Raw genomic sequence first — 127469 nt, forward strand, 5'->3', positions numbered from 1 at the left:
ACCACAGTTGCAAATTTGTGTTTTTTCCAAATTAGCGAAATATCAAGAAAGTTTTGCGCACATTAAAGCATTCCTTTAATGTAGCACAAAGAGGTTCCCCTGACCTCGGGCAGGTACAGTCCTACTTCAGCCTGGAAGCCAAACATGCCAATATCAGGCCTAGAGTGAAAGAGCAAAGCAGCTTAGCTCGTCTAAATGTCAGGCTTCAGCTCTATGAGAGGGGAGCTCACCTATCAGCATTTCTGCCTTTGCTCTGGTCGTCAGTAGGAAGTGGTCCGACCGATCGCTGACAGAGGGGGTGACCCTGAAAACGTGACTGACTGATAAACACATGGGAGCGCTTGTCACCGTGATAACCTGAGCCTGGAACCTAATATGTTGTTCCATCCTGCTGTGAATAACTGGAACATTGTTCTCCGAGGCTGTTCACTCAATGAACTCCAGGAGAAAACAACAATTTGGCTGGCTTTGGGTCACTTTGATTACAGTTTGGTGAGTGAGAAGGGATTGATACGGGCTCAGGTTAAAATTAAATCTTTCCAACCATAATGACGACCATCTTAAAGCTGTGGAATAACAGGAACAAAGACGGTTTCATAAAGCTGGAAAGCTTGATGCTATAGCTAGTTGTTGTCACCAACCATTGCCTCCATATCCAAAATGGCTACCGATCATTTACAAAATCTAGCAATTTTCACTTTTCTATGGTTTATATCCCATCATATCAGCGTCCAATTACAGTCTGCTGTAGTGAACACATTGCTACAATTCATAAAAACATTTAACATTGATTGCTTGCATTGTTTATAGCAGTTAGCATGGTCACTGACTGCAAGAATTGGCGAATACAGCTAGTTTTAGAATTTGCGACTGGATCTTTGTTTAGTCTGATGTGACATCCTTGTTCAAGATTAAACTTCAGCGGTTCAGTTAATCTGAAAACCATTCACAGCTAATCTTTTTTTAGAAACTTGCTTCAAAGAAGCAGTTCCAACAAATGGGCCGCCCACCGTACAGCCCATTTTCTGTATGTCTTTGCAAATTAAAATAATAATAATACTTAAACATTCACAGTCTTTTGCTGTAACACTCAAATTCCACAGATTCCACTGAGCATCGTAATTTGATTGGATGGGGCCTCAGGTAAGTTTGGTTGGCTGAACGATTGCAAATGGAAAACACTTGTCCACAGAGGGTCTCACAGTTGAGTACAATCCAACTTAAAAGATGGGGACTTTTAGATCTCAGAGACTATTGTCCCAAAAAGGACAGTGGTCTTCACTGTGGAAGATGTTTGTAACCATGAGGACAGTCCCTATCCACTATCTGGCAGTCAATCTAATTAAGTGATCAGGGAAGAAGATCCATATTAAGAGAGGTGATCCAGAACCTAATAGTCACTTAGGCAGAGCTCCAGTGTTTCATTATCAGGATAGAAGAACCATCCAGAAGATCAGCCATTGCTAACGCACTCCGCCAATAAGATCTTTATGTCTAGCGTGGCAATTTAGACATATGAGGCCGGTTTAATCTAAGCAGAAAAACACCATGGAGATTGTCTGGTTTAATTATACATAAAAAGAACGTATTGGTTTAAAGTTTGAGCATCAAGTCTGAAGAAAAACAGGCTGTATTCAACCATACCTACTGTGAACCACGGAGCTGCCAGCATCACGCTGTTAGGAAGTTTCTCTGCTGGACAACTAGTCAGCATGGAGGGTGAGACAACAGCAGCCAAATATAGAGGCACTGTTGAAGAAAAACTTCTCCAGTGTGTTCTGGGAAACACGCTAAGGTGACAATCTATCTTCCAACACAATAAGGCGCCCAGATAACAGAGGAGTGACTTCAGGAGTAATCTGGGAATGTTTTGTTGCTGTAAAACCAAACTGTCAAACTCAGCTTTTAATAGATAACTTTATTTTTACCTTGCACTTAGATTATTCAGAAAGTTCAACTGTGCATCAAAGATAAGTAACACCAACAGGACTCACTGAGAACTACAGAGGGAAATTATTCTTTTTAGACATTTCTCGAGGTACAGCATACCGACAACACAAGCCAACTGTTAATCCTCAAATATCAGCCTCAGTCTGAGTTACTTGACATGACTTGGTGTTAAAGTTAAGGGCTTGACTTTAGTTAGTCCTTTAAGCCACCAGACAGACATTAATTAGAATATGAATGACTGCATCAGGGATATCTGAAATCAATGAATCATTTGAGAGAATCTTGATGATCTCCAAGAGATCATTAACTCTGCGTGTAGAGTTTACGCAGTGGAGGTACAGCTTCAAATTATCTGCTGGTAGACAAACAGAGCAGAAATTATCAATACCAGCAGAGGCAGACCTGGAATCCCTGACTATGAACTGCTAATTCATGTCCCTCGTGAAAAATAGAGAGCACTAAAAGGAAGTTATTGATACCCCTGACTTCTCCCTACAGGGAATGCTTGATCCGAAGCACCGTGTGGCTAGAGCGACACGGTCACTGCTGTCGGACGTTTTCAATTGCATAATTTGATGTTGCGTGGCAAAGATTCCTGAGGATTAAAGTGATCAACAGTTGCTCCCGCCACATCTGGCTCATCTGGATCTCACTAAACACTCCGACAGGAAGTGGATTAGAGGGCCCGCTGGCTACCCGAGGACAAGCCCGCAGAGAACGTCTCTAATCTGCACATGCGGTGATCTAATAGAAATGCTTGCAGCAGCTTCCACTTGCCGTGGGAGACTTGATTGAGGCAACCAGATGTTGCAGAAACACAGCCAAAGAAGAAAGTTGTCCTGGTGTGGATCCAAGACATTAATTTTGCTTGATGACTGTAAAGCGCAGCATGCGTCTCTTTCTTTGGATTTACAGCTTCTTAAGGGTTCCACTGTGAACACATGGAAGCTGCATTTGAGCTGTAAAAGCAGCCGATGATGTAAAATGCCCACTCAGGTTGTTTGATCATCCATTTGCATTTCAGGGTTGTTGTGTTCTCTGCGTCTAAGTCTCTTGGTACACCATGACTAAAATAACCCCTTTCAAAGCTCTAAAGCTTATGGCCCTTCTGTCGCTCGCGTATTAGGTGGACCGCAAAAGATAATTCCCTTCCGGTTTGGCTTCAGTAAAAAAACAAAATTATATTGTTTTTACGTACAGCAAGTGGAAGGAAACCCGAGATAAAGCATGTCCATACAACTAGAGAGAAAGCTGAAACTGACGAGTCAAAGTTTGACGGCTTTCATACGGATTGTCCCGCTTTTTGCTTTATTTTTATATGTTGGCTTTTATGATAACTGGCACCTATTAATGGGTTGAACTGGCAACGTTTGAGGTAACTAAAAATTAGATAATTAGACGGGTTGAGCTCAGAAACAGAACGCTCACAGCCTGCCATTAGTTTTTATTAAAATTTTAAAATAGAGACATTTTTATCTTCTAATCTAGGGTGGTATCAGGGTAGGTAACTGGTTCCTGGATGGATGGACGGGCGGACGGACAGACGAAGATGGCAGCTATTTCCCTTGATGATCCGATTGCATTCACCCATTATTGCATTTGCTCTACAGTCTCTCACGCAACAAAAATGTCTTTATTTCTACTCTTAATACATAGTGGCAAGAAGATAAGAAGATATATTTTAATTATCTTCCATATTTTCTAATATTAGAACCTAAAGAGATGTCAGAATTGGCTAAAATCCGCATCAGCAGCAAAATTCCAATCGCTGAATCAAAGTTTCCTTCAGCTCTTCTGATCAAATGTTTGTTTTTTTTTCTCAAACCCTAGGTCTAAAATCAATGTCCATGTTAGAGCTGCAAAGTGTTAGACTCCTTTGGTGCAAAAATATAAATATGAATAAGGGCAATCTTTATAAAATAGCCAAAAATGTCAGATCTGGTAGAACAGAGCCGTTCTCTTTGTTGTTTTCCTTTCCCCCTCATTATTTATGCTTAACTGCAACGGAGTCAACATCTCCAAACTTTTTTGTTGTTTTATGTTTTACCTCCATCACTTCCTCTGTACAGTCACCATGACTCTGCGTTTTCTCACAAGTAGACGAGTTTCTTCTCTTTATCTTCAAACGCCACAGTTTCAATTTCGTGTCTTCTGTTTGAGCTCCCGAATTCTTTTCTCACTCTCCAGTCTATCACTGAAGATTTATTACACCAGACGTAAATGTCTCTAGAACACGCAAACCAAAAACCTATCTAGATAAAAGCTCCCTTGCAAAAGCAACCGAGTATAACTGTACAGAATGAGTTATACAGTTCTGTTCCTTTTATCTCATCTGTATTTATAAAACCAGCAGCACAAGAAAGTCAATCGTCTGTTTGAAGTCTAAGAAAGCAGAAATAGACACGAGATGAATAGCAGGGGTTAGCCTCTCACTTTGAAGAAATACATTTTCAAAAAAAAAACATTTTTATTAAACCCAGTCATGCTAATTTCAACAGGCCGGATTCTAATGCAATATACCGCTGCTGCAATTAAAAGCCCAAGCTTTCAAACAGCATGAGAACTCAGGCATGAGGCTCATTAGTCCGTCAGCTTATAAAGTTTGATGGTAGAAAGCTTTTTCAGCTTTTTCGTGCATAAACTCAATTGAAAGTCGTTTTTTTTAGATTTCGTTTTAGTCTTTGCAATGCCGTGCATCCAGAGGTTGAGCTACATACATGTTAGCTCACCAGCTGCCTTTCCAGTGACAATATAGTTGCGCAAATTGCAATTACAAAAGTAAATTTGCTTAATGAAAAATCGCGATAAAACTCATGTTTTTCGGTAAAAGGTGTTTGTCCTAGGAAGGATGAGGTGGTTTTTCAGCCATATCGAAATTAGTGGACACACTCTTCGCATCACATGATGTTACTACTTACTAAGAGACGAAGACGATGACCGGACGTGGTAGGAGCATAATGGCGCCGCATGTTTATAATGACTTGTCGCATGAACAAACTTATTCGCGTGTGATTTTAATGCCGTTACTTATTTAATGGAAACACCGCCATTGCGAACTTGTTTTCTTTTTCGACATTAGAGGAATATCAACAAAGTTTCTCACACATTTGTAATGGAAACAGAGCTACTGTCTTATTACGTACCCTGAGTCAAAACTCAGTCAATGCCTTCTCCGGAGCTGAGAGTCTTTTCCGTTTCGTACATCTAAAGACTAAAATGTTTTTATTCTGTTTGATTCTGGACCAAATTTGCAACATTTGTCGCATTTTCAGCTGCTGCTGTTCGCTTTCATACTGCTCGGTCAAACGATCCAAACTAATTGAAAAACCTGTCCACACCTTTCGCCTGTGGTGGCGCTGAACTACTGAGGGACATGACACAAAAAACCTCAGAAGAAGACATGAGCGCAACTTCCTTCTTCGTAAAATGGAAACAAAAATGGAGTAGCATCAGATTTTAACGGTTGTAGGATTTTCCTTTTGTCTTTGGACCACGAGCCATTTCTCCAGCTAGCACTAGACTCTCGTTTGTTTTGGTTGTGTAATTATTCCATCCCGGGGAAGAAAAAAAAAAAAGTCTCAGAGGTTAAAATAAAACCTTAAAATCTCTTAGATGATAACTTCCAAACAGAGCTGTAATTATGCAGTCACATATTAAAATCCGTTGAAGGACCAAACTCCTTGCTTTGAAATAACTGATAAATTCAGGTTTTTTGCTCCTTTTTTTTTCTTTTGTTGCTCATCCATCTTACGGAAACACTGCAGACACAACATTATTCCCGACAGCTTTTATTGTAACCCCATCTACATTTACGTCACAACATGGTGCTGCAGGTTTTCGTTGCTGCCAAGACAAAAATAGAAAACCATCATTTCTTCAGCAGCAAGTGTTTAATTATGTTCCGTCGCCACACTCTGCTAGTCAACCTCTTCAGCATTTAAATACGTGTCAGAACTGAAAAAAAACATTTCTCAGTTTCTTTGGTACCTCCTACATCTGATTCTTACTTCCAGCTACAGTGTTTGTTTATTTTTTATTATTATTTCTTCACAGTTCCTGCCAGATGTGACCGCAAGTGAGACGCTACGGGGGCAGAGGAGTGTGGGGGGAAGAGTGGGGCGGATGTCTGAACACATCAGACATTCTGGGGTTTAGCCTCTGCTGGCTTGTTTTCCATCAGTGCTTTTCCAGTTTCAAGATTGTGTTTTATTTATCAGGTGAGCGAGGCATACAGAGAGAATGAGAAGCAGGAGTCTGACTGGACGGGGAGCTGATCAACGATGTGTGATTTCTACATAGTCTTTGACAAGATTATTGAGATTTAAGCACAAGGCCTTGCAAAGGTGTTGACTTTTTCCCTTTTTGTCACATTAGAACCAAATACTTTGACATATTTTACTGAGATTTCATGTGATCAATCAACAAAACGTAAATGTGAAGTGGAAGGATAGTTATGCTTTTTTAAAAAATCTTAAATGAATGATTTCCATCTTAATCCACCCCCTTTTACTCTGATGTCACAAAGCAAAATCCAGTGCGACCACGTGAGAAAGAGAGAGAGAGAGAGAGAATGGAATGATTTAAACCAAAGCATATTAATGTGTTAGACTGACCCAGTCAAAGTCCAAAGAACAATCTAACTGAGAATTTATGTCAAGATTTGAAAGAGTATGCTGGCAATCTGAATAAGCTTGAGCTATTTTGCAAATAAACAAACAAACAAAAAATCAGTTTCTAAATGTTGGAGCTGTATTTGCAGCAAAACATGGTTTTCTTCTACTGCTATAGCCTCTGTTGCAGACATGGAAGCACATCAGCTCTGATATATTCAATAAATACTTTCCAAAGTGTATAGACAAGGTGAAGGACTAAATGTTGTGTCTTATGCAGACCAGAATCAGGTGCTGCAGTTTAATGTTTGCTCTTTGGCTCGCTGTGACACACCTCACTCCAACTAGTTAGTTTAACTCGCTAGCATAGCGTGAGTTAAACTAAGCTATTTTAACTTGGCTCGTTTGAGCAGCTAATTAAGCTAATAGACTTAGCTTAGTTAGTTAAACTAACTAGCTTAAAGGTGGTTAATTTACTAACTGTGATAGTTTAATAACACTTTGCTAGCTTTTTAGTTAGCACAGCTAACTTTTTAGCCTAACCCTAAAGCACTGATCATAAACATTTCTAAAGCTCTACATAACACGGTATTCTTCTCTTCTTCCTGTGGTTTATTTTGTACCTCTATGTTTCTTGTTTGAAAAGAGAGAATGTGAGGAGAGAAAACAGAAAAAATAAATCAACACGTTCGACTTTACCTGGAAAACCTAATATAAGGGAAGCTAAGAGCGCCAACCATTTTCAAAGCCAGAAAAAAATCTTGACAAAAAATTAGCTCTGCTATTAGTGCATTAGCAGAAGTGTGTCGACCATTGTTAAAAATAACACATTAATATGATCGGTTAAAGAAGCATTTGACAATTAAAATAATTGTTGCTTTTATACACTGGCTTTAGTCGTAATGCTGCAAACGTAGACGTGTATGACAATTCTTTTACAGGCGCAGCGGTGCGTTCACGACCACTTTGTTTTTCTCATTTGCTCTTTGAGGAATGTTACATAACATAGGATGTGGCAGCACTTCCTCTCTCTCTCTCTATTTCTCTGTGGCTTTCTACACTGTTCCACTGATTAAATTTGGCCTGTGTCCCAATGCCACCTCCAAATACCAAAAATAAATTTCTGCTGGCTCAAAGTTTCATAAGCAAAAACAACCCTGGGCTCCCTGGAGGCTGAGGGGAGCTGCGACTCGTCCCAGAGGCTCATCACCAAGCCTGATGGTGTCCTCTGAGGAGGACACTGCAGCGACAAGCTGAACGACAAACATCACAAGGCCTGGTGAGAATGAATGTGTGACCAGAGGGCACAAATCCTTCTAAATATGGTCAGCTAGAATAAACTAGGCTGCTTTCCAAGGAAGAAGAGAAGCACACTGGGAGAAATGGAACTTCAAAGGGCTGTTGCCTAATTGACTCCATTCAGAGCAGACATGAAACAAAGGCCGATTTTAGGCTTCAAGCGTTTTGTCTGTGACAGTTTTCTTTTACGCTGTCACAATTAATGAAACTTCTCCTTTTCAACCGTTCGCACAAATATTTTGATCTATAACAAAGGGAACACGGAGGAAGCCTGAACGAGGATAATAAATCTACCTCACTGTGGAGGAATTGTGGCCCGCTCCTCAACAGAATTATGTTACTTCAGCCACATTGGAGAACTTTTAAAGGTCATGCCGCGTCATCTCAACTGGACTCAAGGTCAAGATTTGACTACGCCATTCCAAAACCTTTTTAATTGAATGTTTTCAGAGCCACTTAGAGGAAGTCGTTAACAGTTGAGGAGAGGCATCATTATGTTCTGTTTATGGCTTCACCGAAGTTTATTATTTGTTATCATTTAAAATATACTTATGAAATGAATCAGGTGGGGTTTTATTTAAAAAGAAATGTAACAAAAAAAGCCATGTCATGGACTTTCCCGACCGAAACACTCTGAAGGGCTTTGGAGTATCTGTTGGTCAGCTGAAGCGGCCAATTTTTTACTTTGACTTCTGAAGTGTACTTTTATTTTATACAACTGCTGTTTAACTGGGTTCAATCAGGTCTGCCAAAGGTCAGATTTTCCTCTGATGTCACACTGAAAAGATGCTTGAGAGAGCCAAAGCCTGAGTATTGAGTCAAGTGGCCCCTTGTGCTTTAACCGCCTGGACCAAAAGAACAAAACTGTCTTCAACCCACTGAATGCTGGTGTAGTTTTACAACTTCATGATTTGTTCAGTAAGGGGCAGCAAATTCCCAGTAAAACTGGTTTCTTTTGAACGTCATAACATTTAGAGGCAAGTGTTTCAGCTGCTCTTATCCTACACAGGCAGCTGCATAGGCACAACATGCCGAACAGACAGTCGGGGTCTGGTAGTTATTATAAAGAGTGAAAAATAAACTGTTAGAATAAACCCAAACTAGGTACATCAACAATATACAGTATATACTGTATATATATATATATATATATATATATATATATGGTAAATACTACTGTTTTACAAGAATGTGAGTTTTGATTTTTTCCTATTATTGCATAAGTTGTAAGCGCATAACTTGCGACAAACATACCTAATCAGTGGACCAAAACTGGTAACCTTCTGGTACCAGTCTCAGCTGATTTCTGTTTGTATGTTGAGGTTCTTTTAAGCAAAGTTGCATAATTTCTATTGACTGCTATACAGTATAAGTGCACAAATTGGAATTACCAAAATAAATTTGCTTAATGGAAACATACCAATTATGAAAAATTACCCTGTTTTTCCGTAAGAAGTTTTTGGCTCTAGGTTGAGGTGGTTTTTCAGCTGCATCAGAATTTGTGTATTTTTCAAAACTGCAACAGAAACACCTTTTTTTTTTTTTTTTTTTGCATCACACGAGTCACATGACCAACAACCGGATGTTACTACTGGTGGAAACAACGAAGAAGACGACAGGAAGTGATAGGAGGGTGATGGTGCAACATGTTATTCACATGGGAATTCAATTGTGTTTCCTCATTTAACAGAAACACAACGATTACAAAACTGATTTTTTGACGTTAGCGGAATGTGGACAAAGTTAAATTAATGTTGTTCTCCTGACTTGTGAACTTGAAATTCACATTTCAGTTTGATTTTTTTGCCCTTAAACTATGCTGTGCGCTTTCTGACACTAGAAACCCAACATGCTAAGTAACATGCAGATCGTCTGGATGTTTGAGCACATGGTGGGAAAGTGACAATGATTCCTACAGATTAGCAAATAACTCGGAGCCTATTCTCAGTGCATTCACCAGTCACATTTTCTCTTCCCCTCAAACACTCACGCCTACACTCAGCGTTTGTGTAAAGGCTGCTCGCCTCACCAGAGGAGTGCTACATTTGCAAATCTGAAATTAGCACATGAATGAGCATCAAAACAGGTGAATTAGAGCTCCCCTGATGCTTTTAACATGTCCTCTTCCTTCTGTCTCTTCCTACCATAAACCCAGGGCCCTCTGCTAGCGCTCATTCTCTGTTTCTTTGTGAGATGAAAGGATGAAAGCAACGAGGCTGATGAGGGAGATGGGGGATGAAAGCTGTCCCCATCGGACCAGAAGAGGGCAAGCCTCAGTGTGAAGCATGCGCGTCACAGGTGTTGGCGCTCTGGTGACGCTTCTTTATTGCCGCGGAAAAGAAAGATTTGTTTTGCTCTCATCTTCTCGAATGCTGAGGACATTATGGGCTCAGCTTCACTGCGCTCACTGGAAGATAAAGAAAGAATAGAGGGGGAGAGAAAAGTGCACGGCGTAGGGAGAATAACCATAAAGGGGTTGAGGAGGTGAGGGAACACAGTAAATGAGAACATAAATCATCTAAATGAGACACGAGAGTCAGTAAGCAGGAATATGCATCGTGTTTTACCATCAGCAACTTAGAGCAGCCACCAGTTAGGGAGCCACAACTGTACGCGAGAGAGTGGGAGCAACGCAGTGTTAAAGGGAGGGGTTCAGTTTTATTTTTGTCCCTATATTTATCATCAGGCGCTAGTAACTGTTTTTCTCAGAAAACAGACTCGCTTTAAAATAAAAGCGGATACTATCAAGCACCGGCAGGCTGCTGAGGTCAGGTTTCGTCACCGTTCAATAAAGTTACGGTTTCAACTCAGCTAAAACTTCCATCATCATGTCATTCCTGCTGTTCAAATTCCTATTGTTGATAAGAAGCAAATGGGTGGTTGCCCAAGGCATCTTTAGAAATGGGGAAGCATCAGCACCATATAACATATAACGCATCTGTCAGTTGCACACTGAAGAGTTGTTCTGTTGTTTTAATTACTCGGCAGTCAATGGGTAGTTGACTATTTTGAAGCGGCAGCGTGTCATTTTTTTTTAATGAGGAATGTGTTTTCTTTACATATTTGATAAAACAACCAATCAGATTCAGGAGGAGCTTATTAGCTCTGTCAATCAGTGCTGCTAAAAGTGCTAAAGGCGGAGAAACGACTTGCCGTAGGAGGGAAACCATTTATCCATCGTCATCTGTCGCTATGCTAACTAGCCTTAGCATTCACAACAGGATCTGCCTGTGGGGAAAAGTTGTAGCGGACAACATGTTTTGTCCAGAAATTCACTACATTTTATCCTGTGCCTGAATCTGAGAAGACCTCCAGCATTTAGACTGGCCCCGGTGGTGGCATTAGCCAGAAATGTGCTTGTTTGGAAACATTTGCATAGAGCAAGAACAGTTCATAAATGTTCCCTTTCCACAAACCTGAGAAGTTTTCTGGGGCCTCATTTAATGCTATGTGTAATTTCGTCTTCGATGCCAGAGCTCACAGTTGGAAATGACAATAAAATTTGTGGGATTTGCTATTTTTTCATTTTTGGCTAACAATTGTTAGCATTTCAAACTAATACTTTTTCTTCATTTTGCCACCTTCCTAAAATAATGGCCTAATTAATTTTTTTTTTACCAAAAGTGAAAAATATATCACTTTTGGTAAAAGAAAAAAAAGGCTTAAGGCATTATGTTAGATTTTAAAAATCAGTCTTTGTGTGAATAATTCCTAAATGACAGATTTAACGAGTAAATATCGGTGAGCCGTTTTGCCCCGCTCTTGTGAATTCTGTTCTCAGACGATGAGCATTATGAGAAAGCATGTGTGTGTTGTTCAGCTTGTCTGTGTGTGGAAGGGTATTACTGTCAACCATATCTGACCCTCAGCAACTGTCCCCACAAGATACGAGTGGCCTCGCTGTCAGCCAGAGTAATTCTCAGCCAGCAGCAGTTTCAGGATCCGACCCTCACCGCGGTGTCACAACTCTGGAATCATGAAGTTTCTGACTGACCTTCGGGGGGTCGCGCGGGGGGGCGAGGGGTCTAGCTTTAACGCTGGAATCTGATGTATGTCTGCGACTGTGTGTGTGGGTGTGAAGGTAATCCTGTTGCCAGGCACAGACAGCCGTGGAGCCGTATCAGAAGAGTTTTAGCTCCGTGGAAGTATTAAGTCAGCAGTTATGTAACAGATACATGGATGTATACATCATCCCACTATCACTATCTCTCTGACTTTTCCCCTCTCTCTCTCTCACACACTCCTACATGTGCAGAGTGTGCTGGACATGCTGCACAGGGAGAGGTTAATATATTATGACCATTTGCAATTCCATCCTACACAGAAGCCTCAAATAGACCCAGGAGCTTCACGAAAGAAAAAAAAGTAGCCTCTATCTGTAAACAGAAAATATACCCTCACCAGGTGAATTGAACAATATAAAGGTTGGAAAAAGAATTATGTCTTGACTTTTTGATCAGGATAAGCTCTTGGAACAATAGCAGCCATGCTACAAGGTTTGGGAACCATTTCTGTCCTGATTTAGCCAAATTCTTTAGATCCAATTTTCCGTTTTCTGGCAGAGGTCAACAAATTTTTATTTATATTCTGTTGGTATTTTACAGAGTTCATAACAAAACCGCCCAGTTATCTGTACTCATACACTTGCGCTTCCCAGATTTTCGTGAACAGACCGGCAGAGACACTCCTATTCAAAGGGTGGCGCCAAACTCACAGCAGACGATTTCATCTCCTCAAGCTAGACGATAAACCAATCATTGCTCATCTTTATGTACTCTTGAGAAATACATTTTATTTTTTATTTTTTACATTTTTTGCCCACAGATTATATCTAAACCTGCTCATCACTTTCAAGAAGCATTACCCTACAAGTTGCTTCATCTGGTGAAGTTTGTGTAAACTATTATAATGAACCCCATAGATAAAGATGACCCACTGACTTTTATTTTGAAGTAAGAAACACTTGCTAACCATTCAACAATGATGACCCTAAACTTTACATCTGCTCTAGAACGTCCTGTTGATGCTAACCTAAAAGGCTATTTCGTAGTGTTAAACAAGTCTTAAGTACGTTTGGTAACCTCTAGCTTGAAACTTTAAAATACTAGAAGTGATCAAACCATAAAAAGTTATAATCATAAGAAGAGATTCTTTAGAACAAAATTTAAGATTTCTCAAACATGTTTTTCTATTTATGAAAACACACAAGCCATTAGAAATGCCTTATTATTGGACAAGCATTAAAATCCTATGGACTGGTCATACCTGGACTGGTATATTCAAAGCTACAGTGGGTGGCATAATAAATATTTAAGTATAATCAATACTAATTAAATCAACTGTTTAAGATAGTCATGTGCATCTAAATCCCTAGTAGCCCTTTTAAACACGGCTTGACTTGGATCTACAAATGTATCCGGGGGTGGAGTCATTGTCTCATAAGAAAAACTTTACAATAATCGGACCCAACATTTGTAAAATCTCACAACACAACTGATCGCATTTGGAGTTTAAGTTTCAGTTATCCAGTGAAATGGTCCAATTAAGTCATTTTCTTTCTGATTTAGACCATCTGCCCCCATGGTGAATGATATTCATATTGACTTTGTTAATGTCTAGCTGATTCCATCTGAATATGCTATTATGTTTCTCTATTGTTTTTAGACGCACTTACATGCTAATTAGCCCAGCGGCCCAGTAACACCTTGAGCCTTTTACACAAGTCCATTAGAGAGCTTGATTGTGCACAAACAGACACAGACTTAAACAGACTTGGATTAGATGTCGTCACACAATGCACTATGAGTTGCACAGGGTTTCCACATATGATGCGGGAAAATTAGGAAAGGGAATCTCAGGGGAAGTCAGGCGGTCCTTCAACTGAGGAGTTAAATATAAGAGAGAAGTCCTGACCACAGGACGCCCATACACTCACAAACACATTTTACACACCCGGAGCAGCTGTCCATGATAAACATTTTGAGCTTACACGCTAAGGTTGCGCTGGCAACACTTGAGAATCTCAACTTTGTTTCTGCAGGCAAATGCCACTGAATTTACCATGGTGCAGATGTTAAAGAAAAGCAACTATTAGGTCTGACTAGATATTGATATTAGCTTTCATCTTCAGTTCTTTTGTAGACTTGAAGTTGTCACATGACATACGTGGTTTTTATTTGATATCAAAGATTTATATGCCCAGTAGAGTTCCCAGTCTAGAAGGAATATACAGCAAGTTCTTGTTCATCTCAGTGGAATGAGCACCAATGGGAACCTCATCAGACGCTGGAACTATCTCAGCAAACTCTTATCGATGCACATGGCCAAATCTACCTGGCACTCCTCGCCTTATTTTGTAGTCCAGGTACCTGAATAAGTTTAGGATCCTTGAGCTCTTCAATTCGAGCTCAGGAATGAACCTTGGCAATCCTTTAAGAACCACGGCATCAGATTTAGAGAAGATAACTCTCATCCTGAGTTCTTTTCACACTCATCTGGGAACCTCTTTAGTGCAAACTGAAGGTCATGTCTTGAAGGTTGTGCCAACAGAAGATTATCTATAAGGACAAACCCTGAGATCACAAGGTCCTTAAGCAAGAAACCTCTCTCACCACAGCCATTTCTTGAGATCCTGTCCATAACCTGTCTATTACCCTCTTGTCTCCAGGATCAAAGAAGGAAACCTGCATATAGAACAAACTAAACCTTTTGGAGAGAATTCAGGCAGATCTTTTGCTTTGGTCAAACAAGGACCAGACAGCCCTTACATGCATTCCTGTAACCCTGCATTACCAAAACATCCTCCGTAAACGCCTTAGGGGACTTGGCTGGTGTGATGAGCAATGCTACAACATAAACAAAATAGTTTCCAAAGACAGAATGTCTTGTTTTGCTGATATAGGCTGTTCTAATTACATAGACACAAACTACCTGTCTGTTTTAGACACTGCTTGTCCTCACAACCACTATGTTTACCACCAAATCGGATGGTTTAGTGAGATCCTATAAACAGCCAGACCAGGTTGGCTCCATCTGTCTAGTCCGGCCCTGCTTTACACGTACCAAGGCTTTATTGGTTTAATAATAGGCTTCCATGTGGACGTTGACTCCAGGTGCACTCAACACATATTTGAAAATTGCTGGAACGTTGACGTGGTTATACAACACATTCTCACTCCCGACTCGTCATATATTGACGAGTTGGGACGATTTCTGACCATGCGTCACATATTGACGTGAAGGGTACCCCCTTTGCGTCAATATGTGACGACTTGGGCAGGGTCCTTCAGCGTCACATGTTGACGATTTGGGTAGGTCACATGTTTTACGTGGATTATTGAAGCGAAGGGTTCTCGCAACCGCTGCCGACACTTCAAAACCCGACGATTTGGTTAGGTTTAGGGCAAAAATTACGGTAAGGCATAGGGTAAAACACCTCGCGTCACATATTGACGCAAAAGGGGTACCCTGCGCATCAATATGCGACGAGGATGGACCGTCCCATGCGTAAATATATGACGAGTAGGGAGTGAGAATGGGCTGGGTTATATCCATCAGGTATACATCAGGGGAGGGAGAGTATGAACACTCCCTATAGCCAAAAGAAACCATCTGGAAGTTGGAATTACTTGATAGAAATTTGATTTCAAAGTATTACTCTGAGAAATGGTCTTTCACAGCAACGCCTTTTTGGATTTATGTGAAAACCAAAATGGTGATCCAACCATGATGAATAAGACTGCATAATACATCAATGTATTGTCAGCAAAATATTAGTGCAAACAGCATTCATATAGCAAAGTATTGTTTAGAACACAATAATTGTTGACTGATATATTCCAAGTGTTATGATCTTGCATTTCCTGTTATATTTAGCCAGTGGGTTAGTGTCAAGGCAGCAGGTACTCACACCGGACACTATTCCCAAAAATGTTACGTCAAAGAAGAAAATAGGAATATATCGCATGTGATGTCATTGTTGTGATATTTTTCAATATTATCAGGATTATTATCGCCAGAATTTTTAATATCATACCACCCTAACCAAGACATCATCCACACATCTTCCAGAATGCCATTGTAAGCTCTGAAGCAAATACGTGTTTCTCTCTTTAAAAGTTTGTTTGATTGGCTGTATCTACTTTGAATATTTCACAAATATAAAACCTGACGGAGCTTGTACGCCATTTGTTGTTGTCTTTCAACTGAAAGCTGTTCAGTGTTGCAGTCTCTCTAAAATAGATAACTGTGTTAGGCTGACGCAGCCACCAGGCTTGTATCAGTTGCTGAATCTGCTGCTGTCATGCCGTTTAACCATAGAGGCCGTTAGGAAAATATGGCCTTCAGTGAGACGACTAGAGAAAGCAATCTAAAAGGTAGGCATTACTCTGTGCCACCAAGTAAAACATCTATTTATCTCATAGTGTTGGTTTCAAAGATGCAGCATACAGCTTGTACCCTCTTTATATCAGGTCTATATCATTTCTCTAAAAAGGTTTTCAGCGGGACTTGCATCAAAGTTGCTTATGGCTGCCTTTTTAACTCTTACATATTCTTAGAAATGTCCACTTTGGGTTGTTTGCCACTGATTGAGCCAGTCTTTATTCTCACAAATACCCACACCCACTTTCTAACGGTCTAAAAATTTGACCGTCTTCTGACATCAACAACTTCCTCACTACTTTAGGTGTCTTCGGTGTATGAGGCATTAAAACACAAAATCAACCATAAAATTGTAAAAAAAAAATAAAAAAATCTGTTTAGACTGGTTGGTCAAACCAGTCTAAGAGGAAAGATTGCCTCTTATTTATGGCTGTTCTGCAAAAGTTAATCCCAATTTTTAGTGCTTTCTTTTTGAAACTGCTAGAGTTCTTGGCCTTTGCACAAAAGCTCTACTTTAGTGTTAAGTTTGTTCAGAAATAACCCAGCACTCTGTCTTGCTCCAGGTCAGAGAGTCAAGCTGTAAATATCTTGCTTGCAAGCCTTGTTTTGTGGCTTTGTCAGCAAGCCTTGACCTCAGCAAACCCTTCAAATGGAGTTTTCTCAAAGTCCTTTGATTAAACTCTATACTCTTCTTTAATAACTTTAGGTTTTTCCTTCTATGAAACAAGCTCACTGAAGGATCTTAACTGTTCTGAAATATGAAAAGATATTCTGGCCAACATGACCAAGGTGTCTAATTTAACTTCAGTTCATCATTTATGGAGTTTGACTTCATCAGAGTTACTTTGGCATAAATGTGATGGTAAAAAGAAAATCTGGTTGACAGTGGAGGGGAATGTAAATCCTTTACTATTAATTTGCCTGCATTTTTACGACATGCTACATCAACAGAACGGCTGTGGGAGATGAGCAGGGTCCCTGACACCACAGGGAGAGGGAGGTGGGATGTCACAGCAACCTGGAGGACCACAGTAGAGTCCATCTCATGTCTTAATTACTGTCATCCTAGACCCAGTCGGCTAATGACTGCCCCACTGCTGCAGCAGGCGGGAGACTCCTCTGAGCCCGAGCAGATGGAGGCACAGAGAGAGAGAAAAATGGAGAGAAAGAGAGGGAGAGAGAAACATTACCTCTCTGCCTCATTGCCAGCCAGAACAGAAAGTGCTCAACAAGGCCTTTCTTGACCATCTGGAACAATGCAAAGCGGGCCTTCTGCACACAAGCGCACTTTATTTTTGTCAAAACACCGGCCTCGCTCCGCCCTGCTCCTAGTCACAGCTGATTTGTAAGAACATTTGTCATGATCATCACCTCTGAAAACCTCTATTAAGCATGACACGGAGCTAGCGGTACGGATGCCTGCTACAGGAAGTTGTGGATGTGTGCACGCAACAAAACATGCCCCGCGCTATTAGCATCAAGATTATTACTGCGCGGATAAAGTCAATGCTGTAAATAGAAGTTGCGTGACTGTAAATAGACACGGCTTTAACCTGGTCAGTGCACACAACTGCGTCAGCACTTTCCTTCCTGAGAACAAATGAGCGGATGAGTGTCAGTGGCAAACACAGACTAGCGTGTCGGCCATCGACGCGGCTAATCTCTCTAGCTTTCTGAGACGCCCCTCTCTGTGCGCTGGAGAAACACACACACCTGTACATGAGGTGACCTCAATACCCTGCAAAAATCGCAAAGTAAGCCTGAAAACATAAATCTGCAACAAACTGAATGTTTTGTTCTTTGTGTGGGAAATGTTTGCGTGTTTTTTGGTGTTGAATCCTTTGAGTCTGTGTAGCATAGCCGACACAGAGAGCAAGAACAAAAATAATACGAGTGGTTTTGAATCAATCTTCAATGTTTTTTTTCTGCGTTATTTTCTCTTTGCTGTGGCGCACTGCACTAAATTAATAATACGCGCCAGGTTTCATTTTGTGAACTGTTCTACCGCTGCAGTGCGGATGGCAAGTAAAAGAAGAGTCTTTTTGCCCTCCAGCGTTGTGCGCATTAGGAAAATTTCTGGACGTAAACAATAAAATGCAACGGCTCTATCGGACAGTGGACTCTAACTGCATTCCTCGAGAACCAGAGTTGTGTAGCTTGTGTTCCTTGTCCTACACCCTTGAATTAAATGGTGACACTGGCCTCACTGGCAGAGTTTCCCTCTACAGAGCCTTGCTAATGAGGTTCATATCGGAGCCAAGTGTGCGGAAGCAGACAGACATCTAAAAATCGCAGGACTCAAACGGCCCTCGAGGCATGCAGTTTGAGACCACTGACGTAGGATGAAACCCAGTCTAGGGTTAGGGTCTCAAATGAATCACTGATCGGTCCTTTCAGTCCTGACCAAAATATTGACCTTAACATGAGGCAAAGAATAGTTTGAACAAACTTTCCAAACCCTTTCTAGTTCGGTTGCGAGACCTTCTCATCAACCTTTAATGCATTTCCCATCTCCACAATAATTCTCATTATGTCCTCACAGACAGAAAATCAGACCTGATTTTTCTTGACAGTGCAGGTTCATTTGCGCTCGTTATCCGGAGCCTTGATCAAACCATCAAAAATAATTCATAACAGGGCAACGGAACAGACAAACACGGTTCGGGCTTAGATTTCGTCTCGTGTTCCAGCCACACCTTCGGCGGCTTTCACGGTTTGCCGTTTCAGGCAACATTTAGGTCACCACGGAACATCTCTTCTTCTCTCTATCTCTCCATTTAGACTGAAGACCTGCAGATGCTTCATAATTTAATTAATTTTTAAAAAATAATCATACATTCATGCAGAAAGACAACCCCTATTTTCTCAGTTCATTTAAAGAGGTTTTTGTGATCTCGACTGATCGGAACTTCAGCAAACCCCAGAGTTAAACAATAACCCCAGAGATCCGTCAGCATTCCCTGAATTACAGTCGATCCCCGTCAGTTCTCCGTCTTCGTCTCACATTTCTGAAGCCCCGGCTCTGCACCGTCTTTCCATCTCTCTCATTAATGTTTGATAGCGCTGCCAGCTGCTCTCCAAGTCTGAGGGCGGCACGTGTTCTTCCTCACAAACAAAGGACAACGTGTGTGTCCAATGAGGAAAGAAATAATAATAATACAAAAAACACTCCTCCACCACTTCAAAGATGGTGGTATTGTTGGGCAGGAATATTGTGAGGCATACATTCACGGGGGTATTTTAAATGTATAGAAAAGCCGTTGTTTTGCATCCAAGTGTAGCAAAACAATGGTGCCTCAGTCATTTCAACCATCTTTCTCACATAACGTGTGGGCAATATTCCCTCCCACACGAATCACCCCGACTGTGTTTTTGTGCTCAGCCATTTCATTTGCCACAGAGTGTTTTCTCTTCTATTGTTGTTTCCTTCATATAAATGAAGCGTTTTTCCGTCACAAATTTTTGGGAGGCCGTTTGCTTTTTACATATCAGCGGAAGATGCTAGCGGGTTTCTTCACAGAGAGAAAACATTTCTGAGCTTGTGTTGGAAAGTCGGGCAGAAAAAAATAATAATAAGAAAGACCAAAACAATCATGGTTTTTGATTTACTGATTCAGGCACACATGGTTTCAACTGATGGCTGATTAACAGATTTTGAAACAAGTAATGTTGACATTGTTGTCTCCTGCTGGAGCAGGATATTTATTAATACTTTCTGACTGGAATCATAGACACATAGCATAGACACAGAGTTTCAAAAACTGCAGAAAAATTTAGAATTTTTAAAAGGGCTAATTATGTAAAGTCAACTTTTTTTAGACGTACACCATGTTTTAATACTATTCCCTCATTTAAAAAAACATATCTGGAGTGTTGCTTTGATTCAGGCATGTTTGAGAAATCCTTTAATCTCCCATGGCAACCGTCCAGCTGTGCAAAACGCCTGCTCTCACCAAAAAACGCCGTCTTTTCCGCAAAGCTCCTCCCTGGAACTGCAGTTTCCAATCTTCCTCCTTACAGAGCAACCTCCCTCTGTTCCTCTTCCTTCCTCTCCTTCAGACTAGCCAGAAGCAATTAGCAAACACATGGTGGAACTGCACCAGCAGAGCTCTTTATATGAGCTCAGTGCAGCACTCCAAAGAACGTTGTTAAAGGCTTAATGGAGAAATTTTGTTGCGATGACTTCCTGAAGGTGGAGCCTTGAGGAGCTTCTTAAAGAGACAGACACCCAATTCCAAGGTGTTAAATTGCGCCGTCAAAATTTTAGTAAAGTTACGTTCGATAGAAAGAATCTACTACTTGACTTTGCTATAAAATGCCATTATGTGCCTGGAAAATACGTTACTGCCCCTTTAAAAACAAATCCAGAGGAATTAAGCTGGGGCTTCAAGAATTCCTACAAATTCTTTGTTGTGTTCCTTAAGCAATTCCTGAACAACATTAGTAGTGTTCCTGATTATTGGGATAACATTTAAGCAGTTTTAACTGTGTTAGCTTTATTTTCAAGTCTAACACAAAAGAGAAAAATGGCTTTGAACACAGAGACTTAGTGAGCAACGTTTTTTATTAGTAGGAAGAAAGGAATCAAACTCAACTGCATTGAGGACTGTAGCCTGTGCATATGGTATACCTGCTCTACCACTGAACCATGTGGTTCCATTCACCCCAAAAGTTTCTCATTTCAAATGTTATCTCTTTATGTTATCTCATAACATTTTATTTGGCTTTTAGAGAACAAATGTCTGAATTTAAAAAAAAAAAAACTCTCCCCCCTGCAGTCCAATTAAACCTCATCTCCCCTCACTCCAGCTCCAGTTTTCCCAGCTAATCTGCTCTCCACCAACACTTTCCAGACAACCGAGAGACAGAACTGGGTCATGGAGAACCTGAGGCCTGGAGCTCTGGTTACCTTACCTACAGAGTCAGGACCTTAGGACCCCAAATAGGAGTCAAACACCAAAGTTAGTCTCACCCGGCTGACTGCCACGGTCTGCAGCTGCACCTGGCAGACAAAGCTGTTCATATAGATAAATGGGTTTTTGAGTTGCCTATGGGGTTTGTACAATTTTTCTATCAGGGTCAAATCATTGTGTTGTGAGTTCAGGATGTGGGTCATTACTGTTACTGTGGTTATCCGCTTAGTTTTTGCTTCACTTTTAACAGAGATGCTCAAACTAGTATCACTGCTGTTGGATAAATTGTATTATTAGTAATTATCAAATATTTGTTGTATCATGTAGCCTTGTAGTTACATTTTAGATAATGTTTCTGTGTGTTAAATAACTTTGATTCTATCCTGAGACTTCCCTGGGAAATAGGGGTGACAGCTACTCTCAGCAGCTGTTGCCCTGCAGGACTTCCTACAAGACAGAGGTGTTAATTGCTCCCAGCAGAGTTTTACAAGCCTGACAATAAACTCTGCTCTGTGCTGCTTTGTGATACAAAGCCGTTGCTTTGAAGCTATGCAACGTGTCTTATTCCACACCGTGCCTGGAGCAAGAAAGATTTAGAGTATAGATAACATGTGTCTAGATAGTGAATGTTATTTAGCGCTGCAACCATAATGATGAATGCTTTGACCCCACCCCATAGAGTTGCAGCGCCCCGTGTGGCAGGGATCCTGAAATCAATAAAATAGAGGAGCGGGAGATGTGTTTTTCAGAGCGGTTGGAGATTTGTAACTGAAAGCACATCTCTGTCTGCTCTCCTCGCGAGAAACAAAGAATCTAACTCTCTTGTCTTTCCTGTGTTTTGTTTAATAGGTATTTAGACCTGACAACTGCTTTGTCTACATGGGACATATTTACAATGAATCCTTCTGATTCAGTCTAATTATATCAATAATAAAAAGGGTGTGTGTTCAGAATAATGTCATACAGTGGGTAACTCAATCAGTCGGTTTAATTATTATGTGAAAAAGTAGGAGTCAATCAGGGGACAGCAGATGTTAGATGTACTGATTATGAAACATTTCCGTTTGAAAATTTGAGTAAAATACAACATTCCAGATATTATTCAGTAAACGTTTTCCTCAAATAAGCCTTTAAAGGGGCAGTATCATATATTTTTCAGGAACATAGTGCCATTTTATAGTGCAAGCAAGTAACTATGTTACTTTCAGCTATTATAATTTTTTTTAAATAAATATCAGATACGACTTAAAAGAAATTTGACTTTTGTCTCTTTAAGAAGCTTCTGCTCTTTCTGAAACTCCGCCTTCAGGAAGTCATCACAACCTTACAAGCATTTCACTGACAAGTTACTTGTTTAATGAGCTCAGCTGGTGCACGGGTGTCTGCTAGTTGCTGCTGGCTAGTCTGAAGGAGCTCAGCGAGGGAGTCACATGGGAAAGTTGCTCTGTGAGGCGGGAGCTCGGAAACTTCGTACTAGAAGGCGGAGGTAGGCCCACCCGGGCGTTTTGCACAGCTGAACGGTTGCTATGGGAGATTAAATAGTTTCTCAAACACGCATGAAGGAATCAAGGCAACACTCCAGGTATGTTGTTGATGAAGGAATAACATTATTACATGATCTTATAATGATGTCAAAAAAGTCGATTTTACATAGTAGTGTCCCTTTAAAGTGGAAACCAAAACCAGATAGGCTGGGAAGAAATCAGAAAAATGCCATTTGAATCTATCAAGCGATCCAAAATAATCTGCCAATGCTCAGTTCCAGGATGATCAAATACATTAGAAAGTATTTGTGGGAACCTGAGTTGTTTCTGATAAAGTCACGTAAAATTCCACTGTTAAAAAAAAACAACAAAAAAATAGCCACAGACAATTTGTCAGATGACTCCAACCTCCAGCTTACTCTAAAAGCATGGTAGTTCAGGCATCATGATATGAGAATGTACTGTACCTCTTGGGCCTGTTCAACATATACTACTATTCTATGTTAAAATCTTCAGGCATTTTTCAGTTTTTGCAGTAGTTTTTGAGTTCCCGTCTCCTCGCTTTCTGTAGATTTATAACAGAGTTGTAACATTTTTGTCATGTTTTACTTCAGAAAAACAAAATCTCAGTAAATGCCATCATGAATTCCTACCGTTGACATTTTCTACTCACAACATAACGACCACGGGCTTCAGCACATTAGAGAATTTCAATCAGAATCACTCACTTTAAACCCAAAGCTTAAGTGTTTCCTTCAATAGCTGCTTAGCTGTAATGTTGCCCAATCAGTTCAGTGATGCATCGCCGAGGCTAAGCAGGTAAACAAATAACAGAGCAACTGCAAATTACCGCTTATTGTGTTAAAACCCACAGGCTTAGTCTTGTATCAGCATGGCGTCTCCCACTGGGGTCACTTGAGTTTTACACAAATCAGAGGTTTAATTCACCGGATTAATGCTGTAGACTGGGAAGCGATTGTGTGACTATTTCCTGCGTGGTTCTATCAAATCAGAGTTTTCCCTCTTAAGATTTTTGGGAGATTTTAGCCAGGAACTGGGGTGTCTTCTTTGGAAACAAACACTTCTGCATTTCAATCAATAGTCCAGACTTTAAAAAATACGGCAAAAAAACAGCACAGCTTCAATTCCTGCTGCATGTTTAGTATTGTTGTTGGCCTCTTCACCAGTTTCTTTCTTGCCTTTTTGATAAAATTTTGAGAAAAGCCCAGTGTTTGTAACAACGTTATAGTCCTTTTAGTTCTTTAGATCTTCTCCCTTCTGCTGGCTGGTAACTTTGAAAAATAATTTCTTGTTTTGATCCTGTGTGACCTCATAGTGTCAGCAAAAGGAGGCAAGTAAGTACATGACAGAAAAATCTTTATTTCAGGTTCATCAGTATGAACCTAAAAGTGACAGTGTTGGGATCCGGAGCTGTTCATCCACCAGAGGGCGCTGGAGGCCTTGTTCCATCTGAGGGCGTCTCCTGAACCACGCACCTGAAACCATTCTGCCATCAGGAGCTGCATAACTGGAGGAGGCTGCTGACACTTCCCTGCCAGATTGTTAGCTAGTTATGGTACCGGCTCACTCCAGCTCTACTCTTCCTGTTTGCTTCCTGAATTCTGATCCATCTGTGTCTCTGACCTTTTTCAGCTGATTGACCTGAGACGTGCTGAAGATAGATCCACCCCAGGACCCCTCCGAACCTACAGCTCGGCAGCCTGCTTCTGGCAGAACAGTTCAGACTTACCTGTCCGTCCTCCAACGCCGCCGCAGCCCGCAGCCCTCCGCGCCTCAAAACAGACTCCGGATTTCCCAGGTTTTTCCCCCCAGTCCTTTCTCCTCCCGATCGGAGGTAAGCTCTCAGTCAGCGCCATCTCCAAATTTCCTCGACCCCAAACTTACCGTCTGTTTCTTCCCTAGCTGACCTGAGATCCAGTCCCAAGCGCTCCCGGATTGTTTATCTGTTTTTTTTTCCCCCCTTCCCTTTGGTTGTAATAAATCTCTTTAATCAATCTCGGCTTCTGGTGTTGTTCTGCATGTGGGCTAAGAAGTTAGACCTCAGCATGACAGAACAATCTGGCCAACAACCTAGCCCTGCGGAAACACTCCGGAAAACCTTGGAACAACAGCACACTCTCATTCAGAACCATGACGCCGCGTTGCGAGAGTTAAACAATCGTCAAGCGGAAACAAACCGCCGATTAGAGGAGATTGCAAGTTATTTGCAAGGAACTAGCTCACAGGCTTCTGCGGTCGCCCCAGCACCCGCTCCAGTTCCGGATCCACAATCTACTTCCAGGTCTGTGGATTCGGTTCGCTCTACAGTTTCAGATTTCCGTCCGTCCCTGCCTGAAAGATTTTCTGGAGAAGTCAGCAAGTGTAGAGGATTTTTGTTTCAGTGTACCATTATCTTCAATCATTCCCCTCAGAGCTTCCTCCATGATGGAAGAAAGATTTCTTTCATTTTGTCACATCTATCAGGAAAAGCGCTAGAATGGGCCGAGGCTAGATTTCCCAACTCCGCAGATTACGGATACTCGTTTGATGACTTTTTGGATGAGTTTAAGCAGGCTTTTAACCAGGATACAGATAAAACATCGGATTCCCGAAGTCTGCTAGAACTGAAACAGGGCAGAAGATCGGTGGCTGAGTTTGCTATAGACTTCAGGATTAAGGCAGCAGCTTCAGGTTGGGGACAGACGGCTCTCAAAAGCGCATATTTCCATGCATTAAACGACTCGATAAAGGATGAGTTAGCGGTTTTAGATGAGCCTAAGACCCTGGAGGAACTGATAAACCTCACCATCCGGTTGGATAATAGGCTACGCTCCAGAAATAGGGAAAGAGCCAAGAGTTGCCACCCGTTTGTGAGATCATGTTCTGACAAAACCAGTAATTCTGCTTTTCCATCTTCAGAACCAGCCGAAACGGAGCCGATGCAGATCGGGAGTACTCGGCTTTCCCCGGAAGAAAGACTAAGAAGGTTCAAAGAGAACCTCTGTCTGTACTGCGGTGAATCTGGACATCGCATCTCCACCTGCCCCTCCAAGGCAAAAGCCGTGGTCCGCCAGAGGAAATGAGGAGACTGGCGGACCATCTACAGTCTGGAAATTCTCCTCGTCTGCTGCTACCAGCTACACTGTTCACTGATGATCAATCATTGACGTTATCCGCCATGATAGATTCTGGTTGTGAGAAAAATTTAATCGATTCAAACTTAGTCCGGCAACTAGACATAGAGACCTATCCGTTAGCCACACCCCTCAGAGTTGCAGCGTTAGACGGCAAGGAACTACCTGACATCACACACCAAACTAAGCCGTTGGATTTCCTGGTTTCAGGTAACCATCGTGAAACATTATCATTTTTTGTCTTCCCGGCTGCCAACTCACCTGTTGTCCTGGGCTTCGATTGGCTTTTTCTTCATAACCCCAGAATAAATTGGTCTAAGAGGCATATTGAATCCTGGTCTATTTCCTGTCACTCCACCTGTCTCCGCTCTGCCGTGCCGACGGGTCAGTCACCGGCAAACCGGCAGGAGGCGGACCCACCCGATCTCGCTACTCTCCCTCCAGACTACCATGACTTAGCCCCTGTGTTCAGTAAGGCTAGTGCTCTCACTCTACCTCCGCATCGCCCATATGACTGCGCCATAGATCTCCTACCTGGAGCGCCTCTGCCCAACAGTCGGCTGTATAATATCTCCAAACCTGAAAGGGAAAGTATGGAGACATACATTAATGAGTCACTAGCCGCAGGAATAATTCGCCCCTCGTCTTCTCCGCTCGGGGCGGGGTTTTTCTTCGTGGGCAAAAAAGATGGTTCCCTTCGACCCTGTATAGATTACCGGGGGTTAAATCAGATCACCATCAAGAATAAGTACCCGCTACCTCTCCTAGCTTCAGCGTTTGAACCGGTTCAGGAAGCTACTGTCTTCACTAAATTAGATCTAAGAAACGCTTATCACCTTCTCAGGATCCGGGAGGGTGATGAGTGGAAAACCGCCTTTAAGACACCTCTGGGCCATTTCGAATATTTAGTGATGCCTTTCGGCCTGTCAAACGCACCTGCCTGTTTCCAAGCCTTAGTTAATGACGTTTTGAGAGATTTTTTGAACATTTTCGTTTTTGTTTATCTTGATGACATATTGATCTATTCCAGGACTCTGTCAGAACATAAGAGACATGTAAGATTTGTTCTCCAGCGACTGCTGGAGAATAAATTGTTTGTAAAGGCTGAGAAGTGCGAATTTCACCGCCCATCAGTCACCTTCCTGGGATTCGTGCTCGAGGGCGGACAGGTAAGACCATCGGAGGAGAAGATCAAAGCTGTTCTAGACTGGCCTACCCCAGAGAATAGAAAACAACTTCAACGATTTCTGGGGTTTGCTAATTTCTATCGGAGGTTCATCAGGAACTATAGTCAGACAGCCCAACCCTTGACTGCTTTAACCTCAGTTAAGAGATCCTTCCACTGGTCCCCCGAAGCAGAAACGGCTTTTAAAAAGCTGAAGACTCGGTTTGCTAATGCTCCTATCCTCATTCAGCCGGACATCACGAAACAGTTCATCCTAGAGGTTGACGCTTCGGACTCAGGAGTCGGAGCTGTGCTTTCTCAGCGTTCCGAATCTGACCAAGAGACTCACCCCTGTGCCTTTTTCTCTCGTAGACTCTCCCCTGCTGAAAGGAACTACGATGTTGGAGACAGAGAACTTCTCGCCATCAAATTAGCCTTGGAGGAATGGAGACATTGGCTGGAGGGCGCAGAGCATCCCATTTTGGTCTGGACAGACCATAAGAATCTGTCGTACCTTCAATCCGCCAAAAGACACAATCCCCGTCAGTCCCGCTGGTCTCTTTTCTTTTCCCGTTTCAACCTGTCCATCACGTACCGACCTGGGTCCAAAAACATTAAACCTGACGCTCTGTCCCGACTCTACTCCACTGAAGAGTCTGAGACACCAGCCAATGTTCTGCCCCCCAGTTGTACAGTTGCGTCAGTTTCCTGGGAGGTTTCCGACATCATAGAACACGCACTGTTGTCCGAGCCGGATCCTGGTACTGGGCCGCCCAACCGTACGTATGTTCCATCTTCAGTCAGAGCTAGGTTAATTAATTGGATGCATACAACAAAATTCTCAGCCCATCCTGGAACCAGTAGAACCATAGCCTTAATTTCCCGTCGTTTTTGGTGGCCATCACTACACAAAGATGTTAAAGAGTTTGTCTTGGCCTGCTCAGTTTGTGCCCGAAACAAATCGTCTCATCAGCCCCCTTCTGGTCTGCTTCAACCTCTGCCCATCCCCAAACGACCCTGGTCGCACATTGCAATTGATTTTGTTACTGGGTTACCTGTATCCAAAGGAATGACCACCATTTTCACTGTGGTTGATCGCTTTTCCAAAGCCTGCCACCTCATTCCGCTAAGAAAACTGCCCACGTCTCTGCAGACCGCTCAGCTCTTGGTTAAACACGTTTTCAAACTGCATGGCATTCCGCAGGAGATCCTATCAGACAGAGGACCTCAATTCACCGCTCAGGTATGGAAACACTTTTGTGCCGCCTTGGAAGCTAAAGTCTGTCTATCTTCTGGTTATCACCCTCAGTCGAACGGACAAACCGAGCGCATGAATCAAGAGCTCGAGTCTACACTGAGATGCCTCACCTCCACCAACCCCACTGACTGGAGCCAGTTCCTGCATTGGGCTGAGTATGCACACAACGCTCACGTCTCATCAGCTACCGGTCTCTCTCCTTTTGAGGTCTCCTTAGGGTACCAGCCTCCATTGTTTCCGGCGGATGAGAAGGAGCTTGCCGTTACATCGGTCCAGCACCACATTCGCCGCTGTCGTTCCATTTGGCGGAACACTGTCACAGCACTAAATCGTTCTTCTGAACGGAACCGCCGTTTTGCTGATCGGAGGAGACGTCCTGCTCCTGACTACGCACCTGGTCAGCAAGTTTGGTTGTCCACCAGGAACATCCCACTGAAATCCATGACCAAGAAGTTGTCTCCTCGTTTTATTGGCCCATACAAGATCGAGTCCGTCATCAGTTCTACTGCTGTCCGGTTACATCTGCCTTCTTCTCTCCGTATCCACCCCACGTTCCACGTCTCGCAGATCAAGCCTGTTCTGACCAGCTCGCTGTGCCCTCCGTCCGGGCCCCCTCCACCCCCCCGGGAGATTGATGGGCATCCTGCTTACACCGTCCGCCGGATCGTGGACTCCCGTCGACAGGGCCGGGGTTGGCGGTACCTGGTCGACTGGGAGGGCTACGGTCCGGAGGATCGGATGTGGGTTCCGGGTTCTTTTATTTTAGATCCTTCTTTGATTTCTGATTATCGTTCCTCCCTGCCTTCCTCGGTTGGACCGCCAGGTGGCGGTCGTTGAGGGGGGGGTACTGTTGGGATCCGGAGCTGTTCATCCACCAGAGGGCGCTGGAGGCCTTGTTCCATCTGAGGGCGTCTCCTGAACCACGCACCTGAAACCATTCTGCCATCAGGAGCTGTATAACTGGAGGAGGCTGCTGACACTTCCCTGCCAGATTGTTAGCTAGTTATGGTACCGGCTCACTCCAGCTCTACTCTTCCTGTTTGCTTCCTGAATTCTGATCCATCTGTGTCTCTGACCTTTTTCAGCTGATTGACCTGAGACGTGCTGAAGATAGATCCAGCCCAGGACCCCTCCGAACCTACAGCTCGGCAGCCTGCTTCTGGCAGAACAGTTCAGACTTACCTGTCCGTCCTCCAACGCCGCCGCAGCCCGCAGCCCTCCGCGCCTCAAAACAGACTCCGGATTTCCCAGGTTTTTCCCCCCAGTCCTTTCTCCTCCCGATCGGAGGTAAGCTCTCAGTCAGCGCCATCTCCAAATTTCCTCGACCCCAAACTTACCGTCTGTTTCTTCCCTAGCTGACCTGAGATCCAGTCCCAAGCGCTCCCGGATTGTTTATCTGTTTTTTTTTCCCCCCTTCCCTTTGGTTGTAATAAATCTCTTTAATCAATCTCGGCTTCTGGTGTTGTTCTGCATGTGGGCTAAGAAGTTAGACCTCAGCATGACAGACAGGAAGCTGAAGTTGGGTGCAGATTTTAGGGTTTGCACCTTTATGCAACTTTGCAGCCTTTGGGGGATTTTTTTTCTATCACCTCCTGTCATAAGTAGGATTTTCACCTGAATAGTAAGGTATAAATGTCATTACGTGTGGGTCAGAGCCCAGCTCGCCGCAGTGACAGAATTCAGGCTGAAAAGAGCGTATACATTAATGTCTCTGTGTGAGACTCCAATGAGCCTGAGGACAGATGGAACATCTGTCCCTGCACCATAAAGGCGTCCCGGTGAGGACACGCAGCACTGCATGTGACAGGACATGACCACCTCCCGAAGATTCACGCATAAAAACCAGAGGATGATCCTGCCTCCCCCCTCTCTGTCTGTCTGTTACATAACATAGAGCCAAGAATTCCCCGCAAGGATCAAACCCGGTGGAATGATGTTTGTGGAATAACGTGGCTGAAAAGAAAGACTGCAAGACTCTGAGAAGCTCATTGTTGCGATTCAAAGGGACTTGGGAAGATGTAATCGGAGGAGGAAAACCACCGTTTTCTAAAGGTTACATTTGGTCATGCTGCGAGTGAAGACTCATGCCGAGCTCCACAATAGCACTTTGTACAGCTGGCAGGTTGAGTGCAGCTCTCGTATGTTAGTGTGTGAACCCATGCGTGGATGAACGTTAGAGTGTTGAGCGGAGCAAGAGGCCAAGGACGTTGTGTGTGTGTGGGAGAGGCTAAATGGATGGTGTGTGTTTGTCCACGGGATGTGTAAGACCCCATGGAGTCCAGTGGGTTTCAGAGGGCGGAGTGACTCATCTCACCCTCAGGGCCCGTCCTCCAAAACGTTTCATGTTTTATCATTGTCTTTCTTACCTTTGGCGGCTCGCCTTCTAGCCATGTCAGCAAACCTTCGTAGGATGTAGAGTGATCTTTCCACCAGGCAGTTTTCAAGCATTGGTGGTTTTTAGAAAAGGCGAGAGGAGTGGGCTGGGAGTGACGGGAAGCGGGGAAGATAGGCAGACGGGTTGAGTGACGAGGGCAGAGAGTGGAGCGAACGCAAAAGGCTAATTCATCCTGACAGTTATCGTGGCATCAGTCAGAGGAAAAAGAGACAGAGGAGACAACTGAGTCACAGATCAGTCTGAGAAGCTTCGCCTTCCAGCTTGAGTTCCTCGTTACAATCCATGTCTGGCCCTGCTGCACGAAAGCTAGAATGTACGTCTCAGGATAATCCAAAACCACCTTTTTCATGTGACTGGAGCATAAAGTGTGTGGAGGTCAGCAACTTTCTGAAGACTTGAAGCTACAGGACTAAAGTTTCATGGGGCCTTTAGCTTGGCTCAAGAGCAGTGCTTAGAGACCATTGTGGAATAGGTTTCATGGCAGCATCCAAGTCTTACATCATCAAGTACAGTGTGATGTTGGATGTGACGGTAATATTGGATAGGTTGATGTTATAGCATTAGATAGGCTGTGCTCGCAATTTCTAGACTGGTCACTTGGAAATCACACATTTTTTAAAAGACTATTTTATCCAGAAAAATGGTTAACATACAGCATCTTTAAGTGGCATGCATTAAATGCATTGCCATGTGTTCGTTTGACAGAGATTACTTTCAGTCATCTTCATTTTGGCACTAATACCACACTATATATAGTTTTCCAAGTAGATTTTACTGAGAGGATACCCAGGGAAAGACCCAGAACTCTCTAAGATGTGCATGCCTTTTATGATCTAGAAATTTCTTAAGATCCACCCCCCCAGAATGAGCAGGACATTAGGTTGATGTACTGGACCCAATACTCAGATCCTGGGATGGAGAGCCAGCTAAGTGTAGTTAGGTCAGGTTCTTATTGACATGTGAAGCTTTTCCCAAATCTATTAAAATGTTATCCCAGAGACTGTAAATAGAAGATAAACCTTCAAGCTGATGCAGGATGTAGTTCAGGCATGTAATGCCAATCCGTCCTTGTCATGATTTGTTACCTAAAGGAGGCACCAGGGGCTGTAAAGAATCAACTGTGTGGACAACACGGGCTTCTATCCTTTGTGTGCAGAGGAATGCTGTATTGCCACTGTATAGCTATCACAATCCATTCTGGAAGTTGTCACACAAAGCAAAAGACTCTGGCAGTCTCATTATCCTGGATGATCCTTTGTTCTGTATCATAAAACTCCTAAACGAGACTTGGCTGCCCTCTTCCAGGTTGAACCCTTCATGTGCCAGAATCACACTGATATAACAAAGGAAGACTTTCCACAACGCATAACACAAAAGAATGTCATCCAGATAATGTTGAGGCTGTAAACACCCAGATTCCACCAACGCTCGTGTTTATTATACGTCGGATGCAACCTCTTATCAGATTATGGTGTTGACTGTGTAAATATGCAGGGTTGGTATCATAAAGTTCAAATTTACCAGGAAATAATTTGGATAATCAATATTTTCTGTTTATTATTCTTTCTCAAGCCATGACTAAATCATTGTTTATAGTCAAGTTAGAATAAAATGTCACAGAAATAGCAATTGCTTAATTCAGCCTCATTAAGACAAGAGGGTTTTTGAGCATGAGCATCCTGTTTAAGGTCACACAACCGTGTCTAAAATGGATGTAAAGACGGATTTTGACTACGTCGCTCCAAAACGTTCATTTTGTGTGCTTTGAGCCATTCCTCTCTGGACTTAGTGGTGTGCTTTGGATCATCATAATGCAAGTGAAGTTGAGCTTAAGGTCAACAACTGGTGGGAGGTCATTCACATTCAGTATTTTCTGCTAAAAATTTGATTTTGTCTATTAGAGCAAGTCGCTCAGATCATCATGTCAGTTTTTTTGGGAAATGCTGTGTTTTAGCTCTGCCCTGTGACGGACTGAGGCAAACTGCCCCCAGTGTACCTCGTCTACTGCCTGGCAACCACTAGGGAGAGGCCCCAGCTCAGTACAGACAATGGATTGATGGGGGTCTTAGTTGGTTAGGTCTAACAGGAAGGAAATTTTTGCAAAAAAAGTATTTCGGAGACAAGATTTTTTTTTTTTTATGGGAACTGTGAGACAGATCTATGTATTCTTTTTGCTGGAGGTCACGTTTGCCCAGTCTTTTTTATTATTGTTGAATCATGAACACTGACCATAACTTGTGGCCTGGAGTAATTTAGATGCTGTTCTGTGTTTATGTGTGACATCCTGCATGAGTTGTTGATGCTCTGTTGCAGGAACTGTGGTAGGCCTGCCACTCCTGAGAGGTTCCAATGGATTTCTATATTTATTTCTGTTTTCCTAGACTTCCAAAGCCTAAGCTATAGTTTGTAATTATTTCCCGATCAAAACATGATGTACTAGTATTTAAGATTTGAGATGCTATTTTAAATTTCCATTAATACTTTGTAGATGTGTTTTTATGGGGGGGGGTTTCCCCTATATGGCTCTATTCCTAAATTTAGGATCAACTGATTGTATTCTTGGAATAAATATATATTTTTTCATACTATTTAGGAGGAGGTTTTATATAAGTCCATTGGGCTTTTGCATTTTCCTGCACTCTTACTATTTTTCTTAATATCTTTGATCTGTATTTTAATTGTACAAACAAAACTAAACTAAAAGACTAAAATAAAGATCTTTTGGCCTACGGGTGGGTTCTATATAAATTATTTATTCTACAGTTCCAGCTTTATGTAGTTAGTAAAACTGAATTTGCTTTGGAAAGCCTTTTTCGCTTAATATAACAGAGTTTTGTATTTACTCTGGTTCTGTCTTTGTGCAACTGAATTTTTTTTTTTTGCTGATCTCAAGTGTGAGAGAAAAACAAAAATACTAGAAATCTGAGGGGAAATAATTTGTTAGAAAATTGTCACATTTAAGACAAAGTGTCTGTCTCCCTAAAACAGGGGCTTTGCACAAATCTTTGCGATCCACTGCACTTAGATTCTATGAAGCACTTCAACAAACCCTTCTTTTGTGTGCAGTGAAACAAATGCTCATTTTTTAATTGACGTGGATTCAGAGCCGCTACGGTTCTGTGGTTGGGGCCCTTTAATTCATCCAGACAACTCGGTTTGACTACTTATTCACAGAAGAGAAGAGCTTCGGGGCATCCAGACCCAAATCCATTTATTGACATCTTATTAACATTTACAGCTCCAGATCTTCATGCTCAGCAGCAGCCGGGTCCTCGGAACGTGAAATGCAATCAAGAAATTGCCAATAGGCCTATGGGTGTCTTATATTTCCTTAAAATGAAAACACTCTGCATGAACCTCATGGCACCCATGTGATAAGTGTATTTTGTTTAATGATGCCAATTTTACATCAGCAGATTAAAGCTCAGCTTGTTGCTTCAGCATCCGCTACAGATTTCAATTCTCTCCCACTGACAAACGAGATCAACTCACCTAAGTCAATATAGTTACGTAAAACTAACAAAACAATGAAAACTGAAGATGAGAAAACATTTTCGTTAACTGACATAAATAAGAACGGTAATCAATTTAGAAAAACTATAACCAACTGCAACTAAATCGTGGGTTTGTAAAAATAACTAAAATATACTGAACTTATACATATATTGTCCTTCATTTTTGTGTTTATGAATCCATTTATTAGCATTTTGAGCTGATATGAAATTGGTTTCATGTCAGCTGTCGGCAAATTACAGCACTCCATGCTCCTCCTAATGCTAGTCCACAAAATGATGACGGCAAAAGTTGGGAAAAAAACAACCGAGTCAGTTGTTTGTGCGACAATAATTAAATATGTTTTCTTAGAATGGTGTCTTCTGTTGAGTAGTCATCACACCCATCGATTTATACATAATCACAACATTTTGATCTTTCTGAATTTTGCAGCTAACAATTAACCAAAGTAGGAAGAAACCAAAACTACTAGTGTAACTAATTCAAACTAAAACTAAACTAAATTTAACTAATAATAAAAATTAGTAAGCACAATTAAAACGAACTGAATTAGACAGTCACAACGAGCTAAAACTAGACTATAATGAAAAACCCAAATCTATTACAAGCTTGCAACTCACTTTTGAGATTTAAAAAAAGAATAGATATTATTTCAGGAATCTACTCTTAGAAATAGTCAAAGCTAATTTTGAGACCTTTGAAGAAGCCCTGCTAGCTACATTGACCATATTCAATCTAGCTGGCAAAACATCTAGATTGCATTCACTTTTTCCACATTTTGTTAATGTTACAGCTTTATTTTAAGTTGTGTTAAATTCTTAGTCTCATTCCTGCGATTTCTACGTGCAAATACCTTATTATGACCCCATTAATAAAAATACAGAACTAAGAAATATGTGTTACGCATAAAAATGTCAAATAGGATGGGTCTAATCTGGTCCCGCTTGTTGTGGAACAAGACGTTCCTTTGTCCAACAAAAATATTCAGTGTAACCTGTTTTTTCAGTAGCAACGGCTTTAAATCCCTGACTTAAGATGTAGCAACATAACAAAGAGATGCTGTAGATTTGAAGTTTTGAAGTTAGGCTCCTGAGGAGTCATTATAGAGTTTCCTTTCTTACAAGTAGTAAAAAGATGTATCAATTTCATTGGAAGGCGTTGAAATTGTCAGATTGTTTGGAAGGCTAAAAGCTAAGCGGACTACTGTTTTCAACACCTCAAACTGAAACTTTTCAGATCTGTCTGATACAGTTCTATAATTATTGACTCTCAACACCTTCACAAGAAGTCATAGACTTTTTAAGGCCATTATGAATAGAATGAACGAACGTCGTCCAGCCAACTGGTGATAAATTTGCACTTACCTATGATAGATTCAGAAAGCTAGCTGACTAGCTAGCAAGGGTTATATCAGCGGCTAGTTAGCGGCAGCCTCAACCGTCTGGAGTCACAGAACGAAGTGAAGATGTCCGAGTGCGACTCAAAGTTTCGCCTGACAGAAAGAGAAAAAAAAATCAAAACATAGATTAAATAGTCCTGTAAAAACTAAATTCAAGACCTGTGATTAACATATTCAAGGCCAACCTGCTTTTTTTTTTAATTAATGTAATCAATTTTAAGCTTTTTATACTAAATACATGAATTTTAGCCTTTAACAATGTGAGGACATTCTTAAAGGCTCACATTTTTTAATATTATGGCATAAAACTACTACTGTTGTTATGATCATTTAATTATATTATAATTATGGAATGAGAGGGTTTTTAGCAGTCCTATTTGGATTTTCAAATAAAGAGTAAAAGTTGATTAATCTAAAACTAAGTTTTTGAGAATATTGGTTTAGTTCTAAGCTACAGTTCTGAATGGGAGACTTTATGGAAAACTGAATTAGCTTAGCTTTAGCTTCGCTCTGATGAGCAGATGACAAGTCAGAAGAAAGAGATCTGTTACGCATAAAACACAGATTTCTGTGTTTTGACTCTGTCAACGTAGGTCAAGAATTGCATTCCTTTCTACTTCAAAGCAAGAGTCTTGGATACAGGGTGCCAAGTTCTGAGAGCCATTATAAGACCGTTATCAGGACAAACACCATGTCGTCAGCGTTCCCTCTGGCAACTAATACCACGGCGTTTCAATATCACAAAGATCTTGAGCCAATCACTGCATATTGTTTCTTAAACTAAGGCAATGGATTTTCACCACCCCTAATTTTATTTTTCACGTCGTCACGGATCCGCAGTTTCCCAGCTGCCTGAATGAAACAGAAAAACGTTCGGGAGATTTTCTTCTTCTTCCTATTTGCCTCAGGCTCCTGGATGGAGTGAAAAAGATGAGCGCTTCTAATCAGGACACGCTTATTTCATGTTATTTTATTTTTTCCAGTGCATTGAATGTGTTTGAGATGTGCGGGCTCGGTGAACGTGGTGCCGACAAAGCCGATTAAAGCGTCACGACGAAAAGAACCAGAGTGTGTGAACCTGGTGGGGGGCGATGTCGATTCGCTTTTAAACAATCTGACAGACCCAAACCATAAGCAGGAGAGGAAAAATATATGCTGTTTTTTTCCCCTTTCTTTTCATGCCTGGGGATCATATAAGGGAATAGTGACAGACTAAATAGAGTATAACTAAACAGAGCGGTGCAAAAAAAATAAACAAAAAACAGAACAAACCACAAAAAATCCATTGTAACCGCCTGGAAACGACACAAAGAACTTTAAATTATCATTTTGTAGCGTGCTGTAGCAGCATTTTTTTTACCTCTCGGTTTATCTGTGTTGCTATAAACAGACATGTGCGGCGGTATTAGCAGGTTGCTTGACCCACAGCATCAAGGGCAGCGGTTAGCACGAGAGGTCTCGGAGGTCATGGCCTGCGGAGGGACGTGGCTAGCATGCACTCATGAGCCCGCAGCCTCCATCTGGCTAGCTTGCATAACTGCTAAGACTGTAAACTGGTTCTGTTAGGTAATGCAAGCTGACAAGCCCTCGTGTTACAAGGGCTGGCAGGAAAACGGCTTTGACCTTTATTGTCAATACAGAGGCATAGCTGGACGTGCGTTGTTAAAAAAAAAAGGGGGGGGGGATTCAGTGAGTGAGAGATGCGTGTGACTGATTGGACTTTATTAGGTTCAGGCAGTTTGGTCCTAAAGAGAATCAAAGTTTTAAGCAGGAGGAGGAAAGTGAGAGAATGGAACTTAGTAGCTTAAAAATGGTTCATTATTCATCCATTTATTAATGAAATGGCCTCCTTCTGTAATGCCACTACTGCTAAATATTGGCGTATCTACAATAAATCTAACGGCAAATGTAAACTGGTCACACTTGGTTGTTGTGTCAGCACCAGTGGCGGACATTTTTAAAATATATTTTAGGACAAAACGTTCCCAAATAAGTCTTAAATCTTTAAATGTTAGGTGTTACAAAGTGTTTGTCTAATATTCTGACATCTTGTGTTCATTTTCATTTCAAAGTACCATGATCTTTACTGAAAAGCAGATCTGGCTGCATGCAGTCGATACAGTTGGCAAAGTAACAGCAAGCATTTTCAGCGAAAGAGTGACATGCTTTCATTTCTACTGCTGAGAATGATCTGAAACATTTTTGTAGACCAACAAAATATAAAACAACTAAACTGAACTTCCTTTTAATAAGGCAATGGTAAAAAATAAATAAATCCTGATGTGGAATATTTAAAAAATATAATTCTGGCCCCTTTACCAGTTTAATTTAAGTATTGCATCTTTTGTTTGTGTTAAGTAGGTTCAAACAATGAAAAAAAAAAATCATGATACATTTATTTTTGGTTTTTTAAAAAAATAGAAACAACAAAAAAATGCATTTTTGTGGCTTGCAAGTATTTTGAACTTAGGAAATTTTAGAGGCAGCAAAAGACTTCCCACTGATGATCACCTGCCAGCAGGACAACACTAAGCATAAAACTAGTGCTAGAATGGCACAATCAAAGTCGAGAGCTAAACTCATCTGAATCTATGGCAAAATGCGAAGGCTCTCCATCCAGTCTGACTGATCTTGAATTATCTCGCAAAGAACAACAAGACAACATTTCCACATGTGCAAAAAATGGTGGCTACATAACTCAAAAGACTTGCTGTAATTGGATTTTGACTCTGGGGTGTTTTTGATTTTGCCAGAGCTAAAAATTCAACTCCAAGAGAAGCATCTGTGTCATCAGATAGAAAACCATATGGAAACATAATATTTCTACAACTTCCACTCCCATTCCGGTTGTAGAACACTAACTTGCTACGTGCTAAGTTCAAAAATTATACCAGAGCGCAGGAAAGAAATAAACACATTGGACGTGTTTAGCTGCAGAACTGACGGTCTACAAATTGCTAAGAGTCTTCTATGATCCAAAGCTGTTCAAATCACTCAGCGCAGCCTACAGCGTTAAAGATGAGCTGTACAGTTCATGGTGCAACCCGATCCCACAGTCTTCCAGTTGTCTGTTGGCTAACTTGGCATTGGGGTCAACTAAGGCTCATGTTCCAGAGGCTTTTGCAACTTTATAAGCTGAAATGCATAAACGCCGGACGCAAGTGTGCAGAAATTTGTTGTGAATCGTCAAAGTTAAGTCAGGATTACTGACATAACAGGATTACTGCGTAGTAAGCCACGTGGGAACAAACTGTCAGCTCTCTTTAAGTCCTGTTAGGTTTAGAAGCTCTTTTCTGTCCCGTCTGTCAACATTATCACTTTCAGAGACAGGGACTTCCTTCCTGCTGGACAAGCTTTTCTCTTATATGAAACAGCTTGACAAAAGTTACTATGGACATCGAAATCAAACCCAAGCACTGATTAATAACACTAAAGGAAACAGCTGTAGATGGGCAACTTAATGTCCGACCCCAGCAGCTTCTGTGGTCCACGAAGACAGATGTTAGGGTGAGATTAAAGCCTCACCCTGCTAAGCAGGAGCCCTGTGTCACTGAGGCCCTGAATAGAACAGTGCTGGACCAATCACAACCAGGGGAGGGGTGCCTTTGTCCTTCTAATAAAGTCACAAATAAACCAGGACAACTCCGGACCGAGGCTGCCATCTGGTGTTGAGAGAGAGAACTGCATGCTTCCTCAGTTCAGGAATGTACTGGGCTTCATTCAACAAGTTTGTGCTTAAAAAAAAGAAAATAGAAATTAGACTTCAATTTCACTTCACTTTGAAATAAAGGCATCTGCATCCTGGTTAATGCATGTGTAGTGTAAAAAAACTGAATGAACTACTCATATTTCACATTGAGTAATTAAAAAAATATATTTTTGTTGTATTTGTTTTTAAGGCTTTTCCAGCATTAGTGTCCTTTATTTTGACAGTAATCTGACAGGAAGGGGGGCTACGGGAAAGACATGCGGCAAAAGAACTGAGGACCAGAGGCAAACTTGGGACGACCGCCTGCCTACTCTATCCACTGCGCCACGCGATGCCTCACATTCTGTGGATTTACTGCCTTCCCCCCAATTTACCCGATTATCTGCCAACTCCTCGCACTATACTAGTGTTGTGCAAAAGTGTTTACAGCCTTAATCGTTTCCCATGTCTTGTCATGCTACTACAACAATCTTTAATAGGTTTTCTGGATATGTCGGCATCAGGGCTGCTGGCCCAAACCTCCATGGCAATATTTTAAAGATTGCAAAAGACTTCGCACTAAGCAAAATTTCATTTTGGGGCCCTCTATATCTGCTACTAATGTGGATTGCTGCAAATCAACAGACGATTAGATAATTCGCACAGCTGCTATAAACTCTGTGCGAGTTTATAGCACCTCTGAATAATGTTGTTTATGTTATATCCTACAGGCATATCATCTAGTGGAAAAGTTAAAAAAAACTAGTATGCTCTTGACTTAAGACGGAGTACATGAACGCATAATCATGACGTGCTTTGATTAAACTAATTTATCTTCGGTGTAATTCCAGTACCTAAAAATTAACTTTATACCAGGTGAGTCTCTCACCTGAGAATGCGAACCTGTACTGGGCTGATTCTGTGACTTCAAATAATTTTAACAATGCTCCCGTAGAAGATTCATAACTTATAAGTCTGAAACAGGAACAGGTCTGAAAACACAGAGAGAGATTCATTTGATGCATCAAAGAGTGATGACATCACTGCTGATGTCACTGTTACCAATGGAACTGAACATTCTAATGACGCGTTCACACCAAACACGTTTTGAGCGTCAGGCGAGTCGTTTACATTCAAAGTCTATGTGCAATGTTGGACGCGCTCGATGCGTCAAACGGTTCAAATGGCGCTTGAAACGAGCCGCATCGGCCCTCAACGCGCCTCCACATAGACTTTGAATGTAAACCAGATGCGCCTGACTCTCAAATCATGTTTGGTGTGAACGCACCATTATATGTCCAGTGTCATATTAGTTCCATCATATTAGGACCAAAGCCTGGTCCTAACATGATGGACTCATTGCTTTGAGTCAGGGGTAACATTTAGAGGTAAGATGTGAATTAAGTTTTAGTTAATGTCAAGGTTAGGGAAAACCGCAGCAACTAAAATGAAGGGAAATGAATGCAGAGTTCTAATATGGGTCAAAATAGTTTTGACAAACCTGTATAGCATTTTGTTTTCTAAATCATTCTATAAATAATGATGATATAATGTTAGGTTGTATTTCTGCCAATTGCATAGCTGCAGTACATTAGTAGTCTAATGTGTTGAATGTGCTTGGACACATTCAACGCATTAGAAACCAATCAGAACCAAATGTTTGTCTTTTGGTTCTGATTGGTTGTTTCTGGACAGCAGCAGAGTCAGAGGAATTTTCACAGATTCTTAGTTTTATATTTTACTGTCAGATACTTTTAACAAATATTCATCCATCCATCATCTAACACACTTATCCTTGCGCACACACATTCACACCTTAGGACAATTTAGAGAGACCAATTAATTTTTTAGAAATTCTACCTGCTGCAGTTTTTATATATAGGAAAGTTTTAATAATGTTTATTTTGGTGTTTTTAACTCTGAAATTGATCTTGTGTTTTGTCCATTGACTTTGGAGTTAGGAATATTATTTGCCTGTGTCTGTTTTGATTTCCTAAATTTGTGTAAAACATTGAATTTTCATAATGCCCAGTGTTGGCAAAACCTGGGTTTGGATAGTTATCTATGTTAGTACCACCTGGGTGTGGGTCGGCGTAAAGGCCGAGCTGGGCTTAGACTGGCCTTCAGGCCAACGCCAACACGAAGCCCCTCTATGCAACCAGTGGAGATTGGTTGCATGGACCTCCCTGGTTGATTGGAGGTCCATCGTTCCTCGGACCTCCCTGGTTGCCTGGAGGTCTGCCGTTCTTCGGACCTCCCTGGTTGATTGGAGGTCCATCTTCCCTCGGACCTCCCTGGGTGACTGGAAGTCCATCTTTCCTCGGACCTCCCTGCTTGATTGGAGGTCCATCTTTCCTCGGACCTCCCTGCTTGATTGGAGGTCCATCTTTCCTCGGACCTCCCTGCTTGATTGGAGGTCCATCTTTCCTCGGACCTCCCTGGGTGACTGGAGGTCCATCTTTCCTCTGACCTCCCTGCTTGATTGGAGGTTTGCCTTTCCTCAGACCTCCCTGGTTGAATGGAGGTCTGCCTTTCTTCGAACCTCCCTGGTTGATTGGAGGTCTGCCTTTCCTCGGACCTCCCTGGTTGATTGGAGGTCTGTATTTCCTTGGTCTCCTTTGTTTGCAGGGAGCCATCTTTTTGGAGGGGGACCTCTGGTTGGGTGGAGACTCTCGGATGGTTGTTTTCCAGAGCAAGTTTCAACTTTATCTTCAGGTCTGCAACCTGACCCTGCAATGATTTCACTGTTCCCTCCTGTTCTTTGATTTTCGAAGCTTGCTCAGTGTGACTTTTGAGCTGCTCCTCATATTTAAGTCTCACTCTGTATTCTTCAATCATTACTTCTATCAGACCTTTATTGCGAGATGCATATTTTTCTGCCTCCCTCTTGAAGTAATCCAGCTGTTGAAGAATACTCTTGTCTGTTGTAGTTTTGGAAGAGCAAGAAACCTTTGATTCACCTTCACGTTTCACTTGCAGATGACGTTCTCTTTCCAACATTTTTTGCAGCTTTTGAATCTCCTCCTGCTGTGATTTCACTTCAGCCTGACACACAATCCTTCGGTCTCTTTCCTCATGGAGTTCAAAAATCTTACTCTGCAGTTCTTCTTTAAGATCGTCTACCTGCTTTGTGAGATTAATGACGTGTTGGCTAGACTGTTCTACGTCTTCCACTAAGGGGGTGATCTGGAAGCCAGCAGAAGGAGTTGTTTTCTGCTCGACTTCCAATGATCTTGGACTCTCAAAGTCGCCGGAAGGACTTGGTTCACCCTGGATCTCCGATGATTCATCTTCCGGCTCGCTGTCGTCGTCAAAAACAAGGATTTCGTCGTAGTCGACTTGGATGTTTTGCGCCATCATTTCGATCCATGAAAGCTCAGCTGGAAAAGCTTCATGTTCACAAGTATTCTGTTGTTGATTCATATCTATATTCTGGTAAATTCTTGCTTCTCTGAAAGGCTCGTAGTATCTGGAATCGATATTCCGCTCGTTTCGATTAATTTCGAAAGTGCTCTGAAGAGTGATCTGTCGCGATAGAACTGTGGAACAGGTCTGAGAAAACGCTGTCTGTGAGCTACAGCCAAGAGAGAGATTCCTTTGTGATATCATAGAGTGATGACATCACTGCGGATGTCATTGTTACCAATGGAACTGAATATTCTAATGACGCATTCACATCAAACTCGTTTTGCACGTCAGGCGAGTCTGGTTTACATTCAAAGTCTATGTGGAGTGTTGGACGCCATGGACTCGCTTGATGTGCCAAACGCTCCAAACGCGCCACATCGGCCCTCAACGCGCCTCCACATAGACATTGAATGTAAACCAGATGCGCCTGACTCTCAAATCATGTTTGGTGTGAACGCACCATTATATGTCCAGTGTCATATTAGTTCCATCATATTAGGACCAAGGCCTGGTCCTAATATGATGGACTCATTGCTTTGAGTCAGAGGTAACGTTTAGAGGTAAGATGTGAATTAAGTTTTAATTAATGTTAAGGTTAGGCAAAACCGCAGCTACTAAGATGAAGGGAAATCAATGCAAAGTTCTAATATGGGTCAAAATAGTTTTGACAAACCTGTATAGCATTTGTTTTCTAAATCATTCTATAAATAATGATGACATAATGTTAGGTTGTATTTCTGCCAATTGCATAGCTGCAGTACATTAGTAGTCTAATGTGTTGAATGTGCTGAGACACATTCAACGCATTAGAAACCAATCAGAACCAAATGTTTGTCTTTTGGTTCTGATTGGTTGTTTCTGGACAGCAGCAGAGTCAGAGGAATTTTCACAGATTCTTAGTTTTATGTTTTACTGTCAGATACTTTTAACAAATATTCATCCATCCATCATCTAACACACTTATCCTTGCGCACACACATTCACACCTTAGGACAATTTAAAGAGACCAATTAATTTTTTAGAAATTCTACCTGCTGCAGTTTTTATATATAGGAAAGTTTTAATAATGTTTATTTTGGTGTTTTTTAACTCTGAAATTGATCTTGTGTTTTCTCCATTGACTTTGGAGTTAGGAATATTATTTGCCTGTGTCTGATTTGATTTCCTAAATTTGTGTAAAACATTGAATTTTCATAATGTCCAGTGTTGGCAAAACCTGGGTTTGGATAGTTATCTATGTTAGTACCACCTGGGTGTGGGTCGGCGTAAAGGCCGAGCTGGGCTTAGACTGGCCTTCAGGCCAACGCCAACACGAAGCCCCTCTATGCAACCAGTGGAGGTTGGTCGCATGGACCTCCCTGGTTGATTGGAGGTCCATCGTTCCTCGGACCTCCCTGGTTGACTGGAGGTCCATCGTTCCTCGGACCTCCCTGGTTGACTGGAGGTCCATCGTTCCTCGGGCCTCCCTGGTTGATTGGAGGTCCATCGTTCCTCGGACCTCCCTGGTTGACTGGAGGTCCATCGTTCCTCGGACCTCCCTGGTTGACTGGAGGTCCATCTTTCCTCGGACCTCCCTGGTTGACTGGAGGTCCATCTTTCCTCCGACCTCCCTGGGTGATTGGAGGTCCATCTGTCATCGGACCTCCCTGGGTGATTGGAGGTCCATCTTTCCTCGGACCTCCTTGGGTGATTGGAGGTCCATCGTTCCTCGGACCTCCGTGCTTGATTGGAGGTCCATCTTTCCTCGGACCTCCCTGGTTGACTGGAGGTCCATCTTTCCTCTGACCTCCCTGCTTGATTGGAGGTCTGCCTTTCCTCGGACCTCCCTGGTTGAATTGAGGTCTGCCTTTCCTCGGACCTCCTTGGGTGATTGGAGGTCTGCCTTTCCTCGGACCTCCCTGGGTGATTGGAGGTCTGCCTTTCCTCGGACCTCCCTGGGTGATTGGAGGTCTGCCTTTCCTCGGACCTCCCTGGGTGATTGGAGGTCTGCCTTTCCTCGGACCTCCCTGGGTGATTGGAGGTCTGCCTTTCCTCGGACCTCCCTGGTTGAATTGAGGTCTGCCTTTCCTCGGACCTCCCTGGTTGAATTGAGGTCTGCCTTTCCTCGGACCTCCCTGGGTGATTGGAGGTCTGCCTTTCCTCAGACCTCCCTGATTGACTGGAGGTCTGTATTTCCTTGGTCTCCTTTGTTTGCAGGGAGCCATCTTTTTGGAGGGGGACCTCTGGTTGGGTGGAGACTCTCGGATGGTTGTTTCCCAGAGCAAGTTTCAACTTTATCTTCAGGTCTGCAACCTGACCCTGCAATGATTTCACTGTTCCCTCCTGTTCTTTGATTTTCGAAGCTTGCTCAGTGTGACTTTTGAGCTGCTCCTCATATTTAAGTCTCACTCTGTATTCTTCAATCATTACTTCTATCAGACCTTTATTGCGAGATGCATATTTTTCTGCCTCCCTCTTGAAGTAATCCAGCTGTTGAAGAATACTCTTGTCTGTTGTAGTTTTGGAAGAGCAAGAAACCTTTGATTCACCTTCACGTTTCACTTGCAGATGACGTTCTTTTTCCAACATTTTTTGCAGCTTTTGAATCTCCTCCTGCTGTGATTTCACTTCAGCCTGACATGCAATCCTTCTGTCTCTTTCCTGATCGAGTTCAAAAATCTTATTCTGCAGTTCTTCTTTAAGATCATCTACCTGCTTTGTGAGATTGATGACGTGTTGGCTAGACTGTTCTACGTCTTCCACTAAGGGGGTGATCTGGAAGCCAGCAGAAGGAGTTGTTTTCTGCTCGACTTCCAATGATCTTGGACTCTCAAAGTCGCCGGAAGGACTTGGTTCCCCCTGGATCTCCGATAATTCATCTTCCGGCTCGCTGTCGTCTTCAAAAACAAGGATTTCGTCGTAGTCGACTTGGATGTTTTGCGCCATCATTTCGATCCATGAAAGCTCAGCTGGAAAAGCTTCATGTTCACAAGTATTCTGTTGTTGATTCATATCTATATTCTGGTAAATCCTTGCTTCTCTGAAAGGCTCGTAGTATCTGGAATCGATATTCCGCTCGTTTTGATTAATTTCAAAAGTGCTCTGAAGAGTGATCTGTCGCGATAGAACTGTGGAACAGGTCTGAGAAAACACTGTCTGTGAGCTACAGTCAAGAGAGAGATTCCTTTGTGATATCATAGAGTTATGACATCACTGCTGATGTCATTGATAGCGTTGGAACTGAACCTGCTATTGTAGCCTGACGTAAAAAAAAACCAGTTTGCTAGACAATGTCAAACATTGAGAAGTTAAAACTTTTGTTATCAAACATTAAGAAGCCAAAACAAAACCACCTCATAAATATACAGGGCCAAACTCGAGAATGAACTCAAACCCAGTTTCACACAAATACAAGGACGCTAGCATAAATGTTTGGCTGTCGACACATTTATGCTACAAAGTAGCTATCACGCTAATTTTCTTTTAGCTAATTTTCTTGTCTCTTCTACAAAGAGACATGCAAACATACCTTTATCTTGGCTTTTTTTCTATTCCTCTTTTCCTCTCTCTCTGAAGAATAAGTTGTTTTTTGCTACTTTGTTTGCTTGCTTATCTTCCACCGGTGCTTTGGAGGTTTGAATACACATTGAACGGCAGCTCAAATCAACGGTGAAACATTACCTACCGCGGCCACCAGGGGGAACCCAAGAGCACGTTATTTTTCTTTTAGCCCTTGTAGATTGATTTCTACATGATTAAAGATATATTAGTGTAAAATAAAAGCGCAGTGTTGTAATTAAATTACTAAATATAAATAAATAAAATCTCTTCCACATGGGGCAAAATCAGCTTCGGGGCCCGGGGCTTAAGTTTGCCAGCCCATACATGGCATGCGCATTAACACACACACACAAAAAAAACACTTGACAAAAAAATGACAAGATGCAAACCAAAGATGTTGCCCACAAAAGTTGCTTTAATTAATTGTTAAAAATAGGTAACGCTAGAGATGCTGCAAGGGCTTAAAATGATGCATTTACTGCAGATTCGGAAAAAACTGCGCTCCTGTCAGAGTTACCTACAGTGATGACAAATATATGGGAGGAATCTGCGAAAGGAGGCGACTGACCCGTCGTTGAGTAGAAGTTCAAATTTACAGGACAACTGATTGCAAAAGAACAGAGCAGGTGTGTGCAGTTTTCAGACCCCTAATTTACCTCCATGTCTCTCCTCAGAGACATGGTGCATAGCTGAAGAAATCCTCAGGTTACAACTCAATAAAATCCAAACCATCTTTTAAGTTTCATACATATATAATCATATATATTCAATGTACAAAGATACATTCTCAATCGCAAAGGTTCATCAAAAATAAATACTGAAATGGCGAAATTGAAATATTTATGTATAGATATATATAAATCTTCTCTCGTGGAGAGAAGACGCAAATACACACAGTTGCATAAAGAAATACACAACAAAAAAACAAAAAGCATGAGTGCAGTGTTCACAGAGGACAGAAGGAGGCTGAAATTCACCGAATAAAACCTTTTAGCCACACTCAAAGAAGAAATAAAAATCTGATAAAAACAAAAAAAAAAGACATTTGAATTAATTAACAGGTTTGGTTGAAAGCAAGCAGATCAGCGCTGGTTAGAGTTCGGTTCCTCATCTGGGAACAGAACGAGCATCCAGGGGCGCATCCACTTTCACGACTCGCACGCCTCGAAAATATTTCCATTTACAAATAGGAAAAGTTAAAAAATATATTTATATATCTCTATCTGAATATATCAGCACACTTGGATTTCTGTTAGAAAACCCCCCCAAAACCTGGCTTCCTGTTCCAAACATGCTGCTGTGAAAGCTTGGGGAGACTTTATTACAGCGTGACGTCGTAGCTAGCTAGCAGTCTTTGGTAGCGAACAAAATTCTTTAGAGAAAAATAGAAGAACTCTGTCACAGACTGTTCAAACTCTGATGTCTAAGGCAACTCTTAAAGGTGTGTGCTGGGAGCAGAAAACAGACAAAGTGATGCGACACGTTCAACACAAGTCAGATCTATGAAATAAAGGAAAAGCATCACATGTTGTCATGGCGGTAAAGCTGTGGTATTCAGAAAGATTGGAGACAACAGCATGGGTTTGTGATTAGACCAGAGAACATGATGTCAGTATGTCATCTGCAAACAATGACACCTTCTTATTACCTCTAGTGTTATTGTGTGTCTTCCCAACTTCAGTAGAGCGGCCAATCCTCAGCGGAAAGCCTGGAAAATATATATAAGTGGTATAAATACAGTGTCAATGCTAATGGTATGACTCCATGTAGAACTGAAGCTGAGAACCAACTCGACAGTCCTAGGCAGAAATGGAGCCTAAGCTCAAATTTATGTTTAAGTTTTTTTGTACTTTTATCTGAAAAATGGGGAATGTCACTCATTGAGACCTACAGTGAAAATAAAATCTTTGGCCTGTTGGAGGCACTTTAGGGAAAGTTTAATGTCATTTTCAAGGACTATACACACCTGACAATTCTCCTAACGCGCTTCCTATAAAACAGCTAAACCTAGTATGCTCTTAGCCATCGTGATAAAATACGTGTATGTTCACCACTAGGATCCCCAGGGTTTGGAAACTACTACAAAATAAACCGGTTAAAATGTGTTGGTTCTTTTATGAGGACATCTGTTTGGATCCAGATGTATAATTTTCCGGACAGAATCTGATAGTGACTCACCCGCTCCCACTTGTAATACCGACAGAATACATCATGTCATTTTATTAAATCCACACAGCAACAACCCACATCTGTATTGTGGGCAAAAGAAAAGCAACTGAGAGTAGCGTTTTATGCTTCATAAACACTGTTGTGTGTGTTTTTTTTGTTAAATGAATAGGGACCTGTGGTGATATTTGAGGAACAAACCGGGCCATTTGAAATACACGATGAAAAACATTCCCGTTAAGCCTCTGCACATGGGATGAATATGAGTATTAGAGCCAAACACAATTGAAATACAAGCCACCTATTGGCTTTCAAAGAAGCTCTCCACGTAAAAAAACAGAACCGAAATTTGATAGAGAAAAACGATCCCGCCATGATTGACTCCCACGTCGCTCGCTACGTCTTACATTCGTCAGAGGACAAACAGGAAGCTGTTTTCCTCCCTCTGACCAGCTGACGGAACATCAGCAGCGCCCCGGGTCAGCGCAGGTGAAGGGATTCAACCGGAAAGCCGGCAAACATCCGCCTTACCGCAAATAAAATTTAAGTCCGCGAGGCGATAAGATGTAATGCTTGAAATTCATGACATAGAAGAAAAAAAAGGACAAAGCAGTTCCATGCGTTCAAGGTTAACAGAAAAAAAATGCTCGCAGAGCAGTTTTTGCTTGTTTTGCTTCCATTGTTCGAGACCGAGGGAGCAAAATAAAGAAATAAGTGCTGATTAATCTTGTGCTTTCTCCTCTGTTTCTGTGGTCTTAAAATAAATTTTAAAAAAGGGGGCAAATCAGGGTTTCAGTGATGCTGAGTTCAGTCTTCGCCGACCATGACCTGCCAGACGATGAGGTGGCTGCGCTCGGCTTTCGCGAGGAAGGGCTGCAGTTTTAAGGCGGGGTCGTCTAGCTCGTCTGCCTCCCCGTCCTCATCGCCTGCGGAGAGACGGGAACGTGTTCACCCCCGGTGTCGCTGACTGCACCTCTTGTTTCCGCTGCGGCACAGAGACTCACCCATTCTGAAGTCGATGTAGCCTTCTCCTCCACTCATCACCAACATGGACCTGCTTCCTTCCTGAGCGGAGACATCGGCGGACTTGTCTCCCGCTGACTCTCCTCCGCTGGATGCCGACGGATCTGCGTGACCTGGCAGCAAAACAAACAAACAAAAGTAAATAAAAACCTTCAATAGCTGCGTTTCTTTTACAAAAGTGTGCAAAACGTTGTCAATATTCCCCTTATATAAAAAAATTAATAAATTGTAACCCCGGTGTTTTCTTTAAATAAGTTATTATTGCAATTTCATCGTTTGGTCAACTCAATAACATTTAGTCTCTGGTATCGTGAGTCTGTTTTCTTAGGATGAGTTTCTTTAATCGTTAGCTGACGTAGTAAAAGTTAAAAATAAGAACCCAATGGGATTCCAAGATTTTGTTAGATTTGATTAGATCATTATTTTGAATAAATGAAATAATGGGAAAATATTTGTTTCAACTCACAAATCAAGGCAGTGACTGTCAGCTGCTTCAAACCTCCATAAAAGACTAAAAGCGTTGCAGCTACAGATTGTCCCTGCATCGTCATGGGGATAGCAAACAATAAAACTGGGCATCCAAAAAAAAAAAAAAAAAGTCCTATTTATGTCCAAGATTCACTGTTTTCTCTCAAACGTTTTCTTTATTTCTTGACATGATCTTGAGATAAAAATCGTAAGAAAGTCTTAATCACAGCGGGTACGCTCGTTTCCAGGATCCGTAGGACCGCCTGCAAACCGGAACTCCTGCTGAATTACCTGGAACTGCGGCGAAGAACTGGACCGCGTTCCTGTGACCATGGAAACTGAGCTGAGCGTGAGCCATGGAGCAGTAGGGAACGACGGTCCCGGCCGTCACCTTGTCCCCGCTGTCGTCTCCGTAGACGCGAACCACGCCTCCAGGATTGTTACCTGATGACTTGGCTACATTGTTGGCTGCTAACAGAACAGCAAAAATGTAGAGGAGACGTAGAAATCACAAAGCTTCAAAGATGACCTACTATACTTTCTTGAAAAGGTTAGGATATGCTTATGGCCAATACAAAACACGTTCATCGGATTCTTTTTCACACCATCATTCTCAGATAATGAGATTTTAGTCAGTTCTGCCTAATTTGAGCTTCTTTCCGAATGAGTTGTTTTAGGGCCTCTTGTCACTTTAAATAGTTGGGGTTGGTAGGTGAGGGGCAGTGCTTGCTGATTTGTGACGTTACATTCAAAAGATTCTTGAGGTTCGTTTTCCAGACACCAAAAAACTTTAACTTATTGTCAGAAACTGGCTGGGTAGTGGTGTTTTCTTTTCTTTTCTTTAAGTGATTCAGCTGTTTTTAGAAGCAGTAGAAACTCAAATGGAAGTACACAAAGGTGCAAAATGTGAATTTTGCATAATAGGTCCCTTTTAAGAGGATGTTCATGGTTAACTTTAAACACTAAATGTCTTCAGCAGAGCTTCCAACTGCATTTAGATTAACGGATCATAACCAAAAGCAGTGAGTCGGTGGACTCAAGAACATAAAAGGCACAATTCAAGGTTTCAGCTTGTATTCCCTTAACAGCTGTTAAGTTGAAGGCTTTAGTTCATGAACTTACTCTCCGTAACGGGAACAGAGATGATGACTCCATTTCCAGTCCCAATCCACAAGCGGCTACATGAAACCATTAAAGCCGTGATCCTCACAAACGAGAAGCCCAGCTTGCCCGTACCTGCGGGACAGTAAGACACTCGCTCTGTTTTACCCTGAAACCCAACTCCAGTTTGTACAGCCGACTGCGACCTCGTTCTGACCGAGCATCTTGCTGACGTAGGGTTCGATGTCGATGTCCTGCAGGTGCTGGTGTGTGCGTGCGTGGAACAGTCTGAGAGTGGAGTCCAGCTTGATGGACACCCAGATCCCGTCCCCGTGCCAGGCCAGCTGACGGACCTGGCTGTCCTTACGAGGGTGGGCGTCGAAGGTTTTCTGCGAGAAAAACGGAAACGTGAGCCAACGCGCTGATCTTACAGGCCGTTTGGGATCGGATCGCCGAGCTGGCTAAACGTTTTCCTTCACCTCAACCTTCATGGCTCTGGGATGCACCACATGGATCTTGTTCCGGTAGCCGCACCACACACGGTCATGCACCACGGTCATGCAGCGGATGGAGTGGTGCTGCTTCCCCAGGTCCAGCAGATGGTAGTTGGTCAGGTCCCACTGTCCATCTGGCGACGGAAAGTCAAAACGCTTCCTCAAAAACGGACACTGTCTGCGTTTCCAATGCAAATGTGCGCAAAACTTTGTCGATGTTCAGCTAATGTAAAAAAAAAACTACCACAATTTTCCAATTGCAGTGCTTCCATTAAATAAGAACGCTATTAAAATCACATAAGAAAAAGCTTGTTCACGCGATAAGTCATTAAAAAAACATGCCTCGCCATCATCCTACTTCCTACCTACTTCCTGTCGACGCTACGGTTGAAAAATCTCATCCTAGCGCCAAATCTTTTTTAATCGAAAAACAAGTTTTTTCAAAATTGCCGTGTTTCCATTAAGGGAATTCGGTTTTGAAATGTCAAATTGCGCAATTACATGGTCAATGTTCAACACTAAGGAGTATTGGTCTCACCCGTTCCTCTGTGGAAAATGGCTAACGTGCTATCCGACAGGCTAACCAGGACCCGTCCCTTCACGTGTCTGAGGAGGACATGACATTAAATCAACACAATAGGAGGAAAAAAAAAAACCTACAAGAGCTGCTTGTTTTTAATAAACTTACACTATGCCGATCACGGGCTTCTTCAGCTTTATAGAGTGGAGACACTTCTTCCAGTGAGCAACAGACGAGTGGACGTACACGCTAGGACCAACGGTGAAATTCGTTAGCAAAACCGTATTTCACTCAAATACGTTCTCAGGTGGAGAGCGGTAAGTGAAACACAAACTTACCATCCATTCTGGGCCCCCAGCCACATGGTGGGCAGAACGCTGCTCATTTTCTGAGCTTCTTCTATCATCAGGTCCTGCTCCTCTGCGTCGGGGTTTGAACTCACTCCGTCTTTCAGCAGATCGCTCTCTCTGCTCACCAGAGACAACCAGAAACACAAAGGACCACAGTTAACAACAGAGGACATGCAATGTGTCCACATTGGAGTAGCATGATTTGACTATCGTTACCCGCTTCAAGGTATACGAAGGTTTTAAAAGGTTTTTAAAGATTCAAAATCACTAAAATGTTATATCATACTATGGAGATTTCCCGCAGTGCAGAGTGTTGGAATCAAGGCAGCAAACCAGAAAAAGGCAAATAAATTTTCACAGTTTTTTCCTGAACAAAACAAGTAAGTTGAGAAAAGCTGTTGGATGCAGATAATGTTTGTCAAGTTACAATTAATTAATTCGTGTCAATGTATTTTGTTAAGCTTGTTAACAAGAATAAGCTGCTAATTTTGTTACGATCGATGTCCAGAGGTGAGTAATACCGGTTACTGACTCTTTCTTTTTCTTTTGGGGGGAAAAAAAGTTACTTATATGACATTTTATTGCACTGTTCATTTTACTTTTGCTTGAAAAACCTTATGAACTATTGCTACTCTCACCTGAATGAATTGATTTTGCATGTAAATAAATGGACTTCAGAGATCGGGAACATTAGATTCTTAGATTTATGCGAGTTAATGGAAATCTGAGCGCAGCCAGTATTTTCTGCATGTCGCCGTTTACCTCTGAGAATAGTTAGCTGGCGTCTCCCTGGTCTGCTGCGCTCCCAGTGGATCTGTGAAGACGTGTTCGGTGTAGATGCCTCTCAGGCTCTCGCTGTGGTCAACAGGCCCTGCGCTGGTCTCCATGGCCTCCATGGCCTCTTCTGCTGGTCTGGAGTCTGTGGTGAGAGTCGGTGGGTCTGATGGGCTGTGCGAAGACGATATGTGATCCTGACTGCTCCGGCTGGTTTCTTGCGCTTTACCTGAACTGTCTGCTGTCTGAGGAACAGCCGTCGCTCCCTCGCCGTCACAGCCCACCACTGTGATGCCTCCGAGGATGCTGTCGCCGCCCTCTGAGCCGCCGTTGGCCGTCGACAAGCCGCCGTCTCCCACTGGGCCTGCGTCAGTGCCTGAGGACACTTCCTCTCCGGCTAGATAGTCGGTCTCTCTTGCACCTTGACGGTAAGAGGAAGTAGTAGTTCGATCAAAGTGAGCTCCACTCCATTGAAAGGAAGTCTCGGACGCACTGTTGTTTTTTTTCTTTTCTTCTTTTTTCTCTTAAATCACTGACCGGGTACACTAGAGATGCAGAAGACGTGCGAGTTGCAAACGAAGAAGCTCTCCAGGATGTTCCCGGGCTGGTTGGCGTCGACGACGACGACGTTCGAATTGGACTGGGTGCTGGTGGAGATCCACACCAGAGAGGAAAACTCGTCCTGGTGCCGCAACTCTTTCTGCTGCTCCTGCAAAGAAAACACAGAGAAAAACAAAATACACAGTAAAAACACTAAATCTTTCCAAATATCTACAAACTTCCTAGTTACTTAGAGCAAACATCTTGGTACACTTGAAATAAGACAAAACTAACTTACAATAAACTTTTTGTCCAGTACTAATGGCAGAAAAATGTCTTGTTATAAGTGAAAATCTGCCAGTGGAACAAGTACTTTTTCATCAAAATTAAGAAACTATTGACTTAAAACAAGCTCTCATGTCTGGCTGAAAAGTCACTTGTAAGTCACTTTTATCTTATTTTAAGGGTACCATGACATTTCAACCAGAAACCATACCGAAAAGGGGAAGATTTTGTGTTGTTGCAGTGTAAACTCATGCTGAATTTGAACTTTTTTCATACCATTCTCCTACGCATCCTTGTATTGTTTGTTACTTTTAAACCGGGGAAGTGGCGCACCTTCAGTTCCTGATCCAGTTCATCGATGCTGCTCTGCGAGCCTCTCTTCTTTCTGGGACTTTCCGCGCCGGACACGTCGCTGTAAAACACGCTGGCTCCCACGATTGAGCCTCCGTCTCTGGTTTTCCCTCCAGACAGGTTGACACCTGCAGCACACCACAGCTGGAGTACGGACACGGAGAGGTCAAACACAACAAACAGTCCATTAATAATGTTGCATCCGTACCACGCGTCTTTCTTAAAAGTAAAAGAGAGAGAGAAAAAGAGTGCAACAAACACTATCCGCATTATTTTAGCAACGGACTACTAAAAATGCCAGATCAATGTACATATTTAAGAGAATATGTGCATATATAGTTCTTAATAATGGAGAAATATTAAATAAAATAATGTGAATCCATACAAGTTGTTTTTGAGTTCATGTTGTTTTTGTTTTGTTTTTTTATAGATCCCCATTTTTTTACATTTTGGGATAAAAGGGGCAAATATAAAATGTTTTTTTTTCTGCCGTTTTTCATTGTATGGATTTGTATATTTTTTCTACTGTATACGATTGTTTTGTTTTTAATGAGATTAGTACATTTTCCAACTAACTAATTAATCAATTATTCTGACAATAAATTGGATTTTAAAAAAATGGCACATTTTACAGATTTTTCATTTACTCAATTAAGCCTTTTTAATGCAATATTAGATGCAAATAAATATTTATATTCCTTTTATAAATATGAAAATAAACATTTCATTGCAGCATTCATTCAGTAAATATGAACCGGGTGAAGCTAAAACTGCCACTTGAGGTGTTTTGGTTAAAATATATTTACAGACAGATTTTTTTTTTTTTTAAATCTTAAATGCAAAATGCATTTATGTTTTGTACAGTTTCATCTTAATTAATGCTCTGAAATGACGGGGGATTATTTTCCAGCCTTTTCTGAGTCGGTATATTCCAGTTAACGATTAATCTGTCCCTAAACTGCTTGACAATTATTTCCAAAATCGATTAATCACAATTAATCCGATTAATCGTTTCAGCTCTTCTATCCATGGGGTAAGAAATGAAGCTCTGAATGCTTGTGGACAGCACTGTAAGCAGCAGCAGACACCTTCATAGTGGGATCTTTCTCATCCAGCGGCCTGAGGAAGACGGGAACAGGCAGATTCTTCATCTTGCCGTCTGCCTGACCTCCATTAGCCTGAAAGGTCAAACAAACAAGCTTGCGTTCAGGATGAATAAAATCACCTAACGGTTCAGTGAGAATCCAGAACGGATGCGTCTGAAATGTTTTAGTAGCCGTCTGATTACTTTGTATTTCTTGGGCAGGCTCCAGCCGTAGGCCTGCACTCTGCCGTCCTCCTTCTGGACGTGAGCTTTGACCTGTTTGTACTGAGCTCTCTTCTGCTCTCGCCGTGACACCGAACTCTCAGGTGGCGGACTGTAAGGGCAGAACAACAGCGCACTCACAACTCGGCTTTTCCACAGAAGACCAAAGAGAGTTTAATCTAATGTAAAGAAAAAAATTATATGCTTCTAGAAAAACTATGATCCCCGGTGTAAATATTGTTGGTTCTCCTTTAATGAAGTTCTACATTTTGGCCTGAGTTTGTGAAGCTTAAAACCTCAACATGTATACTAGGAAAGATAAACACTTTTTTTGGTTCTGCTTCGGTATTTTCTTTTGGAGTAGCGGCCAAAAGAGTTGTTTTTCCAGCCACGTTTCAGATTATTTTCAAAAAAAACCTAAATGTCCAAATATACGCTTTTGTTTCTGTATGTAGCCTTCCAAAAAAAATCTGAAAATGTTTCAGCAAATATCCTAGTATTTCCAAAAGCAGGCTTACTACACCTACTGGATACATGTGGTTTTTATTTACAATTTGGATATAAAAACATGCAAAATTAAAGTGTAGGGGTGTAATGGAGATCATATTTAAATCAAATCTTATGGAAAAAATGTCACGTTTTCCCCCCAAAAAAGAAATGTTTTACTACTTTTGGGTTTTTTTCATTTAGAAGCACCACAAAAAAAAAAAAAAACAACAAAAGACAAAGGTATCAAAAGTTCTCCACGCCAAAGCAATGCAAAAACAACAACGAAGCTCAGGAGTTTTACTGATTAAATTGTAAATTCCCTAGGCTACAAGGCTATCATTAAAAAAATGTAAAAAAAAATATAGAAATATATGTAATACCTTCCTAAAACATTTAAACAAAAAACATTTTTAAGAAAAATGGGTAGGCTATGAGAAATTCTCGAGTGTCTTACATTAGAAAGTGTTTCGTTCGCTCTCAGGTCCAGAACAGGCTCGTTATCAAGACCCAGTATCTTTGAAACATCTCAAAGAAAAACCATGGAAAAACTAAAGAATTAAATAAACAAATACAGATGCTCTGCTTGAAACCCCACGTAATTCTCCAAATTGTGTTTTTTTTTGTGTGTTTATTTAAACTTGCTGCGGCTAACCTAACCCTGTGGCCTGCAAAAACACAAAATTGTCTAATTTCTAGTGCAGACATCTTAGTGCACTTGAATTAAGACAACATCTTGTTTTAAGTCAATAATTCCTTAATATTGATTAAAAGGTACTAGCTATGACGTCATTTCACTTATAAGTAGTACTTTTTCATCAATATTAAGGAATTATTGACTTAAACAAGCTCCTGTTTCTTGCTGAAAAGTTATTTGTGGTTTTGAATTATTTCAAGTGCACCAAGATATTCGCACTAGAAACTAGAGAAAAAAAAACAACTTAGTAAGGTTTTGCGTTTTTGCGTTGTGAAGACGACCTCTCTGTGTTCTTGTACCGACTTACTCCTCATTGAGGAAGTCAAACGCTTTGCTCTTGTCGCTGGGCAGCTGCTGCAGGGCGCTGCTCTTCTTCTTGACGGACGGCTGAATCTGCGAGGTGGGCGCGTTGTACTTGACGTTGACCGGCGCCTCCCCCGCCGGCTTCTTCCCCGCTCCGCCCGACGAGCTAAACAGACGGCTGAAACTGGAGGTGTAAGGGCGGGGAAGTGGGGAAGGGAGAAAAGGAAAGAGAGAGAGAGAGAGGAGGAGGAGGGGAGGAAGCACACAGAGACAAACGTATAGCAGGGTGGACACAAGCAGTAGCTCCAGCAGTAAGAGGGGGTTTAACACGTAAGGGGGAAAACAGAAGTCCTTCTCCATGCCGGTGCACCATGCTAGCTTTCATCCAGGCAAAAAATTTTAAAAACACAGCCTAAATGTCTCCTCACTTTATAAATCTCTCTTGCAGGTAGAGACGCCCGTCCTTCCAGAGAGCTAGAGTGCAGGGATTGCGGGTTGTTAAAGAGCAAACACTAGGAAGTTAGTAAACGACACAGCAGAACACGTCTGTCCAGAAAACACCCCCGTTTTAGAGATGCACCCAGAAATCGGCTCAATCTGACACGAGCAGGTTGGAAACTCAAAAATCTGATCAGCACCGTACTAAGCACAACACTCTTCGGTGTGGATGGCGTTACTACAGGAAGAGGACTAAGTTAACCACATGAGGTATCTTTAGGTTGGTTCCAGAGATTACTTACACTTATTTAGCAACCCAGAACAGGGATTCGAACAAACTTAGAACCCAGAAAAAACTACCTTGGCAATACTTTTTAGACCCCTACTCTCCCAATCCAGAAAAGGAATTAGACCAGAGGATACTTACTTATACTTATCTACCAACCCTGAATAGGAGTATATAGTTTATTTACTTTGGATCAACATTATTAGCCTTTTCTTCTTTTGCTCTTTCTTTTGGTTTGTTATTTTGTTTGTATTTCCTTTTGATTCCTGTAAAGCACTTTGTATCGCCTTGTTGCTGAAAATGTGCTATATAAATAAAATTACCTTTAACTTTAAATGAATTTAGAAAAAGAATTAAGAACCTATTTCCCACAGCACGACAAAACATGTCTGCGGGTAATTCAGGCTGCGAGAAGGCGAGAGAGAGCAAAGCTTTAGCAGATAACAGGAAGAATGAGCAGAGTGCAGCCAATTTGTTGGGTTCCATCCTTTTTGAGATTTCAAATCACCATCTGTCACATACTGGATTCTCTAGACCACAGGTGTCAAACTCAAGGCCCGCGGGCCAAATCCAGCCCACCATAATTATCTCTGTGGCCCTCTACAACAGAGGACCACATGGATTAAACTTTATGAGAGAAAAAGTTACATTTTTATCTCATCAGTGAAATCAAATTAGTTTTCATTTGTAAAGGAGCAAATTACGTCACTGTGAAAATATGTTCAAAGTTGTTACATTTTAAGAAGTACTAACTGAATAAAGAGAAATTTTTAAGTTTGTTAACGGGTCGTTTTATCGATACATTCTGCCACAACCGGTCCTTTGAGGAACATTCATGATTCTGATCTGGCCTGATTGAAAATGAGCTTCACACCCCCGCTCTAGAGAACGCACACAGAAACTGCCACTTTAATTATCCTAATTTTCCTAATCAGTAAAAGATGGTAATCTAGTTTAAAATTCGTATTTGTTTTAAAATAATGAAATCACCATTCAATTGTGATTCATCGTTACGAATCAATTACTGAAATAATCCTCAAATAATTTAGTGAACAACTAATCGTTAACTGGAGTATGCAGACTCAAAGAAAGCCATTTGCTGAGAGAACAAGACATTAAGAGCTGCAATTAAGTCAAAATTGTACAAAAATATATTTAAATTTGATTCAAGATTTAAAAAAAAAAACAACCTGTCTATAAACATGTGCTAACCAATGGAGATGCATCCTTTAATACAAGCGACAACTAAAGAAATGCTATTAATGCATTTTATGTAATAAAATGTAAATTTTCTTATTTTAAAAAGGAACTGAACTATTTTTAATTGCATCTTTTAGTATATTTCTAACATTGAATCAAAAGGGCTTGAATAAAAATCTGCAGAATGTGCCAATTTGTTTTAATCAATCAATCAATCAGCCAATTTTTTTATTCTATTAATCATCAAAATACTCAGTACCTAAGTTAGTTGGATTCCTGGAATAAATCGTACTGATTTTCAGTGAATTTGGACCAAATTCTGATCGGTGCATCTCTGCTCAGCTCCCATTGGCTCTACACCGAATATGTCAAGCATTCAGCATTTTCTATGAGCTAAACCTGGTTTACCGCCAAGCTTTTTGCAGCAAGAAACACAAAAAGAACTGTCAAGTCTACGCCTGTGAACAAATTGCTACTATATTCCCACTAAATTTGAACAACCCTCGTCCCAACACACCTCCTGCACAGAGACATCACAACATCAGGCAGAATATAAAGGGACACACAGGAACAGGGTGGAGACGGTACATTTGTCAGATGTTGCCCCAAAAAAGCGTCCATCATCAAACCAAACCAAACTGTTTCCTTAGAAAACTTAGCAAAGGAGAGCATTGCCAAAAATCTGAGGGTTGGCATCGAGCACAACACTTCCTGGTTTGCTCTCCTCTGTTAAGAGTTTGTTATTAGAACGTGAATATCACAAGCCACCAGAGATTTACCTACATCCTGGAGGAAACACCCAGAGAAAATGCAAAAGAAGGGTCAAAATGACATACGGATCACATAGTAGGCAACGTTTCAGGTGAATAAAAAGAGAGGCTTACAACTGCCAGAGGCTGGATTTCTTCTTCTCTGGAAGAGCGGGATTCTCCTTTGAAGCGCTGAAAGGAAAAGAAAATAAGTAAATAAACGTCTGAAGCTGTTTCTATTATAAAGACAGCACCTGAATTTCTACTTAAAGTCTCTACTGCACTACAGGGAACCTCCTTCGTTTTCTCTCTGCACAGTGCCTTGGAAAAGGGTTTCAGCGGTTCAACATTTCCTCATGCTAAAACCATCAAATTTAGTGTATTTTATTTTACATTGTTATTTTATTTTGGCTAACTAGCTAGCTAACAAGGCTATATTAGTAGCCAGAGCCTGACAGAAAAATCCCATGAGGAAAAAAGCTATAAAAATACGAGATTAAATAGTATTTCCACAACAACATTTAAGACCTGTGTTAAATGTTTTTACTCTAAATTTCAAATCTCCACCTGGATATTTTTGCTTATTTTGATTGTACGCAGTTCTCTAAATGTCCTGTGAGTAAATATATTTGCCCATTTATCCATAACTGGAACTTTAAATATCTAGCAAGTCATTTTCACAATTAACCGTTTATTAAAGGAGTGCCCTTCAGATTAATTTCACTCCCTGCTCAGCAGGGAGGGAGGGATGACCATAATAACCCGATATTGGCTAGAAAGCGCAATGTTTCCCCCTTTCAAAAACCGTTGGAATATTTCAGACAGCGCAACGTGTGGCGAAATTACGGTACTGCAAATTTGGCTGGATCGCCTGCACTTCTTTCAGTCTGGAAGGGCTGAGGCTAACATTATTTTAATAAAGACATTTTAAGGCAGTGATGCCTAAAGTCGGTCCGGGAGGGCCGGCATCCTGCACGTTTTAGTTCTCTCCCTGGTGGTAGTAACAACCTTTTCAGCATGTCAGTGTTCTACTTAGGCCTTCTAATGAGCCATCATTTGGTCCAGGTGCGTTAAACCAGGGAGAGAACTAAGACATGCAGGATGCCGGCCCTCGAGGATCCACGTTGGGCACGTCTGTTTTAAGGCCTTCATTTTAGATAGATTCATTTAAGGAGACCCTGTACAGAATCCAAAGCTGGTGGAGAGTTACCCCAAAAGACTTGCAGTTTTTAACTGTAGCAAAAATGTTAACTCAGATGAGCACAGCCAACTTTTCAGATTCCATAAATGCCTTTTTTTGCAGCCATTCACCTTTTTCTTTCCACTTCACAAAGTACCAAAAAAAAAAACTCCATTGAAGTTTACGGTTCTCAATGGTTAGCACATGTAATGAACGTGTTTTTAGGGATTGTCGTTATCTTACCGGATCATCTCTGTCCATCTGACGGCTTCCTGCAGCTCCATCAGCCTCTCTTTATACTGGTTCCTCTCCATCAGGACTCTGGCCATCTCCACTCTGGTGAAACGTTTCCTCTGGGCTGTGGGCACGTCGCTCTGCAGGCACAACGTAACCATGAGACAAAACCACGAGCACGTTTCAACTCGTTCCATGATTTCAATGATGCTTACATCGTCCTCGTTTTCAGTCTTGACCTTCTGTTTGGCCTCATCCAGTTCAGCTTTAACTCTGCAACGCAGGATCCATCGGTGTTAATTATGCACCAAGTAGGCAACCGAGGACATTTTAAAACCTCTGAGCAACATACTTCCTTAGCTCCTCTTCTAATTCTTTGTTTTTCTCCTCCAGTTTGGTCTTGGCCTGTGCGACGGCCTCCAGCTCGCCTCGCAGAACCTCCTTCTCACAGGACAGGTCGTCCACTTGAGCAATGAGGTCGTTTTTCACCACATTCAGAGCGTTTCTGGAAACGCATTCATTAAGCTGCGTTCAACACGATGCGTTTCATAAAAAAGTCACGCTCAAAGTTCAGACTTAGCATTCTATTCCAGACACACCAACAAGAATTTCCGCTGCGGGTTCAAGTGCGTGCCTGTAAATAAGTTATGTCACTCTGCAGCATGAATTTAAAGCTTGACATGCAGAACAGTGGAAGATTGTGGAGCTCAACAAATGTGTTTTATACGTTTAATATTTTGTCTTTTACCATTCTAGAGAGAAAGATGACAAAAACGTTTAAGTCAGTGGTGAATGCTCTTAAAGGGCCGGTTGTACCAGAATGTATTGAAACCGTTAAAACACCAATAAATTCTTAAAATTAAATAATGTAATTGAACATCTTTTCAGTCCCTCCAGGATTTTGAGATTGTTTTTGTGATTCTTTTGCAATAAACATCAAAGTGTTTGTGGTATTAATTTGGAAATATCTGCGCTTATTTACGACGGTAAATGCAACTTTTTATATAGATCATGGTCTATAATCCGACATCAATTAAGGCTGAGGCAGCTGTTTAGCACAAGTAAGAATGTTTTTGACAATTTTTGAGAAAAATCTGCAATAAACTCCCAATTATGTATTAGCACAAGAAAGTGCAGAGATTTGTTGATTTTGCATAAATTTCCACGATAGTTCTCAAACTGGAGGGACTGATTGATGTAATTTGGCAGTAAACAGATAAAAACTGCATTGATCTGATTGACAGCATAATATTTAAGCACATTTAGTGTTTAGGCTAGAATCTAGAGGGCCACATAAAAAGCTGTGGCGGGCCATATTTGGCCCACGGGCCTCAAGTTTGACACATGTGGTTTAAGCAGTGAGCACTAACTTGGTCTCCAGCAGCTGGGTGTTCTCATGGATTAGATGTTCGACCTCCCGACCCATACCTGGAAATGAACATCTGGGTTAATAAGGCAGCAAGTTACCATTTACCAGTGCTAACCAGTGTGTATGTCTCTGCCTACACTACCCACCTACGCATTTTCAGTCTTACCTAAAAGGTTGCAGACTGGCCGTGACATACAAAAAGGACGATGAGAAAGGTTTATTCATAATTACGTCCCTTTTAAACATTTCTACTCTAGAATATAACTACCTCCGACATAAAAACAGCACAAATATATAAGAAGCTACAACAGCGAGAGACGACCAGTGAAGACAACAAGGAGCAAATCTCCGATACACACCAGAGAACTCGTCTGTGAGGACGTTTAACGCCGCAAGCCAAAGCAAAAGACAATTCAGAGAGGTCGAGTCGAGAAAAATTGTGTTTGTGAAAGCAAAAGCCGAAAAGTAACGCGAGAGAGAGAGAGAGAAAGAGCGCGCCGGGCGTTTTACCCAGGAGGTCGGCTCCCTCGTCCACGTCGCCGATCATGTCGTTTCCTGCAGACGCCAGCTCGTCGAACAGAGAGTCGTTGTTGCGGTCGAAGGCTGGATTCTCGATGCCACCTTTGGTCGGTGTGCTGGACAAAAATCACAATGCAGATATATGAAGCATAATTCATAACTCGGTGGTACTAAAATCTGAACAGACTGGAGGAAGACACAGTTGTGTCCAATACTTATCATCCATTTCCATCATTGCAGTATTTGTTTTCATCTGAGCTTTCTTAGTGTATTTTTACTAGCTTCAGTTTTATTCTTCACTATACTCTCACTGCTTACCGGTCAACTTACTGATTGTATAAATTAGTCATTAAAGCTGCGGTATGTAACTTTTACAAAATAGTTTATTTACACATTTGTTCAAACTGTCACTATGTTGTGATAATATAGTATGACAGATAATCTGTGGATAAATAATTGAGCTCCTCCCAGTGCTACTATTACCATCTGAAGAAACCCACAGCTCCCGGTCAGAAACAACCAATCAGAGAGAGGGGGAGGGTCTTAGCGCTGTCGATCATCCTCATGTACATGACGTAGTGACAGTTTTGACAAATATAACATATCTTTTATAAAAGCTACATACTGCAGCACTAAGGAATAATGTAGCAGTAATTCTAAGTATGTACCTTGTCCCTTGGCAGCCGTCAAAGTCCATGTCCAGCTCAGGAGTGGACTCTATGATAGCCTGTACCTCAGACTTCTCTGGGCTCTCGTCTCCATCTGGGGGAAAAAAAAAACAGAGTTCAGCTGTAGCTTTCAGGAGACTGACCATGTTATTTAATTAGTTTGTGTCAATGTTACAAACACAGAGAGAAACCAAGACGTTCTGCTCAAATGAAAGTAAAACATTGATTTTTTTTTTTTTTCACATCACGACCATTTCTTGGCCCCATGGGTAGAGTTTTCAGTCCACCTCTCTGTAATTTAATCTGTGAATAAACTGAATCTTAATGACTATGAAGGAGCACAGCAAGCAGATCAGGGATGAAGCTGTGGATACGTTTACGGCCGGCTTAGCTTCATGCATTAAAATTCTGCTTTAAAATAATATATTTGACCACTTTCCTGGATTTTTACTTCATAACTGACATGCATCTTCTTGGCAAAGCTCAGAAAGGTCAGGGAGAATGGTGTGGACACTAATTATTGAAAAACAAATGTGAAAGGTTAGAAAAGACATCAGAGTGGAGTGGAGGTTCACCTTTCAGGCAGGACAGCAACCATAAACACACAGTCAGAAGCACTATGGAAGGGTTTCATCAAAGTATTCTCATGTGATCCATGGTCAAGTCAAAATATGGACCCAAATTTAATTGGTCATGGTTATAATGTGAATTAAACTAAAAGACTTCCTCATGGCACGGTGTAGATGTGGCAGAAACTGCGACGGTCACCTTCACTTGTGACGGGCGCAGAGGCAGACTTCTGGACGTCGTCTCCGCGCCAGCCCTTCTGTTCTTCCCTCGACGTTTCCTTGTTCTCTCCGTTTTGGGATTTTCCGCTTTTCCTGTCGAGTCCTCCTGAAGTTTCCTGCTCCACGGACTCCATGGTGACATCAGAAGCAGCCGTAGAAAGTGGTGAAGAAGAGGTGAGCGCGAGTTCACCATTGGCCACTTCATGAGGAGACAGCGGAGTGACAGAACCGCCCTGAGACGACGCTGGAGTGTTTGCTTTGGACGATCCATTGTTTAAGGACGCTGCAGCTAAAGGCTTAGAGGCGTTTCCCTGGTTGGCTGCTGTGCTGGGCTTGGAGTTTCCACGGTTTGCATTGGCCAACTCGTCCTGACAGGGAGGGAAAGGAACGCAGATGAGAGACAGAAGGAATTTTCTACATTTATAGCTATGAAAGAATGGTACGTGAAGGACAAATTAGACCCAAATGAGCAGTTGTGACCAAATAAACTAACGTCCACAAAACCACACTCTGAAAGCAGCAAACGTTGTCAAGTCTGGTGAACCGGAGCTAATTTAAAGAAAAGGCAAAACCAAACAATTATTTTCATCCAGAGCAACAATTAGAGCTTTTCAGAAATGTTGCTGATGTGATTGGACTTTGCACGTACCACCAGACTTGAAAACTTTAGGCAAGTAAATTACACAACGTGCAACATCATACCTGGAAAACGAGCACAATGGTAGCCGTTTCCCCTACATCTGGGCTCAAAACAGATGCGACAGAGCTTACAATCCACAGAATTAAACCAAAGCTACTGACGCAACCACTACCAACTGTACAGAAAGATGGTGTTAAAGGTACATCCAGGTTCTCTTTATATCTTAACAATTGACTCTATTGGGTTTAAGGATTGTTTAAATATAAAAGGAAGCAGAAAGAGACAAATAAGTGGACAAAAATGGAGCTAAAACAGAAACTTAATGTAAAAAAAAAAAAAAAGTAGAGTTGTGCAATATTGATCTGATACAAAGTAAATAAAGGACCTGTATTGCTAATACCAATCTTCATGCAGATACTTTCTATTTAAGTTTGACATATCAAATGTTTGACATTTAAGTTTTCTTTTTTATTTAGTATATTATTCCACAATTTTTAGCTGAAAATCCAAATGCAGCCGGCGGACATCATGCACTTCTAACTGTTCTGAAGTGTTAGCGTCACTATTTATATTTACACAACAAATCCTGCATCGCTACCACAGAAAATACAGCCAAGAAAATGGTTAGTCTTATGGATGCCATCACTCAGATCTCTCCGTGAAAGTCTACCTGGCTGGAGAAATTCTCTGGTGATATTCCTCCAACATCTCTGACTTGGGAAAAAATCTCTTCATACTGAGGAAGATTATAATCGGTTACTGTACAGATTACCAGGGTGGGGAGGGAAAAAAGTAGCTTTATGGGTAATTGACCTGTTACGAGAGTTAAGAAGAACTATAACAATGTAAAAGTAAAGACGATTAACTAAAAAGATGTAAAAACATTTCTTACAGATCAAGTTCCACAGCAGCTTACTGACAAATGTTATTTATTTTCTAAAAGATTCAAATTTTAAGTGGCCAAGTTACTAAGCTGACACTTATGCTACCATTTCTTTTTTTAACTATGAGACTGTAATACCGTTCCTCTTCCTCAGTGTGTGACCTACTTGGTGAGGGCTCAGTGTGTAAATAAAAGCTGAACCATTTTAACTCTGTGCCATCCTGATACTCTAACCCTGCATTGTTCTCTTCCTGTTGATCCTCTGCGCCTCTCCCATAAATAGCTCAGAGCACACAGAAAATAATCAATCAGGACAATAACTAAGGATCTGTTCGGATCCCGGTCACCTTGAAAACAACAGATGTTGCAATACAAGCAGACACTATTTAAAGACTTCTCACACACCGAACAGGTCAATACTAGACGACATTTTTTTCTTTTTACTCTTCCCACACTCTCTCTGTAAGGTGAAAGACCTTGAACATTACATGCTGGTGTTGCCATGTTGTTGCTGTGGCAGCACCGAGTGGCCAATTAGGGTGAAGTGGCCCTCTGACTAAAGTGGCTCTACCCAAAACATCCAACAAAATACGCAGAAGAATAGAAAAGTCCAGGAAATTCCTAATTTCAATTTGCTCCACTTCAAACCTTCATATAATCCTTTAAAACGGTCTTGATTGTGAGTAGGTTAATAGTAAGACAAGACTAAAAATACAAAGAGCTAAAAGAAGTAGCTGTTTGTGTGTGGCGGGTGCTGCTCGCAGCATAGTAGCTACATTTTAAAGATGTGAAAAGTGCACCCATCCAGAATTACTTGTGAGTTAAGGACACATGACGGAGTAAACATGTTAAATCAAACACCATTACTTTGTGGACAAGTGGCACAAAAAAATTGTAAGAAGCCACTCAAAGTCTTAAAACTAAAGAGAACAGAAAAAATACCTGCTTTTTTGCTGAAAATTTTTTTTGTCATTCCTTAAAGCCCATGTGCAAAACTGAAGACCCAAACTTTCAAGAGAACAAAACTGTGCTTAATGATTATTTTAATCAATCAAATCAAAGCAGTTTTTCTCTGTAGAGAATATCGCTGTGTTTTACTGCATTCATCTTGCCATTCAAGTTTGATGAGCTTCCTTACTGCATGATGCTGCCGTCACCATGTTTAACTTTGGGCGATGGAGGCCAAAACGTTCCCTGTTGTGACCAGAGAACTTCTTCCTTGGTCAGTTTGTTCACTAACTCACTCTAACAAACCACAAACCACTCTTAAATTACACAGACATTAGGTTTTACATAGATGTACAATAGTAAAAGGGCTGACTACAAATGCTCAGCACCCTTACTGCGGATTATTTTCCGTCATCTTCACAGTTTAGCTCTACTTTGTGTTACTCTCATTACAAAAAAAGTAACTAAAATGTATTTATACAGCACTTTTCACAAATAATTGAATTAGAAAGTGCTTTACAACAAGGAATAATAATAACAGGCCCACAAACACATCGACATCAACAAATAGAAAGCACCTGTCTAATTAAAAGCCTGCTATACTTAAGTCTTCAGCAGCTATTTCAAATATCTTCATGTTGTACGTCTTTTATATCACACCAAACATGGTGAGGGAAAAGGGGTCCAATCTTTAAAAATGGATAAAAAGGCCCTAAGGAGTCTAAAACTTGTCAAAACGAAAACATTTTAAAGGCTGAAGAACGAGGAAAGTTTAGAGGTTACTAAGAGCCATCCCACTCTACCAATTCCAATCACGTTCACTGAACCAGAGTTAGTGTAAAACACAAACGGAGCCCTATAAGGCCCATTAATATTCATGACAGAGCCTTGCTGAAAGTATGATCCTCAACGGCAACGATGTGAAAGAGACTGTGTCTCCTCCACCCTCCCAGGAGGGCTAAGGCAGGCCCCAGAATGGTACCACTTCCCTTCTTCCTGGGCGCCAAGCCATCCCCGTCACACACAAACACACAAGCTGCTAAAAATTCAGGACACACTGAACAATCCATTCTTTCTGAATAGAAATGTAGTCCTTCAGAGTTTACTGGCAGAGGATGTTTCCATTTGGTTCCTGCAGCCTTTTCGGCAAACCTGGGGGTGATGTCACCGCTTTGGGTTCATGGGAAGCTCGCGGTGTACACCTGACTGAAACGGGGGAGAAGTTTGTGATTTTAATCAGGAGTTTAATTGTGGGCGGTACCTTGATGCTGGTGTTGGACTGCGGCTGGCTGAGGTTGTTGAATCTCCATGGTTCAGACGGGGTATCGACAGGGTCCCGCTGGAATTCAGAGGTCATGCCATCGGGCCCGGGAAGTTGGAAAACCATGGAGATGGGGCGCTCTTTCCTACAGACAAAGGGAAACGGTCGGTTGGAGCTCAACACGTTACACTCAGTGACTTCCAGTGATCAAGATCCGTCGCTCTGGCTAGAAGAAAAACAACAAAGTCTAAAAGTTTCACCAACCCACAGAAAACTGGATAAAGTATAATCTGATCCATCACACAGACCTTTCATATTTATCTCTGTGTCTCTCCAACCCAACCAATAATTAGGAGTGCACTGTTAAATCAGTCCAGATTTCCTTAAGTTTGGGACATCGGGCGATAGCTACAAGAAAAACCGATCTTTACCCACCGATCTTATCTGGCTCCACAAAAGATCTGAAAAACCACAACCGTCTCCTTTTTAGGGGTTAAACGATTAATTGGATTATTCGTGATCAATCGATTATTGAAGTAATCGTCAACTAATTTAGTCATCAATTAATTGCTAACTTGATTTATATTAAAAAAAGGCCATTTGTTGAAAGAACACCACACCCCAGAGCTGTAATTAAGCTGAGGTTGTTGAATTTCGTACCGAAAATATATTCATTTTGAATTTAAGATAAAAATTTTAAAAAATGTCTGTAAATATGTTCCACTCAAAACTCTTATATTCTGCAAAGAAAATCTCCTATTAAATCTCCTTTTGCTATCTAATTATGAATTAGTTCATCCTAAAATCAATCAACAGATTAGCCCTACATTGTATTAATGTTGAGTCAAACAGAAATGGCTGAACTTGTCACATGTTAACATTAAAAGCAGGTTTGTAGTTGCAGATGGATCCTTTGCTGCAACTGATTAAGCATTTACTAAAGGAAAGCTCCATTATGGCAGCTTAAGCAACTTTTAATTTTTTGCCTAAAAATGAATTGAATTACTCATTTGCCTCTTTTAATGTGTTTCTAATATTGTATAAAAAAGACAAATGAAATATCTGTAAAAATCTGCCAAATTTTAGCCGATTAATCGTCAGAATAATCGATTCATCTGTAGTTAACCAATAACTAAAATGATCTCAGTTCTATTCCTTTTGCTCCGCCATGAAAGAGGATTGACCGACAGACTCGTCTGCATGTGCGTGGTGAACAGCAGCCAGCCCAATGTTGTCAACTTTGCGACTTTGTAAAGTCTGACAGATTAAGAAGTGTGCCAAACGAGTAAAATTGAACGGGACCGCTCACTGCGGTTGCGAGAACATCTAATTTATGGCGAGCAGTGAGAGCAGAGGATGGTGAACAGGACATGCTTTTGCGCTGATGCTGCAGAAAAGGTGACAGCAGCTAAAAAACGGAGCTCTAGTAATCAACAAAGCCTCAGGTCACTCTCATAATGGCTCACTTAATCTGCTAAATTAAACGCGCATTAGAGAGTGCCTGTCTTCTCAGTATTGTGGAATCGAAGCTGCATAATATAATTAATGAAATAAAAAACTCCTGTGGTGCAGTAATGCTTCCCTTGAGGCTGATAATGGTGGGAAGAAAAATAACGCTGGGAATCACAGCCATGAAGATCATAGAAAAGCAGTTTACATTTGGGAGATGCTAATCTGACAACTCTAATCTCTGAAACTAAATCATATCAAGCTCTACAAGCATAGTGCCTCCTAACTTTGAAGTGGAAGGAAAAGGACACAATTCTGAGCAATCATAAAATAGTTTGGCTATAGGTCGGGTGAAAAGTTCACAAAGGGGGTTGAGACAAAAAAGCAATGAACAACATGAGGCCGAGAACAAAATTACGTGGTTTTTGTCACCAAACTGCAACAATGACAGCCGACATTGGCAAACCGTCCTGGACCTTTAGAGCCCTTTAATGAGGGAAGCAGTCAAAAGGCCCGCTGTAACTCTGGAGGACCAACAGGTGAATCTGTAGTGAAAACATCTGGCCGTAACAATAGAGTGGTGAGACGCTGCCATAAAAAGATTCATTGGTAGTTTTGACACAAGTCGTCAAGGAAGGACAAGAAACAAGTGGGAGAACTAATTCTGGAAAAGCAAAACTGAACTCATGCATATAAAACTGTATGTGCTTGAAAATGATTATAGCACATACCATGTCAATGGCAAAAGTTGGCAGTATCACGATGCTTTTACGCAGCTGGGACAGAGAGGCTGATGGGAAGACGATGGAAGCCGAGAACAACGAACTACTGGGAGAAAAGCGGTAATGTCTGGTTCACATGGCAGGATTTTAAAAATATCGTCCAATTTTAAGAACCTGAGCGACCACTCACTTGACGATCAAAATCTTAGGTATACAAGGTTTGGTCGTACAGCGCATGGTGTCGAGCAACACGCCACACACAAACTGACTTCACTCACCAACATTCAGATGTCAGCTGGGAAATCCCGCTAAACCTCTCTAGACCAAGACCAAATGCGAGTTCAGAGTCAACAAATATGGCCGACTGGGAAGAAGCAATAGTGAGAGTTTGTGGACAGAGAAAAACAATACAAAAACGTCTACAACGTCCACTGGACTTTCAGTGACAGGTTTCTGTATTTTAAATTCACCCTCCATGTTTCTGTCACCTCGTTTTCTAAACAAATCAACAGGCTGCGTTGTTGTCCTCAGAAAAACAACATCTAACACTGCAATATCGAACCAAGACAATCCAACATGGTGAATATCTCTGATTTTAGATCCTACTGATCCCAATTTCCTTCCAAGAGGATCAGGTCACTCTACGCACGCCACACCCGGTACAAATATATCTCAAGGCATTCAAGTTTGTGATACTACGATGAAAACGTTCAAGAAATCTGAAAACGTTTACGAGGCTTTCCAGTTTATAGAGGGAGGGAAACTCTACACACACAGTGGGTAGAGCAAAGGCTTCCATGGGGAACACACCACCAGGGAAGCAGTGATGACAAGCAGGAGCCTGAAACAATGAACACACTGCCATGTTGACTTCAAACAGTTCACACCAGAGCCAATGACGGTGACAAACACTGCCGCTGCCTTTTGAACTCATCACTGGGGCACATTTTACCTCAAAGAGATGTTTAGTAAAAGATCTCTTTGATATTGAGAAATAACTAGTGAAATTGGTACCCCGTCTCTCTTGACCTACTTTCACTACACCGTCTGCTGGTACCTCACCCACATGGCTGGAATGAAGCGACTGCATGGCTACCACGTCACTGTGACTACCAGGAGAGTGAGGAACATAAACAACAGCACGCCACTTTCACACGATGAGTTGCAGAGGTTGTACCTGCTTGGTCTGGGTAGGAAGGGCGACCAAGGCAGGGCAGGTAAGCCTCCGGTAGAGGCCGAGTAGTGAACCAGCAGCAGGACCGACAAAGAGACCAGTACAGCGGAGTTGATGACCACCGCTCCTCCGACAAAGCCGAAAACAAACAGCAGCATACACCCGGGGCTCATGGCCCCCACCCAGGACCCAAAGGTGGGAGGGGACGGTTGGAAAGCAAGGTGGCGAGGGGTCCCTGAAGCGCTCTGACGTTTCCCGGTGGAGCTACGTCTGCAGCAGCTCCAAGAGACGGCGCATCCTCCCCCCTCTGGCTGGGAGTCAATCCACAGCTTTGGATGCAGCAGCTCAAAGGCGAGGCAGTCAGAGTTGGAGCAGATCAACAATGTGTCAGCAGGATTCCTGATGGACTGGAGCAGCAGCAGCAGCAGCGAATCATCCGCAGAGAGCCAGGCACAGCTGGTACCAGCAGCGGCTTTCCTCCACTTTACTCTTCTGGCAGCTAGTTCCCTGCTTCACTCTTCCTATCATGTGCCGAGATGCAACGCGGCTGCTGCGGTGCGGTTTAGAACGCTCTGACGTGCTCCCCCCCCTCCTCACCGTCATGGCACCCAGCACCCCTCCCTCTGGGTCTCTCTCTCTCTCCATCGCTCCCTCTGGTTGTAGGTTGCTGAGGCAGCTTGTTCCATATGTCTCTGCTCTGCCTGCAGCCGATTGGCTTCAGACCAGGGAGCCGGAAGGGGAAAGTTTGTGTCTGTGTGAGGCTGTTTTAAAGGGAACTACTTTCAAGCTTTTACGTTTTTAGCATCAACAAAAACTGCACGCTACATTGCAACTAAATGCTCAGGAAATAATTGAGTTTTGAAGAAGAAATCGTGGATACAGACGTATGGTGAAAACTTTTTTGCAACAATTTTGACTTATTGTATCAATAAATTTTAATTAATGATGTTAAATAATTAATTTTCACTTTATTTTATGAAGTCTTAACTTCTATTTTTGGTAGTTTAGAATTTGTGTGTACTTAAATGTTATTTTTAAAATCGTCTGTGCCTTTTAATTACTGCTTTCTATACTGAACACTAGTGAGCCGCCTGGGCAGGTCTCTTTCAAAAACAAAAAAATTAATCTCAAGGGACTTCTTGGTAAAATAATGTCTAAATAAAAGCAAATCTGAATTATTATTGAAATTTTAATTTTGTATTATCTTCTCCACATTTTGTTCCACAAGAGTGTCAATAAATATTAGTAAATTAAAAAAAATAATCCAATAAAAACGCAGCTACTGCGTGCAGATGAAGTAAGTCAGATTTACGAAGAAGCCATTTCGAAGGGGAATGTTTTTCAGTAGTGTGTGTGGAGCAATGAATGTTACCTAAAAAAAGAAGCAATAAATACTTTCTCATCTATAACATACAGTATTTTATCATTTTCAAACTAATACCACAAAATATCAAGATACAATTCTAAGTTAATATCACCCACCCCTAATTCAGCCTTTGACCGTTTGATTCATTACTATAGAAAATATTTAGCCCAACAACCACACTGCTGTGCAGATTTACCCGGCGTCCTTGAGATCGCAGTACGTGAAATGACTTCAGGTTTTCCTTCTAACAAACAACAGTCTGACGTGGACATGGCTTGTTAAACTGCACAGCAGGCCGTTCACGTCATATTGGTGAATTAACAAATCTAGAGCCTCGGGTGGATAGAAATACATATGCAGCTCTGGAAATAAAATTTAAAAAAAATCAAAAGACCATTTGAAATGATCAGTTTCTCCGATTTTACTCTTTACAGGTATATTTTTGAGTAAATCAAACATTGTTCTTTTATTCTATGAAGGTAGAGGAAAAATATAGATGTCGATAGAGGTAAAGATAGTTTTATTCAATCTGAAACACACAGACCCACACAAAAATAATCGTTACAGTCAGTACTCCAACTGCATTCAGTGAGATTCAAAGTAAAGTCAATTTTAAAAATGTAATTATTTACTAAATAATGCTAAGTGGACACTTTTAATGCAACTTGTAATGCTTACTTGCATTAAAAGTGTCATTATTTACCAAAAGTCACTTTATGACCACAGTCCTAATCATTCATGAAGACTCCTTCATGTTCATGACACGTCTTATGTCACGTTTATGTCAGTTTCATGTCAGTCTTATGCACACCCCTTCAAATAAAGTCTTACCGAGGTGTTTCTATGGAACTAGAAGAACCTTATGTATCTTGATTGCAACCACAATCCATCCACGTGTTTCTTTTAAAGAGTCAACAGACGAGTTAAGTTCATGTAAAAAGAAAGTTAATTAACAGTATTAGTAGGAAAAACGGCGTGCTTCGGTCTAACCGTCTCTTAGCTGACGATCCTGTATCTGACGGCTCTGCTGGTGTGGTCGGGTGCTGGTGTTTCGCTCGCTCCAGGTGCTCCATGTAGCTGTGGATCATCTACAAAAAGCAAACGAGAGTTAGCCACGTTAAGACAATCTGGCAGAAACAGAGTGTCTTCAAAAAATATAAGAATAGGAATGCGTCAGCAAACGATCTCCTGCCACATGAAACGTTAAATCGTTCAGGCACAGCTTTGGCAAAAAAAAATAAGGAAGCGAATAATAAATGAGGCATGTGTGCTAGAAGTGTGCAGGTGACAGCTTTTATCTTTTTGGAACATTATTCAGATCGGCGGCAGCCGGCAGCTGAAACCTGAGAGCTGTGGAGACTCGGACGCCTGCTGGTTATAAATAATGGAGAACTGCCGGAGCGATCAAAGGCTCAGCAGCACCATCAGTCCTGTTCAGACCCTTCGTGTTTATTTCATCCTCACCTTCTCCACCATCTCTGCAACACGTCTCAGACAACGACTTCATTACGATTGAAATATGTTTTACTTCTATACCGAGAATATCATTTTGAACCTAGAAGGATTACTTTTCAAAAGTGTTCATTCTCCTTGATTAGACAATGTACCTTAACGAGGATTTTATGCCAGGGAGTCAAAACTAAGTTGTGCGTAACAGACACAGAAGGACTTCAATAAGCTTTGATTTAGACCAGGGTTTTTACCCCACAGGGGGCGCCAGAGTTCCACAGGGAGGGTGCAACATGAGAGGAAACAAAAACAACAGAAAAAGTAACTGCAGACAATATCAACCAGATATCAATATCAACTAAGCCAGAGACAACATGGATGGGTTTTTAGTACCTAGAGCTACGGTGAGTGAGGAGACAAAGTCTGAGCCAACAAATTCAATAAATAAAATTTTAAAGAAGAAGGCTATATGATTATTTAAAGTTTGGATTTTGGTAGTCTGGATCTGGAAATGCTCTACTACCACAGTGTGTCGTCCGCCAAAGGGTGCAAGCTAACGAAACTTTGAGAAAGCTTTTTGAAAAGTACAATGTTTAAAATCTATTAAAGTAGAAACAGAAGTGTGCAACAGCCATTTTAAGGACGAGTACATCATCAAATGTAACTACAACAAAACGTTTACTCAAACAAGAGCAGGAGTAGTGGTTTGGGGGTGACGAGTCGGCACAGTTTTCCGTTTCCTTGATCTAGATCACTCCATTGTACCCTTGGCAGTATTAAAATTGCACTGTCGATCAAATCTTGATTATTAGATTAGTCAGGACTCGGGCTCTGTCAATTTAAATCGTTATTACTTTAAGTCAAAAGAAAAATGTTGGCAAAATGTACAAATTTCTTAAAAACAAAAGTTGACCATTTTTCCACGCTAGCTTACCTCAGTGTGTCTTTGATGAAGAGCATTGTACTCCCTCTTCAGTTCTGCTTCTCTCTCTTCAAATCTGCTTACTAAGAGAACAAGAAAAAAAAGAAAAGTAAAATAGTGATTATAGTAATTATAAGCCAGATTGACTGTTGATATGAAAAATAAATATTTTTTATCATTTGTTCTCAGTGAGGCCCGTAGGTTTTACATGCAGGATTCAGTGCGACAATTGTGTGATTCGCTGTAATAGCAACGCGTTTCCAGCAGAGGGCAACAACGGACCACAAACGTCCTTGAACTTTATTATGAGAACATGAGCAGCATCTTTTCTGAATGGAGTAAGAGTTAACATAAATTATGTCCTTTCATCATCCTTCACAAGACTCAGATTTAATTGCATTTACATTTTACATCCGAGTTTGTATCATAGACTCTTCAGCTTCTTAATTTTCTTGTGAAAACCCTTCAACTGAGGACACCGGTGTCACATTTTCTATTTTAATTCGATTTTTATCTTAAAATTCCAAAATAACTCTCAAAAGTATTTTTGATTTTTTTTTTATTATAAAAAGAAAAATTCACAATGTACAACAACAAAAAATAAGTAAAAACCTCAGGGATAGTAGAAATAGATCAAAAACAGATGTTAGAAAACTGACTTACTTCTAGCCAGTGGAAAGCTTACAGAGTCCTCTGGTGATCTTGCTTATTTTAAGGGGAACAGTTAGTATTATTCAGATGCAGTTTTACTGCGTTATGGCTAATTCGCAGCGTCTTGAGCAGAGCGGAGTTCAGGTTGAACGGAGCCGATGTTTGGCTCTGAAAGCATCAGCTGGAGCTACAGAAACTGAAATTCTGCGTGGTTTTGAGGAAGTGGGCGGAAAATAGAAGCCTTGAGGAAAAAAAAAACAAAAAACTTTGAACCTAAATATAAAGGTGTGTATAAAACCAAGAAAAGGTGACCCCAGGAAAGCCCCCACATGCAAAGCAGGCGAGACGGCTAACACATTACAGCGAACTCGAAAGTGCCGTTTAGTTTAGCTGATTTTTGTTTGGGGGAAAAAGCAACAAACAAAAAAAAAACACCCTTTGTTTTTTTTGATTAAGTTAAAATGTTCCACCAGGGGCACTATTATATATTTTCGAGACACATAGTTCAATTTTATAGCACAATCAAAAGTTGCCTTCAGTTGTTATAGAAAGGCTGCATACCAAAAAAATGACTTGAAAGAAATTTGACGCCTTGAAATTGGGCCTCTGTCACTTTAAGAAGCTTCTGCTCTTTCCGACGCTCCGCCTTCAGAACGTCATCACAACAACGTTTCTCCATTAACTCTTAAATAGCATTTTTACCAGCGCTGCACTGACAAGTAGCTCGCATAATGAACTCAGCTGATGCGCGGTTCCATCGGCTGTTTGCCAACTGCTAGTCCTCTCCTTGTTTTTTTCCAGAATTATCCAGTTCAGATTTGATTAGTCAAAATATTTTAGATTTTGAACTAGAAAAGACTGACTGACAGACTCATTGAAAACAGATTTATTCATTTTTTTAGCACCTAGTACCCCATAAAGCTGTCCAACAAACAATTTCAGAGTAGTGGAGTTGAAAACGACAAGCAACATTTCTACCACTTGGTCAACTCTGTCAATATACAAGCAAAAACTCACCAACTACTTCCTTTTGCACCTCAAATTAAGACTTTTAGCAATAGTTCACAGTTTAGTCAGTCATATGCTGACAAAAACCCTCCATCCCTTTCAACCCTGGTATTTTTCCATGATTAAAGCAAAGACTCAACATCTCCAGCTGAATGATTAATAGTCGGTGTTAAAGAAGACAGCAGACTGTGGAAGCAGTGGTTCAAGCCTTTTCAAGGAGTATCCTGAGGTAAACAAGTAAGTGTCAGGCGATGAATCAGAGGCAAAACAGTTGAACTTAATCTGTTTGTCAAGCTTTGCGTCAATCTGTATTTAGGCTGGACACTGTTCAGCAACACAGACAGAGCAGCTCAGAGTAGTCAAAATGAATCCATGTTAGGTAGAGAAGCGGTGTATTTATCTGCTCAGAACATGCAAACATTAACTAGATATTTAAATAGATCTTATTGAAAAATAAAGGAAGTATCACATCAGAAGAAATGAGAAGCTAAATTTCCCCTTTAGCAAAACACTGCCAGCCAAATGCGGTCAAGCAAACGTCGTCAGCGGTGCGGTCATGCATCATGAGGGTCGTTTTTGTTTTTTTCATGGTGTTTTTGGTGAAAACACCATGACTACATTGTGCTTTATCTTCAACTTATACCATTTTCTGCTTCAGAAACAGTACACAAATAGCCACTGATAAACACTGCTTGTATAAGAATCAGTCATATGACAGCAGCCATTATCTAAGGAGTCAAGCTGTCATCAGGAAGTAAAAGGAGTCAGAAACCAGTTGTTTCCGAGCAGTGATGGCACCTTGATGACCGTTTCAGGTCGTCTGGCAACAGCGCTCTGGGATAGACGCTGCTTTGAGTCAAAGCTACCAGGGCTGCATCTAAAACCTGCAGGATGCTAGATTTCAAGGACTAGCATTGGAAACCCCTGCTTTACTACAGTAGAACTAGAGACCAGATAGTTTGTATTTTCACAGTTAAGCTTACCTCCACTTGATTGCTGTGGACTGGGAACGTGCCTAAACCAGTTAGAGAAGCAGTGGACTTACTCTGATCTGCATAGTTCTTTGTCTTTAGCTCTAGCTGCCGCACGTGTGACTCCGAAGTTACCAGTCGAGACTGGAGGTCCTTTTTCTCTCCGTCTTGGGAGTCTTCTAAGGCAATGTATCTCTGCAGGAGAAAAACAACACAGCAGAGACAGACATTTAGCACTTAACGCACAGCGAGGTACTGACAGGAGTAATGTGACCCTCTGACCTTCCACTGGCAGACTGGGTGATTAGTTGAAGAGGGTATGAAGAGGCACAACTGTCACACAAAGTTGGGAGCTTTCAGTATCTCTTCGACGGTCTGGTGTAAGCTAAGCTTTGAGGGATATTGAAGGTACCTTCATATTTTGAAGATGCATCGAAGTACGTGTATCATTTGTGTTTAGCAGGGCTGTCGCGATATTCGGAGTGTTTTCACACCTGATAGTCCCGTAGGCTCTGTTCGATCGGGGGCGGTTCTCTTTCAAATTGTGTTGTGTCAAACAACTCAAACTCTGGCACTGAACCAAGAACTACTAACGGAAACAACACAGAAACCTCTGAAGAAGACACTGAGCACAACTTCCTAACTTCCTTCTTCACAAAATATAGACAAAAATGGAGTAGTGTGAAATTTTAGCGGTTGCAGGATTTTTCTGAGACGTTAAGTGGACCAGAGTTTGCTTTTTTGGTCTACATAAGAGTTTTGATTGCGCCTTCACACTTCCCCAAACGAACTGAACTTTCTAGACAAACAGAGTTAATCCAAAGCGGATTTAGCAGGGCTGGTGTGAATGCACCCTTAATTCTAATTTGAAGCAAATTCTAAAAAAATATATATATATATATTTGATTCCATTTTTGTTACAGCGGGAATATTTTTTTTTTAAAAGGCACACAATTCTTTCCAATAACCAAATATATAATTACACAGTGTAACAATATATTTATTGTGGTAATAAGGTGAAAAGCAATAAGGAGGAAGCTCGGCACCCATGCCAAAAAAGAAAAACCAACTTAATTTAGAAATGTTGCTTTCTTGTACAGCCATAATAGCATTTTGAAGAGGTCACAACCTTTAGAGAAAGACGCTCCTTGGATTCAGTTGAGTGGCTAATAGGGAAAAAAATGTTGTTTTTTTTACATGAATCTCGTCCAAGCTAAATGTTTTTGAGGTGGAAGAAGAACGTGCTCCGTCCAAATGCCTTCTGCGGTAATCCTGCTAAACGACTGTGTTTCACGCTTCAAGTTAGATTCAAATTTCAGAATTGTGAAATCATTTTTAATGTGTTACGACACATAAAACTCAGTTTTCCTTTTACTGTGACTGGTTTAGGTCAACTTCTTTTTTTGACGACAGCGTTACAAAGCGATTGGCTTTAGGTTCGCAAATCAACAATGTCGAGAACTTTTGGAACTTTTCTGCTCGCAGGAGAACTTACTGACAGAATGTAGGTTTTCGTCATTGTTGTTTTTGTGGCCATTTAGTCATCGTTTTTTTGGGGGGGGGGTTTTGACAGAAGTGCTGAGCAAAAAGGAGATGAAATGACATTTTTAACTGGTGTTGTACGGGTTAAATCCGACTCTTGTTTGGTGAGTTTGCATTGATGGATCATCTGGTAAGCCGAGTCAGGTGTCTGTAGCTTCGCCTGTAAACGGAGTCTTGTGATGCGGGTGGTCTCTGCGGACAAGAAGCCCTGCAGTCTGTGCGCCGAGTCAGCAGTTATCACCTGGGCATCAGATAACAAAGCAGATCCTTCTTTATGTGCCCAACACACACACACACACACACACGGAGGTTTCACATGGACGTGTTTTGTGAATTGTTTTATTTTAGGAAATGTCTAGAAAGCATGACTCTGGCCAAGGGCACAAACTATTTTCTGTGGAGTGACTTAGAGTTTGAAGTCTTGAAAAGTTCGACTTTTGGCCTAAAAGAGTTTTTGAGGGGACAGTTGCTGTGTAAACTTCAGACATGAGGCATTATGCAAAAGTATTCACACTTGCCAAATCAAAATGTGTCACTTTGTAACAACTGACGTCAATGTAGTTCCATCGACACTCAAATTCAGCCAGACTGCATGGAGAGCATCTGTAACAGCGGCTTCTTAATTGGATTTAGCTGTGGACTTTGGTTAGACCATTCTAGTAAATATGTATAGATTTCATTTAGGGGCATCGGAGTGAAAGGGGCTGGAAATCAATGCATGCCACGCTTTTATCCGTAAAACATTTTCTTCCACTTCACAATTAGGTGCTACTTCACATTGCCTTGTCACATAAAATACCAATAACATACACTAAAAACAATTCTATATTTTTAACATTACATGCCCAGTTAAATCTACTAAGAGCATTATAATAAAATTTAAAAAATGACTAAACATAAGAAGAGTTTTTGATGGTTAAAGTTCTAACTAGGGTTTGGCGATAAATCGATTTTATCAATTAATTGTGGAAAAATCAAGATTTCACTTTTTTTACCCCCCAAAGTTCAGAGTGATGTTAGCCTACCCCAGAACCACCATCTCTTTCTGACAAAAGTGTTTTACAGCTGTTTATTCTGACTTTGACAAACCACAGAAGGAATGATTGAAATAAAACCAGATTTTAAGATATTTTATGTCATTTGTATTTTTTAAGGAAAAAAGTTGGGAGGTGGGGAGGAAATAATTAAAACTGGAAATTGAATATTGGATTAAAAATAAGAAAATAAAATCATATTTCTTTAAGCCACATCATCCAGCCTTAGCTTGAACAAACCCCAATGACTTGACAAGGAAAATATAAATGCAACAGTGACACCATAAGCATTAAATATGGTTTATTATTGCCACACTCTGAGCATCGGCACATTCATCAGGCCAGCTCTGACTTGCTGCTCTCTGACCATGCTGCTCCTCATATGACCCAAGAAAACGGCTGGTGTGTGTATCTGTGTGTGTGTGTGTGTGTGTGTGTGTGTATCTGTGTGTATACGTGACTGCGCTCCAGAGAATAAGTGTTCCAGCATTTTAGCATCCTCTCTTCCCCCCCAACACTGCATGTATAATGCTCTCTTTGTCCCCCAGCGCCACCACACACTCTCACACACACACGCACACACACACGCCCTTCCAGAACAAGTGTGTGCACTCCCGCACAGACAGGGCTCCACTGTATCGGCACTCAATTGACAGAGAGCGAAATCAGCTTCTTTCAGTGAGTTTGGCTGCAGATTGCTGCTGGGACATTCGCGGTAGCTTGGAGTGGGAGGTCTCTGACATCTGAACCAATAAACTGACAACACTGCCCGCATCTTTTCTAGTTTCACTGTTGCAGGATGCAGAAGTGAGACATGGAAGAAAAAAAAAAAAGAGGTGAACACCACCTGGTCTAAAGGAAAGATGCTAGAAAGTGGTCCAGCATTCTGAGGGAAAACATGTAGCAGGGTTTCTTCTTCGTGGAATTGATGGTGGCGCACCGTCACAGAAGAATAAAAGCCACACAAGGTTTCCCCCAGAAAACTTGCTAAGCCCGGTGGGTGGGGCGCTAGACGTGTCATTTGTCCTGCGGCCCGTCGCGTTTTTGAGTTAAAAAATGTTTAAAGGTGACAGGAAATTTGAAGATATCACACTTATGTGTTACTGAAAGATTAGAAGATTAATACCTGAACACCAACTATAAAGTCTTTCAAATTGATAAACACTTTAAAAAGACTTTAATAAATAAGCAATGCTAAGCCTGGCAGGGGCAGAAGTAAAGCCTGGTGGCCCGCCAGGCTTATAACACACAAGGGGAAACCCAGCCACCACATCTTCAGATGAGTAACAGAAGGGAAAGAAGCTACTGCTTCAACCAGATCGCATCAGACAAAAACATAACTTCATTTTTGTTTTCTAAAGCCTCTGAATCTTGTCTGGTCAAAGTGAGAGAGTACATATGAACTCGACTTGGATGAAAAATAACAGTGTTTAATCCAACATTAGTACAATTGGGCGATTTTAGACTTCTCCATCAGCTGTATGCTGCAGAACTTATCCAGCTTTGATAAGAACCTATTGCGTGGATTAAAGCTGCGGCACCAAGCGGCGTTGGGGTGACCGGTTAGTCGGTCACATCCAATATCCATTTATCCACGGTTATGTTCTAGTTTCGACTAGAACATTATGTTCTAGTTTCGACTAGAACATAACCTTATTGCTTTAAAAACAAACATCTGAAACTGTTGTGATAATCCAATAATATTCTAAAAAGGACTACAAGATGAGATTGCTTGTGGTTCTCAAACTAGAGAATTACATTATATTCAATTGATATTTACTGGCTGCCTAAATTAAAGCGACGAGCCCAGGTGGAACTGAAAGCATGCAGGATTTTTGAGCTTCAATGTTGTTGTTTTTTTACATGTTCATAGAAAGAAGAGAGCATGGACAGATGCATTAGTGGGTGTCAATATAATTGCCTCTATATACAATATTAGGGTCAAACGAGTGACTCTATAGAGTCAAATAATCACAAAATAACTCGTTAACGTTTCGTTCATTCTACGTTAAACGTTTGCTGTTAAACATTAAACTGCATATAAGCAATTGTCAATGATATTACAGGTCAAATCATGCAGTGTGGTAAATCTGTATGTCCAACCTGTACTACATGCTAAGATGCTGTTTCAGTTCAGGTCGTCGCAGCAGAGATTTTCTGTTTCGATAAAGTCTAACTGAAATTTCTGCCAAATAGCCACAGAAACTAACAGTCAGGGTAAAGTTGAGTGCTACACCAAGATAAATATTTTTAATTTGGTTCAATCCGTCCTTCATAAAAAGATACAGTGCATAAAAACCTCAGTTACTGTGACGTTGTGCTCGTCTCAGGCCCCTAACCACATTAATCCGCCTGTCTAAAGTTTAAGCAGCCTGCGATGAACGGTTATCGATCAGATGACATTACACAGAGAAGAATGTCGTCTTTTGCGAGCCGGCAAAAGGCCTCAGGGAAGTTCTGTTTTTCCTTAAGGATTTCCTGCCGAGCCTTTTCCTCTCCTCCACTGAAGCAAAATCGGTCAGGAGACGCAGTCCTCTGGCAGGGAGCAGCGAGCAGCAGCAGCGTTTAGCCGATAAACTGTTTGGTCGGTAGGATTAATCGGCTTCTTTAGCAGGGACGAAAAATGCTGGTCCGAGTTGCCAAGGGGATCAATTAGTAAAAGACTTGAAGTCGTAACTGAGTTTAAAGCTAGTTTTACGTACATCTTGATTCTGGGATGCTGAATGCAAAAAGCATGAAAGGTGTTTCTATGTTTTATTTGTTAAGGTAACTAAAATCATGCCTCATGAAGACATCCTCAAACTGCTGGCAACACTATACGCCGTCCTTGTGTCAAGGTATTAAACATTTTTGTGCACTATTTAGGTTGTAACCTCTCAGGCTGCAGCCTGTGTGCAGAGACGATCAGAGGCTTAACAAAGCAGAAGTTTAGCGAGCGCTCCATTTCTGTCGGCAGCGCTGAAAGTGAAGCTCATGAGGAAGTACTATGAAATGGGAACTTCTTCCCTGATATACAGTCATAATAGCGTAATCGGCTCAAAATAAATAAATTTAAAAAAAACTACATGTGGGTTTTATGTGGGCGGTAGCTTGGGATGATTTCATTTTAAAAACATTAACTACACAAAAGTGTTTTCAGTCCCATTAGAAATAAAGTTGGTAAGATGACCAGCGGCCCTGCCCTCTTAATTTCCTTATAATCCAATATTTAATAATGAGTCACTGTAATGCCAGGTCTACCCTTAGTTGAATATGGAGAAGAACAATTAGTGCTGTAGATCTGATCTTTGCTAACTTTCATATTCTAACATTTTATGCTGGTGAATTAAAGTAAAAGATGAAGTTCCCGGTTGTCTCCAACTCATCTTCTGCATTCAGATCGTCCAGAATTTGAGATTTTATATCTCAACATGATATGTGGTATATTACAGGGGAGCTGAGAAATTGACCGCTGTCCGGAATCAGACAATTTTCAGCCTGACCAGTCCTGAGCGGTCGCAGGCCAGTCAGAAACTCAAAAATCCTATCCTTTTCCAGTCCGCAAACACACCACACGCTAATGCTACCAGTTTGTACAAGACACAATCTTCAGGATGGATGTTGTTACTGAAAGAAACAGACTCAAAGCTTCAGCACAAAGGGTGGACGAGGTTACTCCAAAGTATTTGCATGCAACTGGATGGAAAGAGTGTAGAAGAAAGCCATCTGATTGAGTTCAAACACAATGAAGTCCAGTTTCCAGGACGGTTTGCAACATCTGTGGTTTGAAAACTAAACAAAGAAAAAAAAAAAAAATCAACTTTCCATCGTAGTTTCTACAGAGTGAATTCTTCATAATGTGATGCCCCAGACAATGCTGGGTTTTTCCCCGACTGTAAATATCGAAGAGTTGTGCTCCACCTGCTCCACCTCTCGCTCTGTTCAGTCGGCTGGTTGAAGGGGTCACATTCTGGTCATACTTTCATTCCAATGGAACGAATGAAAAGCTGAAATATTGTCAGCTGACGCCGATTTTTGTCCACAAATCCAAAATAAACATATTACAGTTGCAACGATTAAAATATTCCATCTTTTGGCAACTTTAGAAATGATTCTTTCGTTTCAAAAACAAATAAATAATGCGGTCCAATTTTAAAAAGTTTACTTAAATACTGCAATATTGTGGATATTTTTGCTCAAGGTTACGAGATAATCGGATTATCACATTAATAGTGATGAATCAATATTTTAAATCATCAATTTAGTAATCAATTAATTGTTCAGCTAACAAAAGACATTTTCTGGAAGAACAACATGTTTTGAGCAGCAACTATGCCAAAATTGAACCAAAAACAATATTTACATCGTGAACTTAAGATAAAAATGTTAAAACTTTTGTCTGTAAAAATTTTCTAGAATCCTTCAAGTGGCTTAGTGTTAGCGTCACCTGGTTAGCATACAGGAAAGGAATGCATTTTAGGCAATAAAATTGTTTTTTATTATTATTTAAAAAAGGGAATTGAAATATTTTCATTTTTAATGTATTTCTAATATTGTATCAAATAAGTCTGAGTGATTAAATGAACAATCTAAAGAATGTGTCCTTTTCCCCCCCATTCAAATAGTCGATTAATCGACAGGAAAATCGATAACTAAAATAATCGTTGGCTGCAGCTCAAAAACTTTGGAAAGATCCCCGCTTGATGCTGCAGATGTCTTGCAACCCGATCTCTCCGACAACTGTATCACCCTGTATCGTCATTACAAAGTCACTGTGTGGACAACATGGAGGAGCAGCTGAGCATCTGTCAATTAGTAATCTGATGTCGGTGAAACCCTTAAACCTGCTGAGCCGCGGCCAACAGGTAGTCAGGCGGTCCAAACGAGTTCAGGCAGAAATGAACTGCTCGTGCGTTTCAGATTTTAAAACTCTGCGAGCCTGTTGCCAAGGGAATTTGCGGCGAATTCCCGTTTACAGTTTACCAAATTAAAGCTGGGACGATTTTTATAGAGCTGGAACCATGCGACCTGTTGTTCCTCGTGGTAAAGAACAGAGCTCAAGTCTGACAGTGTGTCTCCGTGCAGCCATAAAGAGTCTCTGTATCCAATATAATCATAACTTTGCTAATTGGGACCAATTTCTTGGTGGTTTCTCCCATTAACTCCAAGATAAAAACACCATCTATGAAAAAGGCGGGAGAACAAACTGAAACTTTCGATTCGGTTACATCACCAAAGAAGTTAAATGGAACATCCCAAGTAGCTGCGTTTCCATTGACTACGCAATCAGAAATATCGCAAATAAAATTGCTTAATGGAAACACACACATTTTAAACGTTTTGGTGCTAGGAACAGGCGGTGTCTTTGGCCGTATCAAAATTGGCTTATTTCGCGAAACTGGAATGGAAACACTTTTTTAGCGTCACACAAGTCACATGATCAACAATTGGACGTCGCCGCTGGCGCAAACCATGAAGAAGAAGATGACAGGAAGTAGTTGGAGGATTATGGCAAAGCGTGTTTTTCAAGACTCATCCCGTGAACAAACCTGTTCCCGCGTGGTTTTAATTGCGTTTCTTATTTAATGGAAACACCACAATTGCGAAATTATGTTGTTGTTTTTTTACGTTAGTGGAACATTGACAAGGTTTTGCACACATTTGCAATGGAAATGCAGCTTACGGTGCATAATAAGGTTTAGAGTTCTGATTTTAAGGCAAGGTTGGATTCATCTCAATCAGGATAAACAAAAAAACATGCATGTTGTTCTCACTTTATGCAGCAACGAACAATAAATATAAGAATAAATTGATGCTTTCAAAAAGCGACTACTACAGAAGTCACTGCAGATTTGGCTTGATTTTGTAAAATGACAAAATCACCGATAATAAACGAACATCAGGGTTGCACAGCAATAAAACCACTTGAAATGAGTCAAGAGTTCTTCAGAAATATTTACATACGCTGCTCAGACATTTGTTTGTAAAAACAGATATCAAAAATCCTGTGAAGATGGACGGTCCAATGCACTGCAGAAGCACATCTTGTTGGAAAACAGCCAGTCGGATTTGGACTCTTCTCTGAATAACCGGTGATGTTTTACGTTCTGGCTGGCGTGGTTTAAGGCGAGTAATTCCTCTCCGCTGTGGACCAAACTGTGACTCGTATCGCTGCCTGAAAATGTTCAGTTTGGTTCACGGGACAGCAGCAGAGGTCAATACATTTGAAAAGAAAATCGCAATAACCCTAAATGTTAGTCATCCACCTGGTTTTAGCGTTCTCAGCCGACGCCCAAAGAGGCGCGCTGGAGGCTGCCTGAGCAGCGAAACGTGTGGCAATACGGCCTCGTGTCTGTCAAACGGCCACAGGCGAGTCCACAGGACGCTCGGAGACACACAAGCGCCTGCCACAGTTTTAGAACGCTAATTTCAGTTCACTATGTCAGCCATGTTTCTTCTCCCGATGACACATGCTACATTTCTGACTGCAGGTCAACCAGATGAAATAAAATTAATTGGTGTTGAATTCTGGCCGTCAGATGTCTTTATTTGTGGAACATATCAACCAAACAGTGCTGTGTCACTCTTAAATATGTCAGAGCATCAATCCGTGTATGACGGGGGGTGTCAAACTCATTTTGGTTTTGGGTCAAATCAGGATCCTGGATGTTCTTAAGGGGCCAGAATGTGTCGATAAAACACGTTCAACTGTGAAAATATTAACAAATAGCTGTCTTAACAGTTTAAGTAGCTCCTAAAATTACACATCTTTTCACATTGTTCAGTCACTCCTTGATTTTGTGATTTTTTTTTTTTTTTTTTTGGAGAGCAATAAAATCACAAATTTTGTGGAGCTAGTTGAGAAATATTGCAATATTTACATTTATGTGTGACGTAAATACTGTCACACACATAAACGTGTGTGACAATACGTTTATGTCACACGTTTATGTGTTACTAATTACTAGTGTAATTAGCCACATTAGTCGTCTGTGACTAATGTGATCACAGACGATCACATTAGTCTGTGATCGATCACAGACTAATGACTTGGCATCAAATGAGACTGAGGCAGCGGTGCCGTAAAAGTACAAAATACTCCCACCCACAGGCGGGAGTCAGTGGTCGGTTAAAACCCGATGTTTTTGACACACGTGATGCATAATGACTAATAACGATAACCTGAGTTGACATGCAGTTTCTGTTTGAAAATCATCCAATGTGGCTGAATTCAAACATTTTTACAGGGCAAGGTGGGTTTCAATAGCTTTTTCCCCCCCCCCTCCGTCACAAAATAAAATTTTCAGCGTCTGACAGCTCAAATTTTGTTTCATGATCACAAAGTGAAAGCGCGACATTCCCTTTAGAGTGAAAGGCAGCACAAACTAAAATCACACCAGTTGATACAACAAGACGTCTAGCCGTGTGATCAGATCAGATGGCTTTTACGCTAAAAATATGATCTTTTCAACAGGTCGTGACAATAACACTCTTCTGTGAGGAAGCTGTTACTAAGAGGTAGAAAACGATCTATCTAAGTAAGCTCAAAAGTGTTACGTTGTTTTTGTAATTAAGAAGGAGTGAATGACAGCTACATTTCTCTGCTTTATCCAACAGCGAGCGAGTCCTGTTCTCCAAAACCAGAGCCGCTAGAATCTGAGATTACGGCTGTTTTCCTGTGACTTTTTAAACCACATTCTGGACTTTGCTGTAGCAGCAGCAGCAGCAGCAGGAAATCTGTGATTTCATGTGGGGTGTTGTTGGTTTGGCTGTTTGGGTTAGTGCCGCTAGTGGCCTTTATTGATAGCAATGAACTACCACAACACCACAGGACGCACACCTATGATCTGATATGTTGTGAGGCTCTAACATGACCGTAATAAAACAGGATGGTGTTTAGCAACCTAGGAGTTTTTAAGAAACGGCTGCATATCATTTTCACAAGAGAATGATGTATTTATTTCCCCCCTTCAAAAGTTTATTTTATATTATTATTATTATGTTGGCAACTGTGTATAAATCGACTTGGCATCAAACGTAGTGAGATTCAAAAATAAACTAATTTCCGACTGATTTGCAGCAGTTTAGAGCAGCATCGTTTCACTCACACCTGTCATTGAGGAGACCTTCAACCTGCCGAGCTGTAATTGTGTAAACAAGACTCTCCAATCAGAGTCAAATGTTTCTGTTTGCCTCATTCCGCGCCAGACTGTGACAGTGCTGCAGATTTTATAAGGCTTTACAAAATCCCCATCAGATTTGTACTTTCGTGTGTGCGCAAGTTAAAACGATGGTTCACAAACAGTTAAAACAATCGCAATGCGAGTTTTATGTGAGAGGGGAGAAACTGAGGAAGACTGAATAATCCTTCCACGCTAAAGTGCATAATCGCAGCCTTTTAATCTGTAATCCCGGTGGCAAATTAGTTTGGCGGTGTTCGCGGCGCAAACCCACCTCCTCTGCGTGTTTCCTCAGCGCTTTCTCCCGCTCGTACTGAGTGACAAGTTGCTCGTTGTCCTCCTTCAGCAGCTCCAGCTCCACGACGTGCTCCTTGTTGGCGGCGAACACCGAGTCCAGGTTCTCCAGCAGCCCGACCACCAGCGGCATCAGGTCCTTCACCACCTCCTCGTCGTACCTCTCGATGAGCCGCTCGAACTCCCGGTAGATGGAGCTGGCCAGACCGGCGACCCGCTCGGACATCACGTCCGAGTCGCCCGAGTCGTCCTGGTAGAGGACTACGTCGTCCAGCTCCATGTTTGTTTGGGTTTTTTGTTTTGTTTTTTTAAGCCTCCACTTCTTTCCCAGCTAACGTTATGGAGCTAGCTGACCGGAGGCAGCTCGCTTTTATACTTTAAACGATTCAAGTGTTTCCCCGCCAATATAACATGGCTTCAAAGTTGTTTCCTGCCTAGAGGAGATGTTGTCGGTCACAAACAAAGTCCCTACCCCGTTTCCGTAGTGGCGGCTGACTTTGGAGCAGTGCTAGCCTATTAGCTCGCAGTGTTGAAAAGTCTTTACTTGGCTCCTGATTAGTTTCCCCGTCCAACAGATGAGCTCCCTGCTGCGGCGTTCACGTGCTCTCGGGATATGTGGGAACCCACAGAGCCAAACTATCAACAAAGCAGGAAAAAAGGGCACAAAATGCTAAACTGCCTAATCCAACCGTCACGGATACAACTAAAATGATTTTCTTTTTTTAATGTTCATATATATATAGCCTGGTGATGCTGAAGTGACGTTTGGAAGGCGGGGAGAAAAGTGCGTAAAAAAATAAATAAATTACTCAAAGCCATGGGATTAAGAAGATATTTTCAAAAATATCAGCTGTACCTCGATGGTCTTTGGAATATAGTCTGCTGATTTTTACATAAAATGTAAGTTCCAGTACAACTATGCTATATATTTCAGGTAATGTCCTAACTTAGTTATAGCCTATATTAACACAAGAGTGGGTGTATTTTTAACTGCATAACTTTCGAGGACTGCTGTTTACATCGTCTGTTTTGAAATAGGGATTTCCCAGCATCCCTTGAACATATATGCTGGTGACTGAACTCTTGTCATGACGTCACGTGACGAAGTGCACAGGGTTCGTTATTTTTTTATTCCGGAAAACCGTCGAGATTAGCCTCCCTAAATAATTAGTGAGCTGCAAGTGTATTCAAACCTCATGATCTTTTTTTTTTTTTTAAATATTGTGACACGTTAAAATTATACTTTAACCTTTTCTAAATAATAAAAAAAATATAGAAATCTGAAAAAGTATGGAGTGCATTTGCATTCACCCCCACTCTCAGCACCGTGGAGCCTCTATACAATTTTTCTTCTTCCAAGATTTCAAGGACAGTGAATACTGAGACCTGGAACAAGCAAACTGTGTACACTTCACAAATGCTTTTTATTTGCTTTCAGCTTTCAAATGCATTCCTAAGAGGGTACGAAATTTTTTCTTGGAAAAAGAATGGCAACATCCACAGCAAGCAGGTAAATTCCACAAAGAAAAGCACAATCTTTCGACTTTTTACTTTCAGTCATGTTCGAATTTTAAGCAACTGCAGTTCTGAACTTTACTTAGTGTTTTTGGGTTTCATTTTTTTCATATAATGCATAGGCACTGTTCACCCTGATGTTTCAAAACATTAAAAAAAAAATAAAATCACAGGACATTCCTATCTACAGTTCACAAACACAACAATATGAATACCCTCATTTTTTTTCTTCACCGCACCATCCAATCAGAACGCTCCAAAGTCACCCTTGGTAACAAGTCAATCTTCATCTGAGCCATTCAAACGACACAAAAACCCCAAATCACTGACATTACAGTTAAAATACTCCACACTGTCACATTGTATACATAACATTCAAATATGATATACAGTCGCTCATGGAGCAACTTCAAATAAAGCAAAGGAGAAAAAAAAGAGCAATCCTTGCATTAAATCATTAAAAAAAAAGTGCATGACTCTGTGTTTCTATGGGTTTTCCTTTTTTTACAAATCAGGCAAAGCTCCACAGATTCAAATCTCCCATCAAAATTTAAATCCAATGATTGAACAATTTAGAAGCTCAATAAAACAGGAACTTGACCAAACGATATGAAGTAGTAGACGGGGATCGCAGGTTGGGAAGTAGTGGGAACCTGGATCGGATGTAAACACGCGAGTAAAAGTCGTCTTGTAGCGCGGACGTGAAGAGGGAGCCTTCCCCCCTTCTTTTTTTTATTGTTATTTATTTATTTTAGTGCACCTCACATAGAAATGTGCGGGTTGTTGCTTAGCGATGACGGGCAGAGGGAGAAGGGGCCGTCGCTGCACAGGCTGTTCAGGGCTCGGAGCACGGCGTCGGGCATGTGATCCACCAGCATCCTGGGGCTGATCAAGATGCTCCGGAACGCTGTTTCGCTGGACCAGTCGGCACGGTACCGAACCTGGGAGAAGCAGGACCTGTGGAAACGAAAACAAAAGAAGAACAAGTTGGTGTAAATGGTGGAGCTTATCTTTGCTTTTCTTTTTTTTTAAGCTGTGCTGTGACGCAGGAACAAGAAGTGTTCATATGACTGTCAGCATCTCTAATCATCCGAGGCTGGAAGCTCCTCTGGAGACAACAAAGAGGCAAAAGATAAACTGGGGCTTTGATAAGCAAAGATTTGGACAAAGCGGAGCATTCAATATACGGGGTTTCACCAGTTAAAATGGAAGACTTTTTAAGACAACTATGAATGGAATGTAAGCCCTTTATCTCCACGGAAACGTACAAACGTCGTCCAGCCACGTCGTGGCGATAAGTTTGCACTTACCCATGATGGACGTAAAAAAAAAAAAAAAAAAGCGAATTCGCTTGGAAAGGAATATTACCAGCTATTTACCGTTAGCCTCACAACGCAAAGGAGGTGTCTCAAACTTTTGCCTGACAAAAATTCTTGCAAGAAAATTAAGTAGTCCTGCCAAGGCAAAATTTAAGATATTTGATTAACGTATTTTTTTTTTATTTAAGACATTTTACGGTCTTAATTTGAGATAGAAGAATTTGCAACTTTTTAATGACGCAAGGCACCCTGATATAACCCGAAGCAGCCCTGTCATTCTGACTATTCTCTAAATAAATTGTTTTATTAAAAAGACAAAAAGAGATTAAAGTCTTGTAGGAATATAAACAATCAACAGTCAAACTTTACAGAATTAAAATTTTCCCTGTGATATAACCATGCATTCCCACCATTATCACATTTGGTTAAGTTTCATTTGAAAAAATGAAAAACTTTCATGTATTTTGTGGGAAAGTTTTATGAGTTAGACCAAAACAAAGTACATCATAATCGTCAACTGTTCGAAAAACTGTACATATTTGCACATCCGGAGGGGGCGATGACTTTTTGAACTCATTCGCTAACCAGAATTGGGATGCAACGCCAGAGGTTACTGACAAGTCCAGTTATGCTTCCTAAATGAAGGCCACAGTGCATTTCAACCACATTAGCTTGTGTTGTCTTAATTTCAAGCGCCGAAAGCAGTTCAAATTAAATTAGCCGGAGCAGATTCCTTCAAGAGGAAAGACGGAACAAAGGTGTCAGCTGCGAAGGAAATGATGTCATTTGAGGCGTCAGCTGATGTGTACAGTACGTCCTGATATGTGAGCGTATCAAAAATATAAACAATAGAACTAGTGTAGTTTCAGATTAATTTACATTTTTGGTGCCATGGCTTGAGTGTTTAGCAGGGTATTATATCACATATCAAAATAATAAGTATTCATACTCAATTAATCGTTAATTTACGTGTATGGATTTTTTTTTTTAAAAGCCGTTTTGCTAAAAGAACAACACATTGTCAGAGCAGTGATTAAGCCAAAACTGTACAAAAAAATGTATAGAGTTTGCACTTAAGATAGAAAAAGAAACTTTTTCTGTAAATATTTTATACTCACAACTCCTCAGGTAGCATATTTAAAGCTTCTCCTGGTTCAAATGACTAAAAATAAAAAAATTGCTGTTAAGCATCTTTTGCTGTCTAATTCTTAATAACTACTACTACACTATATTGATAAGTCAAGCAGAGCTTTTAATAATTTGATGACAAAAGTATTTTCATAGCTGCAGATGAATCCTTTGCTACAAATGATCGAGTGTTCACTGCAGGAAAGCTGTTAAAACGGTTATTTTCATACCTAATAAAGGAACTGAATTGTTTCTTTGCATTAAAGGTGTTTTTAGTGTTGCGTAAAAAAGCTTAAAAGAAGAAAAGTGCAGAATACGGCAATTTCGTTTTACCCGATTAATCGTCTGAGTAAACGATTAATCAATAACTAAAATAATCGTTAGTCGCGGCGTGCAGAGACCGACCTCCGTGACGGCCCGTCCTCCGTGATGTACAGTATGCGCCCCGGCGGGAAGAGCGGCAAGTGCGCGGCCGCGTGGGCGGGGGAGTCGTCCGACGCCAGGCTCTGATAGGACGACGAGTGGCGGATCACCAGCGACTCCTCCCCCAGCAGCGGCTGGCTGAGCTGCTCCTCCCTCCTGCTGTCCATCTCGGTGGGGAAATCGTCCGGGTCCCCTCCGAACAGCTCGTACCAACACCCTTGCAGCAGGATGCGGTACTGCAACACACAAGACAGCGGCGTCAGACACGGCCAGGTTGGATTCGGGGCACAGAAACGTGCGACTGCAACGCTCCCGAGTCTAGACTCACTTTGGGCTTATTGCAGTTTGTGACTATTTTCAGGATCCGTCTCTTCAGGTCCTCCATGTTGGGGATGCTCAGTCTGTGAAACGGGAATAGCCATTGAATCCGACATGAAGTCCAGCAGAACACGACAGCAGACAATACAAGGCTTGTACACGTTTCCCACAGCAAAGTTCAAGAGCACTTCAGAAGCATTTTCAAAGTAAGTTTCCAAACTTTTCCACACTTTGGAGATTAAAAAAAATATATACAAATGAACAAAAAAGGCAGCTTCAATTCACTCTCACATATCATTTATTACAGTTTCTGATTATAAATGATATTATCAGAAACTGTATCAGCTAGTATTCTGTAGGGACAAGGGAAATATAGCAAAATGTTATTATTTGGAAATTTTCTCTGTCACAGGCATGACTGAACAAAACACTAATTTAAACAAAACTCCCCCAATTTCAATAACTTTGGTTAAAGTGTAAGATATAAACTACACAGATCAATAATATCTATGAGCCATTAAGAATAATAAATATTCATAATGTTGGAACAATGCAAACAAATCGTGTTAAGGTAAATTACTTTCCTGCTCAGATTAAATCCTTATTAACAATCTGTAAAGAAAGTTACAAGTTCTTGTCAAATTTTCTGACATTCAGTGAGTAGAAATAATTTTAGTAACTCTTAACTAACCTAAAACTAGAAACGTTTGGTCTGATTGAATTTCAGACCGAGGGAAAAAAATTTTTATTTTACTAAGTGTATGAAAATATCTGGTTTCAACTGTAAATCACGTTTTCCAAATTTAGGATTTTAATCCAACGTCAAATTGCACTGTATAACAAAACTGTGCGCTTTGAATATCAAGCACTTCATACAGAAACCAAGCCTTGAAAACGCCTAAATGAAATTCAAGCATCGTCAAGGATTTCAAGCACCTGTACCAACCCTGACGATAGGAATATCTTACCTAGGAACCAGATCCTTCCCCAACACCACAGACACCACAAAGTCCTTGGAGTATTCAGCTAAGGCTTTACTGCACACAGAAAATAAAACGCATGTCAGGAAGAACATCAACGCCAGCAAAAATCAATGTTTTTTCCCCCAAAACTTAAAGAAAGTGAAGACTAAAGGGGGAGACTGAGTCCTGTGAAGTCCTGCTTTACCTCAGGAGGCCCCCTGGTGGTGAGAACGAGTAACACTGCAGGGTGGGGAAGGAAGTGCGCAGCAGGATGGCCAGCAGGGCGGCTGTGCCGGCCCCCAGACTGTGACCGGTGACCACCAGTTTATACTCCTACCATTACAGCGACACACAAACACACCGTTTACACAAATCCGTCCGGTTTGACGAACAGATACAATTATATTGGCTCGATGCGTTCAGAGCCTTGATATAATGTACATTCATCTTTCACTGCAAGTAGCAGTCTCATAACATTAACTAGGAAAATGGGGGAAATTATGTGTATGTTTTTTTTTTGTTGTTGTAAAAACAAGCGATGAAAATGTAGAAAAACACTTTTGTTAAGTAGGTGGGAGGACCTGTGATGCTGCGGGCTTCACAGCTATAAGAATGGGAACATATGGACTGTTTATGGTTCACGTTAAAAATATATATTTAAAACTAGGTGCTCTGTAATTTTTGTTAGAGGGGGGTCTAACTGTTCAATGTATGTATGTGTAACTATAAAACTGCTAAAATAACAAAAGTAAAGTAAAAAAAAATATATATATATATATATATATATATACTGTATATATATATATATATATATTAAGTTTTTACTGAGAAGCCTGTGGAAAAAAAATCAGATTTATTTTGTCCCCCCCTGAGTTGATTGCAAGTGTGCAACTGCAAAAAGGTAGCCATGACAACTCGTTTTCAGATGCAGACTCAAAGTCTCCTCGTATTTTTTTTTTTTTTTTTTTATGTTTCCAGGGCTTTTGGAAGATAAACTGTCCCACATCACCACTGGTCATACACTCCACTAAATCATGTTTTTTGTTTTCACTCGTTACCGGGACGACGGAGAAGGCCTGGTTCAGGATGCCGTCGTTGACGAGCTTCTTGTAGATGTAGCCCGCCGCCTGGCACATGCCCTGCAGCAGACAGGTTTACTTACTCATCATTATTATTTGGTTATTTACTTGTTTTTCTTAGAAAAGACTAGCTGGGATTATGCTAACGGCTAAAGGTTCAGTTGGAATGTGCCTCACCTTGTGAGCGTAGCAAGCTCCAGACACGCCTTCGACTGGCAGGTTCTCACATTCAGCAGACAGGTCTGTCAGGACATCCTGCAGGGAAAAACAAACATGAAACATATAAGTTTTTCTTTTTGTATTTCCTTTTAGCGTTAAATTTTTTTTTTTGTGGACGACCAAAGTCAAAACAAGATTTAACCCTCTGCATCTAATCATAGGCACACACAGATGCATGTCAGGCCACAAACGAGTCTCACTTCCCGTTTTCGTCTTTTTTCCTCTTTGTAGCGAGTGTTAATATTTCAGAGAGAGAGAGAGAGAGATGTTTCGGTTCGAGGCAGTCCGTCTTTCAGAAAAACAAGGAAGTGATTCTGAAAGCGAGGATGGAATATTTGGCCTCTTTCCTCGCCAACACAGCTCGGATAAATATAAACAACCGACTCGGCCTGTCACAGTGACGGGTTTTGTTGGACGATAAATTGTCCCCAGAAGTTATCGCGATAAACGATAACATTGAAGTATTGAGACTATTTTCCAAGTAATATAGTGACAATGGCGTGACGATGCAGGCACGGCGTCACAAAGATGAACAAACTTTCATTTCTCAAGAACGCCTAACGCAGGAACTGGAAGACATTTTAAATATCCAAAATCAATAAATTGGAAATAAAAACCGCGCATAACTAAAACTATAATAAGCATTATGAAGTCTCTGTGTACAAAACTGCTCTTCAAAACATCACTTATGAGGCTGAGAAAGGGGAAAATAGGCAATTTAGTATTATTATTTCAGGGCACCGAACTAAAGGGGTCTGCATATGAATGCAGGCCACATTTTCTACCTTTTTATTTGGAAAATAAATGGAAAATCATGTATTCGTTTTCCATATTTCATTCGTTTTGTTTTTCGGTTTTGTATGGGTTTTTTTTCAAAGTTTATTACGCTAAGAAAAAAACACCAAGTGTGTAACTTGACAAAAAAATGACTTAATAAATAAGATTGCTCACACAATCATAAAAGAAACAAACCCAATAAAACTGACATTTTTCTAATTATGACACAACTTTAAATCATTGCTCAATATATGTATATTTTTTTAATTTTAGCCAAAGTCATTAAGAGCAACAGTGGATGGCGTTTAGAGGCTGATTTATTGGCATTAGCAAAATGTTTAAAAAGAGAAAAAATATATGCATTTCTTGCTGTTAAAATTATTATTTCATTTTAATTTATAAAGATTGTAAAAATTGCAATTTTTTGGACCAAGTTTTACCATTTAGTGTTTTTTTTTTCCAAGAAAAGTCACTCTTTAAGGATTAGTTGGTCTTTGCTTCAAATGCTGGACAGATTTCTGAAGGTGGTAGAGAAGAAGCAAACAAACAGAACAAGCAGGTGACAGACCCTTGGTCTATCATAAAACGCTAAAATACATAACGTAATGTGTCAAACTCTACAAAACAAAAAGTGCTGTGAGTAGGAAAATCTTTCACGACGTCCGATTTAACTCACCTTTAGCGACAGTGTTCCTCTGACCGCTACGAGCACCGCTTCCCTCTTGTGATCCAACGCCACAAAAAACGGGATCTCATAGATCTGTGGGGCACATCGGGTTTGCTCAGAACTTAAACGTGACCGGTCGGGAGTGAACGCACTGTAAAAAACAGAACTGTAACCTGGTTGTGGAAGCTAACGTATATAAAGTCTCTGTACTGCAGTCCGGTGGCTTGGAGGATGGAGGAGAAGTGGCAGCCGAGGTGGTCGCCTCCCACGACGTCGTACGCCGCGGCGCGGGTTCTGCAGCTGCAGCGCGCAGACGCACGTTAGAATTCGGGTCGGATCGAGGCGGAGCCGACCCGACGCCGGACTTATATTCAAAGAGCGCCTCACCAGTCTCCGCTGAGCTTGCAGGGCGCAGTGAAGGGGTTGGAGTAGACGTACAGAGGCCAGCCGTAAGCCGCCGCCGCGAACTGCATGCAGTGAGCCGCTTTCTCCAGCTCCGTCTGCAGATCCTGGTCCTGAGGACAGGAAGAGGCGGTCAACTTTAAAAAGCGCGCACAGGGATTCGTGTTTATGGCCGCAACTGGCCATCAATTTAAAAACAGATTAAACCATCAGTTATTCTGAAGAATTGGATAAATAAAATAGCATATTGTACAGATTTTTCACTTAACCACTTATGTTTTTTTTGTGTAATATTAGAAATACGTCAAAGGATGCAAATAAACTAATTTAATCTGTTTTTTAGGTAAGAAAATAAACATGTTACTGCCTAAAATGCAATACCATAGTGCTCTTAAAGTGCTATACACATAGTTATATTAATTAGTTCATTTTCAACACCATAGCATTCCTTTAGTAAATCTTAACTGGGTGAAGCTAATACTACACCATTACATGAGTTTTGCCTAAAACATATTTACAGACATACATTGTTTTTATCTTAAAAGCAAAATGTATACATTTTTGTACAGTTTTGGTTTAATTACTGCTCTGAATATGTTGGGGGGGGTTTTCACCAAGTGACCTGAGTCTGTACACTCACTCCACTTAACGATTAATTGATTACTAAATTTGTGGATGATTATTTCAATAATCGATTAATCACGGTTAATCTGATTAATCAATTACTAAATTAAGTTGACTATTCTTTTAATCAATTACTAAATTAAGTGATGTTTCTTTCAGCAATTGATTAATCCCAATTAATCTGTTATTAAATTAGTCAACAATTGTTTCAATAATCAATTAACCACGATTAATCAATGACTTAATTAATTGATGATTACATGAATAATCAATTAATTCAATTAATTGATTGCAAAACTAGTCGAAAACTAGTTGATAATCAATCACAAGTAATCTGAATAATTGATTACTAAGTTAGTTGACGATTCTTTCAATAATAGATTAATCACAATTAATCCAATTGATCTACTACTACATTAGTTGACAGTTATTTCAATAATCAATTAATCATTATTAACGTGATTAATCGTTTCACCCCTACTGGTATCTAGTCCGAGTTTTACTGTAACAGTGTTACTTACGATAGGGGAGGAGGGGCTGTGGGTAACGATGTCCTCTGGGTCTCTGCTGCGCTCCATCTTATCCTGCTCCTGGTGCAGCAGAGCCAAACCAGCTGCTATGTCACTGGGCACCAGGTCTGTGTCCTGCATCATTATTCCACACACGACAAAATCTCACACTGCAATCCAGATGATGCATATATATATTATACATAAGTTGTCTCTTACGGAGAAGAAGTCGCTGAGAAGCTGCGAGATGCTGGAGAAAGCCGCCCGGTGGCTCTCGTCCTGCGGCAGGCAGCAGCACAGCAGCCGCAGTCGGCACTCCCACACCTTGGTGGCCAGAGAGCGAGCCGTGGACAGGAACTGGGTGCCCCCGCTGCTCTCCATGTCCCGCACCCCCAGCGGCTCGGCGGGGCCTGGCTGCAGGCGCCGCCTGCCCATCGGATCGAAGACGAAAACCACACCCAGCCCCGTGAACAGCAGGATGACCCAGCTGGGGGCGGAGGGGAAACGAAACAAAACATTTATTTAAAGCACGTCTCTGATGGGGACGGGCTGGAAACGGTATTAAAATATGAAGTGTGACCACAAAGTACATCATCACATCTCATTCCATAAAACGCCAAGTCTCTGACTAGTATATATATATATATATACATATAAAAAAATAAAAAAACCTGAAATGTAAAGGCTCCCACCTGGTAATAACAGCAGTGATGACCGCACCCACAGTGGCTGGTGCGCAGCCTCGGCTGTCGTCGGACACCCAGACGGCTCCCAGGCAGGCCCACACGAACTCTGGGATGTAGAGCAACGCTCGCAGGTACACCAGGGCCGGCATGGAGCGCCGTGCGCCAGGGTTAGTGATAGTGCCTGAGGGAATAATCCGCAGGTATCACTAATATCCACAACAGACATCTTGAACAAGGCATTCATGACACATGATTACGACAGCGTTGACTGGTGGATGTTTCATTAGCTGCAGTGCAAGGCGGGCGCTATAATTATTACAAAATCTCTTCAAAATTGCCAGCGTTTCATCACAGAAAAGGACAAAATGTTCGCCGCTTCCTTCCTGCGTCGCGTGATTACGCAACATGACCGTTGCAGCGCAACCTTAAGTTGGTGCTTAACGATAAAAATCATAATGACAAGATTATAGCGATGAAGATCTGGATGCACCAAGTGACTCCCCAAAATTTGTAGCCGAGAAATACACGGACCAACAGCGTCTACCTTAAATAGGCCTGTAGGAATAAGACAATTAATCGCATTGTAGACTCAAACAATCTACAATGCGATTAGATTGCAGATGGAAATAAGTCATTTCCATCTGCGTGATTTATGTTTTGTCTCTCTTTTCTCTGTTTCTACCAAAAACTAAATGACAAAAGTCTTGAGTCTGGTGCTTTCGTCTCAAACGGCCATTTTTCTGAAGGACAATTTTGTTTACAGGGACTTTATAATTGTTCACTATAAATGCTGACTGTGCGTTCTATGACTTTGTATTTTTGTGCTTTTATGATGCAAAGTACTTTAAACCGCCTGGTTGCTGAAATGCGCTATGCAAATCAACTTTATTGATTGAGTGATAACTCTTTGTTCTGTGGTTTTGTTTGTTTATTTTGGATATTTAAAATCTTCCATCGTCTCCAATAAACGGCATTAACGATACTATCGTTTATCGCAATAACGTCTGGGACAATTTATCTTCCAGCGAAATGTGTTCTTTTGTTTACTTACCTTGGGCACTGACATAGACAATGGCCCACAGTGACAGGACGATGAGCCCCAGCACGACCAAGAGTCCAACCAGGTAGGTATGCAGAACCCCTCCGCCGTTACAATCAAAGTGACCCTTATGATAGGTGAACAAGATCAAGGTGCCGATCCACCTGAGGAGGAACGGCATCGAACATCAGAACTCTTGTAAACTATGTGTGAGACACGGAAAATGTGTACGAGGTTTAGCAGCAACATACCAGAGCACACGGAGTAGCAGCTCAAAAGAGCCGGGGAAAACGAGGTCATCGCTGGCGATCCCCCAGCGCCTCCCGAACGCCACCATTCCAGGCATTTTGTAAACAAGCTGAAATCCCTCACTACTACTGCTAACTGCTAACCGCTGTTATACCAGGACCACGAGTCTCTTGAGCAACACACGCTGGCACGTCAGGCATGACTTCATCTGCTCTGGCAATGATCTGATCTTCGCCCTTCTGCTGTCACATCAGACTTCCTCGATTGCAAAATTCCCCCCCACTTCATTTCTGCCTCACATGGGTTAGCCGCTAGCTAACGCTGAAAACTCTCACTTACCAGAGTTCAGAGCTAACAAAAAAAAAAAAAAACAAGACTGTGACAACTGATATGTGTGGTTTTACTCCGGAGAGCACAACGCTTCAACACGTAGGTGGAGCCAACAAAAGCAGCCCGTCTAAAACGGATGAAGATGCGGTCATTTTTAGCTGCTAACCTTAGAGCTACCTTGCTAAAAATATCTTAAAGGTATTCCGGGGGGGGAAAGGCTAGAAACTAACAAAATTACTCCTTAGCTAGTTATACCAGAATAATACTCAAAAGCTATGTGCATGTTACAGCTATTTTTACAGCTATTTGTATGTTACGAAATGTATTTATGTCCATATAAAATGCGCAGATCTTCTGTTTTGTTTTCCTTCCCTTACTTACTGGGTCCGCCCCATTTGTCACCCGCTATGCTGTGTGCGCCGGCTAGGCGTGGTTTGAATAGCATTTCAATCATCGGTGAGGGGAGGCGCGCGCCCTCTTCTACATGATATGTTGCTAAATAAAGCAGATGTTTTGGTAGCAAATATAAATGTCATTTTTCGAATCATCAGTAAAGTCAATGTGAGGGTGCAATTTTGTCAACAGGTAAGGAATTGGGTGTACCAGTCAGAATGAGGCTTGCCTTTTAAAAGATCCACACGTGAAAGAGGCGGGCCTTCTTCAACCGGTTGACTGGTGGAAATATAAGAGAAAAATACTTTGTAATTAGTCACCTAAATTAATATGCTTGACTGTTGGACTCGGAAAGGACACTCCCAACCTGCCTGCGTTGGAAACAAGTTGTGCCGAGAATGGAGAAATAGCTCTTGGCTATGAACATAAAAGGACAGAAAGGCCATTAAATACACCCCGTACTTCTACAACAAAAACATTTTGCTATCGAAGACAAAAAATCCGCCCACTCCCTTTATTTAGCATTAATGCCCAGGTCATTCGCCGGCTGACTGCCAAGGAACGCACCAAGGAACGCACCTAGTTGTTTTCCGACCGCAACCGAACCATAGAACAATGATTCCGATGCATTGCCAAAATGAGTACTACTGTAAAGGAATAGCCACTCGTTTTAATTTATAATAAAAAATTTAGAAGCTTTTTTTTTTTTTATGTAGACAAAAAATTTGAGCAGGGGAGCGTCGTTAAACATATTAACCAGCCCGTAACAACCGTTTAATATAATAGAAACAGAAGCTGTTTGACCAGAGTGTCAATGTTTAAGGTGTAACAATTAAATATATGAAGTATATCAGAAACACAGTTGTTGATAAGGGTATCTTTCTGACCTTTGCGTCACATGGTTCCATGGTGTAATGGTTAGCACTCTGGACTCTGAATCCAGCGATCCGAGTTCAAATCTCGGTGGAACCTGTCTTTTGTCACCAAGCTGATTGATTTGTAACTATGATGTCGCCCGTATATAACAACTTCACTGGCTGCAAAAGCTGCCTCAGTGCAAACTAGGGTAGTAAAAATAAAACACAAAACACAAATCAAAACTTTGCTGGGTGAAGATTGCGTATTTCCTACAGTGGAGGTGGAGGGCACGTGTTTCCGGTAGCGTTTCTCCATTGTGTACGGCGGCCTGGGTGCTGCACAAAGTAAACACACCGTCAGTCAGCTGCCCGCGGCCCGGAATATGTCCTCTGCGTGAGCTGGAGTAGCGGTTTGATTGTCTAGGTAAGAACGTCTCTTGCAGGTCGAGCTGGCTTGTGGTAAAAGGGTTGCAGCAAAAACATTCTGGAATGCACCCAAACAAGGCGTCGAAAATGGCGTGTGGGATGAACAGAAGTCGGAAGAGAATGGGAGAATATTCCAGACTGTTGTTGTTATTAACGGTGTCAGAAATGGGAGATTCGGAAAATTAGACAGGAAGATTTGAGAAAATAGAGGGAACAGTAGCAAAGACAATTAGAAATAGAAGTAATAATAACGAGGACGCCCAAGACAGTAAGTAGACCGTAGTGAAATTAAAGTTGGGTTGAAGAAAAATGTGTCTATAATGATACCAAAGAGACTAATGCCAGTGTTAAAAAAGCTGAATATTCAACAGAGTGATTATTATTTCAGTGGAGCATGAAAAATGTTGAAACCAGACCTGCAGTATTGCATTTTGTTAATTTTTCCTTGAGGAAAGTATGTTACACTATTTTAAGAAGTTGTCAAATTTTACTATACTACGGTATATCCATTTAGAAATCTTATTTGTTGCATGTAAAAAAATATGCTTGCTTAATACAGGCATGCAATTGTGAATGCACTGCAGTAAATACAGATGTGGATATAGAAAATAATGAGACTGTTAAAATCAAGTCAACATGAACTTCTGTACAGTAGGTGGCGGTATACTCCTTCAATTACAGTTTCCCAGTAAATTAAGGAACGAAAGAACCAGCATGTTTTTTTTAATTGACAGCAGTTTTATGGGGGGGAAAATACAAAACAACCCGAAGCTGCACCAAGTTATATATATTGGATAGTTAATATATTAAAAAGTGATCACCTCTTTTATAAATACTCTCATACAGCAGGGGGCGGTATTACACTTTACCGGTGCCATAAAACACCAGAGGAAGAGCATAGACTTTTACCCTCCAATCTGGAAGGTGGCGGTAATGCGCCTGTAAGTTGTTTGCCAACCGCCATAAAAAAGAAAAGAAGAAGAAGCTAGACTTTCATAACCAACATGGCGACCTGCATTATTCGACGCTTATATTCACTTTGCAGGAGTAGCAGTGTAAATGCGAGTCCTCCGCTCGGTAACCTGAGCTGTATTAGCTTCAAATTAACCAACAGCACTTTGTCGAAACTTTATTATGGGACTAGAGGGTCAGACTCTTCGGAGGTACGTAAAATAACAGCCTTCGTTTATATGAAAAAAAAAATAGTTATGACTGTACTAGTTTAATTTGTTCATAAGGAAAATAAAATGAGTACAAAGCGATTCCCTTCAACTGGAACCTATTGTTGTGTTATATTATGCTCATATTTTGTATATGTATATATATATATATATATATATATATATATATATATATATTGACTGTTTTGTCTTCAACAGGACGCGCACGTGCACATTCCAGTAGGTAAATGAACCGATGAATCAAACAAGAAAAGGAAAAGTCTGATTGACTTTTTTATTTGTATTTATTTATGTCCTCTCCCTTATTGGGTCATAGAGCGTCTGACTGTGTCCTACAGCAAGAGCAGCGGCCCTGGAGGTCAGCACGTTAATAAAGGTAAACAAATGCTAGTTTTAAAGAGATTGTTGTGCAGAGCTTTGCCAAAATATGTATACTTCTTGAATGTACTATTTTAGGGCCATAAGTACGTCCGCAAGACTCCGCTATTAAGCCTACAGTTAATCTAAAAGTGTTATTTGAGTGTTTTCTAAAGTTATGACCTTAATCCACAGTCAGCACTAAAGCAGAGGTCCGATTTCACGTGCATACAGCCGACTGGATCCCTGAAGACGTTCGACAGAAAATTGTAGGAAAGGTTCGTTACGTGGCGCGCGTATCTCTTTGTACATCTAGAGAATCACACACATTACAGCTGTTGTCTACTTTTTAGATCCTGTTTTTTTTTTTTTTTTTACATTTAATTTCCACTTCAAAAAACTCCACAGAACAAAAACCGCATCAATAAGGCCGGGGAGCTCCTGGTGACCTCGGAGGTGAGCAGGAGTCAGCAGAGAAACCTCTTGGACTGTCTACAGAAGATCTCCGCCATCGTAGCTGAGGCTAGCGAGAGACCTCGCGAACCATCAGACGAAGACGTAGTCGTAAGAGCAGCCAGGTGATACCCAGTGAAATGAACTGATTTGGGCTTCTGTATATGTTTAAACTGCGAGTTTGTCATTTCATATGTTGCGCAGGATCGAGAAGAGGAACAAAGAGCGACTCAGACAGAAGAAAATCCTTTCATCAGTCAAGAACAGCCGACGGGTGGATTTCGACTGACGATGCAGTATTGAGTGATCGTTTTGTAATCCACACTCATTGGCCACTTTGTTTTGTGCGTATAAAGCATCTACAGTAAATGTGAAAAGGAAACGTATAGAAGTTTACACTAGGCATCAGAATGGGCAAGAACGGGGATTTAAGTGACTTTGACCGTGGCAGGATTGTTGGCGTCAGACGCACCGGTCTCAGTATTTCAGAAACCGCCAAGTTGCTGGGCTTTTCACGCACAACCATCTCCCGGGTCTACAGAGAATGGTCCGAGAAGAAGAAGATGTCTAGCACGCGACAGTCTTGTGGGCGGAAATCCCTCGTCGACGTCAGGGGCCAGATGAAAATGGACCGACTCATTCGAGACGATAGAAAGGCGACGGTAGCTCAGATAACGACCCGCTACAACGAAGGCGTGCAGAATACCATCTCTGAACGCACGGCACGCCGTACTTTGAAGCAAATGGGCTACAGCAACAGGAGACCTCACCGGGGGCCAGTCCTGACGGTAAAGAACAGGAAGCTACGGCTGCAGTTCGCACAGGCTCACCAGAAGTGGACAGTAGCAGATTGGAAAAACGTTGCCTGGTCCAGCGAGACCCGATTTCAGCTGCAGCAGTCGGACGGTCGGATCAAAATTTGGCATGAGCGACAAGAAAGCCTGGATCCGTCCTCCGTGGGATCACCGGTTCAGACTGCTGGTGGTGGTGTAATGGTGTGGGCGATGTTTTCTTGGCACAAATTGGGTCCTTTAGTGCCAATTGAGCACAGTTTAAACACAGCAGACTACCTCCGTCTTGTTGCAGATCACGTCCGTCCCTTCATGACCGCGGTGCACCCGTCTGCCGACGGCTACTTCCAGCAGGGGAATGCGCCCCATCATAACGCTGAAGTCATCTCAAGCTGGTTTCTTGAGCATAAAAGCGAGTTCGCCGTACTCCAGTTGCCCCCGCAGTCGACAGATATCAATCCGATAGAGCACCTGTGGGATGCGGTGGAGCGAGAGATTCGCATTATGGATGCTCAGCCGACAAATCTGCAGCAGCTGAGTGACGCCATCACGCACGCGTGGAGCAAAATCTCCGAAGAATGTTTCAGACATGCTGTTGAGTCTATGACACAGAGGATTGACGCGGTTCTGAAGGCGAACGGGGGTCCAACTAGGTACTAGCAAGGTGCTACAAGTAAAATAGAATGTTGCAGCCAAGACTGGCATCTTGTGTTTTCCGGTTGTACAAAGAAATGCGCTACCAATGATTTTCTGAATAACCATTTGAAATAAAACTTTGATTTATTTTTTTCATTGTTTAATGTGGGATTGTGCTACTGTAATAAAATATTTATGTATTTGAAGGCTTTTCATCTTTGCCACTGGTGATAAGAAGTTGAGCAGGTATTGGCCGTTTATTGGCTCCTTACTCTACGAAAATAACCAACAGAGAGTGATGATGAAAGCATCATATCTGATTTTTCATATGTATTACTTCCCCCGATGGCTTGTAACATTCCCTTACTCTTGATTAAATCTTAATTTGATTGAAAGAATAAACCCTAATTCTGACAAAAATGCATATTCTCTGTAGCTTCTTTGATTTTAATATTGTAGAGTACATAATTCTGTATATTGATATAGATCAGTTGCTGCAGTGAAAATGAACAAACATTCATATGTCTATGAAAATTTTACACACATTGCAAATCATGCATGTCCAGTAGAGTTTCATTACAAAATATGTGTTTTTTTATTTTTTCAGTTGCCATCGTATTTTAATTACTGAAGCCAAAAACGACCATCCTTGCTAGAAATCATTTTATGAGGTTTTGTTGAGATGCCAGATTTTACCGTTAGGTAAATAGTAATAGTTTTCCTCATTAAATGATAATGCTACACATATCAGCGTTTTGGGTTGTTTTTTTTCTTGTTACCGTATAGTTTATCATTACGATTCTTCTGTTAGCGTATATGTTTTCAAATGTACGTATTCAATGACAGGAAGACAAGTTTTGTAAGTGTCATGAAATAAAGGCGCATATAGATGCTTAGTCTATTCGATAATGTATATTGGAGACGGTGAATGTTGTCGACCTGTATGAGGAAACTTTGTGAAAAATGTATAGCGCATATAAGTATTCATTTCCTTGCAGAAAAGCAGAGTGAACGAAAACCAAAAAAAGTCCATAGCAGAGGATGGTTTCGATCCATCGACCTCTGGGTTATGGGCCCAGCACGCTTCCGCTGCGCCACTCTGCTTGGATATAAAACTGAAAGCCTTGTGACTTTACTTAAACGGTTGAAACCGGACATTGTTGCGTTGAGTGGTTTTGTGTATTATCAGATATATTTCGTTATGTTGTATATACAATGTATACGCATGTGATGCTTTAGTTTATTCAGATTAGTGTATATCGATATTGTTTGTACGGTTTGGGTTTTGTTATAAACGCCTGACTAGCATAGCAAACCAGAAAACACAGTTTACTTGTTGAAAACTAGCAGTGTTGACTCTTCACCTTAGTCTTACGGAGTCGTTAGCTATGGTCCATTAATGAAGCGGATAACAACGGTGCTAGACTGGAGCAGAGAATATTTATATTCGTAAAAAAGACGACCACGAAGGGACTCGAACCCTCAATCTTCTGATCCGAAGTCAGACGCCTTATCCATTAGGCCACGCGGTCCGTGTGTTCATTTGGTCTCGAGTTTCACTAGAGATACGTGAATACGGAGACTATATTTACGATGGATTCTCGTTTTGTGATTACATCCGAGCCAAAACGTCATTCAAACTCGCCGAGTCCTGAAAAATAAAACTGGCCCACATAATATGCTTTTGCTAGTATTTCGGTGCTGAAAGCATAATTTTGAAGATATTTTGAGTTGTGTCAATTCACATAGCATTGAAATGCCTTAATTTTTTTCTTGAAAAACAGACTCCTGTCTTCGTTTCTTAACATTTTAAATAACCACTTATTGTAACCCCACATATAATGTCTAGATTTTTCTTTTTTACAATTCAGCCCCACAACAAAACACACAAAAACGAGAAATGCATTTGCCTTGTTCTTTATTAATAGATGTTCCATCATGATATGAAGTAATAATGAGTTAATCTAAACAATGGCGGCAATACAACAGAATATTGCAAATCATTAAAACAAGGTAGTAAAATATAAAGGCAAAAGTAAATAAATAGTTTGATGTTATAGACAGTTACACATAGGCAAATAAAGTTATATATATATATATAAAGAAAAACTAAAATAAAGACAGCGAAAATTGTCAGATAGCAAATGGCGTTGCGTTCAAGTGCAGTACAGAGTAAAACTCTGGCCTTGGTTTAGCATGGTTTTGTCAACACAAAAACACCGCTTGCTGCCCTTTAGTCATATTTAGCTCTAATTATGCTAAAATAGACAACATTGTATCATTAAACTCCTAAGACTGTAAACTAATCTTAATAATCATCCAGCCTCCGTTCTGTCTTAATGTCAGGCATGGTTATGTTGACAGTGTGGGTGAGGAGTTGGACACAAAAATGTTAGTTAGAACCACATTCATTATAGCAAAGTTGTATATATAGAAGGTTACCAGAAAAAAAGGCATTGCAGATTACGTAAGAGGTGCAATGTGTTGCAGGTTATCATAACCAGAGTTTGGTAAGACTGTTAGGTGTTAGATAGAACCCTGGTTTGAAGGCTTTTTACTTATTATAGATCAGCTACACAGTGTGTCTGTCAAGAGTAAATCGAAGAAAAACCTCTCTGATACTTTTGTTATATTTAAAACAAAAAATTCTCTACAGAATATCTCCAGAGATTCAAAAATTTTCAGAAATACGGTTTATACACTAAACATGAGAGTTACTGTAGAGCACAGCCAGCAGGTAGCATTGAGGAACTTTAAAGATGTAAAGAAAACTGTGGTTCAACATTAAACTTTCCATCTAATTTACTGTGATTTTACACAGTTCTACATTAGTAGTGTGAAAGAGTAGTGAGAAAAAGCCTTGTAATGCCAGTTCATGCAAGATTACTCTATTTTTTTGTTTGTTTGTCCCCCCCCCACACACACACACACATTTTTATATTACAATTACAGATTATCCTAAACTCTTTGACTAGATTTTTTTTTTCCTGTTATAACATTCTGGACATTTGAGAACAAAATATTCAACTTAAAACATCTTAAAATAGTCTTGACTGGTGAAACAAATTTGGATTTTCTGTTTCAGAGGGCCTTTAACATCTGGATTATCTTAGACCGGATTTATTTCAAAATCTTTTATTCTTCTATTTGCCCTATGACAGAAATATCATATAACACATGAAAATTAGATCATTAGTAAGCGATATTTCACTTAGAAATAAAGTCCCAAAATAGCCCTTTGATCTCTTTGCTTGGCATTTAATGTGATCTAATTAAAAGACAAAAGGCCCTGTTCAACCCGAATTCAAATTTGCCAAAAGACCAGTGAGTGAAATAGCGTGTGTATTCAGTGAGTAGGTTGAGAATCAAAACACTGGTGGATAAAATGCTAAAATGTCAATGTGATGTGGCAAGTCATAAACAGATTGTTTTATTACTTCACTATTTTTATTTCACCTTTATTAATAGAAGTATATCTCACTGAGACGGGATGGAGTCATCGTCAAGAGCAACCTGTCTGGATAAAGAATCTAGTTGGATTGCATTCATTAATCATAACTTGATTTTTTTTTGTGTGGGGTTGGGGGGAGGGATAATAACACCCAAAAAAAACCAAACATATTTTGATCCTGTTTTACCCATGCCATTTCAGAAAATATTGGAAAAAAAAAAAAAAAAGTTCCATACCCTAAGTTTTCCAACATTTTCAAGACTGTGAAATAACTCTACTTAGAATTTGTAATAAAAACCAGGTTTTCCCAAGCAGCACCATGTTGACAGACATTTTAAGTGTTGTTCAACAAGCCTATGCCTTTTCAGTTTACGTAAAAAAAAAAAAAAAAAGGTTTATTTCTTAGCACTGTATGATTGTTGGAAGTATGTACTTCAGTTAGGTGTGACATTTATTCTGAGAAATTTGATTTTACAAATTTGAAGCTGTAAAAAATATAGCACAAAGCTCCATAGAAGTAAGAATTATCCAAGGGAGAAAAGAAAAAAAAAAACAGTCACCAACTGTGACCTTAAAAATCCAATATGGCTGCTCTCAATTGAAAAAAAAACAGCTCTTCACTTGCTCTTTTGACCAAGAGTGTCCCATTATACCTTTAGCTAACACAAATAAATCCAGAAAGTCCAAAATGTGGTGAAGTACATAACTATTAGCTTGTATTGCTAACAGCAGCTGGCATGGTCACTAAGCAACCCTCTTTATCAATCTCACCATTTTTCCCAATTTGAAACTGAACCACAGTTAAACGGTTCAAAGATCCAAGTTCTGACTTGACAATTGACTTGAATGCAGCATAAGACGCTGTGAGAACTTGATCTTTGTTCAATTTCCTATGCCTTGTGAAAGAAGCCTTTAAACAAATGTTAGCTTAAAAAAAAATGTACATCTGTAAAGCTAAACGCATTTTCCATTAGCGTTCCCATTATTGTGTGAGGATCCTATGAAGTAGCATGCTAATGTTGGGAGCAAACAAGGAACATTTGGGAAGACTGGTTGTGCATCCATAGATGAACACCAGCGTAATCCGTCAGCTGTGAAAGGAAAAGAGACAGAGAGCTCAAGGCATAAGTTTTAATGAATTATGCTGCGTTATAGTGATCATTAATGTGATACGGATGTTAGAACTCACCTTTGCTCAGAATGGTGGAAAATGAACTTTACGAATCCGCTTAGCTACCGCTAACATAAAAACAAGCTAGGCTAACTTTAGCTTGTAATCGTTATCAAAAGGTAAAACCATCCTGTCTCTGATTTAGGGAGATTAATTGGAATGCTGTGTGAAGCTTACACTTGGTAAGTGGGAAATATCCCACCAATCCAAAATGGCTGCCACAGGTATAAACATAGAGTAAGTTGAAGCCACAAACAGCTTCCTGCGTTTTAATGGTTTGGATCTCTTTTAACCTTGTGCACATACAGTACTGTACATATTTCTTTAGTATTTCAATTCACAAAAGGCTATAAATATATTGTAATTAACATCCATCAGTAAGAATTATTATCGTCATCAATATTATAGTAAGTATCCTGGTCACGGAGCTCAAAAACTAGCAAGCCCAACTTGTTTTCTGGCTAGGAACTGGAATTTAAGTACATCAGGTGGGACATTATTCACAAACTGAATTCTTATCCTGACCTGAATCAAAGTTCTGATTTCAGAGGCAAATGGAAATATTTACTGAGGGAACGAAAACGAGCATAGAACTGCAAATGGAACATGATTTGAGTTGAGAACGTTTTGCAGCCGTCTATCCCTGAGCACGGTGCAGAGAGTAGGAATCGGTTCACGTCCACCGTGGAATATAAAACGCCCATGTCACGAAAACTGTATATTGTAGCCAAACAGTCCTTCCCTTCATGTTAACTCAAATGTAGTTTTATATTGACAAAATGAAGCAGCTGAAGAGAATCCCCCAAGAACTTAAAAACAAAACATAAAATAGCTCATCTTCACTGTAATTAAGACAAAGACATAAGCAGGAGTTAAGACACAGGTACAAAGGCAGGTGTGATTTTGCCCAAAAGTGACCCAAAAGTCCGGTTCACTTTGGAAAATGGATTCACTTTTATTAAGGTCAATGTAGCCACTTGGTATACCTGCAGAAAGCTCAGGACCAAATAGACCCATCACATCCTTTTCTAGACTTAGCTAAAAAACTGACAGAATTAGCGTAGCATGTTATGACGAGCACCTCCATCTCAGGCAGCACAGTGGTTTGAAATGCCCCAGCTTGCAAAAAGCATTCACTCCCCTTGATCTGTTTCACATTAGATCACACAACCACATCAAATGTCGCTGCATTTAATTGGGATTTCGTAGGATAAATCAAGAGCAAGACACATATGATTGGGAAGCGGACAAAAAAAAAAAGGAAAAAGAAATATTTTTCAATTTACAATAAAAAAAAACAAAACTGAATCTTGAAGCTGATTCTCCGAACAGATGTCAGATTAGCAGTCAGATTTTATCTTTAAAAACCGTAGAAAGAAAGCCATAATTTTCACAATAATAAACTACACTGTATAAAATCCCAATAAAATACAATTATGGTTGAAACGCTTTAAGGTTTTGCCATTTAAAGACAAAACCATATAAAGCATCTTACAGGTTGATCTGCCTGTAAGATCAACCTCTCTTACAGGAAGTACATAAATATGAGTCAAGCTTGTTTAGTAGTAAGCAGATTTGGCTTCAGTTAATGTTACATTTGCTTTCCACCCCTCTAAGAGGCAATTTGTCTTATTTGATTTAAACCTGAACCTAAAGTGCAAAACTGAAACATTTTGCCAGCTATGGTATTATAATTGTAATATTGTAGAGTAAGTAAGGCAGTCAAATTAGCCTACAAATCTTTCTTTTCTGTACTTTAAATTAAACAGCACAATGGAGAAGAATAAAATGTAACAGATTAAATTCATTTTCTAGAAGGTGCACTAGGTTGGAAGGCATGCACTTCAGATTTGGTTGATTTTCTGCTGGGATTAGCTTAGCTTAGCTCTGGAAGAAATTAATACTTTAGTTGTAGTAGCAGCGCCCTCTATAAGATTTCGTACATTAGGCTAGCCCCTTGTTCACAAAGCGCACCAACATCCTCATCTGTACAGTCGATGTTGACTTTAGTGTTTACTTGATTTGCCTGATTTGCCCGATTTGCTCGTTTTGGCGGCTTTGGTAGCTTTGATGTCCATTTTGGTCTTTTGGATGCGCGAGAAGATCTCCTTAAAAAGAGCCTTGTACTCCGGAGCGTTCTGCCCCAGCCGCTTATCCACCGCCTCCACCTGCTTGCCGATGCTCTCCATGGCTTCGGGAGTGGAGGGGGACTGGGTGGGCGTCGGGGGAGGCGCCGGGAGGGGGCCCACGGCGCAGTCTTTCATGGACGGGTCGCGGGAGACGGGACGGGAAGTCTGGACGCCGGCGTGGCACAGGCTCTCCTCGTGCCGCCTGCACTTCCCCAGCAGCTCCTCGTATTTCTCCAGCAGGGCGTGGTACTGCTCGTCCACCTCCCTGAGGATGGACATCCCCCTCTTCCTCACGCTGTTGGCGTGGAGGGCGTAGCTGCCTCTCCTGCGGCCGGACGCGTCCCGCGCCACGATGGCGTTGAGCGCCGTGTCGCTGCAGCTTTTCCTCACGGGGCTGGACTCCGGCAGCTGCTCGCCTCCGACGCCGCCTCCGCCCTCGGTCTCCTCCCGCATGCCGCCGCCCGCGTCGGCCTCCTCCGCTTCCAGGAACGTGTCGGTCTCCGGGGTGATGCTGAGGACGGTCTGGGTTAGGGCGACGCCGTCGTCCTCGCCGCTCAGGAGGAAAGTCCGCGCGCGGCGAAGCTGCTGCAGCTCCTGCAGCTCCACCTCCAGCTCCCGCACGCGAGCCTGGCAGCTCTCAGCGTCCTGTCAGGAAGCAAAAAAAAAAGAGAGCGAGAGAGAGAGAGAGAAACCCTGATCAGCTCACCGCTTCGCTCTGGCAAAAAGAAGAAGAAAAAAAGCAGATGTTTCTTTGGTCTTTTTTCTCGTCAGAAACGTTTACAGTTCTTGCTAGCTTGTGGAGCAAAGCAGCTCGATAATAAAAAAAAAGAAAAAGCAATCGTTTTTCCTTCTCTACCTGCACCCGCGTCTGCAGCCGGGAGAACTCCGCGATCAGGAGGCTGCACTCCTTCTCCACCCCCTCCCTCCGACCCCTCTCAGTCCGGACGGCGGCTCTCAGCGCCGACACCGCCTCCCTCAGGTGCTGATTGTCCTCCTCACACGGCTGACTCTTGGCGTCCAACGTGAAGCTCTCGGCCCGGCCCACCACAAACTCGTCCTCGTACCTGACAGGAAAACCGTTGGAGTTTTGCTCTCGTTTCCGCTGGGGTTTATGTTTACTGATCGCAGAGAACACACCCACCTGGGCGCGGTGCAGAGCTCCCGCAGGCACGGGAACGAGTGGATGGTCTTGCGTCGCTCCCTCTTCTCCCTCCTGACTCGGAGCTGCTCCATCGAGCGGAGCTGCTCCACCTGCGCCGACAGAGACTCCACCTGGTTCTGCAGAGTCTCAATAGTGCCCGTCAAGCTGGAGCAGAAGGAAAAACAAGAAGGGCACACAACTTAGGGCTGAAACGCCTAATCAGATGAATCGTTATTGAAATGAAATCATTATTGGACACTTTAATTAGGATGAAACAACTGAAGTGCAAAAACTTTCTATGTATTTTAACTGGATGACTGCCCTATAGCGTAGCAAGCTTTCTGTGGGGGAGCAGGGGAAACCCTGCTTTACATTTAATCGCTAACAAAAAGGAATGAATGAGGGCCAAGTGATTAAAGCAGCGCCGTCCTTCACACCTCTCGATCTTTTGCTGCGAGGCTCTGCTGTCCCTGACCAGCGTGTGGTTGGTGCGCTCCAGTTCTCTGGCCGTGCCGTCCAGCTGCTCGTACACTTTGGCGTGTTGCTCGTTCATGTCCCGAAGGACCTCCAGCTGCTTGGTCAGGTACTAGGGAGCCAAGCACAAATGCCGACGTGACAGAAATAACGGCAACGATTTGACTTGGGCACATTTTTTCATTTCTACACCGTCAACTTGAACATTTCAAAAACACAACTCAGGCAGCAGCATGGCTGCTCATGTGGGAGAAAAACCCCAGGATGATGTGGGAGCAGAGAAAAACTGTCGCTAAGTTCGTGATGCTAACACTTAGAGGGCCTTGCTAATATATAAGTACCTCTTCTTGGTGAAGTGGTTTCATGTGACAGACCAACATTTTTTTTTACTAATAAAAATCTAAAAAGTGTGGATTGCATTTTGATCGATCCATTCTGAACACCTTAACGACGCGGATCATGTACAGTGTTTTTTTTGTGTGGATACGTGTCAAAAAGTTACATTTTGGCCTCATTCGATCAGTGCAATAAATGAATAAACTGTTGTCATGGTTTGAATCTTCTGTGTGTTTATTTTTGAGTTTCTTTGTCTCTGAGCCTCCTTATTGTCCTGTCTCCCCCTGATTATTCCCAGGTGTGTCTCGTTCCCTGATTGCCTCTTGTGTATTTAGTGTCACCTGTGTCTCTGTGTCGTTGTCGGGTCCTCGTCGTGTCTGTCTAGTTTCCAGTTGTCACCTGTTGTGTTCATTGCTCTCCGCTTCTCTGTGTTCTGTACTTTTGGATTTGCGTCCTATTAAATCATCTATTTTATCTCTACCTGGGTTTGCTGCCTCTGCCTCACCACCACTCACACCGCTAAACCGGACAGTTGTCTCTACAAAATAGAAACAGGAAAAAAATATACTTATAGTTCCCATGTCCCATTTTGACATGGTTAGGATATTGACTTATAACGTAACCCTGCTTTAAACTTCTACTCCGCCTGCTGATGCAGTTTGGTCACTAATTTTCTAACATTTCCTTCACAAACCAGCTGGATTAATAATGAGCTTAAAATGAGCAAACTTGTGCAGGTAGTCGGCTGAACTGGATATTAGGAGTTTCATACTAAAGGGGACTGGTTACAAATGTATGCAACATTTTTATTAGTACAAAATGAATCATAAAAGAAACATAATTTAACTTTCACAATTCTGTGCAACTTTGTGTCGGTTTGTCCAAATAAAATACACTGAAATTCAAGGCTGTAACGCCACATTCCTTTCAAGGTGAGCGCCCTCTAGCCTTTTGTAATTTCATCTGTGGGGGGGTTACAGGCAGACGAAACTGCATCAAAATGCAGTAAACTGTAAAAACAGCTGAAACACTGACTTCTTTTAAATCTCGACTAAAAACCCACCTGTTTAGGATTGAATTGTAATCAATTACACATTTAATGATGGAACTTGACTTAATGCTGTGTTTTGATTGTTGATTCTATCTTGCATTGTGTTTCTGTGTTTGTAATGATGGAAAGCACTTTGAAATGCCTTGCTGCTGAAATGTGCTATACAAATCAAATTTGATTGATTGAAAATCAAACCACTCCTTCTAGGAACCTTGCTTTTTTTCCCCCCTCAGTGGTTGTAGTGCAGGCTTTATTACTTGCATATTTTGGCAGTTTTATTGTGCTGAATCCAGTTCCTGCCACTAGACGCAAGTAGAAAACCAAACAAAAAAAAAGAAAAAGGGGGGGCCGACGTGTCGATTTCACACGCATGATTACTGAGTGGGGTGATGCGATATTTGTTGAATTTTTGACCAATCCTTGGAGAGAAACCCAAGGTTCGTACCTCAATCTCTTGCACTTGTTCCTCATTAGTGATGTACATCTGCTGCAAAGAGTCCTCCAACTCTTTGTTCCTCTCCAGCAACGTCTTCCCCAGCTCTGCTGCCAGGTGGAGATCTGAGAAACAAAGGGAATGACTGAATAAAGGGAGCCAGATTCAAAGAAATCTGGAAAAAAAGAAAAGTGAATGATGAATGAATGAGTAAATATTTATGCCACCAAATGAAAGGCAGAGGAAGATAGATTGTGGACTATTCTGGAAGTAAAATACTAAATATAGCAGAATAATTTATATTATCAGTGCCAGAGTTAATGGTGCACATTGCTCCATTTTGGGCGACGGAGTAATAGAGTTTGGGACGATCAAACGGGTCGTCATGCCCCCTTCGTTCCGCAGCGCCGCAGCTCAGTTATAGAAGAAAGGCAGAGAGCCAGACCTCTTCTCTCCCCGGCGACTAACACATGAAGGTCAGGCACCGGTGCCAAAATAATTTCCCTCTCTGCCGAGACGCAGCGCAGCGAGACGCTGGAGACTCTGTGATGAAAGTTTAAAATAAAAGTGTTCTTTTGGCAGCGTTTCCGTTTAGGCGCACACCGAGCTAATGTCCATCCAAAGTAAGATGAGTCACTGTCGTCGTTCTCTGCTCTAGCTGCGGTCTGACTCAGCGGACCTGGTGGCCCACATTGCCGGGCGTCAGCAAGATGCGGACTGCAGCATCTCTGGAAGAGGAAGAAGGAAAAAAAAGAGCGCCAGAGGACATGCCTTGTACGTTCCTGCTCCTGATGCTAATAAGGAGTGGTGAACGTCGGCTAGTACTTGTCTAATACTTTTCATGAGGGAATGACACAAACGCCATGGATGTTTCTACTTTGGTTGTTTATTAGTAACCAGGAGTAGCAGTAACCCCACTAACTTCTCCAATAATTAGTCTGCCTGATATATCGGAATATATCACATTTATGATGTGCCCAGAACGCATCACTGTTGTCCAGATAATGAAAGAAACGGACGAAAACAACTCAGAAAATCCTCATTGCAATATTCAGCAACAGTTTCACAATTTCACGTTTACTTGACGTTGTGAGAAAAAAAAAAAGTCTACAACTATGATCAATTTCTTTTCAGCAGGAATAAAGTTACTAAATGTTACATTTAGGAACTTCACATCCTGCACCAACTCCACCAACTGGAACAAAAGAAACAACAGGTACTAAATTTGTTGTGGTGTGTTCAATTGCCCCAAGTTGCTTATAGAGACGAAATTAACAAAACACTTTGTAACAAAAACAGTCAACAGGTGGGTCTGGAGGAGAAGAGAAAAGAAAAGAAAGAGAACCAACTAGGCAAGAAAACAAGGTTGCAAATCAATCTTTGTTGCTCAGCGCAGACCTGAAAGTGACCCGCACAGGATGATGTCACACAGGGCGGAGACCCTTTCGCTTTCACACCATGTGTGAAGATCTGGGACCCTCCCTGAGATGAGCAGAGACCGTCTCCGTAACCTCGAAAAATCCTGTTTCCACATAGCCTATAGCGATGACGTGATACGTCATATAAAACCATTGATTTTTGCTTCCGGTCAGTGGATCCACTCCTAGAAGTGAGTTGTCGGTTTTATACCTAAATGTCCCGATGTCTTCGGCAGCTGTGTTGTCTCGGTAGGTGCATATCACCCGTGAGATTCAATGGAATGTGGAAAACAGGACTTCTCGTGTTTCCATTTTCCTTTGCTGCAGACACTGTACCGAGCAGGCTACAGTTTGTCGGGCAAGAAATGTTGCAATCAAATGAAGGCTAAGCCAAAACGTAATCATTCTCAGTATCCGTGGATTTAGATCTTGGACAAAGGTCTGTTGTAATAAGCAATAAATCAATCAATTGCATGATAAATTGAATCAAGCATAATAATTTCCATTTGTACTATTTATCGTTTGCCTCTTTTCTGAAAAAAAAAAGAAAAAGGAAAACAAAAGTCTTCAGTCTGGTGCATTGGTCTCCACTAGCCCTTTTTTTTTGAAGGACAATTTTGTTTACAGAGACTTCACAATTTATTTTATTCGTTGTTTCAGTTGTGTTGTTTATTTTGTATAAAAACGTCTTCCAGTTCCAGTGTTAAACGTTCATTAGTATTTAAAGTCTATCGACCTTTGAGAATGTGTTCTTGTATTATTCTGCTATTACAATTATGTTACTTGAAAATGATCTCAAAACGACAATATTATCGTTTACTGCGATAACTTCTGGGCCGATTTATCGTCCAACAGAGCTTGTTATCGCAACAGGCCTCAATTAACCTCAGGCAATGCTATTTGATTAGTTTAGTTGTTATCCAGAAGCTCATGACATCTGTTTTCATCCTAATCAGATTACAGTTGCTAAGCAAGAAAACTGTGAAAAAAAACTCTGAGTTTGGTAACTTTAATGATTTTTACCCAATATTTCAAATTAGTTAACAACAAATAAATAAATAAATAGATCCAGAAACAAAATCCACTAGTGTTTGGTTAAGTATTGTGTTCTTCCCCCAGCTTAAATCGGAGCATGATTCAATTAATCCCACGTAGCCACAAAGTTAGCCTTGAACTATCGGTAAAAAAAAACAACAAAAAAACAAAAAAACAAATGAATCTGATGAGCGTTGGGTCTAAATAACACCGATACCTGTCTGCCTGACCACAAGGTGACACAATGACAGCGGTGTTCCTTACTGACACACTGGCATTTAGAAATGTCACCCGGGATGAGCTCGGGCAGTCAGCACTTTGAAGCCCAGCGTTGCTCCATCAACTCCGACATCCTCTCTGCTCCGTCAGACACCGCTTCGCTTGCGGGTTTTGTTTTTGTCGTTTCAAATTTCATCTCAATATTATTTCTTTTTCATTTATTTATCCAGTTCCATTTGGTTCTTCCCCCCCTTTTTCTTTTTACGCGCCTGTAAATAAATAAAGGCTCCTCGAGTATCTATTTTTGTTGTCGGACACAGTGGGTTTGAAAATCCACGCACGAGCTGGCGCGTGCTCATGTGTGTGCACGTGCAAACTCCCGACATCAGCGCCATTTCAGCCGAGCCACAGAAAACGCTCCACTATAATTAGCTGGCACTACAACGGGGGAGGAGGAGAGGAGGAGGAAGACAGGAAACGAAGTGAGTGGTGAGGAGAACTTGATGACTCACCAATCACTTCAATTAGGTCCTACAAAACATCTGAGCGCGCGCGGTCGGTCCGAGCGTACAGCAAACTGAATGACCGGTAAGCTTTAGAGTACAACGATACGTCGATATAATTCGATTAAAGTAATGGAATCGAAACAATACAGCCGATAGAAAGTCGTGGGATGGAAAGATGGGGCCTTGAATGGAAAGAGGTTTGAACGATTTTAAATTAGGTTCCAACACCAGGACTTAAAGGAAAACCTCCCACTAGCTGCATTTGAATTCACCATTGAATTTGCGTAAATTGAAATTACGGAAATAAATTCGCTTACTGGAAACACGCCAATTAAAAAAACAACAACAACAAAAAACCCCACGTTTTTTGCGCTAGGATGAGGTGGTTCTTCAGACGTATCGAAATAGATGCTTTTCGCACAACTGTAATGGGAACGTTCTTTCGCGTCACATCAGTCACGTGATTAACTACTGGCAAAAACCACGAAGAAGACGACGACAGGAAGTATTTTTCTTCGTGGTTTGTAGTTTGTTTTGTTTTGTTGGTGTTTTTTTTCTCCACCATATAGTCACCGCCTTAAAATAATGAGCAAAGTAATTTTTTGACAAACATGATTTTGAATTTTGAATTTTTTTTTAATTCTATCACCTCTTTCTGCACAAAAGTTGATTTAGGCAAATAAAAAAAAGAAAAGAAAAGACATAGGCCATTATTTTAAGAAGATACTCCAATCAAATGTGGCGATGGGATGCCTGTGAAATGTTATAAGAAAAAGTTAGTTAGTGGTATAACAGGGTTGACAATACTTATGCTAAAAGAGATTCTGGTAAAAAAAATAAAATAAAATAAAATAAAAAAATCATTTCTAAACTTGAGAATTCTCTTGCCGCTAAATAAATGTAATTTTATTAAAGTTTTTAAAGAAATTCTGCAACCGGAATAAAACATTCAATTATTTTAATACTTCTTTTATCCTTACAAGAAGCGGCAGTAAATGTGGCTACCGTCTAGCAGTCTATGTAAAACATTTGAAAATGTTTATCCTTCAAAATTATTGTGTCCTTAATAATAATAATAATAATAATAATAATAAAGCATTTCAAAACAAATCCTTCACTGCACTGCTATACTTGGACTATTTAAGGTCTGCCTATAAGGATGTCCCCATGTTATTGATTCCAATAAACATAAATCTCTTAGATTAAAATGAGGCTGCAAAAATAAATGTTTTCCAAAGTATAAAGAAGCTGTTAGGAGTCAATATTTGAATAGATGTCAGCTGACGTAACCCTGTAGTTTTGCCACTTGAATAGATGCTGACCATGTGAAGGCCCTTCCTTACTTGGCATGCTGTCAATGCATTGTTGTTAAAGAAGAAGAAGCTTCTGCAACGTGAATTCCCTGTTGGCATTAAAGCTCCAAGTGACGTCTCTGCCTCGGCCTGGGGAGCTTCACAGAGAGCCTTTGTTCAGCTGCCGGCCGGCGGTGCCAAGCAGCGGCTGAAGGAGGGGATGCTGCGGTCGGTTCGGTCGGTGTCATGTCTTACCCTGCTCCAGGTCTTGCTGGTCGTACCACGGCTCTTCTTCTTCGGTGACGAATTCCTCCATTCTCCCCAAGCTGAGCATGGGTGTCCCGCTCCGTCCGAACAGTCAACGAATAATAAAACCCACAGAAATGAGTCCGTCGACGCCTCTCTTCTCCTGGAACAATAACCCACTCCAACGGCGGAGGAGGAGGCGGCGGCAGGAAGGAGACTCGGAGCAGAGCAGCGGTCCTCTCCCTGGAGCTGCTCCCCGCCAGCCTCTCTTTCTCCCTCCCTCTCCCTCTTTCTCTCTCCGTCTCTGTCAGTGAGGGAGCGTGGGCTTTACGTGTTTCCTCTCTCCTTCCGCTTCTCTGCTGCTCCCTTCAGTCGCATCCCCTCTGCAGATGAACCCAGCAGCACCGGCCCATCCCGGAGCCCCGGCGAGCCGACACAGCTGCTGCAGCTGCTGCTGCTGCTGCTGTTGCTGCAGAGACGTGGCAGGGATGTTGCGACAGCCGCCACTTCCTTTCTCCCTGTTTTCTGATCTGCTACACACTCGCGATGCCTTCACGTGCAGCTCGTATAGGCCGCGCTTTTGTCTCCACTCAAGCGTGCAAGACGGACACGAAGACAGAGATCATATTGTCCCCGTGATTCTATTAGTGTAAAATTAATTTACTACAACGGATTTTGTATTTAAAGCTGACATCTGACCAAACAATATATATATATATATATATATATATATATATATATATATATATATATATATATATATATATATATATATATATATATATATATATATATATATATATATATATATATATATAACTAAATCTAAACCAGAGGACAAAATGATCTACGCTATAACGAAGTTTACAGATGAAACCAGTGCTATTAGTTTGACCCAGAACAATGATGGAGTCCGAATGCAAGCAGGTTGGTCCAGAACCACCTGAAGCTTAACCTGCTCAAAACAGTGGAGGGTGTCTGAGATAAGATGGCACTCCACCACATACTTCAAATTAAACAGAATCAGTATAAAAATAATGTTTTGTTTGCGCCGCTATCATTTTAAAAAGATATCAATAAATGTTTCCATTGGTCATCAAAAGGTCAAGCGGAGAGTCCACGTTTAAGAACCCAAACGGTCAATAGAGCAACGAATATTTTTAGCTGCGCCTCAACGTAGCACAAGTCATTTCGATCAATTTTGTTTGATTTGTGTTTATGTGGTGGAGGAGGCCGGCTGATATCAGGTGACCCAGCAAGCATTTACAAAAACAATTAATTGCCTTCACTTAAAAGTGTGGGCAACCTCAGTACAACGGATTAATTACACATGATTTTAATGCATTTTTATGCTTTACTGGTGCTAGGAGTTTTACTAAGAAATAAATAGAAATTTATTTTTACACTCCTCAGTGCGAAAGTAGTCCAAGTTTCTCATTGCTAGATGCTAATTTCCTGCTAACTGAGCTAACTCCACTGCAGCTTTCTTGCTAACTTTGATAAAACTGAATAAAAGCAGAAAAATGTGTATACCTGTAGTTTTGAACTCTTTGCTTACATATTTTGACTTCTATATCTACCTGTAGGGGGGAAAGTGGTTTTACATCTCCTCCACATAATTATTTTTAATATTAATTATTGTTTAATTGATTATGCGTGTCAGATTATGGTCTGGTCTAAAGTGTTTACATATTCTACCACTAGAGGGCGACTTCCTGATTCAGATTGTCGGGCAGTTTAGAACAACACAACTTGCATTTCCTGTTTATCTCAATAGGTTTTCTTTCTACGGAAGACGATTAGGGCCACTGAACAACAACAAAAACCAAAGAATCAGATTTTTTTTTCTCAAATTTTTTACCAAGATCTCATTTACAAGAGAGACCTGTTTTAATAAATAAATAAATAAAAAGTAAATACAAATTACAAAATGTTAAATTCTGACTTTAATCTCAGAATTTTGACCTTTAAAAAAAAATTTTAAAAAATCTCAGAATTAAAAATGTTTGAATTGCTTATGCACAATTAGCCAAATACAGTCATCAAACTCAAATCTACCAAGTGCATTTAGACAGGCTTTCAGTGTGGATAAAGTGCAGGTTTACAAATCCAATAGCAAGGAAAAAACATATACTAACAACATATTTCACACACAATAATGTTTGGATGTTTCTATGTATCTTGATACACACAGACACAGAATTAGAATTCTGACTAAAGTCAAAATTTTATTGAATTATTTTTGGTGGCCCAATCTTCTTCCGTACCATCCTGCGCCTCCGTGGTGGTTTCCAGTGTCCTGCGCCTGCAAATCACAATAAAAGCGAAAGGTATAAACCATGTAAATGAGGGATTAATTTATTGCCAATCAGTGAATCCACAGATTTCTCCATTTTACAAATGTGCAATTTGTTACTTTGTCAACTTTGTTGCCTTCTTTTCAGGACTTTGGCTGTTTGCAAGCCATTCTGTCGCAGACAATCGCTTGGCTGCACGAGCAGTCACCGCCTCCGGTTTCATCAGACAGGGGAGGTTTGACCGATAAAGAAGACGATGGAAAAGTTTCTAAAACGGTCATCTGTTCAGAATTCCACACAGCTTCGTTTTACCAAAAAGAGGAAATGATTACCATCTTAAATTCCTAAAGTGAAATCAGAAAGTGTTTTTATTTCGTCACCTGCCTGTTGCATACAGCTGTGACCCACAAACAGATGTATGTGTGGCACAAAAATTTTTTAAAAAGCCTTTTAGAGGTTGTCCTGAGCTTGGATTTGTTCACGTTTTTCACACTACAACCACAAATCAAAATCTAAAAGGTGCATTTTATTCAGCCCGTTTTACTCTAATACCCACAAGTAAAGTCCAGTGCGAACAATTCCCCTTTGAAGACCGCATGTCCAACACAACAGATTATTCCCACAGAGAAAAATGGTAGTGGCAGCACTGTGCTGTGTGAACGGAGCTAAATAGCGAAAGTCTACCAGGTTGTACAAAATAATTCAGTCTGTCAACGCAGCTAAACATACAGCCTGAGCTACTGTACGTCGCAGTGATTTAGATTTGAGCTTGATCAAGAGTCACAGTGGCCGAGCCAACGTCCGCACGCCTACATTCAACTGAGAATCTGTGGCACATACGAGCCGTATCTTAAAATCACTGCAGCTATAATCACAGCAAATACATTTATTTATTTTTTTTTAACAAAGCATCGACTCAGGGAGGTTGAACACGCGCCACACCTTTCAGATTTTTACTCGTGAAAATGTGACAGGAATCAATGTAGTTTTCCTCCAAGGCTTTTTATGAACAATATTTTGACTTGCGACTGAACTTTAACACGCACAAACAGAACTCCACCCACCAAGGAGGGAGCGATCACGCAGAACCCATCGGTGTTGGAGGAAATAACTTTGCATTTCACTCTGCGTTATGTTTCCCCTTGCTGTCACTTCCATCCACTCTGCTGCTGACTCTGGTTCTGGTTGCCATTTTAAAGTTGTTTTTTTTAATTTGGGTTCAGCCTGTTCCTTTTTTTTCTTTTTTTGGGGGGGGGGGGATAAATTATTGGTTCGTAAAATAGTGTTTTATTTTGCCTACTTAATGGTAATGCTGTAAATTTACCAAAACAAAGCTAATCTGTGGTTGACTTGTAAAATCAGAAAAATGAGAAAATGAATGAATATGACTTAAAGCATCAGAGCTCACGGCATCACTAAGTTTGAATAAAAACTCATTGATTCATTTAGTCAATTCAGCTTTTATTTATTACATTGTGCCTGAATTCATCCCAGTCACCTCCAAAACCATCAGAAGGTGACGCCTCTACGAAGCAAGTTGCTGCTTGTGAATTTAACTCTGCTTCGCTGTGTTTGCCAAAGGTTTCGCAAAGTGATCTTTGGTCCATGTGACTCCATCAGGCATGGATTATCAATCAGTCGTGATTGATAATCATTCTTGACGCTGAACTTTCTGAGGGATCAGAGATGACTTTATAGGCGCTTTGGTGGTTTGTGTTTTTAGCTGGGAAATTCCTAAAGATTTTGAGATTTATGTTTTTTGGGGGGGGTTTCACTACTGATTACCTAACAGTTCTGAATTGAAGCAAACATCCTTATGAACCCAGCCTCTGGAATACTTCAGCCACTTCAGGGTCATTCTAGCCTTTTGAGGTCGACGCCCGCCCTGTGGCGGGCATGACGTCATGTTTCTGTGTGTGTTTTTTGCTCCAATGTGATAATAAATTTTGTCAAAATGAAACAAACACTGTAAAATCACAAAGTTTAGGATGTTCTGAAAATAATGATACCAAACAAGGTAAGGTAAATAGTTTTTATGGTGAAAATATAAGGGTAAATTCAAAATTAGACCAAAACGGCCATTTAGACCCAAGACTCCAAAGGGCTAGTTGTTGTTGGTTTTTTTTTTTACCCCTCCAGGGGGTCTTTTGTGGGCTCTAGTGTCCCTTATATGACAGTAGGCTGACAGGAAACGGGGAAGGAGAGGGGGGAAGACATGCGACAAATATCGTCGGGTCCGGGAGTCGAACCCGCGACAGCCGCGTCGAGGACTCAAGGCCTCCAAATATGGGCCGCGCTAACCGCTACACCACCACGGCACGCCCGGGGGTCATTCTAGTTTTTGAAGTGGAAACAAAACATGTTGCTCCATTTGTGCCTTTGCTGTATTCTGTAATCGCATTTCCGAGCGCATTCTCTCACTTCTCACAAGTATTCGACGTTAGCACACTTCCTTTGCTTTGTCCCAATAACAACGCCATGGGAAATGAGTAATAGCTATTTGTGGATGAATCAATTTAGCCAGGAATGTTCGAATCATTTTCCACACACCCACTCAACTGATTCTCATCAGAGACGCCGGCCGGGTTTTTGTCGAAACAGACCGGAGCTGAAGTTTTACAAAATAAACAACAGCGAAGCAGCAGAAAGAAAGGGAAAAAAAAGGAGTCACGTTGTTTTTTTGTATTCTGACTCCTGTTAATAAACTTTTCACGTTTTGTCACATTACATTATGTATTTTATTAATATTTTATGTGATAGGCCAACACATTGTGACGTAGGAGGAAAACAAAATGCTCTCAACTGTTCTTACCAATAAAAATCTGAACAGTGTGGCGTGCAAATATTGTATCCGCTCTTTACCTCAGTGGCTTCTTTTGCACAAATGACAGAAGCTCATTTACATTTAGAGGAAAGACATTTTTTAAAAAGTCTTATCACAGTTTCTCAATTGGATTTAGGTCTGGACTTTGACTAGGATATTCTTTTTTTGTCCCAATGCTATTAGCTAAACCTCCATCACAATCAGGGACATGCACAGATAGACGATAGGTGGCGCTAGAGTACCAGCTGTTCTTCCTCAGGAGAAAAATAGTGCCATTTTGCAATCTTTTAAAAAGAATTTTTACAGTGTATTGTGTGTGATCCAAGGTAGCATTTCTGCACATTTTTTGTAATTTTGCCCAAAAATTACAAAAATGACAAATGTTCAGCATAAAAGCTGCAGTTTATACTGGGAGCACTGAGAGAAGGCAGAGGAACGCAATTTTTTCACAGTCTTATCTTATGTTATACTGTCACAACATAATGATAATTTTCACAAACAGAAAAAAAAAACATATATTAAAAAAAATAAAAGTTCCATACTGCAGCAGCAACATGCTGAATGACTCCAGTCGACAACAGTTCTGCTGAACGACACAGGAAGCCCGGATGAATCAACATGCAAATGTTAAGGCCAAGAAATGTGGGAGTCAGCTGGCGTGACACCAGATGGAACACACACACACACACACCCACACACACACACACACAGCGAGGCCTGTTCCTTTTACCAGGATCCCGTCTCTACAGCAACTGAAGACAAAAAATAAAAAAAATGGGGCCCTCGCCACAGCTGGTCTTTGGAGACAGACAGGGGGGAGAGAAAAACTGTGAATGAGAGTTTAGATGTACACACTGACAGAGGGTGAGGAGGAGTGAGTGAGAGACGACATAAACACCAGAGAGGGAGAGGAGTCTGGAGGGGCAACAAAGAAAAAAAAAAAAAAGGAGGAGTTACACAAAAAAACTCTGAAGAGAGGAGGAGAAAGTAAACGTGGTGAGCTGCTGCGGGAGGAGCAAACAACTCCTGGTCCTCTGAAAGAGTCACATTACCTCCAAACGTCCAGAGCTGAGGCAGGCAAACAGATGAGGGGCTCCAGACCAGCAACAACAATCTTCTGAAATAACAAAAACGACGACGACGACGAAGCTGACAGGTTGGAAGGTGTGATGAGTTTACTTCTCCTTTAAAAAAAGAAAG

The 127469-nt window shown here is 41.2% G+C and overlaps 4 protein-coding genes and 2 non-coding genes across 12 annotated transcripts; 2 read left to right on the top strand and 4 right to left on the bottom strand.

Moving 5' to 3' along the window:
- Nucleotides 1–46531: 46531 nt before the first annotated feature.
- Nucleotides 46532–89609, bottom strand: LOC102231881 (C-Jun-amino-terminal kinase-interacting protein 4-like). 7 transcript variants are annotated; one of them, XM_023340711.1, is made up of 30 exons: nt 88887–89609; nt 77952–78072; nt 75260–75330; nt 73867–73964; nt 68166–68310; nt 64414–64801; nt 63646–63739; nt 62969–63093; nt 62460–62517; nt 61442–61594; nt 61305–61362; nt 61099–61229; nt 59811–59867; nt 59709–59712; nt 57007–57188; nt 55499–55628; nt 55299–55388; nt 54193–54354; nt 53572–53743; nt 53264–53455; nt 53023–53179; nt 52249–52377; nt 52079–52159; nt 51929–51996; nt 51376–51524; nt 51114–51285; nt 50918–51031; nt 50087–50266; nt 49309–49440; nt 46532–49230 (listed from the first exon to the last, which is right to left on the bottom strand). In XM_023340711.1, the coding sequence occupies exons 1-30, from the start codon at nt 89184–89186 to the stop codon at nt 49112–49114; spliced, it is 4032 nt and encodes a 1343-aa protein (XP_023196479.1). In that variant the 5' UTR covers nt 89187–89609; the 3' UTR covers nt 46532–49111. The 7 variants fall into 7 exon arrangements, with proteins under 7 accessions (XP_023196479.1, XP_023196480.1, XP_023196476.1 ...); XM_023340712.1 differs by lacking the exon at nt 59709–59712 and having other exon boundaries at nt 57007–57186; XM_023340708.1 differs by having other exon boundaries at nt 57007–57186; nt 59710–59712; nt 61099–61362.
- Nucleotides 89610–90307: 698 nt separating this feature from the next.
- Nucleotides 90308–101611, bottom strand: daglb (diacylglycerol lipase beta). The gene is made up of 15 exons (XM_005809613.3): nt 100825–101611; nt 100586–100737; nt 99541–99715; nt 99068–99335; nt 98861–98983; nt 97701–97828; nt 97487–97613; nt 97323–97406; nt 95828–95905; nt 95630–95710; nt 94777–94904; nt 94578–94646; nt 93620–93692; nt 93274–93527; nt 90308–91378 (listed from the first exon to the last, which is right to left on the bottom strand). Exons 1-15 carry the CDS (start codon nt 100917–100919, stop codon nt 91183–91185), a joined length of 2031 nt encoding a protein of 676 aa, XP_005809670.1. The 5' UTR covers nt 100920–101611; the 3' UTR covers nt 90308–91182.
- An 834-nt stretch (nt 101612–102445) lies between these two features.
- trnaq-cug lies at nt 102446–102517 on the top strand. The gene has a single exon. It is a non-coding gene; the product is annotated as a tRNA-Gln (tRNA).
- A 315-nt stretch (nt 102518–102832) lies between these two features.
- mrpl58 (mitochondrial ribosomal protein L58) lies at nt 102833–105131 on the top strand. Its single transcript, XM_023340903.1, has 6 exons — nt 102833–103991; nt 104208–104232; nt 104326–104385; nt 104562–104644; nt 104775–104944; nt 105024–105131. Exons 1-6 carry the CDS (start codon nt 103833–103835, stop codon nt 105106–105108), a joined length of 582 nt encoding a protein of 193 aa, XP_023196671.1. The 5' UTR covers nt 102833–103832; the 3' UTR covers nt 105109–105131.
- Nucleotides 105132–107705: 2574 nt separating this feature from the next.
- trnar-ucg lies at nt 107706–107778 on the bottom strand. Its single transcript has one exon. It is a non-coding gene; the product is annotated as a tRNA-Arg (tRNA).
- A 3036-nt stretch (nt 107779–110814) lies between these two features.
- cdr2l (cerebellar degeneration related protein 2 like) lies at nt 110815–121675 on the bottom strand. Its single transcript, XM_005809614.3, has 6 exons — nt 121158–121675; nt 116445–116557; nt 114576–114724; nt 114139–114303; nt 113854–114061; nt 110815–113642 (listed from the first exon to the last, which is right to left on the bottom strand). The coding sequence occupies exons 1-6, from the start codon at nt 121234–121236 to the stop codon at nt 112875–112877; spliced, it is 1482 nt and encodes a 493-aa protein (XP_005809671.1). The 5' UTR covers nt 121237–121675; the 3' UTR covers nt 110815–112874.
- Between the last annotated feature and the right edge of the window lie 5794 nt (nt 121676–127469).

The sequence above is a fragment of the Xiphophorus maculatus genome, chromosome 10 (assembly GCF_002775205.1).
Source record: "Xiphophorus maculatus strain JP 163 A chromosome 10, X_maculatus-5.0-male, whole genome shotgun sequence".
In the NCBI taxonomy this organism is placed as follows: domain Eukaryota; kingdom Metazoa; phylum Chordata; class Actinopteri; order Cyprinodontiformes; family Poeciliidae; genus Xiphophorus; species Xiphophorus maculatus.

Coding starts and splice junctions, on each gene's coding strand:
- cdr2l (XM_005809614.3), bottom strand. CDS start 121,236: ATGCTCAGCTTGGGGAGAATGGAGGAATTCGTCACCGAAGAAGAAGAG. Junction 116,558..121,157: donor CCAGCAAGACCTGGAGCAGG/GTAAGACATGAC, acceptor TTTGTTTCTCAG/ATCTCCACCTGGCAGCAGAG. Junction 114,725..116,444: donor AACAAGTGCAAGAGATTGAG/GTACGAACCTTG, acceptor TTGGCTCCCTAG/TACCTGACCAAGCAGCTGGA.
- LOC102231881 (XM_023340708.1), bottom strand. CDS start 89,186: ATGGAGCTGGACGACGTAGTCCTCTACCAGGACGACTCGGGCGACTCG. Junction 52,378..53,022: donor CCAGCTAACTATTCTCAGAG/GTAAACGGCGAC, acceptor TCTGGTGAGCAG/AGAGAGCGATCTGCTGAAAG. Junction 49,441..50,086: donor GTTCTTCGCCGCAGTTCCAG/GTAATTCAGCAG, acceptor TTTTGCTGCCAG/GTCACGCAGATCCGTCGGCA.
- daglb (XM_005809613.3), bottom strand. CDS start 100,919: ATGCCTGGAATGGTGGCGTTCGGGAGGCGCTGGGGGATCGCCAGCGAT. Junction 99,716..100,585: donor TGTCTATGTCAGTGCCCAAG/GTAAGTAAACAA, acceptor TTATTCCCTCAG/GCACTATCACTAACCCTGGC. Junction 93,528..93,619: donor CAAACTGCAATAAGCCCAAA/GTGAGTCTAGAC, acceptor TGTGTGTTGCAG/TACCGCATCCTGCTGCAAGG.
- mrpl58 (XM_023340903.1), top strand. CDS start 103,833: ATGGCGACCTGCATTATTCGACGCTTATATTCACTTTGCAGGAGTAGC. Junction 103,992..104,207: donor GAGGGTCAGACTCTTCGGAG/GTACGTAAAATA, acceptor TGTCTTCAACAG/GACGCGCACGTGCACATTCC. Junction 104,233..104,325: donor GCACGTGCACATTCCAGTAG/GTAAATGAACCG, acceptor ATTGGGTCATAG/AGCGTCTGACTGTGTCCTAC.